This window comes from Onychomys torridus, chromosome 14 (genome assembly GCF_903995425.1).
Source record: "Onychomys torridus chromosome 14, mOncTor1.1, whole genome shotgun sequence".
Classification (NCBI taxonomy): domain Eukaryota; kingdom Metazoa; phylum Chordata; class Mammalia; order Rodentia; family Cricetidae; genus Onychomys; species Onychomys torridus.
In genome coordinates, this window is record NC_050456.1 from 67,254,222 (window position 1) to 67,398,400 (window position 144,179).

The window sequence follows — 144,179 nt, forward strand, 5'->3', positions numbered from 1 at the left end:
CTGCAGGGCTCCACCTGTTGCAATGTTTGAGCACGCCCCGCAGAGAAGGCAGCACTGGACACGGACCTCTGCTCCCAGCCCCACTGGGCAGGGCAGAGCCTCTTGAGAAGGGGAGCCAGGGACCATCCTGAACCTATACCACAGAACAGGTGCGTTTTGCGGGGAGAAAGGTGAGTGAGACCCGAGCGCGGCGGCGGCTCCTGCGCCTGTTGCAAATTGAGGTGGGTGGGTTCCCCAGCGGTTCGCTGGAGAGCCTTGCTGCTGCCTTGCATGCTGTAGCTAGGAGCACTGGGCGCAGAGCCCTTGACTGAGCAAGAACTACCAAGCTGAGGCAGTCAAGCCCAGGTAGAAGAGATGGAACTCTCTTGCTCGCTGTCCTTGGCCGGTTCTCTGAGACACGGGCTGGCAGGGCCGGCACGTGGCGACATTGAACGCTCGGTGAAGGGCCTAGAGGCCAAGAGCGCTCTGGTAAGGGGGAAGTCGTGGAAGGCTGCCTGGGAGGATGCTCCTAACTTCCTTCACTGTTCCAACCGCCCCCTCTGCTCTCCTCCGCACAGCGGTCCGCCCTCGTGCTGCCGCGGAGCCTGCGTGCCCGGCGGCGGACATCCGAGCCGGCAGCAGATCTGTCTCGTCTCACTGTCCCTGCCTCCGTGCCTGCCCCAAACCGGTTCCAGCCTCTAAGCCCCGGTGATTCAGGAGGACAGAGGCTCGGAGGGACACTGTCACTAATACGCACCGCAGATCCATCTGGAGAAAGGCACGGAAGACAGTGGACACAGCTTGGAAAGCGCTGGTCCAAGGAAGCCGGACCTTGATGCTCGGTTTACTTGCCGGTTCTGTCTGAACCCACGGCCTTTTTCTTCGAGATGAGTTCAAGTTCTCTGGAGTTTACCTTGAAGGCGCGCCACGCCCCCTCCCCAATCTGAGCAGGACCGGGAGGCCGGGTGAATCCCGGGCGCCCGCACCCTCGTACCGAGCGAGCGCGGAAGCAGACTCTGCGCCCCGACGCTCTGATCTTCAGCCTTAAGAACTCCCGGGCGGCCGGGGAGGCGGCGGGAACAAAGCGGATTCGAAACCACGAGTCCAGGCGGACGTGGGGAGCTGGCTCCACAGGAACAGCCAGGGCTGCAGCCTGGGGATCCACGCCGCCTGGGGGAGCGCGCAGCGGGCATGGGCGAGCCGGCACGAGGAGCGGGCTAAGGGGCCGGTAGAGCCGGATCCTCCCAGGGCGTGGGCACGAGTCCCCGGGCGGTGGCCCTCGCGGGGTTGTCTTGCAGTGCCATGGCTGGCCGCGGTTGCGGCTGTGGCCCCGGCCACATGAATGAGGACAACGCGCGCTTCCTGCTGCTCGCGGGGCTCATCGTGCTCTACCTGCTGGGCGGCGCCGCTGTATTCTCGGCGCTGGAGCTGGCGCACGAGCTGCAGGCCAAGCAGCGCTGGGAAGAGCGCCTGGCCAACTTCAGCCGCGGCCACAACCTGAGCCGCGAAGAGCTGCGAGGCTTCCTCCGTCACTACGAGGAAGCCACCAGGGCGGGCATCCGCATGGACAGCGTGCGCCCTCGCTGGGACTTCACGGGCGCCTTCTACTTCGTGGGCACTGTGGTGTCTACCATAGGTAAGTGAGCGGGTTGGGCGGTCACTGGACGACTACTTCCTGGGCCGAGCATCTCAGCCTTGGGGTTCTCCACCTGGGCGCCCGGTGTTGCACCAAGTGAACCCTCTGGGGCTGATCAACAGGTGTGAATGGATCCCAGCTACACCTGGGAACTTGGAAAATCACCCCAGACCTCTGCCCAGACCAGAACCAGTTATGTTTGTTAACGCAGCCTCCAGGGATTTGAACAGTTCTTAAATTGAGGAAGCGCTTCTGTAGACGGCCGGGTCTGGTTTAGGAAACAGGGCTGAGTTCGTGAATTCTGTGTGTGTGGAGAGAGGGGGGCTTACGCAGAGATAGAAAGCTTGGAACGTTTATTCCTTGGAACCATTGCTCAAAGGAAACCCCATGATTTCAAACTTACAGGGAGACGCTCAGAATGGCAAATTGGAAAGAGGCAGAAGTGTAAAATGGAGCTCAAAGAACCAGGCAGGTTAAAGGGAAGAACCAGGGGGAAAGAGACCTTGGGTCTAGCTGGCTTGTGTTCCTGTGAATGGAGTTTAGGGACTAAAAGGGTACCCAATGCATTCTGGAGCATGGCGGCTTGCACCGAGAAGTCCGTCAGCTGGCTGTGCTCAGACTAAAGGACTGAGGAGATAGAAGCAGGGATAAGAAGTTAGAACTTACCAGGAGGCCGCTGAGCCCCTGAGAATTCTGAGAATGGTGTGGTGGGCCACCATCAAATGATACCTTTATCCCCCTGCAGAATGAGGTGGGAAGTGAGGGGATTTGTGTAGCACACTCCCAAGAGTATAGTTGAGTAATGAGCGGGTTATAGAAAGTAACTGTAGAAGTCCTGGGGAAAGAGACCGGTGGGGGAGGGGCCCTGAAAGGCTAGAGGAGGCAAGGAAGTGGCCCAGAAGCCACTGCAGGAGCTGGTGGCAGCAGTGACACGTGTGTGCCAGACTCTCAGCTGCCAGGGCCCCTGGGCTCTCGAAGGGCTTGCCGGTGGCACAGGTGACAGGTGGGCCACCTTGAGATATCATGTACACATTCTGCCAGGGGAAAAGGACCCTCGAACAGGAGCCACAGGCCACAGTCCTCATTAGCCAAGAAAGACCCCCCCAAGATTAGCCAGGAACGCGTAAGTTCAGCTGTTCAGCAAATGGCAAGGCAGAAAGGACCCGCATGACCAGCGCACAACAGCCGTGCTTAAGTGCTTTGTGCTAGATGGTCCAGCTTCTAAGTCCATGTCATTCTGTCTTTCTCCTCGGAGGTCCGCTGTTTGTCATTTACAAAGAGGAACGGTTTTCATTTCTGCCCCTTTGCATTTTGGGCTTTCTTTCCTCATGCCTGAGCTTAGAACATCTTTTCCCACCCAGAGCCTGTGAGGTGAGGTTCAGACTCCATCTCCAGGCACAGCAGGAGTTTCTGCTGTGCTTTAAGATGCTTTTCTGTGGGAACAATGGCAGGTGCACCTTAGAGTTCTAGCTGAAGAGCAGTGCGTGGGTGTGGGGAGCAGGAGCTGGGAGTGGCCAGTGAGAGCCCACTCATGGGAGGGTAAACGGCTCATTCCTCTGAAACACACAGCCTAAGATCTCACAGGGAAGCTCAGACTGGCCCTTCGGCGAAGTCTGGAGTCTCACCCCGTCACTCATTTTCTACCTGGAAGTGTTCAGGGTTATGGCATCGGAGTCCTGTCCAGGACCAAGTTCTTGCTCTCACTATCCGGCATCCCAGTCCTTTCCTGTGTTCATCTGAGCCTGTTGCATCTCTGATGCCTTCCTTATATTCATAGAAATTCGGGGATTTTTCTTTTTAAATTCTAGTCGGTTATCTCTTCCTTTCCACGCCTTTCTCTGTGAAGCAGTGGGTTTGATGTGGCTGTAACCCAGATAATTCTTGAGGTCCTGTGTAAAGCAGCTCTTTTCAAAGAAGACTGCTCTAATAGCCAGAATAATGAAAAACTAAATTCAATGTTTCCTTGTCTCTTTAAAGAAACTGAAAACCGTCCTGTTATATGGGACTTCTCATCCCTAAGGTCTTCCCGGACATGAGCCTTCTGCCATTCTGTCCTTTCTGGTCCCCGCTTCCTATCTCTTTTTGATCTGTTATCAAAATTGACCTGACCCCTCCTCGTTCTTTTAGCTTACTCTCATTTAACCCGTAACCTGGAGTCTCCAAAATACGGGACAGTCCTGCAAGGTGGCCAGCATCAACCTTGTCCCCTCGAGAACACAGAGAGAAAGAAGGGAGATAATGGTTGGTACATGACTTCTTCAGCCTGTGGGAAGGCCACTGCTTGGTTCAGATGCGGACACACCCAGTCCAGCCAATGACAAGGAGGACACCTCTCCTTTCCCCTGGCACTCTGGCCTCCCCTCTCCCCACCATTCTTTTCTCTGTTCCCGCCCCTCCTCCAGCCCTGTTTCCTTCTGAATTGCCAGGCAGCTTTCCGGTGCTGTCTCTTCAGCACCCCCATTGCATCCTCCCCCCCTTATGCAGAGGGCCATCTTTAGAAGCCTAATTGAGCTCTTGGAGTTCTTGGTGCTGATGTCTGATCACATCTGCTTCTCTTTTATTGATCACCTCTCCTTGGAGGATGGAGGATGGACTCTGGTAGTTAGTGAGCCAGAGATCAGACCACCACGAGTGGCAATGAGTATAACTTGGGGTGCAGGGCATTGGGGGGCAACTGGACCCTGGAGAAAGCAGCCACACCACAGTTATTCCTAGTCTAACTTTCAAATACCATCGTGCCGGCCAGAGAGCTATGAGGACTTGCAGTCCCCAGATGAACCGGAGTCACAGGAGAGACGATTCTGGGCTTCCTGCCCTTGGGATGGGATGACAGGAAGCTTTTCCTACTTTTGCAACCTCTTGATGCTGCAGGTCACCCTAGTCTAGTTCACACAGGCAGGATTCTCGGTCACCTTGGAGGGTGACATATTACCTATTTGCGCACACACTTCCTCCTGAGATGGGGAGATGCGTTTTCTCAGCTCTTCTGACCATCACACTTTGTCATCCCTCCCCATACACCATTCTGCATTTTTTTTCCCTTTAATGTGATGTCCCATGTGCCTTCTTGAGACTTATGTATGTTTCCATGAATGTGGAGTCACTTACCTGTCCTCCGAAGGGCTTAACACATCATCTATCTCTGTACATGTTCAACTCTTACAGAAACCCTGTAGTACTGGCTACACGTTCCTGTGAAAAGCAGGGGTTCCTGAGTCTGAGAGAGCTTCTGTGCTGGGTTGGAAGTTGCTTAGCTGGAGGTGAGGTGGCAAGCTGACACTTAGAACAGTCCCCAATGCCTTTTCTTCCTTTTGAGGGCCTTTTTGTAGGAAGAGCTGACCCCCCAGTTAGATACTGTATCCCCTTCCTCAGTTGTGATGGGTTTTAGATTCCCTAAAATAATAAGCCATAGAGATGGTCTGGCTAGCAGACTCCAGAAAGGTTTGTGATTCACTAGTGTCTGCTAGTACAAGAGTACTAGTACAAGGCTTGAGTGAAACCTGCCGTGTAGACCAAGACTGTTACCTCCCAACATCAAGCTTCACAGTCCTCAACAACTAAATCTCTTCTTGGTTAACATGATGGTTGACAATCTCTGTCCACTGTCCCCAGCGGCATCCCAAAATCTCTTCCTGACCTTTCCTGTTAACTGTTAGCACATTGGTACCCAGGTGTTCTGTGTCTTGGGACTTTCATTGGATTAATAACACAGCAGCATTGAGCTAGCCAACTGACCATTGAAGAAATGGTTTTCAAACTATTCTGAGGAGTTTATGGACTGTATGCTATGTTAAGGTCATTCTTTAAGGCTAGGGGCTCCCTTCCTTTGTGATGGGATGATAGGAAGATATTCTCTCTCTCTCTCTCTCTCTCTCTCTCTCTCTCTCTCTCTCACACACACACACACACACACACACACACACACTCACACAGAGGCAAGCATGCACAAGAGAGGGAGGGAGAGAGAGAGTAAGTTAATTGTATAAATGTTTATCTTATTCAACTACCTTCTTACTGATTTTATTTTTTTGGTGTAGGAAAAAATACTGTTTTGATTGACAGGGTATTTTTCCTAATTCACACCCTTTCCTTGGCTAAGATAAACATCCTTGCCCATTCTCTATGTAGCTGTTTAACTCATTTCAAATGTTATTCAAAAAGATTTGCTTTTTAAAGGTTCTGTGAGGTTGGCGCTATAATTATGCTTTGATTTATTGCTAAAATTATCACATGATGATCTGAGAATGTGCGTGTTGTACAATTCTCTGTTTGCTTCTTTGAACATTTCTTTGTGTCCCGGAGCCCATATATATCCAAGCCAGTTTTCTACTTGTGTTACGATTTCTGGAGCTGGAAGGAACATTGAGCCTCCCCTCCCCCATCAGCCTGTAATTCTCATAACCACACACACCACAGACAACAGTTTATTGTGTTTCGGGGCATATCAAGTCATCAAATTCTTTTTGTCAGTGACTCCATCCCTTGCATGACTTTGCTTTTCTGCATCGAGGTTAACTTTGTCCTCTTCAGCCTCTGTGTGCTAATGGCCATTTCAAACATCTAAACATGCGACTGAAGCTCTGTGTCCTGTGAGCAAATGCTTGTTGACTTTTAAACCATTGCTCTGGTTGTAACCACCAGTCGTTTTTATTTAAGTAACCACTAGGCATGGTTTTGCACTTGTATTTTTGACTGGCTCTGTATTTTTCCATGTGTGTGAAAATGTGGCACGTTTACCATCTGGCTCCCTTTCTGTTGTCCTCCTTTATCTTCTCCATCCCTGGTTTTCTTTCTTTCTTGCTTTCTTTTTTTCAAGACAGGGTTTCTCTGTGTAGGTTTGGAGCCTGTCCTGGAACTCACTCTGTAGCCCAGGCTGGTCTCGAACTCACAGAGATCTGCCTGGCTCTGCCTCCCGAGTGCTGGGATCAAAGGTGTGCGCCACCACCGCCTAGCTTCCTGTGTTTCTTTTCAATGCTGATTTCTACTCTGGTAGAGGAATCTTCTTCTGGTTGTTCTAAGCGTTATCAAGACAGGACTCAACTCCCTGAGGCCAAAAGCCGTCTCTCCACCATTCTTCATGTTGGTAAATAAAACTGAGATGCCTTTTCTGGACAACCCAGAACGCTTTGACCTTGGATCCAACGCCGCCGCCCCCAGCTTCCCGTCTCCCAATCATTGTCTCACCTTCTTCAGGGAAATCATTCCCAAACCTTCCGGGTATCCTCACGTCTAATAGCTGAGAGTCCATCCTTTTCTGACTTCTCCCCCTTCCTGCTCCTGAGGACCCTCCTCACCATCACCCCTTTCCTTCCTTCTCCCCGCCTCCTCTCCTCCCTCCTTCTTTTCACTGAGCTGTATTCCCAATCCTTTCTTTTCTCTTTATTTTGAGGCATAGTCTTGCTGAGTTGCCTAGGCTGCACTTGAACTAATTCTGTAGCTTAGGCTGACCTTCAGCTTGAGGTTTTCCTACCTTAGACTCCTGGGTAGCTGGGATTACAGTCTTGTGCCACCATGGCTTCCCTTCCTTCCTTCCTTCCTTCCTTCCTTCCTTCCTCCCTCCCTCCCTCCCTCTCTCCCTCCCTCCCTCCCTTCTTTCCTTCCTTTCTTCCTTCCTCCCTTCTTCCCTCCCCCTCCCTTCTTTCCTTCCTTCCTTCCTTCCTTCCTTCCTTCCTTCCTTCCTTCCCTCCTTTCCTTCCTTTCCTAGTCTTTGAGCCAGAACCTTACTCTGTCTTCCAGGCTCTAGGAACTTACTATGTGGTCCAGGCTAGCCTCAAACTCACAGCAATTATCCCGCTCAGTCTCCCAAGTGCTGGGACTGCAGGCATGCACCCCCAGGCCCAGCAAGAACGTTCCTTTCTCCATAGCTCCGTCTTGCCTCCAGTTCCTTCCTTGTGCCTCCACAGCTGTGGGCCTCACTGGTCTTTTACTCCGCATCGCTGGGTCTGTCTCGAGCGTGCTTCCGCTTTCAGATGGGAAGGAGAGGCAAGAAAATGAGCCTTCCTGGGAGTCACTTTTCCTGTGCATTCTGGAAATAATGCCCCACGTGCAGTGAGAGACAAAGACGGCGGCCTTCCTCCTATGCGCTTGCTGTTCTGTACCTGAGCCTGGGACCTCTGGGTGCTTACACCCGCACTGGCGCCTCGGCCTGGGTGTGTGTGTGTCGGGTGTGTGTGTGTGTGTGTGTGTGTGTGTGTGTGTGCTACCTCCATTGCCCGCAGCGCTGTCCCTCCCATTTGTAATTAGAAAGGAGAGAAAATGACAAGGAGAGCACTTCCCCGTGGCACTGGGTCACCTGCAGGGGAAAAATTGCTAACAGCAGTGACAGAGACACACTCAAACCTGCTCTTTAACACAAGAAGCGCCGAGGCCCATGCCCAGAGCTGGACGATAGTTCCAGGAGGGCACCAGTCTGGCAGGACTTCATTCTCCACATCATCACCAACGCTTCCAATGTCCGTTTTATGAGTATGAGCTTTTTTTTTTTTTTTTTTTTTGCCAGCTCTTATGGCTGTACACCTCCTGCTTGCAGTGCCTGTGAAGTCCAGAAGGGGGAGCTAGATACCCTCAGAACTGGAGTAATTAGTGGCGCTAGGAATCAAACCTGGGTTCTCTGGAAGAGCAGTCAGTGCTCTTAATGGAAAGCCATCTTTGCAGCCCCCCCCCTCCACCTTTTTCCTTTTGTTGTGTATGCTTTTAATGTTGGATAAGAAGCCACTGTCTAATTCAAGTCATGAAGAATTGTGCCTGTTTTCTTCTAGCGATTTGTAGTTTGCTCCTGCCTTCAGGTTGCTGGCCCATTCTGAGTTAATACGGCATGAGATGTGAACATCCGCGAGTGGAAGTCCAGGTGTCCCAGTAACATTTATTGGAAAGACTGCCCGCCACCCGCAACACACACACACACACACACACACACACACACACACACACACACACACACACACACACGGAATTGTTTTGGTACCTCTCTCAGAAACTGATTGACTGCAAATGTGAGGGTGGATTCTTGGACTGTGTTCTATTCTGTCAACGTGTAGGTCTCTTCACACTAGTGCCTTAGGTATGGAAGCTTTGTAGTAAATTACAAAGTCAGGAAGGGTGAGTTCTCCAACTTGTTCTTCTTTTTCAAGACTATTCTTAGCTTTTCTTGGTTCCTTAAACATCCATGAGAATTATGAGGTCACCTTGTTCCTTTCTACAGAGAAAAAACTCTTTGTCTGTAGGCTAGTTTAGGAATATTACCTCCCATTCAGCAATGTGACATTTTCCTGTCTGTTTCCTCTGTGACCATGACCTGCTTCCCTCTTTATAAGATTTTTTTTTTAAATATTGTTTTGTGGTTTTCAGGGTGTGAGTTTTACACTTTCTTGGTTAATTTCTTTGCAAGTATTTTATCCTTAATAACATCCCTTTCTTAATTTCCTTTGGACTTACTTTAATGAGATGTATAGGAGCAGAACTGGTTTGATCTCGAACCCTATGATCTTGCTATACTCATGTATTTGTTCTATTCACATTTAGTGGTTTCCTTGGGGTTTCCTATATTGGAGATTGTAGAATTTTGAATAGATATAGTTTTAATTATCTCTTTCCAGTCTGAAAATCTTACATCTTTAATTTCATGCCTGACTAGAGACTTGAACACAGCATTGGGCAGGAATGGTGAGAACAGACTTCTTACCTCATCCTGCTCTTGAGAGGAAAGCCTCTGTTTCTTACCATTGACCTATTGGTTCTAGAGCCTTGCTGGGGTGCCAGGCTTCCTTTCTACTCTATTTCATCTTTGATGGTTATAAAAGGAGTTGGTGTTAGTTGAACTGTTGGGACTCTTCCTTTCATGCCATGGGTATTATGTATCACATTAGCAACTTCTGAGCCATCCTCACAATAAATACCACTTGTTCAGGCTGTAAAAGCCTCTTTCTATGATGGGGGCATTTGGTCTGCTAATACTTTATAGGGGACTTTTCTCTAGCCAAAGAGACACATTTCTTTTCTTGTGATGTTTGTGTCTTATCTTGGTATCTGGATACTACTAATAGAGTGAGTCGAGAAGTGTTTTTCCTATAGTTCTAGCTTCCTGAGGTCATGTGAATTCCACAGCCAGAGTATCAGTGTCCAATAATTTCTAATTACTTGCCACTATACTAGCTCTCTAAGTCACATTTTAATTGTGATTATAAATATATATGAAGGTACTACTTGTTATTTATGTTTAGACATGACTATTCTTTTTTATAACTTTCAATTTTTTCTTTAAAAAATTTAAATACAACATATTTTATGTCAACAAAACAAAAAGAAAAGAAAGGGGAAAAAAGTACACACACACACACACACACACACACTCAGCTGAAAACAAAACATGGAGTCTGTTTTATGTTGACAAGCTACGCCTGGGCACTGTTGGCCTGCCCTAGAATGTGGCTGATATACCCAGTGTCACTTCATTGGAGAAAACTGATTTTTTTCCTCTCTCAGCAGGTACCAATCACAAAGAGATTCTTAGTTAGAATTGGACTTTGTGTCCACTTTCCCTTCCCAGGGCTGCGATTTTGTCTGGTTTGAACCTGTGCAGGTCTTACGCATGCTGTCATGGTCTCTGTGAGTTCATATATGCATCAGTCCTGTGGTGTCTGGAAGATGCTCTTTCCTTGGAGTCATCCACACTTCTGGGTCTTAGAATTTTTCTACCTTCTCTTCAAGGCAGATCGCTGAGCCTTGAGGGGAAGGATTTGATGAAGACGTTCGTTTTAGGGCCAAGTGCTACAAAGTCTCTTAGCCTCTGTACACTATCCAGCTGTGTGTCTCTGTGTTAGTTCCCATCTTTCTCAAGAAGACTCTCTGACAAGGGATGACTGAGACACTGATCTATAGATAGAGCAATATATCTGTAGGAGTTAGTTTATTGCTGTGTTCCTTTAGCAGAAAAAATAGGAGTAGGTTTTTTCCCTAGACTCATGACCTATCTGGTCTTAGGTTCTTGGCCTCTTTGCCATGTATAGATAGGTTCCACCTCAAGGAGTGGGCCTTAGATTTAAAAAACAAACAAAAGACTGACTGGTTACTCCCATAAAGTTTGTACCATTATTGCACCAGTATATCTTGTGTACAGGTCTCTGTTGTAGGTCAAAACGTTCAGAACTGGGTGATAGCAATGATTACTTTTCTTCTTATGTAGTGTGAAAAGTACCTGTTAGCACCTTGGATGCTAGTCAATAGGGTGAAACTTCTAGTTGGGCACCAGCTAGATTTCTCCTTGTTTGATGACTTAAACAAGCAATGTCTCCAGCAATATGGCCTTACCATTGAGTGATTGAGAGTAACCAATAGCCTTGACAATAGCCTATGATGTTTGGGAGGGTCTATGGACCCTGTTAACCATGCCTCAACAAGATGTAACCCATTCCTGGTAATGAAAGTCTTACTTGGTGGTGTAAGATATGTAGTTGGGGCATTGTCTCCCTCATTACATGGTGACTCCATTTAAATTCTTCTCATATATGTATATATTTTAGGAAGCTTCTACAGTTGTAGGTTTCCATATGACTTTTTTAAAAGCCTTTATTATTAGTTGTCCTCCTCATATTCCCTACTTTACCTCCTTCTCCCATCTCCCTCCCCATTCAGCCCTTCTTAACACTATACTCTTATTTCCCCTTCCTTGGGTGATCCCTCCTCCTCCCTAATCCCTTACAAACTCCCTAAGTCTGTAGTTATTCAGGTCGAAATACACATATCTAAAGCTTAAATGCCAAAATTCACATATAAGAGAAAACATGCAGTATTTGTCTTTAGGATCTGGGTTACTTCACTCAGGATGACTGTTTCTAGCTCCACCCACTTACCTGCAAACTTCATTTCATTTTTCTTAATAGCTGAACAATATTCTATTGTGTAAATGTACCACATCTTTAGTATCCATTCATTAGTTGATAGACATATAGGATGTTTCCAATTGCTGGCTATTATGAATACAGCAGCGATGAATGTGGATTAGCAAGTGTCTCTGTGGTAAGATGTAGATTCTTTTAGGTATGTGCCTAAGAGTTTTAAAGCAGGATCTTGTGGTGGATCTATTTTCAGCTTTTTGAGGAAGCGCCACACTGATTTCCATAGTGGCTGGACAAGTTTGCATGCTTACCAGCAATGAATCTGTTTCCTTCATCCCTGCCAGCATGTGCTGTCATTTTTTATACTGATCTTGGCCATTCTTATGGGGTAAGATGAAATCTCAAAGTAGTTTTCATTTGCATTTCCCTGATGACTAAGAACATTGAACATTTTTTAGTATCTCTCAATCACTTGTGTTTCATCTTTCAAGAATTCTGTGTAGCTCTACACCCCGTTTTCATTTGGGTTGTTTTCTTGATGTTCAGGGTTGTTGTTTTCTTTTCCAGTTCTTTATATATTCTAGTTGTTGTTTTGGTTCTTTTGTTGTTTGTTTGTTTGTTTGTTTTTTGTTGAGACAAGGTTTCTCTGTGTAGCCCTGGCTGTTCTGGAACTTGCTTTATAGACCAGGCCAGCCTCAAATTCACACAGATCCACCTGTCTCCCAAGTGCTGGGATTAAAGGCGTGCGCCACCACTGGCTCCTCATGTATTCTAGATAATAGCCCTCTGTCAGATATAGAATTGGTAAAGTGATTTTTCCACTATTTAGGCTGCTGATTTACTCAAGTGATGGTGTGCTTTGTGGTACAGAAGTTTTCAGCTTCATGAGATCCCATTTATTAATTGTTGGTGTTAGCACTTGTGCTAACGGTGTCCTTCCTGTTCAGAAAGTCCTTTCCCATGTGTGCCAATGAGTTCAAGCCTATTCCCTACTTTCTCTTCTGTCAGATTCAGTGTATCTGGACTTACATTGAAGTCCTTGATCTGTCTGGAGTTGATTTGTGTGGAGGATGATAGATATGGATCTATTCTTATTCTTCTACATGAAGCCATCCAGTTTGACCAGCACCATTTGTTGAAGACGCTGGCTTTTCTCCAGTATTTATCTCTGGCTTCTTTATTAAAAAAAAAAAAATCAGGTGTCCATAAGTGTGTAGAATTATGTTTGGCTCTTTAATTCTATTCCATTGATCAATGTGTCTGTTTTATTCTAATACTATGCTGTTTTTATTATAATAGCTCTTTAATATATCTTGAAATCTGGGATGGCGATAACGCTAGCAGTTCTTTTTTTTGTGGTTTTTTTTTTGTGGTTGTTGTTTGTTTTGTTTCGTTTTTTTTGGCTGGAGCTGAGGACCAAACCCAGGGCCTTGTGCTTGCTAGGCAAGCTAAATCCCCAACCCTGCAGTTCTTTTATTATTCAGGAATTATTCATGATTGTTTTGACTATCCTGAATAGTTTTTGTGTTTCCATATGAAATTGAAGGTTGTTTTTCAAATTTTGTAAAAAAAAAAAAAAAAAATGATGGGAATTATATTGAATCTGTAGATTACCTTTGGTAGAATGGACATTTTCACTATAGTAATAACTACCAATTCATAAGCATGGGAAATCATTCCATCTTCTGGTATCTTCTCCAGTTTCTTTCTTCAACATCCTTTTTGTTTGTTTGTTTGTTTGTTTTTAACTACACAAGTCTTTCACTTCTTTAGAGTTATCTCAAGTTGTTGTTGTTGTTGTTGTTGTTGTTGTTGTTAGGCTGTTGTGAAAGTTACTGTTTCCTTGATTTATTTCTCAGGATTTGTATCAATTGTATAAAGGAAGACTAACAATGTTTGTGTTTTAATATTGTGTGTTAATTCTGCTATTTGACCTAAGGTGTTCATCAGCTGCAGAAGTTTCCTAATGGAGTCTGTAGGAACTTTTACACATAAACTCATATCATCTGTAAATAAGGATACTTTGACTTCTTCCTTTCCTATGTGAATCTCCTTGATACTCCTCAGTTGTCTTATTGTCCTAGCTAAGACTTCAAGTACTATATTAAATAAGTATGGGGAGAATGGACATCCTTGTCTTGTTCCTGGTTTTAGAAGAAATGCTTTGGATTTCTCTGTATTTGAAATGATGTTGGCTGTGGGCTTTGCTGTACACTGCCCTTGTTATACTGAGGTGTGTCCCTCATATCCCTAGTCTCTCCAGAACTTTTACCATGAAGGGATGTTGGATTTTGTCAAAGACTTTTTCTGCATCTAATGAGATGATCTATATTCTTTGTCTTTCAGTCTGTTTATGTCATGGATGACGTTTATTGATTTACATATGTTAAACCATCCTTGCATCTCTGGGGTGAAGCCAATTCAATCATGGTACATGATCTTTTTTATGTGTTCTTGAATTCAGTTTGCTAGTATTTTATTGTGAATTTTTGCATCTGTGTTCATAGGGGATATTGGCTGTAATTTTTTTCCTTGGGTCTTTGTATGGTTTTAGTATCAGGGTAACAGTGGCTTCATAAAAAGAATTAAGCAGTGTTCCTTCAGTTTCTATTTTGTGGAACAATTTGGAAATTTGGTAGAATTCTGCACTAAATCCATCTGTTCCCAAGCTCACACACACACACACACACACACACACACACACACACAATTGTTGGGAGATTTTTTTCAATTACTGCTTCTATTTTACTAGAGGTTATAGGTTTGTTTAAATTTTTTATTTCATTTTGATTTAACTTTGGTGCATCATATATATCAAGAAAATCATCCATTTCTCTTAGGTTTTCAAGTTTGGTGGCATACAGATTTAAAAAAAAAAAAAAAAAAAAAGGTGCATGCCTTTAATCCCAGCACTCGGGAGGCAGAGGCAGGCGGATCTTTATGAGTTCGAGGCCAACCTGGGCTACTAAGTGAGTTCCAGGAAAGGCGCAAAGCTACACAGAGAAACCCTGTCTTGGAAAAAAAAAAATTCCTTATGGTTATCTCAAATTCCTCAGTTTCTGTTATAATTTCTCTCTTTTCATCTCTAATTTATCAATTTGGATATTCTCTCCATGTCTTTCAGTTAATTTGGCTAAAGATATTGTCTACCTTGTTGATTCAAAGAACCAACTCTTCATTTCATTGATCCTTTGTATTTTCTGTTGTTCATTTATTTCTCTTTTATTGATTTCAGCTTTGAGTTTATTTCTTCCCATCTACTCTTTTTTGGGGTGTTATTTCTTCTTGTTTTTCTAGAGCTCTCCAGTATATTGTTATTTGTATGAGATTTCTCCAGATTTGGTTTTTATGTTTTGTTTTTTAACATAGGCACTTAGTGCTATAAACTTGCCTCTTAGAACATTATTCACTGTGTCCAACAGGTTTGGATATGTTGTGTTTTCACTATCAGTCAATTCTAAAAATGTTTAAATTTCCTTCTTTATTTCTGTCTGAATTTTCATTCAGTAGTGAACTGTTCGGTGTCCATGGGTTTGTGTACTTTCTGCTGTTGTTGATATCCTGCTTTTTTAAAATCCTTGATGGTCAGACAGGAGACAGGGTGTTATTTCAATCTTTTTTATATCTGTTGAGATGTGCTTTGTGTCTTAATACAATGTCAATTTGGGAGAAAGTTCCATGGACTCCTGAGAAAAACAGTATGTTTTTCAGTGTTGGGGTGGAATGTTCTGTAGATGGCTGTTAGGTCCATTGGTTTTCTGTCATTTTTTAACTCCAGCATTTCTCACTGAGTTTTTGTCTGGATGACCTGTCTCTTGGTGAGACTATAGTATTGAAGTCACCACTCTCATTGTATTACGGTTAATATGTAGTTAGCAGCAGTGTTTCTTTTATGAACTTAGGTGCCCTTGTATTGGGTACATAGATGTTTAGAATTGTAACATCCTCTTGGTGGATTTCTCCTTCAATGCGTTGTAGTGTCCTTCCCTACCTCTTGATTAGCCTTAGTTGGAAGTCTATTTTTTTCCAGATATTAAAAAATTGACACATGCTTGCTTCTTGTTTCTATTTGTTTGGAATATCTTTTCCGGTTCTTCAACCCTAAGGGGATTTCTATCCTTGTTGATGAGGCGTGTTCCTTGATGCAGCAAAAAGATGAGTCCTGTTTTCTAATTCAGTCTATTAGTCTGTGCCTTCAAATTGGAGAACTGAGACCGTCAGTATCGAGAGGTGTTAATGAGAAACGTTTATTTATTTGTGTTTTTTCTTTGTCATTTGTATGTGTGTGTTGCCCCCATTTGACTGTTCTGGGATTATTTCTTGTGTTCTCTTGAGTACCATTAAACTTCTCTGCAGCCTGAAGTTTCCCTTCTAATTGTAGAGATGGATTTTCCAGCATAAATTGCCTAAACTTGTTTTTATTGTGAAACGTTTATCTTTCTATGTCTCTTGTGATGAGTAGTTTTTCTGGGTACAGCAGTCTGGGCTGGTGTCTGTGGTCTCTTCGAGTGTGTAGAACATTCATCCAAGTCTTTCTGGCTTTCAAGGTCTCCATTGAAAAGTCAGGTGGACCTGCCGTTTTTTGGCATTTCATCTTTCTCCCTTGCGGCTTTTAATATCCTTTCTTTATTCTGTACATTTAATTTTGATTATTGTATGTCATAGGGAGTTTTATTTCTGGTCTCTCTATTTGGTGCTCTGTATGCCTCTTGTACTTTGATAAGCATCTCTTTCTCTTTAGATTGGGGAGATTTCCTTCTATGATTCTGTTAAAAAATATTTTCTGTGCTTTTGACCTGAGTGTCTTCTCTTTCCTATATCCCTATTATTCATAGGTTTGGTCTTTTCATACTGTCCCAGATTTCCTGGATGTTTTATGCCTTGAATTTTTATGTTTACAATTCCTTTGACTGAGCTATCCATTTCTTCTACTTTGTTTTCAAGACCTGAAATTCCCGTTTTCCTGTCTTTTAATCTGTTGGTGAGGCTTGCCTCTGAGATTTTGTTTGACATCCTGAACTTTTCATGGAGATGGGCTAGAAGAAAAGGCTGAGAATAGCTGTGAGGAATAACTGGGGGACCCTGGGTCACCAAGAGGCCTAGTCCCAAGCGAATGGGGGTAGACTGGGAGGAGGGTGTCAGGGGGTGAGCTGCAGCAGGACTGAGGGTGAGTCTGGAGAGACTGGAATGGAAGACAGGAAGGAGGATGAAGGTCCCCGACTTGAATCTCAGCCTGGTGTCGCATCTGTGGTTTCCTGAGAGAGAGGTCCTACACGTCAGCAGAGTCACAAAGGACTGGAGATTGGCTCAAAGGAAAGGCTGAAAAGGGGCTACTGGAGAGACCCTGGGTCTCTACCAAGAGCCTGAGTCTCTAGGGTATGGAGGAGGGACTCCTGTTGGCAGGCTACAGCAGGATTAAGGGAAGTCGGAGGTACTGTTCTCTTAATGAATTTGCAAGAATCTTATTCTTGCAACCAGCATGTACTGTATTCTTGCTCGCTCTTCCCTGGGAATGTAGCAAACAGTCTGTATGCACAGTCCTCAGTCCTCAGGCTGAGGTGGTAGCTGAGGTGATTGAGAGTACTCAAGCCCTGGGCTCAATTCCCACCACCACATTAAAGTGGGCGTGGCAGCATATACTTGTAATCCCAATACCTGTGAGGCAGAAGCAAGAGGATCAGAAGTTCAAGGTCATCCTCAACTCCACAGCAAGTCACATGGCTAGTAAGTGGTGGCGCTGTGATTCAAACCGCCTTCAGCCCTGATTGAAATAGAGCATGGTAGTCAGGCCCCGAGACTGTCAAAGTTCTAGTGGAAATGGACATAAACCAAGGCCCTGGTTCTTTGTGTTTTCCATCATTATATTTGCATTTGATATACAGAAGAATTATTGTTTTTGAGATAGAGTCTTGCTGTGCAGCCCAGAGTAGCCTCAAACTTGAGCCTTCCAAATGCTGGGATTGTAGGCATGTGCCATGACACCCAACTAGGATAAAAATGTCTGACTATCCCACACAGGGGTTTCTCCCTGCTTGTCTCCCATAACCAGCACCTCATGTCACATATAAAGTTCTTTTGGTTCAGTTGGAATCTATTGAGGCCCTACTATGTGATCCGTTTAAAGATAGGGTTCAAAGCATGTGTGACTTTGGATGGGAGTATCATCCCTCTCTTTGTGGTTGCTAGCCTCTGCCCAGCTTCTAGCATGTGTCATTTTTGTCACCGCTGGAAATCACAGATCTGTTCCACTCACTCTACAGCTGTGTCAGGAACTTGTCGTTCAGGCTCACCACCACCTCAAGCTCATGGAAGTTCTTAGACTCGGCCTGTCTCTCTGTATCTTAATAATGAGGCACGTATAATGGGACACCCATTTGTCCCATAGTCTTGGAACTGTGCCTTCAGATGGTGGCTCTCATTTGCTTAAAAACAAAAACCATTCTGACAGATAGGTCTGCCCTGGTTGCCCAAGGCTCTGTGTAACAGAAGTAGGAATCGAAACCTGGACTGAGTTGGACTGTGTATGAAGAGGAAGAGGGAAACAGCCACGCCACCATGGCTGTGTGTGTGGTTCCTGCAGGGTGTTTATTGCCTATAACAGTTGGAAAGGCATTGGGATGTGCCTGTTTCTCAATTGAGTCAACATACCCTTCTTTTCTGATGGCTCATATGTTACTCCAGACTCTTGCAAAGTCTGGAGGTCACCATTGGGGTATAAGTGGCCACAGCCTTCAGAGAAGTGGGGAAATGGTGCCACTCACATGTGCTGTGACTACAGAGAACTGTCTATAGTGCAGGAGACCAAAAGCCACCCTTGGGACTTTGCCCCTTATTGTCAGCTAGTGGTGGGGTCCCTCCAACACCCCCTGTCCTGTGGCTCTAGTGCCACGGGCACTCTTTGTTGCAAATCCTGACTTGGGAGCGTCCAATTCTTCTCTGTGGTTATTTAACATCACTTCTTGCTTTATGTTTAAAATAGTAATTATAACCAACAGGCCTTAGGCCAAAGACCATTTGCGTTATTTGGCTCACTGATGAGAAAAAAAAAAAAAAGGCAAATGTTTAAAAACTATCTCAAAGGGAAGTTGAGTATGGCTGATCTAAGCACTTGCCTGTTCTTATGGTGTAAATATTCCAAGAGTGAAGCCACTGATGGCAGATGGTAGATCAGAATGGAATGAGCAATATCACTCTCAGGAGCCTCAGTGTTTGGGAAAAGTTGACTATGTACTAAACTTCTTTTAAAATATCAATTCCAGATCAAAAACCAGACTTCCCATTTCTCTTGGTAAAATGGGAAATCGCGCTCACATTTGCACAATTTAGCCACTCAAGAGGGACCATGGATGCTCCCTTTGAGCAGCTTGCTGTGTCCCATGGTCTTGCCCATGGCTGAGTGGCACCTGCCATTCATCACTGTGTTTGGCTTCTTTCTTGTCTCTTGGTTTAAGTTGCAAGTTTGAGATCAAAAAAACAAGTGACCTCATCGCCTGACATTGGATCAAAAACTCAAGTAAGGGTTGCCCAGTGAGCCTCCCACATGATATCCTTTCTAATTGCTTCCAGTTTAATCATGGGGCAGCCAGGGTTCTCCTGGTAAGATGCGTGGAGATTTTGCTCCACTCTGGTTGGTTTCCTTCTGGTTATCCAAATCAGTAGGCACAAGTGCTTTTTCTACTTAGGGTATTTAATTAATGAGACTCATGCAGAAAATCGTGAACTCTGTGGCAGGCTAAAGATTTCCCTATAGGGAAATTAAGACCCGCTGACTGGAAGTGGTGAAAGTGACAATTTCAGGGGAAACTCAGCACAGTCATTAAGGCTGCATCAAGTCCTGGACAGTGAGCAGATGACAGATCATGGCGGAAAGAAAACAGCATCTCTGACATCTCCTTGGCCAGTGTCCATGTTGATTTTGGAAGATGCTCAAGTGTCTGGGAGGAAGACTGATCTCTAGCCTGAAATGTAGACTGCCCAGAGATGTCAACATCATGCAGGGATGGACCATGAATATCAGTATCATCTTTGATGAGTACTGAGGGATCCATAAGGTATTAGTAGATGGCCTGTACTTAATGAGGTGGAATACTTCCACAGATGATCTAGGTATCATCTGTGGGTAGATCTAGGGGCTTGGAACAGGGTCTGTTGGTATGTGTGGGGACTTCCCAGGATACTGGAAGAGCTGGCCTGCATCTCCTTACCACCAATGACAGTATGACTTCTCCAGTGAATTGTTTCCTTTGACGGTCAGAGAATACAGTAATGGGATCACAGTGGTTGCTCAGCTGAACTTCAACAGGCAAAGCAAGTGGGAGGTCCCCTTTCTTAATAACACAGCTAAGTCTATGTCTTATCATCAACCAGAAGAAACATCAGAGTAGAGAGGGTTGATTACCTTGTTTCCTTTTCCTGTTTCTTAACCAATGTCTCATCTCAAATCAACTGATGGGACTTACCCACCCACCTCCCTTTGGGTGTGCACCATGGCACTACCAGATGTAGCCAACACCTGAGGACAAAATGCTTCATCATTAAGGCCCTTTGTCGGGGAGGGTTTACAGCTTGTCTAGAAATTCGTACGTTTTTAACCTACCCATTTTAGAGAAGTGCTTAAATGAATTGTGTGTTACCTCATGTTCTCAACCTTGAAGCCCTGAGGATGTTTGGGGCTCCTCCTTATGCACAGGGAAGGATGTGTGTGAGAGGCAGAGGAATGTGATCACTACATGTTACCATAGAGGAACAACTGTGGTCGGTATTATTTGTTCCCACATTGATCTCTGGTCTCTAGAGTCCTTCCTTTTCTCAGATGTCCCTTTACACTCAGACCAAGGGGACATCTCAAGATCTCCTAGGAAACATTTCAGAAATGGTAGCTGTCTGGGCTCTTTGATTGGAGCATTTGATCAGTAGGTCTTCAATAGGGCTGTGGTAGCTCTATTTAAAACACATACTAAGGGGATGATGAGACGGCAAAGTGTTAGGACAGTGGTCTGGCAAGAATGTGGACCAGAGTTAGGATCCCCCAGAACCCATGTGTGTGTGTGTGTGTGTGTGTGTGTGTGTGTGTGTGTGTGTGTGTGTACTGCTGAGTGAACACAATGGCCCACCTCTAATTCTAGCCAAGAAAAGTAGAGACAAGGGACCCTCAGAGCAAGCTGGCCAGCTAGACTAATCATATCAATGAGCTCTGGGTTTGATTGAAAGACCTGTCTCATTGAATAAGGAGGAAGAGCTGTTGAAGATGATTCTTGACATCAGTCTCTGCCCTCTATATGTGTGCAAACCCACACGCATGTGCCCACATACATAGTAACACACACACACACACACACACACACACACACACACACACACACACAGGAAGAGAAGAAAAAGACCAAAACTTCCTTAGCCAACTGTGTTTTTCTCTTCTTTTAGAGTGAGCATCATAGCCAGCCAATCAGCTGCGTTGTTTTTCTCATTTTTGGGTTTTTTTGGTTTATTTTTTTGAGGGGGCAGGGTGGAGATGCTACCGTATTAGTCTTAGATGCATTTAGATGAGATTCTCAAAAGAGTTGCTTCTTCCAACAAATGGAGGACTGATTCTCAAATTCATTTAGATAGTGAGGCACCTAGATTCTTCACTGGCCTTGCAAAACATAAGGCTTTGTGACATAGCATTCTCCTGTAAGTACAGGAAGAGTTGTATTGTCAGGAAATGATGCTGTTCTCTGTATTACCTTTGTCAGGGGCCCCTTTGCTTGCAAGTTTTAGGTGCTCACTTGAATCGGCTTAAAATAATTTATGAAATTCACTTTAAGGCCACCGAGTCATTCATGGAACTGGGCCAAGGGAGGGAGAAGCACCAGTGATTCTCCTAGGAATCCTAAACCAGGTAGAAAACCAGCAGAAATCAGCAGCCAGGGTTTGCAGCCTCTCTCCTTTGCTCTCTGTTCATGTCAGCATCATTTTATCTCTTCATATTGACTTTGGCTTCCTGTTGCTCCTCACGCAGGAGGGATGATGGCCACTCCTCAGGCACGGAGTTTTATCTCATGAAACAACTAACAATAACTGCCCACTGTCTCTTAGTCCCAAATCTCCACTCCTGGGAGGATCCGATGAGCGAATATGTGTCAGTTGTTTATCCTTGTCTAATCAGGTGACTCCTGGGGGTTTGGATCAAATGTAATCAATGTGCCTGCCAAGGCTAAGTACTGTGGGTGAAAACAGAGCCACATCCCCAAATCTTCTATGTTCCACACCCCCAAATCTTCTATGTTCCATGCCCCAAAATCTTCTATATTGTACCTCTTACTACAACCCTTATGTCCTGAATACCTAGACACTTCTCTCCCAGTAAAACCAATCATGTATCAATAGCCACAAGTTCCGCATCCCCAGTGAAGAATATTCCAATTGCTACTGAGTTGCAACATGAAGGCTCGTGGATCCTGAATATGAATGTCCATTGCCTCCAATACATCAGAATGCTACACTGGAAGGAAAAAAATCACACCAAAAATCCCCCTTCAGACTATATTCTACCACAGAAATACCTGCACATCTATGTTTCCTGGTACCGCCATTCATTGTAGCTGAGAACTGAAATCCTCCTACATGTCCATCAACAAGTATCTAGATAATGAAAATGTGGTGTGTGTAGCATAATGAAATTTTATTGAGCTGTAATGAAAAATGAAATTCACAGAAAAGTGGATAGATAGATCTGCAAGGTATTATGTCAGGCAAGGTGGCCTAGACTCAGAAAGACAGTATCCCATGCTCTCTCTCTCATATATAGACCTTAGCTTTTGGTGTGTGTGTACATGTGTGGTTCTGAATGTGAGTAGAGTGTGTGGTTCTGAATGTGAGTAGAGGCTATGAAAGGGGGTAAGGGACCACAAGAGGGGGCAAAGAGGAGTTGAGGGAGGGGGGAAGCAATAGAACACGTATGACATGAAAACAGAAAGGAGACTATGGGAATAGAAGGGTACAAGGGGGTGTTGGGGGATGTGGAGGAAGAGGGGTATATTGGTTACTTTCCTGTTATCTGTGAGAAAACTAAGGCAGCTTATAGAAGAGTTTATTTGCACTGATAGTTCCAGAGGGCTAAGTCTGTCCTGTCAGGAGGGCATAGCAGCCAGCTGAGAGCCCCACACATGTTCCAACAGAAGCAGGAAGCCAGCCGAGGGCGCAAACTAGAAGTGGCTCAATGTTTTATCTCTCAAAGCCATCCCCAGGTGACAGACATACTTCCTCCAGCACGGCCACACCTTCTAACCCCCTCAGACAGTGCTACCAGCTGGGACCAAATGTTCAAGTACCCGAGCCTATGAGGGACGGTCTCATTCCAACGACAAGAGGACAGAATCGACAAAAAATGTTTTTTAAAATATATTTCTTATTTAAAGCAATTTCTTGAATATATTATAATGAAACCTAGTACTCTGTATGTTAGTTTTTAAAAGTATTCATTTTTAAAATCACCTTTAGGAAAAGGGATGGCATCTAGGAACCTCCTATGTTTTCTCATATCCAGTTGTTATCCACTGGCACAGAGCTTAAACAGTGTCCAAAGGCCAAAGGTGGAATGTAACTCCGAAAAACAGGCATCCTAACTGACTCAAACACGAGACTTCAGCTCTCTCAGTACCTGCAGCAGACACATCGGTGGATTGTACCAGCAGAGACCACCCTCCAGGTCTCTTTCTCGGCCTTCTTCTTCACTGTCTCTCTACTGCCCCTATACTAATAACTAACCTAAGGATTCCAAGAAGCTTTTAAAATATAAATTCAGGGGAGGGGAGATGATTCAATGGTTAAGGGCACATACTACTGCATGATGGCAGCGGGATGCCCATGGGGTTAAAACCTCACCTTGCAGGGGGTAGATAGACCAGAGGTGGACAGCATGCTTACATACTTACTCAGAAGGGTTCCGAGCATCTGCTTGAAGGAGAAAGTCACAGAAGTAAACATTGTCTCTTTAGCAAACAGGTGTTATTTTTCCTCCTGGGGGGGCGGGGCTAATGGTATCAACAGCTCCCAAACCAAGTGTTGTTTTTGACATACATACATGATAAGATTTCCATCGCTTGTAGGACGAACACCTGACTAACCACTCTGGATTCCTCTCCAGCTTCTGTTCCATTAGCTCAGGTTTCTCTTCCCTTTCCAGCCCAGTATTTTTTTTTTAAAGATTTATTTATTTATTATGTATACAGAAGAGGGTGCCGGATCTCATTACAGATGGTTGTGAGCCACCATGTGGTTGCTGGGAATTGAACTCAGGACCTCTGAAAGAGCAGTTGGTGCTCTTAACCTCTGAGCCATCTCTCCAGCCCTCCAGCCCATTATTAAAGTCACCTAGCATAGTATATGTTAGGAAGTACATAAGGGTCAGTAAAAATGTTTATCTTTGGAGTTAAGCCTCCTTTGGAGTGCAAAGCATACATAATCTACATGGAGAGCTGGGGATTGGATCCATTCAGAAAGACTGGTTGACACTTCACATAGGAAGCCTGGTCCAAAGAAATGAATTCGCTTTCCCAACCAAGAAACTCCATAATTCATGCCAGGAATTCCTAGTCCAACATTTTTGTCATTGGCCAATTCTCTCATCGCGTAGTGCTGGCCCTGATAAAACCTAAACTAGAAGTTGACTCCACAAAATGAAATTTGCCTTTAAACAAGTCATTTTCTAACTGGACATGTTGGCCTTTCTTCTGGAAAGAGGATTGCCTATCTAAACAAATAGACCCTCAAAAACCTAGCCAGCCCCAAGGATATTAGACAGGTGGCCTCAGAATGCACAACAGTGGATTATACAAAGGAAAACAGTAATTTTGTCAGTTGAGTCATGATGATTTTTATAGCTCTGAAGTAGCCACATGAAACATAAAATGATTTTGAAAAATATTTAAAGGGGTACTGCCTTTTTAAAATTCTGATTGCTTCTGAGAATTTGGTGTTTGAGCCTCATAGATGCCTCTTGGTTCTTTTAGCCAAGTGAGCCCAGGCATAATGGAGAGAAGTACCCTAGCAAGGTGCTTTGCTTTCCTCATGCCTCTATTTCTCCACCTATAAGACTGAGTTAGTAACAGTAACATCAGAGTAGCTGTGAGGAGAAAATAAAATAACATGAGACAGCCCTGAGAACCATGTCTGAATGCATGCCGTACATGCTTCTTTAGTCCCAGGACAAAAGGGTTGTGAGACTCCATTTATAAAGTCTTGGTCAGAAGTCCCAGCATGTGTCTATTAGTTACTTATTCCTTTGCTGACAAAATGCCTAACAAGAAGCAACTTAAAGGCTGGGCTCACCTAACAAAGGTGCTTGCTGCCAAGCCTGATGACCTGAGATCAAGCCCCAGAATCCACATGCTGGAAGCAGAAAACTTCACAAAGTAAAGATCTGTTCTGGCTTATGGTTTGAAGGGATGGAGTTTCTCTCTGTCTCGGTCTCTTTCTCTCTGTGTCTCTGTCTCTTTCTCTCTCTGTCTCTGTTTCTCTCTGTGTCTATCTCTGTCTCTCTGTCTCTGTCTCTCTCTGAAATATTGTCTTAAACTAATAATGCCGGCAGTGATGCTTGTCCTCACATGGAAAAGCCAGATCTTCAACAAGGAAATGTCCGTGCTGCAGGAACACCATATTTTAAGCGGATTCTTTGAGTAGATGGATGCTGTGGTAATTCTGGCATGGATGGAAACAGTCAGCAATGACATGGAAGCAAACACAGCCAGCATACAGAGAACTCCTTGTATGCCTGGCCCAGCATATAGCTCTTTCATTGACTAGAGCAGCGGATCTCAACCTTCCAAATGCTACGACCCTTTAGTACAGTTCCTCATGTGGTGATGACCTCCAACCATAAAATTATTTTGGTTGCGACTTTATCACTGTTATTTTGTTACCATTGTGAATTATAATATAAATCTCTGATATGCAGTATCTCTCGTATGTCACCTATGAAAGAGTTGTTCAACCCCTAAAGGGTCACAACCCACAGGTTGAGAACCACTGGACTAGAGGTTCTTCAATTATGGATATGAAAGTTCAATCTTAGAAAGATAAAGAATCCTTCACTTGCATAAATTCCTATGGGGAAAGGACAGGAGGCAAGCCTGGATGGCCAGACTCCAGGATCCATTGTCTCCACTCCTTCCAACTCAGCCACATTCACAACTCTGTTTTCTGTCCCATCACTGTCCTGGTTATTGAACTCAATCCCTTGGATGCATATTCTCTCCCATGTCTGCCTGTGAAATTCCTCCATTTATCTAGACATGGCCTCTGAGTACTGAAGCCCCCAGGAATCTTCCAAGTCAGCATGTCCATGTTTGCTTTCATGTGAACAGAGTTGTTTAATCTCAGTGTCTGATGTTTTCCCATTGAATTGGGAAGCTTTAGTCTTAGATATTAGGCATCAGATTTAGGGAACTGAGTTTCTGTTAATATTCAGATTCCACACTCACCTGTGTTATTTTATCCAAGACTTTTGCATGGAAGATAATGAGGAGACGTCTAAGGGATAAGAAATACATGGAAACTAGACACACCCTGCAAAGAAAAGGGCTCCTCTTTCCTCTCTCGGGCCAGGATGGTCTCCAAGTACATCTCCTGCCAGACAGTCCTCCAGTCAGAGTCCACTCTGACTTCTGGTCTGCTGGCTTGCAGGACGCACAGACCTTCCTGAGATGTTGGAGTTTAGCCTCTCTATAATGAGAGAGTCAAGCAAAGGTGTTGTGCTTTCCTGAAGACCCTACTGTACCTGTCGTGTTTGGGCTGCAGGAGCAGCCTCTCCAGAGTTCACACAGCCCCAACTCTTTCTCTTCTCAACATTTCCTTCTCTGGCAACCCGAAAACCTCACTCATCTGCCCAGTTTTCTTCCTACATCTATTTCCCTCTTCTTGGCTCAGCCACCTAATCTCATTCCTCCTCAAGGACATCTCAATAAAAAGCTGGCTGCCTTCTTTGCATGTCTTTTGACTATTTGTTCCTTATGTTCTTTTTGGTATCAAGGGATGAATCATTCCTGAGCTTTCTCTAGAGGCCTTTTTTTTTTTTTCTATACTGCAATAGCATTGATTATTTTGATATTGTGTGAAATGGATTGTTTTATAGGCTATACTCAGAGTTTCTAGAAACACAATAAAAAGCACAAATGCTCTGAAGATGTCTTCCTCTCTTGGCACAGCAAGCAACCAGAGGGCAGCAAGGCACATCTATCCTGTGTGTTACAACACAGGTTCCCATGTTTGGGGATTTCTGCATTTGCTTGATAATTTGATCTTTGTTCATTCCTGGAAGCTTTTGTGTGGTCATCTGAATTCTAGAACTGCCTTACAAAGTTGACACATTCTGTAATTATCTGCCAGCCCACATGTCCTCATGGGATGGCTGGGTTAGGCCCAAAGGAAGTTCCGTCCTACCCAGTACCCAGTGAGCTTGAATTTGGGGCTGACCACTTCAGCTCTGTAGCGCCGTTTACAAGTTAGGGGACAACCAGGTCTACCTACACTCCTACAGCACTCAGTGACACCATTTTTCTCAGTCAGTATTCTCTCTTCTGTTTTAATTCTCCTGGTTCCTTCTCACTGCAACCTCTTTGAACTTCCGCTCTGAGATCCTCCAGAAATGGCACCACCCTTCCCAGGAAGATGTGAGGATGCTCCTCTTTCCTCCAGCAACCTTGCCATTATTTGACTCCCCTTCTCTGAAATTATGGGTGCTAGAGCTGTTAGGGGGACACCCTTTCATGTGCTGAATAAAACAAGTGGCAGAGCAGCCAACATCTGAACAACCTAAGCATTTACACAGTTTGTGGGGACACTGAGTATGCAGATGAATCACCACCCACCCCGTGGCCCTGCACCACTGTCCCTGAGGAATGGGCTCTACTGGCAGGCTAGAGAACCAGGCGCTGCCTTGTTACATACAAAATCCTCATTCCAGAGTCAAGGGAGTTATTGTTTTTCTTGCCATTTCTGTAAAGGCCCTTGAATCCAACTCTAGACCAGGACAAGCAGTAATTAGTGTCCACAGAGAGCCGGGAACAAAGGTTCTGTTTGTTTTGTGATTTCTGCATCTGCAAGAAAACAATCCTGAGTTAAACATAATGAGAGAGTCAAGCAAAGGTTTTGTGTTTTCCTGTCAGGCTGTGTAACGTAACGAATCACCGTCTAACTGTCCAGGCCTTGGCAAGAGCAGAGTGAAGAAGGTTTTCTGTGGCAGCAAGAAACTCTCCCAGAGCAAGACAGTCTGGGCTGGCAGCATAGGGGCTGGGAGGCCGAGCACCAGCTGGGGGTGGATCCTTGGAGGTCTGCTCTGTGGGTGCTCATTGCCTCTGCAACTTGAATACTGAAACTCCCCCGGGTTTCATTAATTCAATCTGAGTATTGCTCTTCAATCCCTGTCATATTGAACAGGTAGAGAAATTTCTCATAAAGTGTCTTATTAATTGTCTCAAGACTGTGATGAAATACTTGAGGAAGGCAATTTAAGGGAGGAAGGGTTGATATGGGATTACTGTGTGAGTTACTGTCCATCACTGAGGAAAAGCCAGTGTAGCAAGAGCTGTAAGCTGTGGGTCAGACATCACATCTGTAGTCAGGAAGAAGGGAAGGGAGAGTGCTGATGCTCAGCTGGCTTTCTTCTTTTTCTGTAACCCAGGAGACAAGACTAGGAATTATGCTGCTTATATTTAGGGTGGGGCTTCCTCACTTCAATTAATGTAATTAAGATAATCCCTCATAGGAGGAAGGATGGCAGGAACCAGAGGTGTTGAGGACACCGTAAGAAAAAACAGCCCATAGAATCAACTAAGCAGGGCTGATAGGGACTAAACCAACCAACAGTCAGGGAGCCTATATGGATCTGACCTAAACCCTCTGCATATACGTTATGGTTTTGTAGTTTTATTGACCCTGTATGGGTCTGAGCTAGGTCCTCTGTACATATTTATGATTATGATTATGTAGCTTGGTATTTGGGGGGGGGGGGTTTCCTAACAATGGAAGTGGAGGTGTCTCTGACTCTTTTGCCTGCTCTTGGGACCCTTTTTCTCCTACTGGGTTGCCTCATCCAGCCTTGCTATGAAGGGATGTGCCTAGTCTTATTGTAACTTATTATACCATGTTCAGCTGATATCCCTGGGATGCCCACTCTGTTTTTGAAGGGAAACAGAGGAGGAGTGAATCAGAGGGGGAGGTACTGGGGGGTAGTCAAGAGAGGGGAAACTGTGGTCCAGATGTAATGTATGAGAGAGGAATAAAATAAACTTTAAATAAATAAGAATTTTAAAAAGATGATCCCTCATAATCATGCCCAAAGGTTAGCCTAATCTGATAGTCCCTCATAGGTATGCTCAGAGGCTTGTCTCCTGGGTGAGTCTAGACCCCATCATGCTGACAATCTACATTAATCATCATATACAGGATGAATTTTTATGAATGAAATATTACTATCATGAGTAACAACTTTGGATTAAATAAACTATTTGTGTATGTATAAAATTTTAAAAGATAGCATTTTGCCTTGCTTGTATAGAAGAGAGAACATAAAACATTTTACAATAAAACACTATGGATCTTATGCATGACTGTTAGGATCTGGCTTTGGTGAAGTTGTCAGGAGCTGGTACTTACAGGGAGTGGAACATGGATTTGTCCTATGCTCACCACTGCAGCACTGTCCTTCATGAAAATTCCTGGCTTGGTGTACAACTCTTTTCTTAGAAGAGTTTGTTTTTAATTATGTGGCTACTGGTGTGGGGGTATGTACATGTATATGAATTCAAGTGCCTGCAGAGGCCAGAGGCACGGGATTCCCTGGAGCTGAATTCACAAGCAGTTGGAAGCCACCTGATGTGGATGTTGTCACACTTGGGTCCTCTAAAAGAGAAGAGCACACTCTTTACTGCTGAACCATTCCTCCAGCTCCTGGTCCTAGATAGAGCACATTGAAACACTGTTGTCCTTCAAGGTCCATGGGAAGTTTGTTCCAGAAACCCAACTGATACTAAAAGCCTGAGACCCCCATATGAAATGCTGCAGCAGTCACATTGAACCTACACCATTCTCTTATGCTTTACGTCATCTCCAACATCTGGTGGCAATGGCTGGCACATGGCTATCAACGTGTATTGCTTAGAAAGTAATGTGAGAAAAAAGGTCCAGCATGTTCAGTACAGACATTTTCCCTAAATATTTTTTAATAGAGGTTGAATAAATCTTCAGCTGTGGAAAGCCCTGGAAACAGAAAACTACCAGGAAATTTTGACTGATCCTGGCAGCTACATTCTTGGAAATGCCAATATATATTAAAGCTGTGCATTAAAGGAGTGTTTATTTGCAAAACAAGAATTAGGTAGGCTCAGCTCAATGCAGATTCTGTATGCTGGAAAAATCCAGCCAGACTTCTGGAAGTCATTCAGAATGCAAGTTAATTCTTTAATGTCCTGGAAATCTCAATCCCTGGCTCCCACCCATTAAACACCAAATCATTAAGACAGGCCAACCACCTGACATAAATTTCCTGAGTGCCCTGTGAAGGCAGTACTGTCTGTACTGAGGACTCTGTCTCTAGTGAGCCCAGAAATATGTGCATAATCAACCCGGGAAGTCATATAAAATGCATCAGATTGAGGAGCTGGGGGTAGGCAGCTATGACACCACATTCCAGGTGATGTCACTGCTGATAATCTGGGAACACTCCCTGAGTTACAGGAAGTCCCCCAAAAGTCTCCAGGGCCAAGTGGCTAAGGCTGCCTGCCTCTCTCAAGTGGGGTCCCATCTGCTATCAATCTCCTGGGTCTTTGTCAAAAATGCACATTGCTGAGCCTGAGTGCTAAATCAGGAACCCCATGTATCTGTGTCTCAGCGCTCAATTTCCAGAGCATTGTCTCAGTCAATCCCACAAAAGTCAGGTATCCCCATAATCTTAGGATCCTTGAGGAACACAGTCCTGTTGGTGTCTTAGTTAGTGTTCTATTGCTGTGAAGAGACACCATGACCACAGCAGCTCTCATAAAAGAAAGCATTTAATTGAGGCTTGCTTACAGTTTCAGAGGTTTAGTCCATTAACAGCATGGAGGGAAGCATGGCGGCACACAGGTAGACGTTGTGCTGCAGGGGCTGAGAGTTCTACATCCAGATCCACAGGCAGCAGGAAGAAGAAAACCACTAGACCTGGCTAGGGCCCTTGAAACCTCATACCCCACCCCCTCACCCCACCCCAACCTCTCCCCCCATGACATATTTCCTCCAACAAGACCACAACCTACTTCAACAAGGCCACACCTCCTAATAGCACCAATCCTGGTGACCATGCATTCAGTAAATGAGCTTATGGAGGCCATTATTCAAGCCACCACGTGCTTCATTCAAAACACAGATGACATTCTGTGATGTCCTACCAAACCTGGGGAGTCGATCACTCAACTGAAGTTCTGGAGCTTTTCTATGCCTTCATTGGATGGTGGGTACTTGATGTTCAAGCCATCTATTTACTTACTCTTTTCTCTGAGTGTATGTTACATTTCACATGCACACGGCTAAAAAGCCCTCATCTCTGTGGCTTCAATAGATGTAGTCAATTAACCCAGGGAAGGATGAAGGCAGTTACTTCTGGCTACTCAGTCCAGTTTCCTTTCCCAGCTGTGTCCTTTTTCCATTGATTTCATGTAATCCAACAGCAGGAGAGGACAGCCGAGGGACACGGAGAACTGGCCTTTTTGTTGTGTCAGGACCAAACAAAGAGAGTTTGACCTGTACATCTTCAGAAAGGTCGTGTGGGGGTGTTGAGTCTCTCTGCCTCTGGATGCAAATGTCCTTCTCCCTCACCACGTACTACTGCCTCAGATGGCTGAGTCACAGCAAGAAAGCCTCTTTCCTCCTGTTCCGGCAGTGGGCTTCCACACCGCTTCTTGTGAGAACACTTTTGCCTGCAAAAATAATACAGCACTGTCCTCAGACGAGTGGACTGTGGATTGTTGTTTGGCTCCACCCTTGCCATGCTGTCCTCAGCGAGTCTCTGGGCCATGCTGCAGCTTCCCAGGACACTCAAAGGCATATGGGGAGGTAGAAATGTCAAAGAAAATACAGATTGTCTAAGACCGGTGGTGCTCAACCTGTGGGTTGTGACAATCAGAAAACTCCTATTTCTGATGGTCTGAGGAACCCCCAAACATAATTTTATTTCTGTTGCTACTTCATGACTGTAATTTCGCTACTGAGTGGTGTCTCAGTTCCTAAGACCACCGGAAATGTGTGTTTTCTGATGGTCAGGACCCACAGGTTGAGAACCGCTGGTCTAGACCCATGATGGAAAAAAACAAAGCCGGTGAACTGAATAATCTGGTAGCATTATGTTGTAAGAGAACTTCTGCAGAAAGGAACATTTTTGTGAGTAGTGCTAGGGATCCAAGCAAGGTAGGCCTTGCATATAGTAATCAAGTGCTCTGCCACCAAGCCTGACCCAACCCAGGAACTCTATTTAAATGAGAAAATATATAAACAGTTTAATGGAAAATAATGAAAAAAAAATTTAATTCAAGCAGCTTGTACTGGTATTCACTAAAGAGAATATTTTTTTCAATAAAACTTCCTCAATGTTGGTCAAATTCAGATGAACATACATATTCAGGAGGACAGAAATTTGGATTTGAACATTCAAAACTGGTGGATAACATTCTGGCTAAATCTAACGTTTTCACTAAATCTTAGGCTGGTCTTCAGCAGAAAAGTGACATTGATACTAATGAGGGTGAAATCTAATGTTTTGCTTAGTGTTTCAGTTTTAACAAATGTGCCATGATATTAACATGAGAGGAGATAGGGTGAGGGTTGCTTCAGAATGTTTTGTATTAGCTGAGCAACTTTTCTATAGATGGAAAAGCATTTCTTAAAATACAGCAGGTCCAAAATGTTCTGTATCAAAAGCAAAAACAATACATCCATTGTCCTTAGTGACTGGTCTCCCGGCCCCATGGAGTCCATTGGTTGGACCAGGTTATTCCCAGTGGTCTCCCAAAGGATCATACCTCTTGCTACGCCTGCCCAGACAGCTTTCATTTGCAAGCCTTGACCTCCAGGGGTATAGCTGAGGCACACAGACCCCGCCGCATGTTGGCATCACCAGAGGTACGTCAACAATCTTGATGACTGCTTGTTGATCTTGGAAATTCTAGTTGAAATGGTCTGGCCTGGCCTCTAGGAGTCTGGAAACCTTCTAGGTGATTCCAGAATGCAGCTACAGTTTGAGGACCATTATCAATACAGCTATAATTTCTGGTAGTCCTTGAAAAACCTGCCTCAGCAACAGCATCCAGTCCCCATCCTCAGGACCGGTGAGTCATCCTCCTTCTAATGGACCTGCAGGTGGGTATGGCACACACTGTCCATAGCAGGGATTTGGTCCCATGCTTTTCCATCTCTCCACTAGTAGGTACAGGTTCCTTTTTTCTCTGGATTACCTTGTGTCTCAGCCTTAAGATTGCTGGTTTATTCTGGAAACAAGATGGTGATGCCCAACCTGAGAGGCCCTCTCCTAGCTAAGTGTCTCTGATTCTAACTGCAGAGCAGCCTCTCAGCCTGGCATTCTCTTCTGGCAAAGTGGCCCTCATGGCTCTGCAGGCTCTCACTGTTTCAGTGGCAGCCACATGTGCCCTGGGGCAGAGCCAACTCTCTTATTTGTACTTACAGTTGACATCCACCAAATTCACTTGGCTCCTACCACCCCAGTTTGAACTCTGGTGTCCATTTGGAGTTGTCTCTTCAAAATATTGAGGCTTGGTAACTGGGGAGATGGCTCCGCCAGTAAATGATCATCCTACAAGCTTGAGGACCTGAGTCTGATCATCAGGACTCACATAAGTGGCTGTGTGTGGTGTTCTCATAAGCCCAGTACTGGGGAGACAGAGACAGGAGGGTCTCTGGGGCTCTCCGGTCAGCGAGCCTCACTGAACTGGTGAACTCCACGTGTGAGAGACCCTGTCACAAAAAAAAACTAAGGAAGGGTGGTTCCCAAAGAACTCTCAAGGTTGACCTCTGACCTCCAGCTAGACATGCACATGTCATCTTTAACTGAGGCCAGAACTAGCCTCATTTCAGCTCCTAAGTGACAATGCTCCCAAATGCAAAGAGGAACTGCCCATCTCTTTGCTCTTGGAGATTGCTGGAGCCAGAGCAGCAGCGACAAAGACCCACAGCCTCCAAGGGAGGGTGGTTGCTAGGAATCTGAGTTGTTGACATTCCTCAGATTATTCTGGAACAGCCAGGTCCCTCCCAACAGTGTCTGGGCTGCTTTCGGTAATTCATCACCCCAGTCCATCAAGCACACCAGTTCAGAACGGGAGCCCTCAAGAAAAGCTGGTGTGGAACTTGCGAAGGACTCATGCTGGAGCCTCATTCCTGGTGAGCTGAAGCCCCAGGGTCCAGGTGTTGCTGGGCAATCATTTGTGTGTTTCACATACTCCCTGGGTGCATAGTCCCAGGTGCTGGTGGCTTTTCATGGAAAGGGTCAACTGGTAAACATTCAAGGTTTGCAGACCATATGGTCCCAGCTTCAGCTGCTCCGCTTCGCCATCATGGCCAGGAACAGCTGGGGATTACTTAGATGAATGTGCATGGCTGTGTTCCCAAAACACTTGATTTACAAAAATAGGTAGCAGGCTGACTTAGCTCATGGGCCATGGTTGTTCACCCCAATAAAAACCATGTGGGGAGCTCTAAAATGTTTTCCTGTGCTCAGGCCAATTAAATTAGGATCTCTGTGGGTGGTGCCAGGCAATGGCATTTGTTAAAAGCTCTTCAGGTGACTTTCAATTGGCCAGGATTAAGAACTACTGCTGGCATGCCCTGTCATTGCACAGATCATTTGAAGAGCAGGGTCCTGCTCTGATGCAATGTTTAGCTTGCTCCAGAAGGCTTGCTGTTTTCTTTGCATGATTTTTTTGTTTTCATTAACTGGAAGGAGTCCAAGCACATTCTTCTCCACCTGCCTTCCCAAACACATCTTTATTGAGATATGACATATATACAGCCAAACATACCAATCATGAGGAGCCATCCTAAACACATTTTTTGAACAAATTTTGCATGTTTTAGATTCATTTCTGTTGCTGCGATTAAACACCCTGACAAAAACAACCTGAAGAAAGAGTGAGTTTATTCATTTACAATCCAGAATATTGTCCACCATTGACGTCAAGGCAGAACGTAGAAGCTGCTGGCCATACCCACAGTCAAGAAAGTCATGAATGCATGCTTGCTTAGGACTCAGCTCACCTTCTCTGTTGTTATACAACAGGGCAATGGTGCCATTCACCTTCAGACTGTGTCTTCCCATATCAGTTAATTAATCAAGACAAACCCACACAGACATGCCCACAGGCCAACCTGATCTAGACAATCCCTTATTGAGATTCTCCCTGATGATTTCTAGGTTGCATCAAGTTTGTCAAACCAGCACCCAACAGAAACACACAAGGATTCCAATTTCTCCACATTCTGGGCAGCACTTGTTTTCATTTGTAAAATTCATAGCCATCCAAGTTGGTACATGTGGTATCTTACTGTGGTTGTGACATGTTTTCCTGGTCATCGATGGTGTTGAGTTTCTTCTCAAATGCTTGTAGAACGCCTGTATGTCTTCTTTGGGGGAAATTTTTTAATCATATCTTTTGTCTATTTTTAAATTGGGTTGTCTGCTATTGTTGATGTGGATGCATGTGTTCTCTTCAGACATGTGTCATCCCAGAGAAGACAGTGATCTTTCCTTGCTGAGAGTTCACTCCGAGTTTCAGCCACTTCTATTTATTTAGAATAATCACTGAATCTACCCTATACTCATAAAAGTAGTTCCATAATAAAGCTCGGAGATGAGCCAGGGCAATACAGCTTTGATTTTCGGGTGCCGCCACCTGAGTTGACAAGCTTTTTATTTAGTCCTGTGCACTTTGTTCACGGCTTAGCATTTTGGAGTCATTAAGAATCCTCTTCTTGCCACCAGTCACTCTTGTGAGGCTCGTAGGCCTGATTAACTGCACACAAGCAGCTCTGGCTGGGCAGAATAGGGAAGGAAATGAGTGAGAAGTGAAATCAGGGCATCTGGGCACCCTCTCTTCTTGTTTTCAGTGCAGCGGAGATGGCCATTTGGAGGGGCCTTCTGTCCAAAGGCCGAAGAGAATTTTTCATCCCTGGGGTCTGTGCTAACTACCTCCCTCAGAACCGCGATAATGAAGCTCTGGCCCATCATGCCCCGTGAGCAGTAACTGTCAGGCTTCTTGTTCTTCGAAATCTTTAATGAATTTTAGAAAACTCACCCCCCACTGTTTTTTTTTTTAAAGTTACCAACCAGGATTTTTATCATGAAAATAAATTGGTAGAATGGATTCTTAGGCACAAACACCTTTCTTTTCAATGAACCCAATAAAACCTTGATATCAAAGCAATGTGATATCTATGAACCACTTGTAAAATGTGTGAACAAACACTTTAATATAAATGTTATATTTATTGTCTTATTTTCTTTTTGGGCCTGAATATCCTGCCATCTCTCCAGAAAGTCATGTTGACATAGGGTGTTTTATACTCAAGTTTGTTGTTGATTACACTTTCACTACAATGAAAGCATAAGTTGTTTATTTTTCAAAATTTTTCTGTGATTATAAGGCTTAATTTTTTCTACAAGATTTATTTCTAATTGATCAATTCCTCACTTGATAGTAGTGATCAAAAGCACATGAATATTTGGAGACTTACTTTAAAAAAAATGAAATTTCATTGAAAATACATCCCTATAAGAGTTTTGCAACTTTTCTAATTAATGTATTATTAACTGACTACTTTTTTGAAGTTAGGTTTTGATTAAATTTTATTCATATTTTTCACCTACTGAGGCTTATTTAGATAAACGGGCAAATGATTTTGTTTAACAATGCCATTCTATTCACTGAATGCCTTCTGAGTACCACACATCCTGAATAATGTTCCCCTAGATGTCCACATCCTAGTCCCTAAAACAGGTTGTCTTACAGTTCAGAGGTTCACTCTGTTGTCATCATGGCGGGGAGCATGACAGCATACAGGCAGGTGTGGAGTAGTAGATGACAATCCTACAATCTTATAGGCAACAGGAAGTCAACTGAGACACTGGACAATATCCTGAGCATGGGAAACCTCAAAGCCTGCCCCCAAAGTGACACTCTTCCTCCAACAAGGCCATACCCACTCCAACAAAGCCATATCTCCTAATAGTGCCACTCCCTATGAGATTATGGGGGCCAATTACATTCAAACTACCACACGTGTGAATAGGAGAAAAGGAAGTGTTCAGAAATGATCAAGTTAAGGACCCTGGAATCAGGAGAGAATCCTGAATTATCCTGTGGTCCTGGGACAATCACAAGAACATAAATCATGAGTCAGAGTCAGAGGAAGGGTACCAGGACAGAAGCAGAGAGGCAAGTCTGGAAATGGTCATCGCTAGCTTGAAGGTGGAGGCAGGGGCCATGAGCCAAGGGATGTAAGAAAAACAGTTGGATTAGTTATTTCAATAGTGGTGTGATAAATGCCACAACCACGGTTAACTAGTAGAAGGAAAGGTTGATTTGGGCATATGGTTCCAGAGGAACCAGAGTCTGTCATGGCAGGGACTGTTGGCAGCAGGAGGAAGACACAACATCTGGAATAGCTGAGAGCTCACATCTTAAACCATACGCAGGAAACAGAGTGAACTGAAATGGCGCCTGACTTTTGAAACCTCAAAGCTTACCTGCAGTGACACACTTCCTCCAGCAAAGCCACACCTCCTAAACTTACCCAAACAGCACCATCATCCGGGGACCAAGCATTTGAGCATCAGCGCCTACGAGATACGCTCATTCAAGCCACCCCCGCAACAGACACCAAAAAGACCAAGAGTCCTTCATCAGCACCTCACAATCAGTCCCGCTGACCCCTTAACTGTAGCTCAGGATCTGATACTGTGGCTTCTCTAACAAGCACAGATGTAATAGCTTAAAGCAACACAATTTTGTTCTTGTAACATTCTGGAGGTTAGAGGCCCCAAACCAGTTTGCCTTGGCTAGTGATGACATGTAATTCAGAATAACTGGCAGTATGATTTCAGGTGGATCCCTGCAAAAAATGTGAAGTGAAGTGATGGGTAGATGTGTCAGCTTGGTTGAACCCTTCCCCAATCCCTACATGTATCACGCTGCACTCCATAGATGCTATGCAATTGTGATTTGTCGTTTTCCAATAATATGAATTTAAGATAAACTTACAAGAGGGACTATAAAGGGGAGGAGGTGGCTTAAAGGAATGCAGGAACAGAACAAGAGAGGGTAATAGGAGAAAAGAAAGACAAAAATATCACATGCTTTCTCTCATGAACAATCTAAACATATTTATATATTATATATGTTTCTAATCATATATATGAGACATGAAAACAATAGAGAGACTGCTTTCATGGATTAGGGAACCAATGAGGATGGAGAAGAGCTAGGAGGGCGCAACAACGTGTGTGTGTGTGTGTGTGTGTGTGTGTGTGTGTGTGTGTATATACATATATATATATATATATATATGAAAATGTTGTAATATACCCATCATTGTGTGTACTGTCTCAAAGCTCAAATAAATTTAAAAGGAGAATATTGATTTTAATAGTTGATATATTAATTAAAGAACTGGAGACCACAACCATCTTGGGAAGAAGAGAGCACAGGTAACCTGGAAATAGCCACACAGCCCACATATCCTCCCTCATTGTGAAGTAGCAGGAAACGTAGGCTTTGTTCTAAGTGGCCGAATGTCCGGTTCCTTTGGGAGGTCCTACCGTGAGAAGAGGAGAATGTATTGGGAAGGAAAGGCAGTGTTATAGATTACATCCTGACTCACCCCCCACAGCCTGTGTATTCAAAGCTTCATTCCAGGCAACACGTTGGGTGGTCCTTGGATCATCAGAAGCGTGACTTCTCAGGGGATGGTGGGGGCTCCAACCTCTGCTTCTTTTGATCTCTGGCTGTCAGGTGAAAGCTTTGCTCCTCCAGCTGCTTCCAGTAGGTTGTGCTGTCTCTCCACACACCCAAAGCAAGGGGGCCAAAAGATCGTAGAGTGGAACCTCCAAAATGAACCCTCTGACTTTATAAGCTGATTACCTGGGGTGTTTTGTGATAGTGATGGAGACCAACCAACATACCTGCTCTGGTTTGAAAGCTATTATAGTTGTTGGGGGAAGACAGTGATAGCACTAACCCTAGATTACTGGACTGAATGAGGGAGTTTCGCAGCCCTTTCTTAACAGGGCTTGAAGTACTAACAAGACAATGAGAACAGGATAAGGAACAAGTTCATGCCTAGATTCTTGACTCACTACAGAGCAAAGGACTTCTGTGTGGAGCATGCTAGAAAGTGTATGGATGGTACATGCTCATTACCAGAGATGTGGGCTTATGTAAATATTGACTTTCACAGACAGGTTTCTGTTAAATCAATTAAGGAGACTGTTTTGTTAAAAGGAAGGAGACAAGTTGCTGAACCGCACTTGGCATTTTCTGCCCTTTGCTCCCCTTAAACACGGACGTTTCCTAAGGATGTGTTTCACACCCACACCAGGAAAGCCTGAGGCAGGATGTCACTATGCCACAGCCACGATAAATGGCATCTGATCACTTGATGTATTGTGGAGGGAAAGCAGGATCCCTTGGCAAAATGGGCCCTCGGCCCTGTTTATGCTGTCTGTCATTGGTTATTTTATACTAGTATCTTCCACATCATTAGCTTCTTCATAGTCCGTGACAGGCATGTACCATATTTTATTTGCCCCTCTCCATATGGAGCACTTAAACTGGAGCTGATCCCCACTGTCACATATAATATTATGACTAATGTACTTCTGAATAAGGCTATTTCTGGATTAAGCATTTTCTCTTCAGAACTGAGTAGCAGAAGTGAAATCTCTGGATATTAGGGTGTGCATACATGTACCTGCACATACATAAACACACACACCCCGCAGCTGAGCTGATGGAAGAACTAATTTATGTGGGTGCATTTATACATACACAAGACAGGATCTCACTGTGAAGTCCTAGATGGCTTGATGCCCAGGCTAGCCTCAAACTCAGCCACCCTCCTAGCTTCCTCAGAGTACACTACTGTGCCTGGCATAGGAATGAGTGTTTGAAAATATTTCGCCTGTCATTGGACATTGCTTTGCAGCAGGGTCGATCTTTTAAAGGATCATGTGTGAAATGCTGAGCTTTGTTTGAAACAAGATGTTCACCAGCTGCCCAAAGCTATAGTAAAGGTGGAAGAGCCACAGACCGGTAACCTGTAAAAATCATAGTTGTGGCGGGGGAAGCTGGAGCGATGGGTCAGAAATTAAGAACACTTGTTCTTACAGAGGATGTAAGATCAGTTCCTGACACCCACGTGGTAGCTAAAAACTGTTTAAACTCCAGTTTTAGGAGACCCAATGCCTCTCCTGACTTCCAAAGGTTCCTGTACACATGCAGTGTACATGCATACACTCAGGCATACATGCGTAAAAGTAAAATAAAATACATATTTAAAAAAAAATCCTAGTGCAAACCTGGAGAGATATCTCAGAAGTACCTGAGTTTGATACCCCAAACTCATTTTTTTTAGTCAAAAGCCTGGGGTAACTCTAACACATTTGTAATCCCAACATCAGGAAGGTGAGGCAGGTGGCTCCCTGGGGTGTGCTAGCCAGAAAGCCTGGCCTACTTGGTGAATTCTAGACCAGTAAGAGACTCTACCTCAGAAAAGAAAACTGAGTATATATCCTCTGAGGAACAACAGCCAAGGTTTGTTCTCTGGCCTCTGTGAGCATGTATGTGTACGTGGCTGTGCATATGTACCTGCACCAACACAGGCATACACATGAACACACACAGTCACAGCAGAGCTGATGGAGAGAAAAATACGTGGCATGCTCTATGCTACTGCTCGCCCTTCAGCTCATTGTTGAGAAGCCTTCTCATCCTGGCCAGGAAGGCAGGTGCTGGAAAGATCTGGGGAGATTTCCCAGTCACAGGCTTCTCACCTCACATTCTCCCAGTGGTCTCATGAGGCTTCTGTCGGAGTCACACAATGAAACTTCAAGACTGCACAGTGGCGCTGGGATACAGCCTCAGTTTGTATTGTTTTGGTTGTATGTCTTACAATGCAGCGCTGCTCAGCAAGGAACCGACAAACCATCACCTAGAAATTTGTTCTTCTAAAGGAAGCATAGACATGTCCAGTGAGCAACATCTGGCTTAGTTTTCTAGGACAGGCAAAGTTCCCCAGCCCGGGCAGCTGAAATGACAGACATTGACTAGCCTACAGCACAGAGACTGGAAGTGAGCTGGATTGAGCTGTCACCCAGGGCTGAATCCTTCTGAGGCTGCATTCTTTGGCTTTTACATGGCTACTTTCTTAATCAACTTAATGACCTTATTAAACAGTCTATGTCCAAATACAGTCACATTCTGAGGCCCTGAGGGTTGGGATTTCAACCTGCATTCAGGTAGGTGGGACCATTTGACCCCTAAGAAAGGAATCAGAGCAGGATAAGATTTGTTCATTAAAAAATGTGGTTAATTCCAAGCCAGTGGCTCAATTCTGTCCTCAGTGTCACCTAGGGGGTTTTAGCAAATAGCCAAACCAGCAACCCCCAGAGGTCTTGGTGTAAATGGCCTAGGGCACACCGTGGCGTAGGTTCTCTCATAAGCTCCTAAGTGATTCTGTTCACCCAAGGCTGAGACTCTCATGTAATTGAAATCCGACACAGAGATTTCAGTTGCTCTCATTGTTCTAAGCTGCCATGCTGTCTGCCCAGCAGACTAAGTGTTTCCAAGTACATAGAAAACCTTCCACTCATCGAGACACCCAAGCAGCTAGTGGATACTGAGTGTTCAGTTCATGTGCACTCAGTTTGCAGGATTTTTTCCATGCTTTCATTAGAACAGTTAGTCTTTGTTGAATGCCTACGCTACAAGGCACTCTGTGCGGATGTGATAGGACAAATAATGGACACCCCCATAAATGTCCATTCCCCAGAACCTATAGATGATAGATTACCCAGGTTGCTCAGTTTATCAGACCTTAAAAATCCAAATACATAGCACTTGCTGTGCAAATCTGAGGGCCTGAGTTCAGATCCCCAGTACCTACATAAAAGATGGTTGTGGTGGTATGGGTCTGTAACCCACTTTGTGGGTAGAAACAGGCAGATTGTGGGAGCTCACTGGACAGCTGTCTAGTCAAAACATGGAGCTCCAGGTTCTGTGAGAGACCCTGTCCCAGAGAACAATGTAGAGAGTGATAAATCCTGCACTCAACATTGGCTTTGGGCCCACACACAAGCAAGCGAGTGCACAATCGCAGGTTCGCAGGTACACACACACACACACACACACACACACACACACACACACACGAGTTCTTAAAAGCATAAGATTTTTCTGGCAGAGGTCAAAGAATTATGACATAAGAGTGTCAGATGGCTCCCAGCTATGACTGTTGACTTTGAAAGACAGGGAAAGGGGACCACCAACAGGATATGTTGGGCAGCCTTCACCACCCGGATCCAGCAGGCACTCTGGGGCCTCAGTTTCCATCCTCAAGGGACTGAATCTGGATAATAACCTGAATGAACAAAGAAGCACCTCCTGCTTCAGGGTTCCAGAAAAGAACACAGTCCCACAGGCTCCCTGTATTGAGTTTGGTGTAGATGTATCCTGCTTGTTAAATAAGAAACACAGAACCGAAGCAAGAAACTGTTCTTGCCTGGACTGCTTGATTGACTGGACATGCAGGACCCATAGAAAGGTGACTACTGAACTTTGCTTGACAAAATGGTCCTTCAGGTTCCTGCTTTGCAGAGGAAACTGCCAGACATTCTACAGGACACTGAGAGAAGTGACCTACAGACTCTAGCCCTGTGGGCTAAAGACAAATGCCCCAACTTTACAAAGAAACATTAGGTGACTGTCCAGACTGCCAGCTGTCTCTGTCTACTCTTGCAAGACTCCTGAAAAATGCTTACATCCTTCTCCCGGTTCTCAGGTAATATTATATCCTTCTGAGGTCTTTGATGTGATTGAAGACTAGATAGTTATAATTTCCTCAGTTATGATAAAAGATAAGTTAGATATAAAACATTAGACTCATAAATATTAGATAGGATATCTTCTTTAATATTGTAATTGTAATTCTTGCTTGATAATTGTTTTGTTATATGTAATTGTACTATGTAAAAGTTAAAACCTTCCTTAAAAAAAAAAAAAAGAAAAGGGGAAGTGCTGTGGATATCGCTCTGTGTAAATAAAGTTCTGATTTGGCCAGTGGCTGGGCAGGAAGTATAGGCAGGACAAGAGAGAAGAGAATTCTGGGAAGTAGAAGGCTGAGGGGAGACACCGCCAGACACCGCCATGAAAAGCAACATGTAAAGACACCAGTAAGCCACAAGCCATGTGGCAAAGTATAGACTAACAGAAATGGGTTAATTTAAGATAGAAGAAGTAGATAACAAGCAGCCTGCCATGGCCATACAGTTTATAAGCAATGTAAGTTTCTGTGTGCTTTCTTGGTTGGGTCTGAGCAACTGTGGGACTGGCGGGTAATAGAGATTTGTCCTGACTGTGGGCCAGGCAGGAATACTCTAACTACAGTTTGGTGAGACATAGTCAAGCTCTGAACACACAAAACTAGATAATCTTTTGTTGTTTTGAGCCACTAAATGTGTGGTAAGCTGTTACAGCAACAGTAGAGCATGGGTCCAGCAACACTGAAAAACTAAGGCAGCCTCCCCCTTGCCATGGAACATAGCAGCTCACATCTGAAGTATTTGTTTAAGTGGAAAGATCATCATTTTATAGTGACTCCTGGTATAAGCTTCAGAAGTTATTAAATCTAAGGGTCCCAGATGTTAGGTGTTTTGGATGGGATTCCCAGCTAAAAGGAAAATGAGAAAACCTGTTCCTGTAGATTGAAGAAAGAAAGACATTTTGTGGCAATATATTTGTCTATATGACTGATCATTTGAAATGAGTAGCTTTTATAAAGAAATTCATGGTAACAGAAGCCCTTTGGCTATCCTCTAACCCTTGACTCTTCTTAGGTTTATAATGAAAAAAAGAAACAATTAAAAACATTTATACACACACACACACACACACACACACACCAGTAACTGCTTACAATAATGGTTCTCAACCTGAGGGTCTCGACCCTTTTGTGGATTGAATGATCCTTTCCTGAAGGTTGCCTATGACCACTGGAAAACACAGATATTTATATTATGATTCATAACAGTAGCAAAATTACAGTTATGAAATAGAAATGAAATAATTTTATGGTTAGGGATCACCATAACACAAGGAACTATATTAAAGGGTTGCAGCATTAGGAAGGTTGAGAACCACTGGCTTAGAAAAACACACATACACAATTATATAGTATGTCAGAGTAACATAAGAGCCAACAGAAAGACCTCTTAGTGGTCAAAGCTGACATAATTCAACAAAATAAAATTATGTTGGATAATAACTCAAATATAAAATAAATGTGAGTCCACACTGTTATTAGTAAATGATTCAATAAATAAACAAAGGAACAGAAACAAATCTGGTAAATTCCAAATGCCTTAGTCCAGTTCAGCAGCTATAACAAAACCCCTTAGACTGGTTAATTTATAAACAACAGAAATGCATTACCCATTGTTCTAAAGGCTGCAAAGTCTAAGATCAAGACAATGGCAGAGTCAGTGTCCAGTAAAGACATGTTTCTCATGGATGACACCTTCCGAGTGTCCTTATGTGGTACTGTCCACTCCTGTACTGCACAGGAAGAGGGCACACACACACTCCCTCGGGCCTCTTTTGCAAAGACACTAATATCACTCATGAAGGTGCTGTCCTATGACCTAGTTACCTCCTAGGTAACCTTCTTAATACCAACACTTTGGGAATTCGATTTCAACATGGGAACTTTAGATGGACAGAGACATTCAGACCATCGCCATGCCTTTCCATGGAGGAGATAGGTCATTAGCCTCCTAATCCAAATGTGGCCTGAGTGTAGTGACTCCTTCCAAAGAATACAGTGTGGCCATGGTGAGGGCTGGTGTAACTTCACAGAGGAGAAGCCAGCCAAATGTCACTTTGACCAGGTGGTCCAGGCTTCACCATCCTCAGTAACCTCACATTGATAGAGCTCACTCTTGATATGATGTGATGAGAACATGTCCCGTCTTTGAGCTCTCTCTCAACCTGTAGCTCCAGTGTAACCATGAACAACCATGAGATAAATCTCAACTGACAGGGAAGTCTAGAGAAACTGTCACACACCCGTGATGTCTAAGATAACATGATAACTGAATACAACATGGTATCCTTGACTGAGGAAATGGCTCTCAGTAAGTGCTTGCCTTGCAGGTACAAAGACTGGAGTTCAATCTCCAGAAACCCATGTAAAGAAGCCAAGTGTGGTAACCTGCCCTTGTAATCCTAGTGTTAGAGAAGCTGATGCACAGGAATTCCTGGAGCTCACCTGCCAACCAGCTTTGTCTAATGGGGCAAGAGCCAGGCCAGTGAGAGAACCTGCCTCAAAATAAAATGGACAGAAATATTAAGTAATGGCACTCAAGGTTGTCCTCTGGCTTCCACATGCGCACTACATTCACACATGCATGCACATACACAAGTTAAAAATAAAATGTTGGGCTGGAGAGATGGCTCAGAGGTTAAGAGCATCAGCTACTCTTCCAGAGGTCCTGAGTTCAATTCCCATCAACCACATGGTGGCTCACAACAGGCTGTAATGAGATCTGGTGCCCTCTTCTAGCCTGCAAGTGTACATGCAGGTAGAACACTGTATATCTAATAAATAAATAAAATATTTAAAAAATAAATAAAATAAAATGTAACATGGCATCCAGAATGGAATCCTGGTACAGAGGAATGGCATTGAGTAAAAGCAGAGAAAACCTGAATACAGTATGAAATTCACTAGTCCCTGACAATTTTGGGTCATTAATGGTAGGGAATGTACTATATTCATGGAAGATATTGAAGAAAGAAGGTAGAAGATAAAACTGTAAGAGCCTTCCCCATGTTATAACTTCATATTTTTTTTTGTGAATCTAAATATAGAATCAAGCCAGGTGGTGGTGGCTCATGCCTTTAATCCCAGTACTCAGGAGGCAGAGGCAGCCTGATCTTTGTGAGTTCAAGGCCAGCCTGGTCTTGGTCTACAGAGCAAAATCCAGGAAAGGCTCAAAGCTACACAGAGAAACCCTATCTCGAAAAACTAAAAATAAAGAAAGAAACAAAGAATCAAATAAGTTTGTTTTGTTTTGTTTTTTTTTTTCTAGCTAAACACAGTAGCAGAGGCCTGTAGCCTAGTCCTGGGGGAGTCTATAGCAGAAAAGCTATAAAAATGGAACTATGAGGGTCTTACAGATGTTCCTTCCAGAGATGTCTGTGGAGCATGAAGACTCTTTCTGCATCTTCCAGAGGGCATAAGGAGTTCTATGTGTTTGGAGCTGAGCCAGCACCCAGAGAGGTCCTGTTTGGGGAGAGGACATTTGTTCTCAGAGCTGAGGAAATAGCGTTTGCTGTACTGCATTCTGCTTGCGCACAGCTTTCTATGCTTCATGTGTCTCTTGTGGTTGTGGTACATTAAAGCTATCTAACGTCTGAAGGGATGCTTCAGATTACAAAGTGTACCTGTGACCATGAATCTTTTCTGAAAATCAGGAAAAATGCATTGTAGAAAACAAATAGAGTTGTGGATAGTGGCTGCCTGGACTGAGCGTCTGACCACAGGCCTGTGGGAATCCAACTGTAGCCCATGGTAAAAATGGCCACTTAGAATACCTTTCCATGTGACAGGCAACTTCAGATCCATCTGCACATAGAAATTAAAACAGGTGTCAGTCCCTCTGGTCTCTAGAGGGAAAACAGTATCCAGGCACGTAATTTTTAATAATAGACTCAGCACAAATATTGAAGTACTTCCTAAGATGGTTAAGTACCCTGTCTTCAAAGGAAATTGATTCTTCCATTCTGGGGAAGATTTTGCAATTTTCTAAACAGTAATTTACTTCTCATCCCAGAGAGAAGTCAATTGGCAGTTTACAAAAAAAGGAAAATTTAAACATGAAATCACCTGTGTATTTTGTCCTGGCTGTGTCTGAGACACCTTCCTTCAAGCTAGGCCTCCTAGGCCAGCCGCTCCCCTTGGCTCCTCACTGTCTCTCACCTCGTTCCCTGTCACCATGGGCTCGCTGTGTGTGGGCTCGCAATATGACACATCCCAGGCTCACATGTTTGGTGAGTGAGTAACTCAGACAAGAAGTGGAACCTGAGCAGGCAGCACCCATAATGCACCACTCAGGAGATGGGGTCCACAAGGAGGCGAGGTGAGGTGAGGGAAGCCTTCAGATGGTTCAGTTTCCTACAGCGTTCTGTCTGCCCTTTGAGGCTGTACACTTGCCTAGATGAGCTATTCTCTTTAGAATCATATAGAGTAGTCTACCTTTTGCAGATTATTCTTCCCGACTTGGTCAAAGCATCCCCGTTTTCCTCTTTTAAAACTTCTATTTGATATAGACCTCACGAATGTTATGAATGCTTCTAATAGAATGTATATGCGTAGACGCACTACCAAGTCAAGGATGTGGATGTTGCCATCACCATCCCATCCCTCATGTGCTTCTTCCCTGTCTGTCCCCACACTCCTCCTGAAGAGAAGCCCAGGTGGTTATCCTTCCCCAGTTTTCCAAAACTGACGCTTCTTACATATGTGTACATGTACATGTTACATATGTGTACAACGTTAAGTAATGTATTGTTTCATTTGGGGCTTTGACATTCACAAAAAGCAACATACTGGACTTAGTCAATGGCCATTTTCTTGTAGCCGTAACACTGTGTTTCTAAGATTCATTTACACTGTGTTTAAACCATGCTGTGTTCGTTTATTTCTATGTCATGTATTATCACTGGACATTTCACAGGTCACCAGATTTTTCTTAATTCAGAACATTGGGCTTTTCTGTGATTGTCACTTCAGTGAGCATTCACAGAGAGTGTCTCCTGGGTCCATGCATTTAAGTGTTCTCAGCTCTTAAGTGTGAGCACCTATCAGAATTCTCTGGAGGGAGCCCAGTGCTGGCCCCACTCCTCCACCTACTGAACCCATAGGCATGGGTGAGGCCAAAGATTTTGCATTTCAGGTACAGTTCCAGGTGATGCAATGTTACTGGAGCAGGGCTTCTTGGGAATCATAGTCCCAGAATAAATACTGAGGAGTGGACTAACCAGGCTATAGGAATGTACTTGTTCCATATGGTAAGTTAATGTCCAGGGCTGAGGAGATGGTTGCAAAGGCGCTTCTTGTGTGAGCACAAGGACCTGAGTTCAGTCCCCAGCACTATCATAAATGTCAGACATGGTGGCACATATCTATCTGTAATCCCAGCACTGGGGATGGAGAGGTAGGCAGATCCCTGGAGCTCTGTGGCCAAATAGTCTACCTCATCATAAGCTCCAGGTTCAGGGAGAGACAAGAGACTCTGTCCCAAAAATTAAGGTGGAGACTGAGGAAGACATGTGATGCTGACATCTGGCTTACACACACACACACACACACACACACACACAGTTGTCTCCTGTGTTACTGTGACATTTTATTTCCTCGACTCTGAACTACAGGATCCTCAGAGCCACACATTAACCAGCCCCTGGTTATCACTCCTCTGCTTCCTCTGCACTCACCGTGGCTGAGGCAGCAGGAGAACAGGTTTCTACAGAGACACGGGGACATCTTGTACTTTATTTAAGGAACGTGAGCACTCTACATATTTTAGGTATGTTTCCTTAACCACGAAAGACTTGGCTCTGACAGGTTTCCCAAGGAAAATAAACAGTGAGCAAGCCATAGAACTTTTACGGAATGTCCCTTGCCAGCGTCGGGGAAAGCAGATGGCTTCATCAGGAGGTTCATTTGAAGCAGTCATAGAAAAATGAAATAGATTCCGACAGCCGAAGCCGCCCACAGACATTTTTGTCAATTCATATCTGGCACTTATCACATGCCCAGTCTTGACGCCCTGATTCTGCAGTGTGTGACACTACTGTTCACTTGAAAAATACCTCGTTTTGAAATGATGAAGATTTGGGGGAGGTGTGATTGAAATTTGGTCTATGGTGACAGGTCAGATGCACACAGTTTGGTTTGTCACATGCCGAAAGGACAGTGAGGACTTTCCCACAAGAGACAGATTTCTTTGCAAGCAACTGTATAGTTATTCCACCCTCAAAGCGGCAAAGCAGAGCGCTCAGAAAGGATCTCAGGTGGGCTTGAGGTCTGAATCCCAATCCCAGGAGGAAAACCCCAGTATAAGAACCACTACAAGTGGCTTGGTCTCTCCTGGGCCTCAGTTTCTTCCTCCATCACTTGCAGGACTCTGGTTCACCCTGTGAGGCCGTTGAGGTTTACATAATAGGTCAAGTGCTGAGCACATGCTAAGTCCCTCAGTGAGTGGCTCCTCAGGGCGATGAAGTTTCTTTCTGTATTGGCATGTATTAATTGGATAAAGTAGTGGGTTTTGTTATGACTTTTCTCACAGGAATAAGATGTACCTCAATTATATTCACCCGATCATTGCTGCCTTTGTGTGTGTGTGTGTGTGTGTGTGTGTGTGTGTGTGTGTGTGTGTGTTGGTAGGGGTTTTTTGTGTAGATTATCTTTTCACCTTTCAAATTAATGAATTTATATTTGACAAATTCATGCATATATATATATGTATATATAATGTATTTTGATTATTGTCACTCCTAATACCTTGTCTTCCACTCCCAGCCCCTCCCCCCCTCCCCATGAGCTCCTTATTCTTCTCAACTAGTCTCCTCCCCATTTCCATATCTTTGTGTGTGGACCCATGCTGTGTTACTTGTGTGAGCATGGGTTGGGATATGGGCAAGTTATCAGAGGCTATGATACTAAAGAAAGTTTCACTGCCTTCCCTAGCAACCATTAACTGCCAGGAGCTCCTGGGGAGGGATGGGGCCCTCATGAGCCCCTCTCCCACCCTGGGGTAGTTACTGGCCCAATCTCATGCAGGTTAACACAGTTAATATGAGTAGGTGACTGCAGTGGCCCTGCCGCATCCAAAGGCAACTTTCCACAGCTCGCCTCCCCAACTCCGGCATTGGCCTTCTTTCCTCCCCCTCTTCCACAATGTCCCCTGAGCCTCAGGGGGGTAATCAGAAATCCTGTTTAGAGCTAAGCACACAATGGTCACTTGTTCTTAGCCCTTTGATGAGCTGAGTGAGCATCTGCAGTAACCACCATCCATTGCAAAACTACACTTCTCCAGCCAAGATGACACTAACCTATAGGCATACACATAAATATTTAGAAGAAAGTTGACAAGTTCAACATGTCCATTTAGCAAGTCAACAGGTTTAGGTTACGCCCTAAACCTTCTGCTACCTTCTGAGCTATGGGTTTTGACCTGGTTTATTGTACCGTATGAGTTCTTTCCTGTGGAAGGGGGCTCAAATCCTGTCAGAAAATAATGCTCTCCCCAGAGCAGTCATACCACTATTTCATCAGTGGGTACATCTTGCCTGGCAGTTGAGTTGTGTAGCACACTGGTTCCACGGCTGGGTAAGACTGCTGATGCCAATTTTTTTCTCCCATCAGCCTGCAAAGCTCTTGCCAGCATAGTGAAAGCTAGTCAGCAGGGAGGATGCTTCCCGCTCAGGTCTGGTTCCATTCTCTGTGTCAGACAACCCAAGCACAGGGTGTGTCCTCAGCAGGAGGGTCTTAGCATGTAGTTCTACTGGGCAGCCAAGAGTGGGGCCCTAGGCTGTGTTGTTTGAAGAGCCTAAGAGGCCTCCTTGACAAACAATTCCTAGAGAGGTATCCCACTCTTGATCCTGGGATTTTTGTTAAATAACCTATGACTTCTAGAATCAGCATTAGTCACCCACTCCATCACTAGGGTACCTCTATGCAAACGCCTTTTAAAAATCAGCTTGCAGTGCGGTAGATTTCCATATGACTTTTTCACATCTCCTCATTCTGAGTAAACTTCTCCTCAGCTCCTTCTATTTCCCAGTCATTACTCTCGTCACAACCATTTACAATGATCATATTTGTCTCCCCATTGCCCTCCCTCTTCTTATCTGTCTTGTTTGTTTGTTTGTTTGTTTTGTTTTTGCGAGACAGGGTTTCTCTGTGTAGCTTTGGTGCCTTTCCTGGAACTCACTATGTAGACCAGGCTGGCCTTAAACTCACAGAGATCCGCCTGCCTCTGCCTCCCAAGTGCTGGGATTAAAGGCGTGTGCCTCCACCACCCAGCTCTGTCTGTCTTCTTTAACAAGGACTCAGAAGAGCCTTGAACTTGCAGCCGACCTCCACATACACTTGTGTGCCACTCTGCCTGGCTTTCCCTTTTCTCTCTCTTAGGATGAGCTTTCTTTGAATAATGACAAAAATGTCCCCTGGTGGAGCTTATAGCAATGTCTTGCACAACCCTGAAAAGCCTGAAAACCAACAATATGTGTGGTTTAAATAAGGGACTACTAAGGGCATGTGAATTAACACCCACTAAAGTTTTTTTCTTCTTTCAAAAAAAAAAAAAGATTTCCTCAAAAGCAAAATCTCACAGATCTGTCAAGGAACTTGCCTCAAGTCAAAGATCTAGCAAGTAATTGAGCTGGGATGTGAACCGGTTACACTGAGGTTGGTTCCACACTACTGGGTGAATGTTTCCCTTTTCCTTGGGACAATCTTAGCTCTTTCTGAGAATCAGCTCAAATCTGCCTCTTCTGCAGGTTCCCTGACTTTCACACAGCCTCCTCTTCTAGGGCTTTGTTAAAACCCCACTGAACTGCTTTCTGCTGTAGACTGTGCAGCTCGGTGTAACTCTGTATGTTGCTAACTCCAGGAGATGGGATACCTTCCATCTTGTATTCCCAGAGCCTCCTGTCTGCTGTGAGTCCCAGGAGTTCAGACCCAACACTGGCTGAAATGACAAGTGCCTCCCAGGGCCTTCCATGTCTTCTGACATGGCTATTGAAGAAGCCCCCTGAGAGGTTGAGGAGAATAGCTGCATTGGTAAAGTGTTTGCCACACAAGCACGAGGACCCAAGTTCAATCCTCAGAACCCACATTTCAAAAGCTGGGCATGGTTACACGAGCTTGTAATTCTAGTTCTGAAAAGATGGAGATAAATAGATCCTTGGAACTCACTGGCCATCCAGTCTAGCCTAATTGGCAAGCTCCTGACCAATGAGAGACCCTGTCTTAAAAAACAAGGTGGTTGGCATCTGAAGAATGACATCCCAGGTCAATCTCTGGCTTCTTCATGCATACACACACACACACACACACACACACACACACACACACACACACATACGCTAAGAAGGCCTCCAAGAGAACTGACCCACTTGGGATAGTGGTGCACAGAGCTGGGTTGATAGTTTTGGCTGATGAGCAGTGTCCGCTAATGAAGCCAAGGTACCAATCTAATCTCTGTGAGGTCACAGCACCATGCTTTCTTTCCTGTGGTTGCAGAATGACCTCCTCACCTCAGCCTGCTGTCTGGCTAAGCTTCAGATTTTGATAAGCATGGGAGACTGGGGAAGAATGCGTGTGTTTGAGAAAGCACATTATTGCCCATGGAAAAACACCTGCAATTTCATGTCCATGCGGTAGACACAAACATTGTTTTCTTGTCTTAGAGATAATGATTTCTCACTCCCCTGAGCATCAGTCAGTTTTTTTCTTCCCATTACGGGACACAGCCTTAGAAGATTTGTCAGAACCCGGCTGAAAGTAGACATCGGCAGGAATTTTAAGAGAGATTAAACTTCTCCTGAAGAAAGAGCCAAAGCCGATGACATGATGTTTGTGGCACTTGTACAGACTGAAAGGAAATATGGCAAAGTAGCAAAACTGAGAGCAGCCGGCATTTTTTAGTTCTACCCCAAGCTGAGGGCTTTGCTCACGCTCTCAGCTAATACCCACACTATCTAGTGTCCTCTATCCCACCTTACAAATGGGGAAAATGAACTGTAGAGAGATGTGTTGAATCTCTTGACAGGATGGCATCATTAGGGCTGTTCATTTCTCTTGGTGCTGAGTTTTCTACAACAAATATGTCAATGTGGACAGTGCATATTAAATGTTATAAATCAGTGCAAAGGAGAAGTTATAGATGTCTATAACTCCAGTACTCTAGAGGTGGAAGCTGGGGGTTATGAGTTAAAAGCCACCCCAAACTGCATAGCCAATTCTTGTCTCAAAAAACACCAAGGGACAAGGAATGTGATATAATGATAGAGCACCTGCCTAGCACATCTAAAGCCCTGGGTTCAATTCCTAGCTCTGTAAAAGACCAAATTAAAACCAAACAAAAAACTGAGGGGTGGATCACCAGTAGAGCTCTTGCCTGCCATGCACAAGGCCCTAGGTCCCATCCCCTCTGCTGCAAAAGAAACATAAAAAAGCAGAAACTTCTAAGAGGAACACAAGATGGAGCTATCCTCCTGAGCTGGGAGGAGGGGGTTAGGGGAGATGGTCTGTGAACCATGGCTATGATGGCATGGGAGCCTTTACCATTTGAGAGTCTTGCTGAAGCACTTCATCCTGTATTTATTTTTCTTTCATGGTCTGAGGATCAAATCTAAGGCTTTATGCATACCAGACAAGTATACTACCACCAAGATACACCCTTGACCCCAAACTTCCTCTCGAAGTCATCTGTAGAAACCTTAGTGGCGTGTTGTTGAACAGCAGAGGAATCAATCCAGTGGCTCATTTTGGGGGGACACCTCCACTCTGCTGACTGGGGTCTTCTAAGAAAAACATGCAACTCACTGCTAAATCCTACAACTGGGACTCATTCAAAAAGGAAACAAAGATAAGGATAAAGTAGATTTTATGAACAACAGCCAAAAACAAAAACAAAAAAAAAAACCCTCCCTGCACTGATAACCTCTTGGCAAAGAAAAAGAGGAAGTGAACCACCCACCAGCAGCATCTCATTGGACATTGGCAGGCTCCCATAGCTGAGATCAGCACTCATCTCCCTGGGAGCCAAAGGAAAGGAGTCACCGAGGCTCATCCCTGACTCACACAGTCCCAGAATGGAGGAAAAATGCTCCATAAATGGCTTTTCAAATTTTTCCAACACAAAGACTTGGGAGCCCCCCACTGTTTTCTATCTGATGATTGCAACCTGGGTGTCAGATCTGAAGAACATTCTACCTTCCTCCCACATGTCTGGTGACTTCCATGGACCCATAGATGTCAGGTAGAGAGAACATAGCTTGTCATGGCCTGGTGTCACTGTGGAGAGAAGTGTTTCTGTGTGGAGAAAGTAGGGGGTAGGTAGCATTCAACACTGTTTAGCTTTGGGCCATGCTGACAGGCTTCCCTAAGCAAAGGAAGCCTTTGGCTCTGTGTTTAAGTTCAGATTCTTGATTGGGTATAGGAGCCTTGCCTTCTTTGCACAGCATTAAAGAAAGCTTCATAGGAGCTATCAAGATGAGACTGCTCAGTCAATAAAGTATTTGCTGAAAAGGCCTGAGTCTGGATCCCCAGGATCCATATAAAAAGCCAGGTGTGGCAGGAGGCACCTGTAAACCCAAGCATTTGGGAGGCAAAGACAAGCAGCTTGCTGGCTGGCCAGTCTGACAACCTATGAGTTCCAGGTGCAGTGAGAGGATCTATCTCAAAAATTAAAGTCAAGAGTAATTGAGGAAGACAGATGATGTGAATCTCTGCACATGTGCACACCACACACACACACACACACACACACACACACACACACACACACACGAGAGAGAGAGAGAGAGAGAGAGAGAGAGAGAGAGAGAGAGGAGAGAGAAGAGAAGAGAAGAGAAGAGAAGAGAAGAGAAGAGAAGAGAAGAGAAGAGAAGAGAAGAGAAGAGAAGAGAGGAGAGAGAGACTGAAAGAATTCATCAGGAGCATTCTCCCACTACCTACCTATCCCCATGATAACTGTAATAATCATAAACTGCTTCGCCAGGAAAGACAAGAATGTACACCAATTTTCACCACCACCCAGCTCATAGCTTTTTTAATACTCTGGATTCTGCATATGAAAAAAATGTGATTTTGTCTTTCTGAGTCTGTCTTATTTCCCATGACGATCTCCAGGTCTAGCCGTTTTTCTGCAGATGACAACATTTTGCTTTTCTCTATCCCTGAATAAAATTCCACTGAACCTATGTACCGCATTTTCTGTGTCCATTCCCCTGTGGGTGTATAAACAGGGATAGGCAGGTATGTCTGTTGTGATTTAAATTTAGCAGGAGGCCGGAGTGTAGCAGAGCTTGAACTGTCTGTGGTTTTACTGAAAATAAAATAGTCAATACTGGTGGTGGCTGTTCTAATCAACACAGTCCATGTGATGAACAGCTCTTCCTCCTTTGGTGGGCTCTCCAACTCCATTTCAAACCTTGGACAGCAGAAGATTATTTCTGACTCCATGTCCCAGCAGGACAGACACAGCATAGTGTCCTGAGATGACAGAAGGCAAGCTTGGAGAGTGGTTCTCTTGCACTGCCCACATTCCAGGGGACCCTCAGACCCCACTGAGCCTTGTGTGTATGTGTGTGTGCATGCATGTGTGCAGGTGTCCATGTGTGGAGGCCAGAGGACAACCTTGGGTGTCATACCTCAGGCAGTCATCAAGTAGGTCTGGCTGGCTGGTCAGTGAGCCCTAGGATCCACAGTCCGAGGCTTCCTCAGAGCTGAGGTTATAAGCAACTTCTGGGGAATCGAACACTGGTCCTTGTGATGCCACAGTGAGCACTAGACTGACCAAGCCATCCCTTAAGCCCTCCACTGATCTTGCATTTGGGACCTTGACAGGCCATCACTAATTAGATCTCAACAAGTGACTTTTGCTAGCTCCTTTGTGTATATGACTCTGACAAAGTTGAACAATGGAAGAGGAGAGGGTCACCTACCGTACCACAGGCAGTGAGGACAGTGTCTAGAAAGAGTGCCCTGAAAATCCTGAGTGGTTTGGGAATCTTCTAATCCATATTTCTTCTTTGTATATTTGTGCTCAGATGGAGAGAGCCACACCAAACAGCCTCAGCCCACACATTTCTCCCCTTGCCTGGGTGGCCCCTGATCCTTTCTTCTACCCTTGGGGCCCTGACTCCTTAACCATATAATAACAAGGTCTGCTCTGAATGTGGCAGCTTTTTCTTTCTTCTTAACAGCTTTCTGCCTCATGGCCAGTATTCCTGTTCTTGTTTTTATACAACACATTGGAAACCAATGAACAAAACCCACTAGTTTTAAAATTGTTCCAAAAGATGTAGGAAATAAATGAGTTGTAAAAATGTGAACAGTATAATTGACTCCCAGCTGTGTGTTTATCACAATCACAAGCATCAGAATTCATTTTCCTGCTCTGTGGTTTGGCACGGCGGTAATGAGCCGCTTACACACACCACTGTGCCTTTCCAAAGCTTGTAGCTTCGAATAATTAGAGGTAGGTTTCACCGTTAGCCCGGCAAACGGCTCAGCTCCCAGGGCAAACAGTGGGTTCTGCCTCTGAGCAGCGGCAGTGACAGAGTGGGCGACATCCAATGCTGATTATTAATAGTTGGCGGCGTCCCTTCCTGAGCCGCTGGGGGCGACATCCCTGCACCACAGCGGGACATCGAATGCAGAGTCAAGAACGTGCCCTTTGAAACAATTGATTTGACCTTTCATGCAGCTTTTTATTCCCCGCTGCCTTTCCCGCGATGGAGATAGCTTATTATTATTACTACTTCTACTATTATTATTATGTGTTTACAAAAGTGACAGGGGGTACTCACTGTAAAAATAACTAAACAGAGTCGGCAAGATGGCTCAGGCTACGGTAAAGGCACTTGCTACCAAGCCTGATGACTGGAGTTCTCTCTCTCCCGTGGTTGGAAGAGAAAACCAACCCTTGTAAGTTGTCTTCTAACCTCCACACAGCCCACAGTGGAAAGTTCCTTCTACACACACACACACACACACACACACACACACACACACCAATAGATAAGTAAATAAGTGTAATTTTAAAAAAATATTTTTTAAGCAGTTAAACAATTTAAATGCTTATCAAGGGTTAGCTCCTCCCTCTGCCCCCCCCTGTGCAAACTCTACTTCACCATGGGCAATTACTATTAAGACATTCTATCCATTCTCCTTGTCTCCCTATGCATATATAAAGCCTCTATGACAATTTTGAATTTCCAATGGGATTGATTGTAACCTTTTGAATTCTGTGGGGTTTTTTTTTACTTCATTTTTGCAATAATGTTAGTATTATATGGTTGACACAGTAATGCACTTACAGTGTTTAGCAATGTGTCAGCAAAATGTGTTTGACTTTCAAATCCCCATTCCTTATTTACCCCGAGTAACTAGAGTGCACATAAAAATGTCATTGCACAGATGTTCACAGGAAGGAAGCTAAAAAATCCATCCTTTGAGCCTAATGCGGGCACTCAGAAATGACTAGCCAGAGATGCCACAGATAGTTGTAGGTAATGTTTGTGTTGTGCAAAGGTCCCAGGCTGAAGGGTAAGAGCTGGACCCCAGTCTGCATGTGCTTGATGCCCTGTGCGCTCAGGGGGCTTTTTCTGCTGAGGACTGAAGACAGGCAAGATTCAGAGCAAGGGCTGGAGCGACCTGTTTTTATGTAGTGGAGTGGTGCCATTGAAGGACTTTAAGCGATATCGGGACAGAATCTGATTCCTCTTTTGTGATACTGATTGTCATAGTATGAAGAGACTAGTTTCCTGTGAGCCCGGGGAGGAAGCAGCCTGCGGGCCAAGGGGAAATGCAGAAGATCCCTTGGGATCTGCAGTAGGGTAGCTTGCAGTTAGGGCGTTCGTCTGTGGGTGGCCAAGCAGGTGCAAGCACTTCAAGGCTTGAGCTATCAAGGATACAGGAAGTGTCCTCAGGGTGACCAGTAAGGTTACCCCACAAGACAGGAGGAGGGTGGGTTCAAGCCCCTGACTTCGGGGCATTTCTGAAGCTAAGCAGGAAGCTATAGTGCATGGCATTAGGGTCCTCAAAGGCCCAGTAAGGAACAATGAGCTTGAACATGTTCATATACCACACTACAAAGCAATTCCTTGGCTCCTTGGAACATGGCTGTGAGATGTTGCCATAGATGGAGGGGTGGAGGGAGAGCAGGACTTCTTTCCCTTCAGTGGCAGACCCCTTTCTGTAGAGGGTCACACCTGGTCCTGGTGAAGATAAGCTGAACTTTAAAGTCCCCCAGGAGACCTGCTGCACCTCTGGACGATCTGAGGCTAATGAATCATACACACACAGAGGGAGTCTGAAAGCAAAACGTTTGGATGAGAGCTGAGGAGAGTATGCCAGTGGCTTCTGTGGGTTTTAGGTTTTCAGACAAGGAGTAAATGAGCCAATTCTCTCTCCCAAATTCTAGAACATGGAAAGTTCTAGAAACGATCTGTAAGTTTTTAATTGCATGACATTCTGCATCCCACTGCGAGGGTGGAGGGGGGGAGCTCACTGGAAACATGAATGCTGTCTGTGTTCTAGTGTATGTGCAGAGAGTTCATGTGAGTGCATGTGTATGTGGGGGACAGTGGTCAATCTCTTGGTTGCTCTTTCTCAGGAGTCATCCACCTCATTTCCTGAGACAGGGTCTCTCTTTTGTTGATCTAGATGTCTGATAAGGCTGGGCTGTTTGGCCAGTCAGCTAGTCTCAGGGATCCTCCTGTCTCCCCCACCCCCAACACTGGGAATACAAGGGTGCACCATAGTACCCAGCTTGTGTGGGTCCTGGGGATCAAGCCCAGGTCGTCACACTTGTACAGGACTAACTATCACATCAGCTATCTCACCAGCCCTGAAGTCACTCCCTTGGAGACCCCATACTGTTCCACCTAGGTCCTCCTTACCTCTGAGGGATCTTAAGCTGATGAATCATATCGCATTGGGGTGGGGGCCGAGGACAGTGCACCAGTGGCTTCTTCTGTGGGTTTTAGGTTCTGATCTAAGAAATATATCAAAGTCCCCCTTCCCCTAGGGGTGGTGGATTTCTTTATGATCCTCTGGCTACTTTGGGCCAAGCTCTGACATCCCACAGGAGAGTAAGTGAAACATGGTGATTTTAAAATAGCATTGTGATGGCAATGCTTGGTGATCAGCTTGACAACATCTGGAATTAACTAAAACTCAAGTGGGCACACCTGTGAGGGATTTTTTTTTTTTATTAAATCATTTGAAGTGGGAAGACCTGATTCTAACCCGGATCTTTGAGGTGCGAAGATCCACCTGTAATCCGGCCCATACTGTCTGCTGGAAGTCTATATTAAGGGAATGGAAGGAGGGCGCTTCTCTCTCTCTCTTTTGCCTGCTGGTCCTCACCCTCACTAGCCAACTTCTTCAGGATGCTGGCATGTACTGAAGACCAACAGAAACATTCAATCTTGTGGGCTGAACAGCTCCTGGATTCTTGGACCTTCTGCTGGCAGTCATTGCTGGACCAGCTGGAACACAGCCTGTGATGAGTTCTAGGGAATCCCCTTTGTGTGTGTGTGTGTGTGTGTGTGTGTGTGTGTGTGTGTGTGTGTGTGTGTGTGTATTCATTCTGTAAGTTCTGTTCCTCTAGAGAACCCTGATTAATACAACCGTGTACTGGAAGGGCTTAAGCCTGCTCCAGCACATGGCCACCATCCCTCATTCTAGAGAAAGAATAGGTCAGGTCATTTCTAACCTGACCTATGTAAGCTCCTTATCAGCAATGAACAAGAGACATCACTGTGCTATTTAACTACCCTGTCCCCAGAGGCAGGAGGCCTCCAGGCATCATAACTTCCCCGTACAAAGCCAAGAGAGCCAAGTTCTGCTAGCAGCCCACCCAGCCCTTCTCTGCCAGTCCCCACCTCTTCCGCAGGAAGTGACTCAAAACTGACTACAGTCCCAGGAGTCCTTTCACTGCCATCAACACATAGAAGGAAGTGGCATCCTTCAAGGCTCCGCAGGGCGATCAGAGGGTGGCAAGCCCCCACAAAGTCCCTGCAGCTTTACGAGGATACACTTGACACACAATGAGCCACACATAAGTAAGGTGTACAGCCAAGGAACCTGTGAATACATGCATCTGTGTGCACCTAGGAAATAGTTCCCTAAGCAAGTGAAGTGATGGGCATCGCCACCCACTCCCAGGTGTCCTTTATGAGCTTTGCCAATCACTCCTTCCCCTACCACAGTCACCGCCCACCTGCGCTGGATCACTGTGAGTCATTTGCATTTTCTGAATTATGTATGCTTAGACTGCACAGTTGTGCTTTACAGACTGGCTCCATTCACCAAGCTTAGTCATCTTGAGATTCGTTTCTGTTGTTGCAAGCATAACATGTTTTTATTGGCTGCCCAATTTTTGTTTGTTTCTTTTGTTTTTTGTGTTTTTTTTTTGAGACAGGGTTTCTCTGTGTGGCCCTGACTATCCTCAAACTCACTCTGTAGATCAGGCTGGCCTTGAACTCAGAGATCCACCTGCCTCTGCCTCCCAAGTACTGGGATTAAAGGTGTGCACCACCACTACCCAGCTGGCTGTCCAACTTTTTAAATGTCATTTATTAAAACCATTTTGCATTCCTGATTGAATTACCTTGACGCTGAGGAGGAGGAAGTATCATGTTGCCTCAGCCCTCCAGTTGGCCCTGTAAATTATCCAGACAAAAGGAAAATTCACAGAAACAAACAAACAAAAACTTAACGTGAGCATCATGCTTATGTGTGGAAGCACTGTTGAGGGATCCTGAGGAATCTTCAATATTTGGGAGCAGGGGAGAAAGAACAAAGGAAAAGGAATTTACATTTCCAGTGTGCCAAATTGTAGAACAGAAAATACTTGGGGCAAACAAGAGAAGGTGAGGGATGTTGGTAAGGTTAATTCTCTGGATCTCTGTAGTGCTGTCTCGGGGTTAATATGGCTCTAAAGTTGTCTCCCTTGAATAACTTCTGCCCTTCCTGGTAGAGAGAGGAAAGGGGAACACTTATACAAATGTTCAATACTCTCTCCTTATCCATTGTTTCACTTCCTGGAATTTCAGTTTCCAACAGTTAATTAAGTAAAAAGAAAATTACATAGAAAGTTCTAGAAATAATTCATCAGTTTTATTTGCACAATGTTCTGTGTAACATGGTGAGATCTCATACCATCGCCCCCCCCCCCCCCCCCCCCCCCGGGAACATGAATGTTGTGTTCTAGTGTATCTACTCTATATGTTAAGCTACGTATGCATGTAGTATCTATACATCTTGGTTATCAGAGGAACTCTGCTCTTCCCATACATGTTCATGTTCAAATAACCCTGATATTATTTAATAGTCCCAAAGTGCAAGCATGGTGATACAGAGGAGGCCTCAGGGCACAAGTAGTTTGACATCTACTGTGGGTCTTGAGGTATATCCCCAGTGGATATCACTTTGAGTCAGACATGGAGAGAGCAAACAACTGTTCTCATATCTTCTTTTGAAGGACCTTCAATTCAAAATAAGCCTTATACCAAAACACCATGTTTGAGTGTGCCGTATTCTGCTATTGGCTGTGACGTATTTCTCTATGGAGTGTGGTGTATTCTGCTGTTCCAGATGTTGGATGTTTCCTAAAGGTTCATGCTTGCTTCCTAGGGTGGTGGTGTTGAGAAGGACATAGTGGGAAGGATGGGGGTCTACCAAGGGCACTATCCTCAGAAGACATTTTCTCACAGAAGCCTGCAAGATGACTCGGTGTGTGAAAATGCTTCTGTACAAGCTTGCAACCTGTACTTGATTCTCAGAATCCGGGTGGAAAGAGAGAACTGACTCCCACAAGTTGTTCTTTGACCTACACACACACACACACACACACACACACACACACAATGATGATGATGATGATAATAATTTTTTAAATAAAGGATTTTTTTCTTTAGGTAGTGGTTAACTCCTCAAAGATGGCTGTTACAGAAGCAAGAGCCTGGTCCCAGTGATCTCTCTGCTTCTTGTTCTGAAACATAAGCTCTTCTCTCACACACACTCCTATAATTGACAGCTGCCATGATCTCACTGGAGATAAGTCAATGTAAATGCCATTCTCTTGGAACCCAAAACTATGAGCAAAATAAAACCTTTATTCACAGAGTTATGTTGCCTTGGGTATTACATTACAGAGGTGAAAAGCTGACTAGTCAGCCACCCTTTGACACCTATGCTACAAAACAAACAAACAAAAAACTTCACTGATCATGTCTGTGAGGGTTTGCTTCTAGATCTCTACAGATCTGTCTTAGTTAGGGTTTCTATTGTCTTAATAAAACACCATGACCGAAAAGCAACTTGGGGAATATGATGGTTTGAATAAAAATGGTCCCCATAAAGAGTGGCACTATTAGGAAGTATAGCCTTGTTGGAAGAAGTGTGTTGTCACTGGGGGCAGGCTTTGAAATCTCAGATGCTTAAGCCATGCCCAGTGTGTTAGTCACATCCTGCTGCCTGCGGATCCAGATGTAGAACTCTCAGCTCCTTCTCCAACACTGTGTCTGCCTGCACACTGCCATGCTTCCTGCTATGATGATAATGGACTAAAACCTCTGAAACTGAAAGCCAGTCCCAAATAAATATTTTCCTTTATAGTAGTGTCCCTTCACAGCAATAGAACCCTAACTGAGACAAGAAGGAACAGGGTTTTTGGCTTACACTTCCCAAATCACTGTTCATCATCAAAGGAAGTCAGGACATGAACTCAAACAGGGCAAAATCCCAGAAGCAGGAGCTGATGCAGAAACCATGGAGGGCTACTGCTTACAGGCTTCTCGGTCCACAAGGCTGGATGTCTCAGCTGCTCTTCAGTAGATGCTGGATCCCAAAGAAGTAGGCTTGAATGCCAGTGAGGGAATTGATTTGTTAGCAAGGCGAAAACAAGCAGGCGAACAGCAAAAGCTTCCTTCTTCCATGTCCTTATATACACTTCAAGCAGTAAGTGTGACTCATATTAAAGGTGTCTTCCCACCTCAAGTTCTGAATTAAAGACCTGTGTCTTCCTGCCTCAAGATGTGGATCAAAGGTGTGTGTCTTCCTATCTCAAAGACCCAGACTAGAAGTGGATTCACCTACTTCAAATCAAGCAAAAACATCTCTCACAGGTGTGCCCTCCATTTCCAGATTGTAGTTGACTCCAGATGTAGTCAAGTTGACAACCAAGAATAGCCAACACAATCCACCCCTTGTCAACTTGACACAAAATTATCTCCTATGTCATGATTAATTTCCAAATGAAAACAATAGCACATAAATAATATAAGTATCCCACAATTGCAAATGTATTATATGTTTAACCAGCTCATAATAACACCTAACGTGATATAACTATCCCTTGTACAACTGCAAACACATTATAAATTTAGAATAGGTGACAATGTCTCTTGTGGGATAGTCTTTCAGTATCTTAAACAAATATGATAACTATTGATATTGTCTTATTTGATGTTACAACATATAAAGAAATTGAAAGAAAATGCAAATATCTCTACAAACTCATTCTTAACAAAATACAATTAGAAACACTCATGTCAACTATAATCTTCTTTTCTGCAAGTGGTCACATGGCCTTAGCCTGTAGTAGAATATTATTTGAAAGTGTGTTATTTTTGTTTATGTTGCATTTGTTTAACTCTGTGAAGCTGTGTTACTGTGCCTGTCTAAAACACCTGATGATCTAATAAAGAGCTGAATGGCCAATAGCAAAGCAGGAGAAAGGATAGGTGGGCTGGCAGGCACAGGGAATACATAGAAGGAGAAATCTGAGGAAGAGAAGAAGTAGCCAGAGAAGGAGGAGGGCCCAGAGGTCAGCCACCCAGCTACACAGCCAGCCATGGAGTAAAAGTAAGATTTACAGAAGTTAGAGAACAGGAAAAGCCCAGAGGCAAAAGATAGATGGAATAATTTAAAGTTAAGAAAAGCTGGCTAGAAATAACCCAAGCTAAGGCCTGGCATTCATAATTAAGACTAAGCCTCCATGTGTAATATATTTGTGAGCTGGGTGGTGAGCCCCCCAAAAGAGTAAAAACCAACAACAACATTAGCTGGTGTTTATAACTACCTTCCTTCACTACCCATTCTGTATTTCCTCCACCCTTGGCAAGAACCTCATCAAGTCTCGGCTCTTTTCCTAGAGGAGTGACCCACACCTTCATTCCTGATAGATCTGTGCCCTTTGTCATCCTGCCTGGATTAGACTATTGTAGTTTCCCATTGACTTTAATCACAGGACATGGTAGCATCAAAAGATTCCCTAATGGATCTCCTGCACTCCAGACATAATCCTTCTTACCTCCATTATGGAAGAGCAATCCAATTTCCCATTGATAATATTGATAATCACCCCTTCAGTCCTGGGCCTTCAACTGCCACTGGGGCTGCACCTTACCCAATGGCCTCTCCTGGCCTCTCACATGCCAAGCCTCAGCTGCTCTCCATGACCCCCTTCATGCCTTCAGAAACAGTATGCTGCCAGCACAAAGTACGACCTGGTAGCCTCTGGAACACAGCGTCCGTGTGCTGACTCTCTGGAAACACTTTCCAGAAGATTTCACCTCAGTGATGCTGGTCTCTTCTTAATCACCCCTGATTTCCCAACTCCAGCCAACCAGCATCAAGTATCCCAGAAAAGCAAAGATTTCACTTTAATAGTTCTGGTATCTTGTTAATCACAGCTGATTCTTCATCCCCAGATAACCAGAACCACAGATTCTTCACACAAAAGCCTGGCAGAATCTTTGCTTCCCTCTGAAACTTCACAAGCCAGACCTCCATCATCTGCACAGCTCTCAACCTTCTTATCTTCCAAGCTCCCACAGAACAGTTCACAGAGCTCTCAACACTCAATGGCTTTTCTAGCCTAAAGTTCCAAGTCCTTCCACAATCCTCCCCCAAACAACATGGTCAGGTCTGTCATAGAAATTCCCCACTCCTGGTACCAACTTGTCTTAGTTACGGTTTCTATTGCTCTGATGAAATACCATGACCAAAAAGCAAGTTGGGGAGGAAAGGGTTTATTTGGTTTACACTTCCACATTGCTGTTCATCATCAAAGAAAGTCCAAATGTTTTCACACAAAGTGTAAATGTGTGTTTTTTGCAGCTAATCCTAAGTCTTGAAACCATGCATAGCAAGATTCTAGAATTGGCTTGTCAATTGCTACCAAAAAAAAAAATGCAGATGGAATTTTAACTAGGCTTTCATTGAACCTGTAGATTGATCTCAAGGGAATGGAAGTTCTAACAAAAGTAGTAAATCTGACCCAGGAACATGATTCTGTCCTCCACACACAAAACCAGACAAAGGTGGAGGTAATTTCTATTGAGACTGGTTAGTTCTCTGGGCTATCATGGGATAAGCCTATGGAAAGCATTCTTGTTCTTTGAACTCCCCTATAGCCCAACCAGGGTGGTCATGCACTGCCCACCCAACTGGAGGTTAGTGAAGCCCTCCTCTGTCCATCTCACATTCCAGCCTTAACCAGGACGGCCTGCTAGCAGGTAGTCATTTGACCAGCTTTACTACCCTCTGACCTCATAAGCGTCTCAAGTGCTGTTAATTACACTAAGTTCTCCTTCTTCTCATGTTTACATAATCAGCTAGGAGCTGGAACACGGTCACGGCAGAGAGTTGAGTCTCTTATGGCCACCAAGATGTCACTGCAGTCTTTCCTGGTTGCCTTGGGGTCTGTGGGGTGGTCTCCTATATGGAAGCCTCTTGTCGGCAGCCATGTTTCCCTTCAAGTAAGTCTTTGACAGTTATCTGGATTAGAAGCAAGAATATATAAAAGGACACTAGTGCTCTCCATATGGTCTTTAAGAGCTTTGTGGGCTATCATGTCACTGGCCCAGAGCCCTGTCCCTCCTCTTCCCTGCTTAACTCGCTTGTCTTATACCCAGCAACAAGCCTTCTTGTTTGTCTTCCTCTATGTCATCATCTTGAATTTCTCTCTTTGGTTATGGTATACAATTTTTCAATGTATAGCTCTTGCACACCTTTTGGGAATTTATCCCAAGTATTTTATGTTTTTGATAGCACTGCAAATGATCTTAGTTTCCTTTTATTTTCTCAGTGCTGGGGATGGAACCCAGGGTCTTGAACATATGAGGCAAACACTAAACCATCAAACTGTACATGCAGCCCCTTACTCTACTTTCTCATGGTCCACAGGCAAATACTGTGACTGCTGCGTTGTCCTGCCTGTTTGCTAAGCCTATTTATCAGCTCTTAATTGTTTTCTAGATTGCGCTGGATGTGTTTTCACAGACAATTACACTTCTTGGTGAATAAAAACATCTCCTTTCAGAGCATTCTGTGTCTTTGACTTCTCTGTCAGCTTTAGCACCTTTAGAACAATGCTGTATAGAAAAGAGCCAGAAAGCCTGTCCTCATTCATAATCATAGCAGGATTTTCATAGCGCTGTGGGGTTTTCATATTTACTTTTCAGTGACAAGCCTATCTAGTTCCAGTTTCCTGACCACTGTCACCATGAATAGATAGATACCTGATCTTCTCAAATAATTGCTTGGCACCTAGGGAGTGATCTTGTGGTTTTGTTTTCTAGTCTGTTGATCTAGTAAATTAAGCCCGTTTTTCAAATATTAAATCAACTGAGCAGTTCAGGGATAAACGCTCCTTGAATGTGATGTATTATCCTTTCTATGTGTTGTGGGATTTGATTTGCTAAAACCATGTTAAGGATTGTTGTCTGGGACTGGAGAGATGGTGCAGTGCTTAAGAGCACCAGCTGTTCTTACAAGGGACCTGGGTTTGGTTCAGGACCCACATGGTGCTTCACAACCAACCACCTGTAGCTCCATTTTCTGGGAATCCAAGAATATCTTCTGGTCTCTGCAGGCACCTGCACTTACAAAGCACCTGTGTGTATGAGCTGAGAAATAGGCGTACAGTTTTCTTATTTTGTCAGAGTAAGGCTGACATCATAGAATGAACTGGAAAGTATTCCTTCCTCTTCAGTGATCTGCAAATTTGTGTCACCAGTCCCTAAAATATTCAGTAATATTCATGAATAAAGCCATATGGGCTTGGAGTTTCTGATAAAAATTTTTTGGTAGCCCTGGCTAACCTGGAACTCAATATGTAGATCAGGCTAGCTTCTAAGTAACAGAAATCCCTCTACCTCTGCTTCCTGAGTGTTATAATTAAAGGGGTGTGCTGCCATGACATGATTTGTAACATTTTTAATCACAAATCCAGTTTCCGTAGAATGAGGGCACTTTATGGTATCAGTTCCTTTGGGGGTGTTTGTTAGTTTGTTTCTTTTAAAGAAATTTTATACAACTTGTTGAATTTGTTGCTCATACGTTGTTTATAATGTTTATATGTTCTTGTGTATTTAGTCACCTTGTGTATGTGTGTGCACGTGTTGTGTGTTGGTGGGGGCACACATGCATATGTATACAAATGTATGCAGAGGCCAGAGGTTGACATTGAATATCTTCCTCAGTTGATGCCCATCTTACTTTTTGAGACAGGTTCTCTCATTGAACCCAGAGTTCATCCATTTGGCTAGACTAGCTAGCCAGGAAGCCCCAGAGATCCTCCTGTCTCTGCTTCCCCAGTGATGGGGTTACAGGCACGTCCCACCACACCCAGACTTTTACTTAAATTTTTCAAATCACTGTCTGGCTTTCTCATTTGTCTAGAATGAATGTGAAGGAATCAAGGAAATGATTGGCTTGGAGGCTCTTGATATATACACACTGCCTAATTGTTTTCGAGAAACATAGTACATGTCAATACATATTGGTGACTAATCTGGCAATGGAAAAATCTTCATCAGATTGACAGACAGAAATGTTTCCCCTTCCATTTCTTTAATGACTAAGTGAAAGGGAAGCCTAGGTTTCTTAACATTTCTTGGCTTTTACTTTTATTGCCACATAGCAATTATACATGTTTATTAAGGCATAATGTGACATTTCACAGTGCATGTGTGTGTTTGTGTTTGTGTAACCAGATGACTTAGCATATATGACATCTCAAATATTTATATTTCTTCATGCTGTTACTATTCAAAATCCTCTGTCGTCGTTATTTCAAAATATACAATTGACGGTTGTCATCAGTCATAGTTACTCTGCTGTGCTCCAGAGAACACTGGAGACCCTTCTCCCACCCACTCACACCCTTGACCCCTCTCCCATCTTCTCCATCTCCATCCCTTTTTCCAGCTCTGGAAACCACTACTCTGTTTTTATTTCTATGTGATGAGCTTTCCAGCTCATACAAATAAGTGAGACTGTGCAGCATTTGTCTTTGTGTGTCTGACATTTTTTAAATTCAACAGGGCGCTCTCCAGTTCCACACTGCTGCTGACAGTGATAAGATCGCAATGACAGGATCCAGTAGTTCTCAACCTGTGGGTCACGACCCCCTTAGGATTGAACAACCTTTTCACAGGGTTACATATCAGATTTCCTGCATATCAGATACTTATATCATTATTCATATCAGTAGCAAAATTACAGTTATGAAGTAGCAATGAAGATGATTTTGTGGTTGGGGGTCATCACAACATGAGGAACAGTATTAAAGGGTCCCAGCATCAGGAAGGTTGAGAGTCAATGGTTTAAATGCTGTTCTGTTGTGTATATGTTGCACATTATTCTGCTTATTTGTCTGTTGATGGACATCTAGGTTAGTTCATGCAAAGGCATATGTCTCTGTAACATACAACTCCCATTTCCTCTAGATACATACTCAGTAGTGGGACTTCCTGTTGAGAACACTCCCTGTTTTCTGTGATTGCTAAACCAGTTTACATCCATGTCAAAGATGGCTGAGAGTCTCCACTTTCCCTACATCCTTACCCAATTTGTTCTGCTGTGTCTGTTTGATAATATCCATTCTAACTGGGGTGAGATGGTACTTCATGGTTTTGTTTGGCTTTCCTCTGATGATTAGTGTCATAGTCAGTGTTCTATTGCTATGGAGAGACACCATGACCATGGCACCTCTTTAAAAGAAAGCGTTTCACTGTGGGGGGCTTGCTTACAGATTCAGAGGTTTTCATATCATCATCATGGCGGGAGCATGGCAGCACACAAGATGCTGGAGAAGTAGCTGAGAGTTTTACATCTTAATCCACAGACAGAGAGAGAGACAGAGATGACTCGGGTTTTTGAAACCTCAAAGCCCAGCCCAGTGGCACACTTCCTCCAACAAGACCACACCTCCTAATCCTTCTAATCCTTTCAAAGAGTTCCGCTCCCTGATGACTAAGCATCAGAATATGTGAGCCTATGGGGACATTCTTATTCAAACCACCACAATTAGTGGTGCTGAGATGTTTCTATGTAGTTATTAACTGGTTGTATGTCCTCTTCTGAGAAATTCAGATCATTTACCCATTCTTAATTTGAATTGTTGATATTATTTTGCTTTGGGGTTGTTGTGCTTCCTTATATATTCTGGAAATTAATCCTTTTTGTGTGTGTACATAGATTGTAAGTAGTTTCTCTCATTTTGATGGTTGTCTCTTCACCCTCATTGGTTTTTGTTGGTGGTGGTGGTTGTTGTACAGAAGCCTTTTGGTTTGATGTAATATGTTCATTTTTGCTTTTGTTTCCCATGCTTTGGAGTCTTATCCAAAAATTTTTGACCAGACCAATCCCCTAAAGTGTTTCCCCTAAGTTTTCTTCTAGTAGTTTCATAATTGTAGTTTTTTTTTTTTTTTTTAAGACAAGGTTTCTCTGTGTAGCCCTGGCTGTCCTAGAAGTCACTCTGTAGACCAGGCTGGGCTTGAACTCACAGAGCTCCACTGTCTCCTGAGTGCTGGGATTGAAGAAATGTGCCACCACTGCCCAGCATAACTGTGGATCTTACATTCCAGTCCTTGATCATTTGGTGGTGTGAAAAAGAAATGTCCCCCCATAATCTCAGGCATTTGAATGCTTGACCACCAGTTGGTGGTACTGTTTGGGGAGGCTTAGGAGGTGTGGCTTTATGGGAAGAAATATGTCACTGTGGGGGTGGGCTTTGAGAGTTTAAAGACTCAGACTAAAATACTTAAGAACTTGGGGAGGCACCTGGGAAACTGAGATGCTTGGTTTTAGGTGTCACTCTAACTAGATTAGGGATTTCTCAGAGGACTTGTAAAGATTAGTTATGGGTATGCCTGTGAGGACACTTGGAGGAGATGGGCAGGTTGAGTTGTGAGCTGAGTGGAGAAGATCCACCCTCAGTGTCAATGGGCCTCATCCCAACTGCTAGGAGCCTAGATATAAGAGAAGGAACAGGAAAGATGAAGTGTCTTCTCACCCTGGAACTGAGACACATGCTTTTCCTGTCCTAGGAACTCCAGGCTTCCTGGTTTGTGAACTCCAAGGTTTATGTCCTTGTTTCCCTCCTCTCCAGATGTGCAAGCCTGCTGTCCTTGATGGAGAATTGTACAGTTAACGTCCCTGGTTTCAAAGCCTTGAACCATGCCATACCACCAGGGCCCCAAGCTTGCAGACAGTGTCCTGGGACTTTGAAGTTCCACATTGCACTTACTTCTCTGCTAAATCCCTTCCCATCTGTCTGTTTAATTGGCCTTCCATATCCCTAGCTTCTGTAGCCACAGACTTGACCAACTCTTGATTATAAATATTCCAAAGCAAATAGTTGTATTGAATGTATTCAGAATCCTTCCACTTGTCATTGTTTCCTAAATAATGTAGTATTACAGATATTTACATTGTATTTATATATTGAGTATCATAAGCAATCTAAAGATGAGTTAAAGTACATAGGAGGACTATAGCTTATAAGCCAATACTATGCCATTTATATAAGGGACTTGAGTGCTGAGACTGGAACCCTGACTAGGGACAGCACTGGAATAAAGACAGGAAGACATAGAGACACACATACAAAAAAGCTGTGGTCAGGTGGGGTGTGCAGTTTGATGGAGCTGCACCTACTCCCACAAGCAATGGGAAACCTCAGTGTGTTTCTTGTGTACAGCACAAGAGAAGGGGTTGGCTAGTCTCAGTAGGAGGTCTCTGTAGGTGAGCAGTCTCAGGTTGTAAACATCTGGGAGGAGCAAGCTACAGTTGCTAGTCTTTGTACACACTGACTAATCCTCTGTACACTTACACTTGGACCAGAAGAAGGAGGCTTTGCCAATTTCCCATTAATCAAAGGCCTTGGTTCATGTCATGGCTATCTATATTCATGTTAACAACACACATTCACTCAGGACTTCACCTCCTCAGGGTGTCCTCTGCTAGCTACACCCAAGCATCCTTAGACTAGGGTATCTGAAGAAAGCCCTAGGACCATCCCCCTAAGTATTGAGGCAACCATTGTATCAACATCCCATTGGTTCTATCTGGACCTAGGGCCATCTCCCTAAGTATCAAGGCAACCATTGTTGTATCTGTGTCCCATTGGTTCTGTCTATCTAGAGAACCCAAGCAAAGGGTCCAAAATAAAAAATGAGCAGGAAGTGCTCATGTGTCCTTCACCTCTTTGACTCTGATGAGCAATCCTCAGGAGTAGGCATTTTTATCATTATCCCATTTTACAGATGAAGAGGTGGAGGCACAGGGAGGTCAAGTACCATGGCCAAGGCCAGTCCATACATGGTAGCAGAGGCAGGCTGTGGATCCATGCTTTTCACCCTGTCAGTCTCCTGCCTTGCATATCAAACACTACTCCCTTTCCTTCCCCAGCTGGATCCTCCAAACTGTGACCATCATTGCATCACAAAGGTGTCTTTGCAATGGGATGCACTGGTCTCCAAACTATTGCTATACCCACTCCCATTACATTCAGTGTGTCTGTTTGGATTCTGGGTGTGATGGCTAAACCAGAGTTCATTCTATATATAAATGGATGTACCAAACACACTCACTGGAATTCAGGCAGGGAGTAGAAACTTCATGCAATCAGACACTCCCAAAAGTGCTATTGCAAAATAATGTGTGCTCATTTTGATGATTTTTGATGTGTTGCAAGAATCTGAAATACCATCTGGATCATCAAGGACCCTTTAAAATATAATCTAGAAGAATGTGTGTGATGAGCACATTTTGATATACTCTGACAATCACATGTTAGTGTCAATTGTGATACCCACTTAGCCAAAATATTAAGTGACTTTAACCTTATCCTGCCCTACATACTCTGGCTCTATTTGCTTACCTGCTATCTCTGCTCTCTGTCTGCATGTGTGTATGTGTGTTCATGCACACTCATGAATGTGGAAGCCAGAGGGTGATGTTACATATCTTCCTCTATTGCTCTCCAACTTATTATTTGAGACAGAGTCTCTCACTGAACCTGGACCTCACTGATTTGGCAAGAGTATCTAGCTAGTAAGATCTAGAGCTCCACCAATCCTGCCTGCCCGGTGCTAGGATTATAGATGCATGCCACTGCATCTGTTATGTGGGTCCTAGGGACCAAAGTCAGACTCTCATGCTTGAGCAGAAGTTTGCCAATTGAATGACCTCCCCAGCCCTGTGTTCTGGCCTTTTCTAGACCATTACAGTTACCTCATCTTTGGAGTCAAGTTCACTGTAACCAAGGAGAATCTGTTGGCGTTTATTTCTACAAAGGACCAGATGGGAGTGGTCATGGGTGGCCTATCGCAAGAAAGCTTCCTGCTGAGGTTTGATCACATGCCCAGGCCTGACTGGATCAAAAGGGAAGTGATCACAGCCAGAGCAGATGTGTCCATGGCTCAGAGTGACAGTGGCGTGAAAACAGGGCTGGAAGGTTTCCATCTGTCCTAACATGGCGTGGCCCTGGAGATGTAGGGAAGCTGGGGTGATGCTCTATCTTTTAGGAAAGAGGTGGAGGAGCAGAGATTATTTGTTTTATCATCCATCTTTGATGGAGAATGAAAATGTGAGTGAAGGTTCCCAAAGGAAGCATGTGTGATTTGAGTAAGGTCTTGACCTGCAGCAGCAGGCCAGGCACTGGGCCAGAGAGTCGGGGACATCAAACAATGATGGGCCCAGTCCCACTTTTGAGTAGTTTCCAGACTTTTTTTCATGTTTGTTGTTCTTGGCTCCCAGCAACTAGAAATGCTTGCCTCCCACACTGGCTAGGGAAAACTCGACACTTAATGACTTCAGGCTTTTGCCCTCTAGAGACTTGGTACCAGCTAGGGACACAGTGGGGATTAAGGAGTTTGCCTCTTTGGTACCAAGGAAGGCTTCTTGGAACCAGTTAGTGAGGCAAGAGTGAGTGGGTAACAGGTTGCAGGAGAAAGAAGATAATTCTGTCTATGCCTGCCTGTCCCCTTCCTTTTCATGTGGACCAAATTGTGCTTGCTGTGGGCTGAGGATGGAGCAGGACCTCAGTCAGGGATTCTCCATATCTGAAATGCTATTCTGCTTGGGAGACAAGCATACTGAGTATATTCTAAAAGGATCTTGTGATACAGAGCAGGGGAACTGTTCCTATTGGACAGGGGTAGTCACTGATCCTACACAGAATACATGCCTGAGGTCTCCAGGGCCCTCATGTAGCACAACTGTGGTCTTTCTATTGAATGGGCCCAGGACTCTGGGTTTGACCCTCCTCTCTTCCCTGGAGCCTGCTGCTGTCAGGGCCAACACAGCCAGTCAGCCCACTATTCAGCTTGCTCTCATGCCATCTATTATTGCTAACTGGCACCCACTTTTCTAGATGTGACACAGCATGGGTGTGATTACATAAGAAATCTTTCTAAGGTCACCATGGCTCCAGGGTGAGGACTATGTAGCATCCCAGGCAGTTGTCCAGAGCACCTGCCCTCAGCAGAGCTGACTCAGGCTGGGGCATACCTCAGTGATGAACTCCTGTCTAACATGTGTGTGTGTGGAGGCCCTGGACCCCATACAAAGAATACAGAGAGAGAGAGAGAGAGAGAGAGAGAGAGAGAGAGAGAGAGAGAGAGAGAGAGAGAGCACCTGGCTCTTAGAACTCATCCCCTCCTAGCAGTTCACTTATAGTGGATTATTAAACCTTTACAAATATTCTATGAGGATGCTACTGTCATCCTGTTTTATATATGCCAAAACTAAGTAACTAAGGGGAAATTTTTTAAGGTTAAAATTATGTCCCAAACTGCCCAGGTTGAAATTCTCCATCCTCCTTATGATATCTGCGTGTCATTGGAATAAGGGACAGGACTGAGAAATGAATCCAGACAACCACCCAGACTCTAGGGGCTTGGGGCAGGGCGTGATGCTGAGGCGTCCGACATGCCGCTGCTTTTACGAAGGTAACAAAGAATGCAAAGATGTATTGACCAGGAATCATACTCCAGGCTGCCGTCCACAGTGACATAAGAACACCCAATTTAGAAAGAGAAATGGTCTTTCTTGTGGGAAAAGCAGATGGGAAGTACATTCTAAGTTCATTCCCTGGCACTTAAATACCTAGACATTGACAAAAATGGTCAGCACTTCCGATAAATCTGCCTGCTGCAGGTGGCCTCAAGCTGAGCCCACTTCTGCAGGGTTGAAAGTGGCTTTCTGCTGCACTCCCTCCCAAACCCTGCCTTTTGCCTTTCTTTGAAAAGAGAAAAGAAAAGCAAAAGCTCATCTGGAAGACTCAAGAGCACAAAGAGAAAAGTGATTTCTCATGAACAATGGGACCTAGGTAGCCCCAGCCCCTAGTGTGGGCTGCACTCATGGGCTAGGAATGGACAGGAGTTGGTGAGTAATTTGCCATGGGCAATCAAAGCCAAGGGAAACAGAAATGCTTTCATAGGAGCCCCAAGTGGCTGGGAATGTGGTTCAGTTGGTAGAGTGCTTGCCTCCACAGAGCTGTATAAACTGAGGGCAGCGAGGCAAGCCTATAATGCCAGCACTCAGTATGAGGAGGCAGGAGGATTAGAAATTCAAGGTCATTCCTCCTTAGCTACAAGTAAAAGAACAGTCTGTATTACGTGAGACCTCATCTCAAAAAAAAAAAAAAAAAAAAAAAACCAAAAAAAAAAAAAAACCCTTCCTTTTGTTACCTTGGAATAGGTATTAATATTTTTGTAATTAGAAATTTAAGACTATCTTTCTGCTGTGTGCCACCACAGTTGGTTATAAAATGTACATAATATTCCTTTGTTAGCTTGTTCCCCAAACAGTGGAAAGCAAAGACTCAAGGAGAGAGTTGCATGCTCACATCCAAGGAAGTAAGCTCTCCAAAAAGCCAAAAGGAGCAGAGAGCCCATGATGGAGCAGAGAGCACATGATGGAGCTATGTATTCATTGGTGAATCGGGAGAGAAACTCAGGGCCAAATACACATAGGACAGAATCGTGGTCAGCCAGAATACAGGGTGAGCTACTGAGACATCCTGCTACAGGCTGAACCATGGAAGTACAATGCTCAGCAAGAGCCGCTGGACACGAAGGACAGAAGTTGAGTGAATCCACTTCTGCGGTCCTGAGAGGAGGCAGACTCATGAGGACAGAGGCAAAACTAATAGATAAGCGATCCATGGGTACGAGGCCGTGTTTGAGGTGAGGGACAATTTCCAGAAACAGATAGTGTCTATGGTTCATAGCACTGTGAACTCTTAACACTTAGTATGGTAAATTGCCTGGTATGTATGTTTCACCATGATAAGTAAAAAAAAAAAAGGCAATAATAAGATAGCCAAACAAAAGAAATCTGTACAGGCAGGCAAGAGTCTACTCTCCAGCCACAGCATCTACAGAAGGAATCTGTGTGACAAGGTCTATAAAGAACTCACAGGAGGAAATTACAAACTTCCACCAAGGCTCCAAAAGAGTTCTATAAATGGAGGTGGGGGAGCACCATATTCCTGGTGGGAAAACTCAATTTGGTATCGATCTTGTGTCTTCACAAGTGAATCTCTAAATATAAGGCAACCCCAATCAAAATCCAAGTATCATTTTGGGCACTTAACCAAATGATTCTACTGCCTACCATACATACTGAGTGCAAAATAAGCAAGAGCAGCTTTGTAAAGGAAATGGGCAAAGGGAAGGGAAGAGAGGAGGGGAAAGAGGAGAGAGGGAGCAGGGAGAGGGTCTCACTGGCATTAAAATATACTATTTGTATTTGGAGTGCCAGCCCCAGCATGAAGAGTGAAACAAAATACAGAATCCAGAAACAAGTTTTTTAAAAATGCCTTTAATAAAAAGTTACATCTTGGGGGCTGGAGAGATGGCTCAAAGGTTAAGAGCACTGGTTGTTCTTCCAGAGGTCCTGAGTTCAATTCCCAGCAACCACATGGTGGCTCACAACCATCTGTAATGAAATCTGGTGCCCTCTTCCGGCCTGCAGGCATACATGCAGGCAGAACACTGTATGCATAATAAATAAATAAATATTTTTTAAAAAGTTACATCTCAAGAGAGTAACCAAAGAATAGAATATATTTTTTAAAAAATGGTGCTGAGGGACCTACATCTGTGACAAAATTGTGCAGAACACAATTCTACTAAAGAGCATATGAGTGACACCCAGGGGTGAGATAATGCCAATATCCCAGTGGTGTGACTACACTACCATTTTGCAAAAAGTTATCACTGGAGGAAACTGGGTAAAAGAAAAAAGCCTTCCCATATTACTTCATACAAATGCATGTCCATCTGCAATTATCTCAATAGAAGCTTTAATTAAAATGATACAGAGCAAAACAAACTATTTTTAAAACATTAGACTGCTGTAATTTTGAATTAACATTTTTATTTTTAAAGAATTTTTAAATTTGTTTATGTATATGAATATCTTGCCTGTACATGTGTATACCACATGAGCATTGTGCCCACAGAGACCAAAAGAGGGCATCAGATCCACTGGAACTGGAGTTTCAGATTGCTAAGAGCAGCCATGTGGGTTCTGGGAACTGAACCTGGGTCCTCTACAAGAGTAGCCGGTGCTCCAGTGCTCTTAACTGCTGAGCCGCCTCTCCAGTTCAATATTATATTGAAGTAAGGAAGGATTTTTCCATGACCCTCAAGCTAAAAGCCATAATGGAACAAATTGACTCATTTGCATGGAAATTAAACTACTGTCTAACTACAAGGCATTTATGAGCGAATAAAAGGCAAGCACATATAGGAAAAAAGTATTTGCAATACATATTAAAGTCCGAATTAAAGCTGAGAGGGGTGAGGAGGCAGGGTGGACCTGGCAGGAAGGGGGTGGACCTGGGAGAAATGGGGTGGAATATGATCAAAATACATTATATGCATGTTTGAAATTCTCAAAGACTTAATAAAATATCATATTTTAAAAGAAGAGCTTAAACTTTCTTAACATATGAAGAGTTCCTATAAATCAATAAAAAGGATAAATATTTTCAGAGGAAATGGACTAAAGACGAACATATACTGCTCACAAAAGAAGAAACAAAAAGTGAGGGAAAATATAGAGAATGAAGTGGGAAATGCAGGGGAAAAAAAGGCAAAATCCAGAAATCATCCAGTCGAGCACAGTGAGTGCCTTGTCTTCACAGTAACGCAAGGTTTGGCCTTAGGTAGCGTTTCAGCGAACGCTTGTTGAATAGGTATGTGGAGATGAAGAATTCAGGATGCCTGCTGAGCTGCATATAAAATCGAGATGCTGTTAGGAGAAAAGTGGAGGTAGAGAATGGTTTTTATGGGGAAGAGGGCACATTAGGTCAACTTCTGTGGTGGAGCCTATTCTGCCAGTGGAATTAGAAATGATGTCATTGGAAAAACATGTCTTTGTGTCCGTTACAGATTTTCTCCAGTGACAGTGCACTCAGAAGATGCTCTCAGGCATTGTCTTCTGGATCCTTTGTCTGCATCTGCGGCTGGTACCCCTCCCCTACCACCTTAACGGCATTTTATTCCTTCCATTTCTTAGTGAATGACAATGTGCTATTTCTCCTCTCCAGAGGGTTCACATTTATACTTCTGAAGTCACTCACTTGAAACCCTGGCATTTATGTCACCAGCTCCAAGTTCACAGAAGTGGTCGAAGTCATTGTTTGTACCCTTTATTAAAATAAATCCTAACAGATCCCTCTTTTATGTTGGCTCTCCCTGTCCTCACCCCCTTTTTCTTATTTCTCTTTGTAAATAATTGACACACCACAGTGTTATCATACTTTTGAACATTCCCTCTTGCAGCTAAGTTATGTAGACTGATCCCAAATGTACCACAAATGTCATATTACTTTTTAAAATGGTTTCTCGTGGGCTGGCAATATGACTCAGTAGGTAAAGGCATTCAACACCAAGCCTGGTGACCTGACTGTGATCCCTGGAGCCTGTGTGGTAAGGAAACAGCTCCAGAAAGGTATTCTCTGACCTACATATGTACACCGTGGTGCCTGTGAACACATATGCACACACAAAATAAGTAAGAGTAATTTTTTTGATTAAAATAGTCTCTCTTGTGGCTTTGGGCAAAGGAAAGCTATAACTGCTTTCTGAAACTAATATTATCAAAATTAAACAATGTCAAGAGATAGCCCCAACCCAACTCCCTTGAAGACCAGTTTATCACAGAGCAGAGATTCATTTCGCTACCCACCCAGAAGGTGCCTTTAACAGGAATAAGGAGTCTTATGTATGGGAAAGACTCCTTCAGAAAAGTGGAGGAGGAAACTGAGAGAGGCACAAAAATGGGATGAGAAAACAAGAAAAGGCGAGAGGAAAAGGAGGAATTTTTTCTGACAAGAACTTTGGTTCAAGAGCTACCATCATAGTGAACTTAGTCTGCCTCACATTCCTAGAAAATAGAGTGTACTTAGTCATAGAATGGGAATAGGAAATTTTGTGTTTGTAGGAAATATGGAAGACTGTGTCTTAATTGGGGTTCTATTGCTGTGAAGAGACACCATGACCACAGCAACTCTTATAAAGGAAAGCATTTAATTGGGATGGCTTACATTTCAGAGGTTCAGTCCAAAATCATCATGGTGGGACATGGCAGTGTGCAGGTAGACACGGTACTGGAGGAGGAGCTGAGAATTCTACAACTTTGATCCACAGGCAACAGGAAGTGAACTGAGATAACTGGCTGTGGCTTGAGCATATATGAGACCTCAAAGCCCGCCTCCACAGTGACACACTTCCTCCAACAAGGCCATACCTCCCAATAGTGCCATTCCCTCTGAGCTTATGAGGACCAATTACATTCAAACTACTACATTGTGGAAGAGCATTTTAATGACAGTATAATGATAACTCATTTGTTTCAAATCCTTCTTTAAAAGAAAAAAAAAACACTTTAGCTGGGTGTGAAGGAACACAGCTTTAATCCTAGCACTGAGAAGGCAAAAAGGCAGAGGCAAAGAAAATCTCTGAGTTCAAGGCCAATCTGGTCTACCTAGAGAGTTCCAGGTTAGCCAGAACTACACAGTAAGACCCTGTCTCAAAAGTTAAAAAAAAAGAAAATACTTTATTCTAAATAATTTACAAAATAAGAACATCACACAGCTAACTTCTCTAAAGAGGCCTCAAATCATATGTCCACTCCAAACTCCATCCAGATGTGCCCAACCTAGGACCACACATATCCTGGGATATCTATTAAGGTGACACACCTTATATAATGACATACTGTCACAGTGCCAAATCCCTTTTTGTCCCATCTCTGTGAACTTCTCCACAGTCAGAATGAACTCTATGTAGCACCCTGAAGCTGTTAGGGTTTGATTGTAGCTTTGTAATTTAGGCTTTCACTTTTGCACTAAAGTAGCTTGGTCCTCAGTGACAATTTTCCACTTCTGCTTTGAACTTGATTAGACTAGCTCATTTGCATGTCTGCACGTTTCAACAGTTCACCAAAACCCTCCAGGAACTTAACATCTCCCTTGTTCTGGGAACACTCTAAGAATGGTTTCCTCATGAAAACCAAGGACCACCAGGCTGTGGCTGCACCAACCAGTCCTCTGGGGTTCCTGGCAGGCAATGCCAGGCCTGCTAGGCCTTCACCTACACTGTAAGTTCACCTACACTGAAGCCCACAACAGTGGCACAATAATCCAGTGTGTACCCAACAGCAGAGCCTATGGCCATGCTGCTGCAGTGGCTACTGGTTGAGCCTTAGACCCATCCTCTGTGGGGTGGGGATGCTGCTGGAGGCTGAGCTTCAATGATGGCCCTGGCTAGCAAGAGAGGTCTTGAAGGAACTGTGGTCTCAGGTTCCTCATGTCATGCTGCGTGCATGTCTGTTCCAGAGATGCAAAATTCTCTATCTCATGTCCCATTGGTGTCATTCAGCATCCTGAAGCCACCCTTGTTCTTGTTACGAGATGGCACATGGAGGTTGAACTGTGGACAGAGAGTTTCATGGTTCTGTGGGTTCTGCAGAGTTCTGTAGGTCTTTAGCTTTCAAGCTAGGTTTCTGAGGGCATGAGGGTATCCTAAAAGGATTTAAGAGGCTGCTAGACAGGAAAGATGTGTTTCTGAGCAGGGTGGGTAGAGTAAGGGCCCATCCTGGATCCAGCAGAGGAGCTCAGCTTTGTGGGTACTGAGGACCAGTCTAGGGGACCCTTTCATGCTGATGCTCTGTAGCAGGAAATTCAAAATGGCAGCCAGAGCTCTGGAGGCTTTACCCAGAAGCCCCTAGAAGAAAGCCGTCTTCTTTATTGATAACTCCTCAAGATGCCTTGGCCAGATCTTCTCCCTGGAGTTGAGGAAGAGGCAGCGTCCCTTAGTCATGTGCCCTGCACTGTGGTAACACTCTATTTAATTGAACCATTTATTCCAAGTCTGGGGGAGGGCAATTTAGTTCAGGAGAGAACATAATTATATCTACTTGCTTTTAAGAAGTACTTTCAAGATTTAAAAGTTAGGAAGCACTAGAATCAGGACACTGCTGTGAGATAAGTCAATCACATGATCCTCCCTCCACCCCACCCCACCCCATTTTAAATGAGGATGAAGTCAAAAATAATGACGGCATTTATTGCTACCAGAGATGATTCTGTCATTCTAGCAAACATTTGTGGGGAGGAAAAAAGGTTTGAGAAAGCATAAAGCACATAATAAGAAGCCCCTGTTGTCTGTCCCTCTCAAGGAAAGGAAATTTTACATTTCTCTTTGGGAGCTGGTGTGTTCTGATTCCCATGAAACCAGTTTCTGTAACTTGAGTATAAAAATGGCCGTGACTCATATTTAGGCAACTGAGTTAGAGAATCCCAATTTGTTGCATCCCAGTTATCAGCTTTTAGAGTTAGGATAGCAATAAGTTAAGCCTTCCTTGTAACGTGCTTACCACTGAAGTCTTTAGTCCTTTAATCCAGAAGTTACCTAGGAAATGGCTTACTCTATTAAAATCTTTGTCAAAGGTGGCTTGTGTTATTAAAATGAAAGAGAAGTCATAACCTTAAGATTATCAAATTCCAAAAATACCTTTCACTTTAGGAAGAACACTTAACATCTACACCCGCAGCACTTACTGTGGGGCATTAGTGCCTGAGGGATGAGGCAGACACTGCTCCTCTCTGGCTCACTTGGGATCCCAGGGAGTGCATTCAATCAGCCTGCAATGCCTTTTTCACCTGAGAGGTGTCATAGGTGGAATTAGTCTTCAGGTAGACAGCCCATCTGCCTGGCTGGCGTGGTGAGGAGCCTGACAGATGCCCAGGGCTCATCTTCCTGCACTGAGCAAAATAATGAGAATGAGCCAGATCCGTGCCTCAGCATCGAAATCACAGAACGTTTTAATTCAACGGGTCTCAATGCGCCAAGGTCCCCCACTCTCATTTTATCAAAGAGAAAACCAGAACAAAGAGATGTGCCATGATGCACTTGGGTTAAGGATGGTTGGGAATAGAACCCAGATTTGCACCAAACTAGCTCGGTGGCTCTGAGCAGGTTGTAGAACTCAGCCTGTTAGTATTCTCTACTGTGATAGGGCAAGGAGTTCCCATGTGAAACACAGTTACCGCCACTGAACGTGGCATCTGGCTCTAGCTAAGGGCTCTGCCTATGTAATCTGTCATCATAGTCCATCCTCCTCCTCATGACACTATTTTATCTCCAAGAGCTGAAATGGCAGTCAAGAGGCCTTCCTCTGAGGGACTCGGAGAGGGTCAATGCTCATGAACCAACAGACCACAGAACAGAGAAGGAAATTCTTTTGTTGTTGTTGTTTTGGTTTGGTTTTTGTTGTTGTTGTCGTTGTTTTGTTTTGGGTTTGTTGTTGTTGTTGTTGTTGTTGTTGTTGTTTAAAGACAGAGTTTCCCTGTGTTTTGGAGCCTGTCCTGGATCTCACTCTGCAGACCAGGCTGGCCTCGAACTCGCAGTGCCTCTGCCTCCTGAGTGATTAAAGGCATGTGCCACTGCCACCTGACCTCAGAGGAAGAAATTCCTTAAGTCAGCCCCTCTTCTCTGCCACACAGTGTAGCTGCAGCTGCAATGATCAACTTCGTGGCCAAATCAACCAGCTTTCTGTCTTAGAAGGGAAAGTTTCAGACAGTGATTCTTCAGCCCCAAGGCTGTCCTTAGTGTCCAAGCAAGCAACTGGGCTCGAGCCCAAATATGTGACATAGTAGGAAGTGTTGGGGACCTGCACTGAGACAAGCCACTTTTAACCTAGAGTACAACCCACATTGACCACCATGGAGCACAAACCCACAAGTGGACACCCACTTGGAAACCCACTTTAGAACCAGTGTCCACCTCAGTCCTTGGTCACACGCATCTGTGTCTCTTCTTACTGCTTATCTCCTTTAAGCTAAACCTCATTCTGCAACACAGATATGGACCTGCACCTGAAAAAGGTCCGCACTGTAGAGAGGGTGGATTGGCAGGTAGAGTAGTCTAGATGGCTTGAATATGTCCCCCAGTGGTTTGTGTGTTAAGGCTTGGTCCCTAGTATAGTGATGTTGAAGATTTGTAATGGGAAGCAACAGAATGTGCTGCCCTCCAGAAGGAATTGGTTTACTTCTCGTGAGACCCTGGGTAGTTCTCGTGGGAGAGTTACTACTTTAAAAAATTTAAATTTAAATTTTTTTTAAAAAAAAAAGCAAGATTACAGCCTTAATCCCAGCGCTCAGGAGGCAGGTGCAGGCAGATCTCTGAGTTCAAGGTCAGCCTGGTCTACAAAGTGAGTTCCAAGACAGCCAGGGCTCCACTGAGAAACTGTCTCCAAGCAGGACAGGTGAGTGGGAGGCAGGTGGGTGTGGAGGGGAAATGGCAGAAGATGGCCACAATCCTCGCTTCTGTTTCTGTTTCCTGTCTTGCCACACAATCAATCTCTCTCTCTCTCTCTCTCTCTCTCTCTCTCTCTCTCTCTCTCTCTCTCTCTCTCTCTCTTACACTTGCTCTCTCAATAATAACATCTGCCATGACACGATGTAGGCAGGAGAGCCCTCAGCAAAGTTGGTTCCTGTAGTTAGAGTTTTCCTGCCTGGCCCAGTCAGGACAAATCTCTCTTACCCGCCAGTCCCACAGTAGCTCAGACCCAACCAAGAAAGCACATAAAAACTTATATTGCTTACAAACTGTATGGCCGTGGCAGGCTGCTTGTTATCTACCTTTTCTATCTTAAATTAACCCATTTTTGTTAGTCTATACTTTGCCACATGGCTTGTGGCTTACTGGTGTCTTTACATGTTGCTTTTCCTGGCGGTGTCTGGCGGTGTCTCTCTCCAGTCTTCTACTTCCCAGAATTCTCTTCTCTCTTGTCCCGCCTATACTTCCTGCCTGGCCACTGGCCAATCAGAACTTTATTTACACAGACCTATATCCACAGCACTTCCCCTTTTCTTTTTTTTTAAGGAAGGTTTTAACTTTTACATAGTACAATTACATATAACAAAACAATTATCAAGCAAGAATTACAGTCACAATATTAAAGAAGATATCCTATCTATCTTATATTTGTGAGTTTAAGGTTTTATATCTAACTTATCTTTTATCATAACTGAGGAAATTATAACTATCTAGCCTTCAACCACATCGAAGACCTCAGAAGTATATAATATTACCTGAGAACCGGGAGAAGGATGTAAGCATTTTTTAGGAGTCTTGCAAGAGTAGACAGAGACAGCTGGTAGCCTGGACAGTCACCTAATGTTCCTTTGTAAAGTTGGGGCATTTGTCTTCAGCCCACAGGGCTAGAGTCTCTTGGTCACTTCTCTCAGTGGCCTGTAGAATGTCTGGCAGTTTCCTCTGCGAAGCAGGAACCTGAAGGACCATTTTGTCAAGCAAAGTTTAGTGGTCACCTTTCTATGGGTCCTGCATGTCCAGTCAATCAAGCAGTCCAGGCAAGAACAGTTTCTTGCCCAAATGGCTATTTTTGTCAAGGTGAAGATAAGATATGAAGTGTCTTCAATGCCCATCCTCCTCTTTTAAGTAAATTGGTGCTGCCAGGAGCAGACATTTCTCACTGTCCAGAAAATCTAAAATTTAAAAGTATTTTAAATGCCATATTCTGTAGGTCTTTGAAATATTTGAAGATTAGCTATCTATCTGAAATATCTCTATGTATATCTAGAAGATTTAACTAACATGGCTACAAGTATGATTATCATACATGACTTATCATTAATCTATTTTTAATTATCCATTTCAACTTAAAATGAGCTATACAAACATAATACCTTAAACAGGATTAGAAACATACACACAGTATAACAAAATTAACTTTAAATTTGTATCAATAGACTAAAATCTATACCAATGTAAAACATTTTAAATGAGTTGTCGCTCTTTTAGAAGTAAGTTCATTAATTTACTATTTCATCCTATCATATCTATATCATATCCCCTTTTTATCTTTAGAAAGAGATTACATTTATGAACAACCTGTTTTAAATAAAATAGTGGTTTTTCTCTGTCCCACACCAGAAGGCTCTTCTGATTCGGGACACAAGAAGCTCTTAACCTTTTCTTTTAACAATGTGCTTGGGTTTAGAGAAGGAGTGAGCCAATTCCATCTCCAAAGCCAGCTGGGAATTTGGGCGTAGTTTTTCTTACTACTTCCTGCTGGAGGGGGGTGCTGTATCTTATGGGGACACAAAGAAAATTTTAGGATTATGGAGTAGTCCATTATGGTGAACCTCTGAGCCAGTTGCCTTGAAAACATTCTGGATGTCAGATCATCTGGGCCATGGTGTCATCGGAGACCTTTCAGGTGGTCTTGGCTGATCAAACCTGATGTATCTTAATCTGGAACAAATCCACAGGCTCTGGCTTTCTGTGGAAACATAAGCAGAGACTATTTTCCAAAGCAACATATCCTTATATCCAAATTTTGAAATCAAAGTACCTTTAAAATTTACATATTTGTTTAACTCAACAGCTTTTACGATCAAATCTTTTTCTGTGGTTAAAAATCTCAAAGACAACATAAACCAGATTCTCTGTGTAATATCCATCTTTGTAAGACTGAAACGCCGCTGTGGCTGCTGCCTCCGCCCACCTCAGCTTCCCAACATGGCGGTGGTACAGTTTACTGCCAGCTCTGGGTCTGGAGCCATGTGTACCATCAACTATCAGAAGCAGTTCTATCAAAGCAGTGCATAGACCAGAAACCTTTTTTTTTTTGTTTTTTTTTGTTTGTTTGTTTTTTGTTTTAACTAGCAAAGGCTAAATCCACCACACAGCAGAGTAAAGTGCCACTTGTAGATTCCTCATTTCTGCCACACTGCAGGTCAGACGCACATGCTAGGAACCCGCCATAGTAGTTCAAACAGGCAGGCTGCAGCTAACTTGAGAGAGACAACTAGGAAGCTGTTTTTAGCTCCGTTTTAGAATCTTTTTTTTTTTTTAAGTTTTAGGTGGAAACTCTTGCCCCACATTGGGCACCATTTATAGTTAGAGTTTTCCTGCCTGGCCCAGTCAGGACAAATCTCTCTTACCCGCCAGTCCCACAGTAGCTCAGACCCAACCAAGAAAGCACATAAAAACTTATATTGCTTACAAACTGTATGGCCGTGGCAGGCTGCTTGTTATCTACCTTTTCTATCTTAAATTAACCCATTTTTGTTAGTCTATACTTTGCCACATGGCTTGTGGCTTACTGGTGTCTTTACATGTTTCTTTTCCTGGCGGCGGCTGGTGGTGTCTTTCCAGCCTTCTACTTCTACTTCTCTTCTCTCTTGTCCCGCCTATACTTCCTGCCTGGCCACTGGCCAATCAGAACTTTATTTACACAGAGCTATATCCACAGCAGGTTCCAAGCTGTTCAAAGGTTCTGCCTCTGGAATTGTGAGCTAAATAAATGACTTGTCATTATAAAATGCCCAGCCTCGGGTATTTTGTTACAGTAACAGAAAACAGCTGGGAAGTAGAACTTCTTTCTATTTGTTTCATTCCTCATAGGTAACACAGGAAGTAGGAAGTGCCCCAGTTGTTTGGAAATCCTTTCAGTTAAAAGAAGAAAGGACAAGCTGCTATCATATCTGCCATGAGGCATGCAGTTCACCCATTTCTGAAGATTGTTTTGATATAGCATAACATTCAAAATGCCTCTTCTGTCATATGTTAATATAGCAAAGAAGTCAGGGCTACAATGGTCTCCAAGAACTTTTTTCATTGAGTTTTAGTGAGAATGTTGGGGAGCTGCCCTAATTTAGACTCTTCCTGACTCTTTTCGCCTCCCCTAAATCAACCCTGTCTCCCTCCAGAGCTGTGACCCTAGCCGGTAGATGCTTTGACCCACCTACCAGGTGAGGTCTATTACCCTCATCACAGAACTCCTCTAAGTCATTTGACTTACAGCTGTTCCGCCCTCCCTTCCCCTGGTTCCTGAATCGGAAGGAGAGACTCGAGTACCTCACTCCTTAACAAGCTCCTCAGGGAACGTGCAGGCCGATTGCCGCTCAGCAGCTCTGCCCTGTGTGATCTTCAGTTCATTCTGCTTTATCTCTCTGGATTAGCCAGGGTTCTCCAGAGAGATGGACTGACAGAATAAATACATTTTCCAAAGCATTCTTAGATTTTTGTTGCAGGATATAGTCTGGGTAGTTCAGCGCTGGCCATTTACATGCTGAAGAGACTGAGGATCCTGGTCGCTCCAGAAGTTTCTGTGGTTTACACACTGGCATGGTAAGAAGCTGGAGTCCAGTGTCGTCCAGGAGCAGTGACAGTACCCATGTCGAGAGGGCACCACCAGCAAGGATTGAAGGCCAGAGGCAGAGCTCTCCGGAGGCCCTGGCAGACCCATCCAGCCCCGAGAGCATGTCCAGATTTATCAGACAAGATTTTAACTGCCTTCCAGGGCTTCCATCCTCTCTGAAGCCAGACAACAGTATCAGTCATTGGAGGTGACTCAGAAAATGGGTTGGCCTGACTTCATCAACTACTTGTATTGTTTCTGGTACTTCATCTCCAAGATCAGGTTCAAAGCCAAGTGAAGACTTCCCAGAGGAAGCACATTTTGGCTGGGAACACTTGACCTTGGGTATTAAATCTCTGTGCTTAAGCGTTTGCTTTAGGAGACTCCAGTCAAGGTCTTTATCCAACGACGTTTGTGTTTTATGTCCAAAGAATTCTTCTCGATAGAAGAAAATGTTAAGTGGAAACGCAGAGGCAAAGGACATCTTCAGAACAGCTCAAGCCTGGCACGGGGGCACCCTTCTTAAATATTCATTAGATGAAGAAATCAGCTGTACAAACTGTATCGCCATAGCTATTAAAATGTGTTTATCAGCCAGCCAGGCATAGCACATGTGAAGGGCTCTATTAGCCTATGACGCACAAAGTTAGGGACAGGGCAGTCCAGGAATGGTAAATCTGATGGCTTTAGAACATGATTATGAACCAGTTTAAGTGGCGGTGCCATTTAGTCATTTCCCTATTGTACAACATTAAAGTGGCTGAAGGACACATAATTCAGATCTCCATTATTGTGACCAAGTATTTGAAATAAGGGACTCATAAAAGAAAAGATTTACTGTGAGTTCATGGCCAGCCTGGTCTACAAAGCAAGTTCCAGGACATCTAGAGATACACAGAGGGACCCAATCTTGAAAAAAAAGAGAAAAGAAAAGAAGAGAGAAAGGAGAGAGAGAGGAGAGAGAGAGAGAGAGAGAGAGAGAGAGAGAGAGAGAGAGAGAGGTTGATTTAGGGTAAGCACAGTGGCCCAGTGGTAAAGGCACTTGCCACACAAACCTGATGACCAGAGTTCAATCCCCAGGTTCCACTATGTATGAAAGGAAAGAGCTTCCAAAAGTTGTTCTCTGACCTACACACACACACACACACACACACACACACACACACACACACACACACACACATCAGTCATCATCATCAGAATGCTAATAATTGATTAAAAAAAAATATTTATTTTGGCTCATGGTTTTAGAAATTTCAGTTCATGGTCTCTTGGCCTGATGCCTTGAGGCCTGTGGTAAGTCGAGAACAACACAGCCAGAATACATGGCACCTCGTGGCAGCGGAAAAGCAGCGAGAGAGGAAAGGGGACAGAGGAGAAAGGAAGATGGTGACGGAAGGGGAGGGAGAGAGAGGAGTTCCAGGACCAGGCTCCCAGGGATGCAGTTTCTTCCCTCTTCAGCCCATCCCTCTTCAGCCCATGTCCTAATGCTTCCACCTCTACCCAGCCAAGCTGCTGACACGTGGCCTTGGAGGGACTTCAGATGCAAAACCCATACCATGGTGGACATGTAGAGGCCATAGTCTCATGTCTGATATTGGGGGGCTATAGTTAATTGATGGACATATGACAACTACTACATTTTCCTAATTTGCTTCCAGGCAATTTGTGTCAATTTCTCTGTGCCTTTGAAGAATGTGTGAGTTGCCAAAGGGGGAGGGGGCACTCTAATACACAAAGAGGCTTTCCCTCTTTTAAATGTTTCTAGAAATTTTCTCTTTAGGAAACATTTACCTAAGAAATAATGGCGGATGGAGACGGTTAACAATGAAAAGAAACAGAAGAGTTGTGTGTGCTGTGTGAGATCTGTAGAGAGGTGTTTCAGAGAGCTGAATGCAGATCAGGCTTATTTGATGTTTAGGAATTGGGGGAGATTTTATTAGGTGTGTGGTAACAGGACATTGATTATGGTAGATGAATGAAGTCCTTGGCAGTCAGAGATGTTCTTTGTTAATGAGTAAAGTAGAGGACTGTATGGTATTTGCTCTATAATACTCCAGCAAAGGGTCTTGAGATATAGCTCCTTGGTAAAACATTTGCCTAGCAAAGTCTTGTAACCAAACAGTAATATTATATATATGAGTATATAGTCTTGTCTTGGTTTCTTTTTGTGATGGTGGTTGTTGTTGTTGCCCTAACAAAGCTAACTCAATGGGGAAAGAGTTTGTTTCAGCTCACAGCTCAAGGGTACAGTCCATCACGGCAGGGAAGTCGAGTAGGCTTGAAGGACAGGAGCTAGTCACAATCAGGAATCAGAGAGCAATGAATGGTTATGTTCAGCTCACTTTCTGTGTCTTATGTAGTCCAGATGCAAGCCTAGGGAATGGGGTCACCCACCTCAATTAACCTAAGATAATCCCCACAGGCATTCCCAAAGGCCCATCCCAGGTGGCTGTAGATCTCATCATGTCAGCAGTTAGGTGACCATCACAATGTTCCATCAAATAAAGGGGAAGGCTAGGCTAGGAGAGATGTACAGTTGGTGCTATAGTTTAGATCTGGACTGCCCACCAAAGTCCATGTGTTAACTCCTGAGTCCCCAGCCTAGAAAAACTATTGGAACCTTTAGAGGTGGGGCTTACTGGGAGGAAGTTAGTATACTTGTGGAAGGAATATCCTTTTCTAATTATGGATATGTATAGGTGGGGATGTGCACTTGAGTGCAGGTACCAACAGAGACTAATAGGGCCAAAGGTAGAAGGAGAGAACCTAGTCCACTAAATTGTCCCCTGACCTCCACGCACATTCTGTGCCAGTACCATGCATGTGCCTACCCATATATGTCATACACACACATTCACATAATGATGATGACAATAATAATAATAATAGATTTAATTTAAGAACCAAAAAATAAAGTAGACAACTATGAGTACCTGTTTCCTGGCCTTCCCTAGAGTCCACTGATGGTTTGTCCACTTGGCAGCTTAGTTGGGTGGGGAAAACGGGCCTGAAATAATAATGTGGCACTTCCACACTCTTTTTCTTCTGTCAAATGGGACAGTAGACCAGTGACGCCCAGTTCTCCCATGCTTAGCCTGATTTTTGTCACTATAATAGTATGCTCCAGGGGGTATTCTCTTTTAATCATACATATGTATGGGGGGCAGGACCTATAAAAAAGGGGGTTTATTTGGCTTATAGTTCTAGAAGTCCAAGTTTGAGGGGCCACAATTGGTGGTGCCGTGTTACTAGTGGAGCCCTAAGATGGCATGGGACAAGAAGGATGCTGTGAGACTCACTTGTCTCTCTCCTTAGAGCCACATGCATTCAATTCGGGGACTCAGTTCAGGTGACCTTATCTTGTTCTAACCACACCCCAAAAGCCATAACCCCAAAACTTCACTTCTAAGTATGATCACATTGGGTGTCCATCCTTTTCATAACTCACAGTGGAGACTAAACTTCAACATCAGAGTCCCCAGGGACATACTTATTCCATGTAAACCCAAGGCACTCATATGTGAGGAGTCAGCTTAGCATGATGAAGGCCTTGGTTGCAGGGCCTGTAGCCTGTCCTCTGCCAAGAAAGACCCTGAGGGCCCTCATTCACTGTCCGTGGCATCCTTTTGGTTTAACATTGATGGACATTCATTATTTCAGGCATAATGCTTATATTTAGGTAGGCATTGACAACCTTTCTTCCAGATGATTAAATTGTCTACAACTCAGGCTAGTAGGTAAAAGCTGGGCAGGACAGCATGACCCCCTTAATTTAGGGTTTCTTACAGGAGCATTGGCAGCTTATCAGTGGCTATACCAGTAAAGAAAATGCCTCTCTTCTTTCCTTAGCAACCATTAGCTGCATTGATTTGGGGAGGGGTGGGATCTCATGAGCCTTTCCCTACTCTGTGACAGATGTTGATGGGCCTCATCTTGTGCAGGTCTTGTACTGAGAACCATGACAGCTGAGTTCAAGAACAAAAGGACCACATCTTTCCGTGTGTGTGTGTGTGTGTGTGTGTGTGTGTGTGTGTGTGTGGTGTATATGTGTGTGTGCATGTGTGTGTGTGCACGTGTGTGTGTGTGTGTGTGTGTGTGTGTGTGTGTGTGTGTGCGCGCGCGCACTGACCTGGAAATCTCAAGTAGGCTAGCTGGCCTGGCAAGGATGCCTCTGAGATCCACCTATGTTCACCTCCTCAGGGCTGAATTACAGTCACTTTGCACATCTGGCTTTTTTTTTTTTTTTCATTTATTTATTTATTTAGGCTTTTCAAGACAGGGTTTCTCTGTGTAGCTTTGTGCCTTTCCTGGAACTCACTCACAGAGATCCGCCTGGCTCTGCCTCCCAAGTACTGGGATTACAGGCGTGCTCCATCACCACCCAGCTCTGGCTTTTTAATGCATGGGTTCTGGGGTTGAGCTCAGGCCCTGCACTTTACCAGCTGTGCTATTCCCCAAGCCCTCGGTGCTAGGCTGTCCAGGATGCCCCCACTCCTCCCATTTTCTGTTCCTTTGGCTGATTGAAGAGATGGCTGCGATCCAGTAAGGCCAGCAGGTGACCAAAAGTCACGATGATTCCTTCTTTAGTTGAGAAGTCCTATAAAACCACATCAACAGATGGAATCCAGAAACTTTCAATCTTTGGAACATGTCACCAAAGCACTAAAAGCCTTGTTCATTAGGGGGAAAGTCAATTCCTCAAACTTTGCAGTGCTATCACTGTACTCAAAGGTGCCTAGGTCACTCTGTCCAGAGTGAGGCTTCATCAAGCCCCTGTGGTGAGAGAACCCCTCTCTGCTTGCATTTACCCCTTGATGCGTTGTGGTTTCTCTTATAAATAGTTCATTTGTCCTAGCCTTGATGTGGGCTTTCTGAGGTCAAGGGTCACCATTCCTCCTAGATCAACTGTGCCTGCTTGCAGGAGACCATTACATGGAACTTGTTGACAGCTGACTTCCCTAGAGAGGGTGGAGAGGGTGAGTGAACCTCACCTGAGATACCAGTAACTCCTCCCAACCACTTATATGCATATGGCCTTGGAGTCTCAGGAGGTGTTCCAGTATCTAGGCTGGAGAAGGTTAACTGAGGACTCCATTGATGTGGTTATGGGGAGGCCATCACCCATGCTGGGCGAAGACTTTCCACTGTGGCAGTCACCCATGCTGTGGTAAGCAACCCCTCACCCTGTGTGCTGTAAGTAAGCCCAGTAAGCTCTCTGACTCCCCGGGGTGAAGCTCTGTGGAATGGTACTCTGATTTGTCATTGAGACCTTATGAGCAGATCGTATTTTGATTTGTCACTGGGACTTTGTAAGCAAGGATTAGGCATTGTTTCCAGCTCTTCAGGAAAGCAATTCTTACAAGGAGCTTGTCTGGGTCATCTTGGATGGCTGTCTTAAATTCATCCTGGATGCTGTAACAAATGCCCTAGGCCAGCTTATAAACAGAGAAATATATTGCTTGCAGTTCTGGGAGTTCAAGGTCAAGACTTTCATAGAATCCTTGCCATGTTCTTACATGGCAGAAAGGGTGACCTTCTGTCGGGTGTCTTTTGTTGTAGTTGCTGTTGTCTAGGCCAGGCTGCCTTTGAATTCCCCCATGTAATGTAAGATAACCTTGAATTTTGGGTCCTCCCGGCTTCATCTCCCACATGCTGGATTACAGGCACCTGATACCACACCCAGCTTATCAGACAGGCACTCTACCAACTGGTTCACATCCGCAACCCCAAGACATCATTGACAAGGACACAGATGCCACCCATGAAGGTCCCACCCCCCCTAGGCTAATCGCCTCACAAAAGTCCACCTTCTAGAACTGTCAACTTGTGGGTGAAGATCAGCATGGGAATTGGGGATAATAAAACCATTCCTATCACAGCAGGTTCCAGACGCACAGTGCATGGGCTCAGCCATCTGCTTCTTGTGTTCTATCACAAGCTCTCCTGGTTCAGGGAATCTGCTGGTTCCATCAGAGTTGCTCCAAGTTCCTTCAATAACTGGGAAAGAACTGTCTGACACACTGGTGACTCAGTGGTGTTCATTTGGACTGAGTAGAACATGACGTTGTTTGAAACTTACTTGTTAAACTCAATGCACTTAACTCATCAAACTCAAGTCTTTACCCCTCTAACCACCTCATCTGAGCTTGGGGATAAGAATTGCTATCCTAACCAGAGAGAGAACAACACATTTCTTTGCATAATGAAGGTGAGAAATAACCCTCACTGCAAAGGGGCTTTAAGGACTTGGATTTTTAAAGCAAGAAGAGGTGATATTCTGATATGGTTTTTCTCCACCTTTAAGGGTCCTAACCCTCAAAATCTCCATCCCATTGTTCCCTGCCCCTCACTCCTTCCTTATTCCATCTATTCTTCTCTATCCTATTTTATTAGAAGCAGAACTCAGTTTCTTCCTTCATTATCTTGGTTTGAGGCCTGTAGCTTCCCAGCTAGATACAACTGAGGACCATGCATGCTGAGAAGCAGGACTTTAGCTGGATAATTGAAAGGTTATGAATGCACAGATCAGGTGCTTTGGAAAGGTGGTTAACTTCATCTCAGGACACCATGAGGTCATAAGGCCCGAAACCCACACATCTCAAGATCTGATCTGACCACTTCCCAGGGGAACCTAGGAGAGGCAGCCATGGGTTGGCCCATAGCAACAAGAGTAGGGATTGGCTTGAGGAGGATTTACAAAGACAGGATGATGGCTGAGGTTTGGGATCCCAGTGATAGGACACAATGAGAAAGCTGAACTTGAAAATGAAGGGCAATGTGTGAGGAGCAGAGTTTAGATTCTCAGAACTCATGAAAAAGCCGGGCAGGCCTGGCAACTGCCTGGGGTCCCAGCACTCAGAAGGCAGAGACTGGGCACCTTCAGGGCAGGCTGACCAGCTAAGCTGGCAGGAATCAGTGGGCTCCAGTTTCAGTGGAAGACTCTGCCTGAATAAGTGGAATGCAGTTGAGGAAGATACCCAACATCAACTTCCAGTCCCCAAATGCACATTCACACACACACACACACACACACACACACACACACACACACACTTACCACATACAAACAAGAGAAGGAAGAAAGGGGACCACCATTACTACTTACATGTACCCTCTGCCTGTACAATGCCTCCTTGGTTTCAAGGACCCTCTGTGTAATCTTCCCAGAACCCCAAGTCTTAGGTGGGTAACCCCTCTTAGCAGCTGCCACAGAGTCCTATACCATTGCCAAGTCTAGTACAGAACAGACAGTATACCAATTGTCTTGCAGACCCAGAGATCCAAGGAGACAGGAGCTCTGGTTTTATCCCCAGTCCTGGGTTTGTAGGATGAATGAGTTCATGTGAGTCTGCATAAGCCTTTGTTTTTGTAGGAGTCTTTGTATCTGAGCCAGGTCTGTTGATTTTGGTGGTTTTGTGTTCCATAGCTTCCAAGGGACATCCCGCAGAAGGAGGGGAGGAAGCTGAAACCTAGTCACATCCTTGTCACTAAGCCTTTTTCTTTTTCTGGTTGGATCCTCCACTCAGAGGAAGAGGAGCCTTTTCCTGCCTTGCACAATAGCACCATATGGGCTTGCAGCAGGCCAACTCTGTGTGCTGAACAACAGCCTTCCAATGGAGGTGGGGATTCTCTGCTTTCCTAGAAAGGCTGGGGCTAAGGGCTTTTCAGACCCTGTTTCTTCCAGTCCTTCACTAGCCTCCAAATCCATACACCAACCGCACTCTCGGGCAAGCCCCTGCCTCACTCTTTTCTCCTCTGCTCTTTTTCTTCGTCAGGGTTTGGGATGACGACACCAGCCACAATAGGAGGGAAGATCTTTCTCATCTTCTACGGTCTCATTGGATGCGCAAGCACCATCCTCTTCTTCAACCTCTTCCTGGAGCGGCTGATCACGGTCATCGCCTATGTCATGAGATCCTGTCACCAGCAGCAGCTGCGGAGACGTGGGGTGGCGACCCAGGACAACATGAAGGCCCCTGAAAAGGGTGAGGCGGATAGCCTGGCTGGCTGGAAGCCCTCCGTGTACTACGTCATGCTGATCCTATGCTTGGCATCCGTGGCCATCTCTTGTGGAGCCTCGGCTCTGTATGCCACCATGGAAGGGTGGAGCTACTTTGACTCACTCTACTTCTGTTTCGTGGCGTTCAGCACCATTGGCTTTGGGGACCTGGTCAGCAGCCAGAATGCTCAGTATGAGAACCAAGGACTCTACCGATTTGCCAACTTCTTCTTCATCCTCACGGGCGTCTGCTGCATCTACTCCTTGTTTAACGTCATCTCCATCCTGATCAAACAGACTGTGAACTGGATCCTGAGGAAACTGGAGAGTGGGTGCTTCCCACAGTGCCAAAGAGGACTCCTGCGGTCCAGGAGGAATGTGGTGATGCCTGGTAACATCCGGAACAGATGCAACATCTCCATAGAGACAGATGGGGTGATGGAAAGTGACACTGATGGGCGACGTCTCTCGGGGGAGATGATCTCCATGAAGGACACCAACAAGGTCTCACTGGCCATCCTGCAGAAGCAGTTGTCCGAGATGGCCAATGGCGGACCCCACCAGCCCAATGCATCCTCCAAGGATGATGAGTTCTCAGGGGGTGTGGGAGCCTTTGCAGTAATGAATAACAGGTTGGCAGAAACCAGTGGAGACAGGTAGGAACCAGAAGTAGCTGCCGGATGAAGAGACCCAGGAGCAAGTGGAGAAAAGACACTGGCCTGCCCCCATGAGCTCAGCCTTGTCCCTGGCTGCTGCTATCCGCTTCTCAAGTCCAGCTTTTGAAATCTGACTTTGGCCTCAGGCAATAGTAACCTCTCAAGGTTGGGGGCTGGCGTCTCCTTGCCTGCCTCTTCTTTAACTCTTGAAATCCAAATTTCATATTTGGAATTGCTAAGGTCCTTACCATCCTCCAGAATTTTTTAATTGCCCAAGGAAGATGGGTTTCTCTCCAGCTTTGATTCCCCACTGATGATCCCTCACTTGGGAAGGAAAGCCCTGAAGAGCCTAATTCTAGCCTGAAACTGTGTGGTTGGCTGACCTCACCACTTCACCCAGGCCCTCAAGAAAAGGGAATGAACATTCCAGAATGTAGCTGGGCCTTCTTTTTGCTGGGCTTCCTTCCAAGCATAGCTGTTATTGGTTCCATAGATGGGGAAAAGCATCTCATTGACTCTTTATACCTGCTTCTCAGTTTGGGAGTCTTTTGTTTACCATTTTCTTTTGTTTGTTTTGTTTCCTGTTTGGCTATGTATCTTTGGGATCTTATGTGATAAGAAAGTGAATTCATCTTCAAGCCTTTAAGCTGCAGCGGGGTGATGGCAGTGAGTCAAGGGAGGAGAGCAGCTCCCGTTGTAACTGAAGCCTGCAGCTTAATGTGTTCTCTCTGGATCGTTACAGACTATGTCATTTTACCAGGGCTTGCAGCCTATTGTCAGAGGCAACTGACTATTTATTAGAACTGAAAATTTAATAAATTCTCATTTTGTTAACTAAGAGGCCATGGGTAATCATTCTGGACAGTGGAAAGGAAGCTGGAAATATGAGCCTCGTCTGGACTAGAGCAGTAACATTCTAGGTCACATAATGAAGTGTGGCTTTCTTGTCTCATCCATTGCAGGGCTGACTTCTGGGACTGTACCAAGGCCAGCGATGTGACCTCCCAGGCCTTGAGAGCATCCCTCTTAGGAACAGAGGTTGCTGGCCTTTGTAAATACAAGAGAAAGCTTATAAGGCCCTTCAGACACTTCGCCTCTGTTCCTACCTGGCAAGCCTTCAGCTCTAGACCATTTTCTCAACTCTTCCCTCAGGCCTGTTACCCTGTGATCTCAGGAAGTTGTGCCACCCTAAGAAGCCTGTTGGCCAAGAGAAAAAGGCATTTTTCCCAGAAGGCATTGCAACTGACCCAGGATCCTGTGTCAGGAGTCTAGGGTCTCCCCACCAATGATGCTTTCAGGTTTTGTCTAGAAAGTCCGGGGTTCTCTGTGACACAGGAATGCGACCTGGCAACCCTGTTTCTCTTGTGAGCTTCATTCCATGCTGCTTGCCTGAGTTGCAGCAGAACTCCATGCTTCTAGTCTTTGTTGTTGTTGTTGTTGTTGTTGTTGTTGTTTTGAGACAGGGTTTCTCTGTGTAGCTTTGCACCTTTCCTGGATCTCTTTCTGTAGACCAGGCTGGCCTCAAACTCACAGAGATCCGCCTGCCTCTGCCTCCCAAGTGCTGGGATTAAAGGCATGAACCACCACTGCCCAGCTGCTCCTAGTCCTTTTACAAGACCAGGGTGGGTACACACAGCACTTTCAGAAGCAGTTAGGTGGACCTGTAAAGAAGACAGCTAAAACCCAAACAGTCCAAGGAAGGGCAGAGCAGAGCCTGGAGCTGAGAGGACCCTTGGGTATCATCTCATCCCGCCCCCTCCTGACTTTCACAGAGGAAGCAGCAGGTAACACAGGGAACAGCTCCTCGTCTGAGTCTCGGGCCTGGCTGGATGCATCTGGGAAAAGTCTCTTGGCTTCTCTTCCACCCAGCTTTGAGCTGTTTTCCCAGGCCTTTCTGTAGGCAGGGAGGCTTTTTCTTTTTCTTCCAGCCAGTCCCTGCATCTCCCTTAAAGGGAAGCTGCCCAGAGCTGCTACCAAATCCTGGTACATACCTGTCACCAGAAAGCAAGCTGCCCCGGAGCTCTGTGCCACCAGCAGCTGGGTGCTGCTTCTTAGCAGTTTATTGGTGTCCATATTCCTGGTAGAAGAGCAAGCATAGAGCATGTTCTTGTTTCTCTGTGTTCCATGCCAGTGTGCCAGGAGGCCCACTGTAACCAAGGCTCATTTTCCAAGAGGGTCAACTTCAAAAGAGGATGCTTCCAGAGTTGTTCTATCACAACACATGGAGTCCTGTAAATGGGGTCCAACACTGGCATAAATTTTTCAGCTGTGTTTGTTTACTTGTTGAGACAGGGTCTCCACTATGTGGCCCCAGGTGGCCTTGAACTCATGATCTTCCAGTCTCGGCCTCTCAAGTGCCGGGATTACAGGAGTGAGCCACCACCATGCCTAAGCCAGATAAAGTTCTAGAAAATTGAACTTGGGCTTCCTAAAAATCCCCTCTGGGTCTCAGAGAGTGAGCTTGTTTTTCCCTGGGCTGAGAGTTCCTAATTGGAACATTGGAGAGTCAGTGTTAGAAGAAAAGTGGGTAGGGAAGAGGAGGGAGGGAGGGAGGGAGGGAGGGAGGGAGGGAGGGAGGGAGAGAGAGAAGGAGGGAGAGAGGGAGGGTGGAAGAGTTAAAAAAAACTTGAAAAATTAGGAATCCTCATTTAATAAAGTCTCTTATCATTACTCATAGACATCAACTGGTCAATGGGACATTTCAGACAGTAACCATCAAATCCAGAGTCCACGGGGCTCCTGATAGAGGGGCAGGTGCACACATAGCAAGGGAGTGCCTGGGTGTACCTTTCCCAAGTGACAACAGCCACAGTTTTCTTTACAGCCATCTCCTCTTGTCCCATGTTCCCACCTGACACACTTTCAGCTCTCTGTGACCGTTTTCTCAATTCTTCCCTCAGGCCTGTTACCCTGTGATCTCAGGGAGTTGTGCTGCCCTAGACGCCTGTTGGCCAAGAGAAAAGTGCTGTTCCCAGAAGGCATTGTACCTGACCCAGGATCCTGTGTCAGGAGTCCAGGGTCTCCCCACCAACAATGCCTTCAGGCTTTGTCTAGAAGGTCCGGGTTCTCTGTGACATGAGAATGAGACCCAGCAACCCCGGAGGGGGCGTCTTTCCATGCAGGTTGCCTGGGTTGTGGCAGAACTCCAGGCTTCCGTCTCCTGAACGTTCTCATCAACTCAGCTTATAATTCATTTTGTTTTTTAAAGAGACTGTCATACCAAATGAAAGCCTGTAAGCACTTGCTATAAATAGGAAATCCAGAAACTAGGGAAAACGATAAAGTAAAGCTCAAACTGTGTTATTAAGATCCTGTACCTAGCAAAAGCCTGAAGGATTCTCTGTTTAAAAAAATAAATGGAGAATAGGTAGCTGTGGAAGTGCCTGCTGAGGTGGGAGGGTCCAGAGTTCAAGGCCACCTCTGGCTACATGGTAAGTTCCAGGCCAGCCTAGGCCATATGAGACCCTGTCCCAAAACAAAAAGCTTGCTGCCAGGCTTGATAACATGAGTTCAATCTCTGAGTCCCACCTGGTGGAAGAACTAACTATCACAAATTGTCCTCTGACCTCCACACCACTCACCCATGCACAAACACACCCATGCACACCCCCCAAAAAAAACTATGTCATTTCACATTTTTAAGCAACAACAGACAACTCATCAAGAGGTGGTAGGGCCCACCTGCACCAGGCTTGTTCTACAATGAAGCCAAACAGACCAGAAGGGAAGGAGATGGCCCTCCCCCGTGACTCTCTGTTAATTCCATGCCTGAAGACCCCTAAAGACATCTCACGTTCTGTCCATAGCCTTGGTGACCATGTCTGGAACAACAGCACACAGATAACACAGTCCTGTTTCTGAGGTCAGGCCAGTGTGTGAACAACAGCTCTTCGTGTGAGAACACCAGGGCTGGAACCCCAGTGTTGGAGAGAGTGGGCCAGTCGCTTACCGCACTAAGCCCCGTCTCTGTGGAAATGCCAAGAATGCCAGCTCCCTCGGCAAGCTGGTGGAAGGATCCAGTTAGGTGATGGCTGGGGGAGGCATCAGGATCCTCGGAAACGATGTGGGCAGTGGGCTGCCCGTTTTTGTTTCGGGAGAGGAGGCACATTACATCCAGCCAGGAAAGATTCTGCGTGGTTCTAGCACTTGGCACCCAGCATTTAAGTCAGCAGTTCTCAACCTGTGGGTAGAGACCCCTTTTGGGGTCAAATGGCCCTTTCTCAGGGGTCACCTAAGACCATCAGAAAACACAGATGTTTATATTATGATTCATTACAGTAGCAAAATTACAGTTATGAAGTAGCAACAAAAGTAATTTTATGATTGGGGGTCACCACCTAAGGAACTGTATTAAAGGGTCGCAGCATTAGGAAGGTTGAGAATGATTAAATGATTTTGCTTCTTCTGTTGTTCAATGATATCATCTTTGTTTACCACCTCCCATCCCCCCCCCCAAGTCCTTATATCTTCTATTCCAGAGATCTTCCATTTCAGTATCATCTGACCTCATCAAACCATTGGATATAATGCAATGCTTTGGAAACAATCACACACACACACACACACACACACACACACACACACACACACACACCATTTTATGATCTTGAGGTTTACTCATTCATATTTGTAATATTTTTACCTTCATAACCATACTGTGGAAAGCGGGCACTGATTTTCAAACTCCCTTTAACCTTTTCCGAAATACGGAGGGTAACGATCTTATTTCATGGACCAGTTAGCTGAGGTTTGGGTGGACAGTGGTTTGAGAATATGGCTGGAAATTATTTACTTTGGTGTTCTGATGCTACTTCTCTCTTGCTGTAATTCTACCACCCTCCATTGTTTTAAAAGGGCAGGGAAGGTTTTGGAGCACTCCTCTCCAGGAACCTTTAATCACAATGAATTAATTTTTTTAGTCATGATCTGTCTGATTAAAGTCTTTGTTTCAGCTCCACTTTCTGTATGGGTTCGTTTGAGTGTGTGTGTGAGTGCATGTGTGTGTGAGTGCATGTGTGTGTGTGTGTGTGTGTATTTGTGTATGTGGATGTGTGTATTTGTGTGTGTGAATGTGTGTATGTGAGTGTGTATGTATGTGAATATATGTGTGTAGGTGTAAATGTGTGTGAGTGTATCTGTGTGCATGTGTGTGAGTTTGTGGGTGTGTGTGTATTTGTGTGTGTGTGTGTGTGAGTATTGTGAATGTGTGTGATTGTGTGTGTATGTGCATAAATGTGTGTTATGTGTGTGAGTATGTGTTTATGCATGTAGGCATGCATGTGTGTGTGAGTTTGTGTGAGTGGATGTGTGTATGTGTGTGTGTATTGTGTGAGTGTGTGTTCACATGTGCAGGTACATGTATGTGGATGTGTGTGCACATATAGTAGTCAGAGGTTGATGTCCTAATTGTTCTCCATCTATAGATGGAAGCTGGTCTCTCACTTGAACCCAGAGCTCACAGATATTGTTAGTCTGGCTAGAAAGCATGTTCCAAGGATGGCCTATCTCTACCCACTGAGCACTAGGTTTAAGGCAGGCGGCCATGCCTGCCCAGCATTTCTATGCATCTCCACACTCCAGTCACCGCTTACACAGCAGCATTTACACACTAAGCCATCTATCTCCCCAACCCTCTCCTCTGCTTTTGGAAATACTCCTGACTGACAGAGTCTATGCTGCCAGGTTTTAGAAGAGAATTTAGCCCTTCAGATATTATCACACAGTTGTCTTCTGATTTGTGTGGTTTCTAATAATTTTACTATAGCTTTTTTCCTAATTCTTGAGAACATAGTGTTCCTTTTTGCTCTAATTGGTTTCTAAATTTTCTCTTCATGTTTTGCATCCTGCACTTTGCATATGGTGTGTGTGTGTGTATGTGTGTGTGTGCGCACGCACGTATGACACCAGATTAATGATAAGCACAAGCAAGATCAACCAATATTAAATATTCAATATTAAAATTAATGATGTAAAAGTTCAATCAAAAATAGTGTTTTTGCAGTCTCAAGGAGTGGCTATCAAAATATTTGGTAGTTAGGGCCAGAATTCCATAGTAGAATGCTTACCTAACACATGTGAGGCCCCAGGCTCAATCTCCAGCAATGCCAGAAAATTATAAACATTCGGTAGTTATAAAAAACAAATGACCACAGTGGCAAATTCTGGTAGACACCATGTTATTCAAGAGAACAAAGCTAATGTCATAGTGGAACATGTCACATCCATGTTATCTGACACAGCACACTGAGAAGAGCCCTGTGTTCTCATTGTGACCCATCACCACCATCTGACCATGAGAGAACATCAGCTGAACTCACACTGAGGAGCATCCTGTGGGGTAACTGATCAGGACTCTTCAAAGCTTGGGATCATGGGGACCAATGGACTCTGTGGAGGATGCTGAGAAAATTGAACAATGAACAATGATGTGGTCCGTATCGGACCCTGGAACTAATGCAGTTTAGGGTCCTGGGCTGGATCGTGGAATATGAAAGAAGCACTAACATGGGAATGAAGTCCAATAAATGGCACTGTCTACTTAATAGTGTTGCCCCAAGCTTAAATCCTTAGTTTGAATGAGTGTTCTGTGGTTACGTAAGATGTTCGTTCCCATAAGGGGAAGTTGGGTAACAAGTATATGGGAACACTCTGCACTATTTTTACAACTTGCATATAACTCTAAAATTATCTCAAAGTAAAAGAACTAAAGAGAAACAAAACAAGGCTTTCTGCAGCTGGCACAGCCAGGCACACCTGGACTGGGGTGTGACTTGAGCTCTCAGCTGTGACTCAAGTTCAGTTAGACTCACATCCTCACAGGTGGGGTCACCAGCTTGAAGTCAAGTTTCAGGAGTCGGGGGTGTTTCTCAGGCCAGAGACAGGAGCATTAGTGACCCAAAACTTGTTACAGATGCAAATTCTCAAATCTCAAGATTCAAGGAAGCAACTCTAAATTCCAGTGTTAGCAAGTCCTGAAGGCGAGCCTTCAGTGAACTAAAATTGGGGAGCCGCTGGTATAAGCACTAAAAAAAAAAAATCTAGTTTTTGTAAATGATGCTTTTTTTTCTGTTGTACCTTTCCCATGTGTGGAATATTGTTTTGAATTTATTGGAAATGTTCTGTTTTGGTTTGGGGCAAGAGGACCAGGAGTTCAAGGCTAGCCTCAGCTATATATTTTAAGGCTTGAGTTCCTGAGACTTGTATCAACACACACACACACACACACACACACACACACACACACACACACATGTGTAAATTAATTAATAATTAATAAATAATGTCTACCTTTTTAGCCATGTGTTAAGAAGGCAGACATGGTCCCCATTGCATCATGGGCGCAGACCTGTGATGTGGCCTATGCTAGTGCCGTGGGGTCTGGAATCCAGATTCCTCTCACATGTCAGTACCATCCACTGTCTCTAGGTAGGCTAAGGATCTACCTGTTGTTGGAAATGTCCACCTGAGGGGAGGTAACTATGACATGAAACACAGCCATGAGAACCAGCCTCCACCAAAATTCTAATAGCATCATTGGCTCTGAGCCTTCCTTTCAGCCTTCTAGAACTTTCTCTTGCCTCTTTCTTCATCAGCCTCCTCTGTTAAACTGAGCAGGTCCACTTTAGCCTGCCCCTATATACCCTGAGTCACCTGCTTACTCATAGACAGCCTTGTGCTTTTTTATCTCTGATTTTTGTTAGAATATTCTTGTTTGGTAGCTTAGGGGCCTGTTTTATTTTTCCTTCATAAACTCTTTGAAGGTTATAACTGGGTTTTATCTCTCTCCTGCTGGCCCATGTGGCAATCAATAATAGTCTTTGATTCACTCTTGGAAGAAAGGATCTAAGGGACCTAGACTAGAGTCTTAGAATCTGTGCTTATTATCTCTTCCAGTATTGTACTTTAAGACAAAACTGTATAGACAGGAAAATAAAAACCCATATTCCAATGTGCTTCTGAATGTCAGCCCTACCAGATGGAGAGAAACAAGCCCCTGGCACTTAAACAACAGCTTCACCATAAGGGAAGAAAAAAGCTCTTTCACCATCCTGTCCAAAGCAGTCTACAGATTCAGTGAAATCCCTATCAAAATTCCAACACAATTCTTCACAGAAATTGAAAGGACAATGTTTAGCCCCATGTGGAAACACAAAAACCCTAGTGTAGCTAAAACAATCCTGAATAACAAAAGAACTGCTAGAAGTGGCATTATCACTGATCTCAAACTGTACTACAGAGCTATAGTAATAGAAACAGCATGGTATTAGCATAAAACCAGATACACTGATCAGTGAAATTGAAGACCCAGACATAAGCTCACATACCTATGGACACCTGATTTTTGATAAAGAAGCCAGAAAAGCATACCAGAACAAAAGACAGTATCTTCAACAAATGCTGTTCAAACCGGATGGCTGCATGCAGAAGAATGCAAATAGATTCGTATTCATCATCCTGTATAAAACTCTACTCCAAATGGATCCAGGACTTCAACATAAAGTCAGATATACTGAACCTGATAGAACAGAAAGTGGGGAATAGCCTTGAACACATTGGCACAGGAAAAGACTTTCTGAACAGAACACCATTAACACAACCACTAAGAACAACTAATAAATGGGACTTCATGAAACTGAAAATCTTCTGTAAGGCAAAAGACACCATCATTCAGACAAAGTGGCAACCTACAGAATAGGAAAATATTCTTACCAATTACATATCCAATAAAGGATTAATATCCAAAATATATAAAGAACTCAAAAACTGGATCAAGAAAACAAATAACCCAATTAAAAAATGGAGTACAAATCTAAACAGAGTTCTCAAAAGAGGAAACACAAACACTGAGAAGCTCTTAAATGTTCAACATCCTTAAGCATCAGAGAAATACAAATCAAAACTACTTTGAGACTTCATCTTATGCCAGTCAGAATGGCCAAGATCAATAAAACAAATGACACCTCATGTTAGCACGGATATGGGCTAAGGGGAATCCTCATTCATTGCTGATGGGAGTGCAAACTTGTGCTGGCACTATAGAAATCAGTGTGGTAGTTCTACAGGAAGCTGGAAATAAATCTACCTCAAGATCCATCTATACTGCTCTTGGGCATACACCCAAAGGACTCTACATCCTACTAAAGAGACACTTTCTCATTCATGGTGATTGCTGCTCTATTCATAAAAGCCAGAAATTGAAAACAGCCTAGATGTTCATCAATGAATGAATGGATACAGAAAATGTGGTACATTTATTTACACAGTGCAATATTACTCAGATGTTTAAAAAACAACAACAACACTGAAATCATGAAATTCACAGGTAAATAGATGGAGCTAGAAAAAAATCATCCTGAGTGAAATAGCTCAGACCCAAAAATATATGGTATGTATTTACTTATATATGGATATTAGCTGTTAAGTCTTTGATAAGCAGGCTACAATCCATATCACTCCAGGGGTGTCATGTATAGAGTAAGGGACTAGTTGGGAGGGAAAGATCTCCCTAGGAAGGGTAAATAGAATAGATAGTTAGGGATGGATGTGGGGGAGTCAAACGGGAAGGGGAGGGAGGAGGCAGGAAAGGAAGAGAACACAGGGAAGAATGGTTAAAACTAAGGGCCATTTAGAGGCAATATGGAACTCTAGTACAGTAAAGCTTCTTAAAATATATACGTGTATAAAAGAAATCCAAATTGGAGTCACCAAATATGGTGGGAGACAGAGCCCCAACTGGACATCTCTCATCACCAAATGAAGCCTCCAGTTCCAGCAGTGGATCATTTCTAATTGAGTTGTTGGCCAAAGGGGTCCCATGGAAACCCGCAAACAACCCAGGCTATTGCCAAAGCTATTGGTCACTCTCTGCAAACTGATGGTAAGGCCATATTGCTGGAGACAACACCTACATTAATTCACTGAACACAGAGAAGTCAAGCTGGTGCCTACCTAGAGCCTTCACCCATACTGACTAGTGTTCATGGTCCTGAAAGGTACTCTGCATACTCCCAAGGATAAAGGTAAATACCAACCCTGTGATCTACCATGGTGACCAGCCTGCAAGATACATTGATGCATTAGTGGTATAAAAAGTTGTGGCAGCAACCAACCCACTGTCTGATTGGAGTAACCAACCCACTGTCTAATTGGAGTAACCAACCCACTGTCTGATTAGGATCAAGGCCCACTTTATGAGATGAAACCCATTTGTGACACTGCCTGGGTGTCCAAGAGACTGAAACTAGATAGGCCATGGACCTAAGGGAAAAACAAATACTATTATTCTGCATGCTTCTATTCTGACAGGGAACATAGCAACAAAAATGGATCCTAATGACATTGTTACACTCATAGATCAGTGTCTTACTCAGCCATCATCAGAGAAGCTTCCTCCTACAGTAAATGAGAACAAATACAAAACCCACAACTAGACAATGTGCAGAGAGTGAGAGACCTCAGAACACTCAGTTCTAAATGGAAAATCTGCATCAAATCCCTCACCTCCCTGGAATAGGAACCCAAAGGATTTTAAGAACCAATGGGGATGGAAGACACCAAGAAAAGAAGGCCTTCCAAACACCGCGGGTCTGACACACACATATGAACTCACAGACTTGGTATCATTCACGGGCCTGGACAGGTCTAAGCCAGATGGGGTCGCAATACCTAGAGGGGAAGGAGGCACAGACCCCATCCCTAACCCAGAAGCTATCTCCAGCTGACAACCTCCCACAAAGGAAAGATTCATTGTCTCCAACTGAGTCTCACTGGGAATACAAACCACACTTAAGGGCAGGCCCCATGCCCCGCGGGAGACGGCCAGCAAAAACACTAACTCAGTGGTAGTTTTAGAGATCTTTTTTTGTCTCAAAATGCTTTATCTACCCTTTTTTAACCTTACAGATCTTTTGCTTATATGTTAAGGTTTCCAATTTTATTTTTATGAGTTTTCTGTGTATGTGAATGTGTGTGTTTCAGCGTCTGTATGTTTTTTTTTGTTATTTTTCTCCATGGGCTATTTTGTTTTCTGTTTGTTTTGTATTGTTCTGTTTTTTTATCTTATTTTATTAGTAGTAGTAGTAGTGTTGTTATTATTATAGGAATTGACCTCTGCTGTGATAGGAAGACAGGTAAAAAGCTACCTGTGCTAGGAACCCTCCCAACAGTAAACCTTTGACAGAGGAGTTCAAGTTATTTACCGCAAGGCTGGTGGGAAGGAGATCAAGGGAGTGGGGGGCTCAAGGGCAGAGAAGGCTTTGTTCTGGAAGAGGCCTGCAGAAGGGGGTCTCTGGCATCAGGTCAGAACCCAGGGGCTGCTTACAGGCCAGTGTATTTATAAAGTAGAAAATAAAGGGAGAGGAAAAAACCCTTTTGGTATAAGGTTGGCTGTTGCTAGAGGTAGCTGGGAAAATAAGGTAAATGGTGAGTCAAAGAATGTCAGGTGACTGACATTTCTGTGGCCGCCATTACTGGGGGTGTCAGTAATGGGAAGGGCAAGAATTTAGGGAAACAAGTTACTTTAATCCTGGGACCCAAAATTACTTTTAGTCTCAATGACTGACATTGTTTAACCAAAATGGAGGCTCTTAACAAATGGCATGACCATGGCTAACACACACACACACACACACACACACACACACACACACACACACACACTCTAAAAAAAAAAAAAAAAAAAAAAAAAAAGCATAAATAATGGTCTAGCCCTGTCTAGCCCTGTAGATACTTAGTGACCCTGGACCACATGCCATCAACTGAAGGAGTCAGTGAGGATGGGACCAAGAACCACATGCCCACACTGCTTGCCTCTCAAGCAGACACTATCTTTTTGGTGGTGGTAGTTTACACTGAAGTATAATTTTTCACTTTTTTGTCATTTGGGGAAACTTATCTTTATTTTATCCTTAAATACACCATTTCTTGAGTTCTCTTATTTCAGGTCTTTAATTATCCTGAAGTCAGCCTCTTTATGTGCCTTCCCTCTCTCTAGTCACTTTAATTGCATTGCCTTAATAATCTTTTTATTGCCCCTAATTACCTAAGGCCCTTTTCTGTGCTAGTCACTCAATATTCTGGAGCCCCAGCTCAGAAGAACCCTGTGTGTATTCTTGAACTTCAGCACCCTCAATTTTAACACCACCAGGAGCTAACAATGATTAAGTATTAGTCCTGATCCAGGCACAGTGCCAAGTCTTTAAACAATGATCTCATCTAATACCATTTACATCTCCAGTTCACAAGTGGGGAAATGAAGGCTCAGGAAAGTGAATCCAATTCTTGGGGTATTTTATATGTAGAAAAACAAAATTGCCCAAAAAGGGAATGGATTGATTTCCAGCTTCACTATAGTGCCACATGCTAGTAGGTGATAAGGTGATGTCTGCCGGGTCCCAAAGGACCAAAAGCTCTTCCTAGGAACACTAGACTCAACCACAGCAAGACCCAAGTGTGATGGCAAGCAAATGTCTGTCACCATGAAAGCCCCTAAGGAACGCAGGTGTTGAATTTAACTTGACTTCCAGGAGAAATGACTGACAGGAAATAGAAGTCACAATACTTCTGTTTCTGCTGGTATGGAATCCAGGCAGCAAAGAACCAGCTATGATGTCACAGGGACAAAATGTGGCTAAGATGACCATGAGAATGTATGGCTAAGTGACAAAATATGAGTTACAGATGATAACGGTGTAAAGATGAAAGATATTAGAAAATCTCAAGTCTTGGGGAAAGGTGTGAGAGGAGACATGAAATGCCAATGTGCTTATCTTTTAACCCTGGGGGTCAGTCAGCAGATAGTAGCAAATCATTTAATAAAACGTGTGTGTGTGTGTGTGTGTGTGTGTGTGTGTGTGTGTGTGTGTGTGTTCATGGGGGAGTACGTGTGTTTGTGGGCGCGCGTGCGCACACCTGCACATGTGGGGGTCAGAGGATGACCTCAGGTATCTTCTTCTTTGAGACAAAGTCTTTCAGTGGCCTGAAACGTCACCAAATGAGCTAGGCCAGTAGGCCAGTGAGCTCCAGGAATCTGCCAGTCTCCACCTTGTATCTTGCCATGGTGGGATTACAACATGGTGCCACCAGACCTGGCTTTTTAACATATGTACTTGGGATCTGAACTCGCGTCCTCATCTCATGCTTAAGAGGCAAATACTTTACCAACTGAGCCACCTCCCTAGTTTAAAAAAAAAAAAGAAGAAGAAGAAAAAGAAATCAACAACTTCAAACCTATCATATATCTATTATCTATCTCTATCCATGTCTGTTTGTCTGTCTGTTGGGTTGTTGTTGTTTGAGACAGAGTCCTGCTAGGTAGTCCTGGTTGACCTCAAACTTGGAGCAGTCCTCTTACCTCAGCTGGGATTGCAGGCATCTCTCTCTCTCTCTCTCTCTCTCTCTCTCCTCTCTCTCTCTCTCTCTCTCACACACACACACACACACACACACACACACACACAGAGAGAGAGAGAGAGAGAGAGAGAGAGAGAGAGAGAGAGAGCTAGCCTCCAAAGAATTTTTACTCTTTAGCATTGTAAGAAATATTATCTCTTCGAAGAAGAAACACCTATTTGAAATTCAGTGACTCCTATTTCCTGTCAGTTATTTCTCCTATTAAACTGAAGTAAAATTAAATTTAATTACTGTTTGAAAATGTCATATGTAGGTTAATCCTGTTTGTGATAGCTTTTGTCTCTGCAGCTATGCATCCATCCACTTATCCATCTATTTATATAGTTACATTCAGACACTTAAGAAGGTATTTGCAATTATGTCGCCAAACGTAATGATGTTCTTAATGGGTTGAAGGATTCGAAGTAATTTTAACTTTTGGATTCTTCTGAAGTTTTAATTCTTGATGGGGAACATTTTTGTAAATCTGGTGGAGGGGTTTTTCATAGGAGAAAAACAAACACTAAGATCCTAATTTTTATTAATTCTGAGTTGCAGACACATGGTTTCTTTGAAATTCTTCGCTATTTCCAAATATTTAAGAATAGGCTAGAATAAAGTGCTCCAGTACTACAGTGTAGAAAATCAAATCGATTTTCACATTTGCTTCCTGTCGGTCTTTTCTCCCCATACCTTCCCTTCCCAGCATGGACAGTCACATCCAGGTCTTTGAAGGCAACTTCTTCTTTGTTGCAGTGACATCTTCCAGAAGAGGACAGGTACAGTTTGACAGCTCCATCAGGGCACATGCAGAACACCCATCGTGAGGGTGGTACCCAACAGCACAAGAATTACAGGCTGGTCTTTACTAAGACAGACCCATTCCAGCACTGTACAAAAGTAGACGCGGCATTTGACACCTGTTCTAGTCATGAGGACTCTGAGTGGCCCAGACATTGGGAACTCGAGGTGGATTTCTGCAGCTTTTTTAAAAGCTTGTCTTCAAGAGTCGGGTCACCTCCACAGCTCTCCTTAAGGTGGTTTTATCGGGGTACCTCATCCCAGGAACAAGGAAAAAACTCAGGCACTCTAGTAAAAAAAAAATACTAGTCGTGTTGACCCTACAGCTGAGCTGAAGACCCTGAATTACACAATGGCTGGTCAGGCTTGATGGTGCCTGCCTGTAACCCTGACACTTAGCAGACAGAGGCAGGATGGCTGCTACAAGTTCAAGGCCAGCCTGGTCTATGTAACAAGACCTGTCTCAAAAAGCCCAAAACATGTATGTAGTTATTGATATAAAAATATAGTCTGTTGAAGGGCTAGAAAATCTTGGCTCATATTAAGTACTCAGTCTCCACAAAAGGGCAAAGTTTGACTCTGCTGTCAAAGGTATCAAGCGATGTTGTGGCCACAGTACTGTCCCCTTATCGTCTGATGTCACCCCACAGCTGTCTCTCCCCAGTTGTCGTGATGCCCACCAGACCAGCCATCTTCACTGTCTCTCCTGGTAAGTACTCCAAAAACAAGACACCTAAATGTGTTGTTAATTAGTTAACTCCGGTTAATGAGACGAAGTGAGAATGTCTGGTTTTGCTGGTGGACTTTCATAGTGTTTTCCAGCATCTGTGAGCCATTTCCACCGTGAGCCACTGTGTCTGTCCAATCGTCCAGTCATTTAACAAACATTGACTAAGTACCTGCCACCTGCCAGGTGCAGCCATTGGTAATAGAAGCAAAAAGATGAATAAGACAGGGTCCAGTCTTTGAGAATTACATCCTTCAGGCCTTGTCCCACAATATGGAGTCATCAGAAGACTCGCCGGAGACTTAGAAGCATTTAAAGAAGGAATTTCTAGGCCCTGAGGATCTAGATCAGCAGTTTTCAACCTGTGGGTCGAGACCCCTTTGAGGGTCAAACGGTCTTTTCACAGAAGTCGCCTGAGAACTTCGGAAAACACAGATATTTACATTATGATTCATAACAGTAGGAAAAGTGCAGTTATGAAGTAGCAACAAAAATGCTTTTATGCGTGGGGTCACCACAACATGAGGAACTATATTAAAAGGTCACAGCATTGGTAAGGTTGAGAACCACTGATCCAGATGAATTCCAAGCTATTGTCTGTCTCCTGCAGTTGCTGTGAGGTCTAGGAGAACTGTGGGGTTTTTTTTGTTTTTTTTGTTTTTGTTTTTGTTTTTTTGTTTTTTGTTTGTTTGTTTCTTTGTTTGTTTGAGGGGTGAGTGGGCAGGGACTTATGTAACCAAGGCTAGCCTTAAACTCATTACATAGTCAAGGATGACTTTGAACTCCCTATCCTCTGTCCCTATCTCCTAAGCACCAGGATTACAGATGTGTACCACCACATCCCATTTTATGAGATAATATAGGGATCAAGCCAAGGACTTTACATGCTAAGCAATGAGACAAGACTCTGCCGACTGAACCTCACAGCCAGTCTTGGGTCTGCTGATTCTGTGATCCTCTCTGACTCTGAGGTTCTGGATGGTCTAAAAGGTGATTTTAATGGATACCAAAGTGTCTTCCCTTGAGAGAGAGGGGGAGGGGAAGGGAGAGGGAGGAGAGAGAGAGAGAGTTCTCCTTCCTTCCCACCTCACTTTCACAGATCTGGATTATTTGAGAACCTCTACTTCTCACTTTCTTTGAAGGATCATAGCAGTTCTGTTCCCTTCCATTTCCAATTCAACCCCCTCAGTGAAAAGAGGGGTTTTGTCTAATGCCTTTTGTCTCCAATAAACATCTCTAATTAGCTTCACAGAGGAGAAGAATTCTCTAAAATTACTTTCCGTGAGAATGTCATTATACATTGTAGTCGAAGATCCTTCTCAAACATGGAGCTATCGAGGGCAGAAACATCACATCACAACTGTCCGCTTGTCTTTGAACCCAAACAATTCCCACTTCATTTATTTAACTTGTTCCTCTTCTCGGTGTGGGGGACGGGAGGGAGTTGATCATATATAGCTTGACACTCCTGACAGACAGACAGCCTCGTGTTGGAAGTTTCAAGTACGCATTAATGCATTCTCTGAGCTGGAGCGTGGAGACAATTGTTCTTATCAACTGAAATTGCCTCTTATCCAGAGAATCTCAAAGAGAGTTTGAGCAGAGCACCCTCAATCAGTCCCATTTTCAAAGGTCCACCTCAGAGAACACTCTGTTAGCTTCTTCTAAATAATTCTGGGAACAGTAATGGACAGTCAGAGGGGAGGGCATCTCACGGGCAGGAAGACGCTTGTGATCGATGCTCAGTGATGGGCTCATGAGAGGGCAGGTCTGGTGGTTGTTTCTGGTCTGTTCGCTTGGTTGTATTCTGACTTCTGAGGAGCCTGGGCCTGCCACAGTTTGCCACAGTTGAGGCAGGAGGCTAGCCTGCACATTTTGGAGTATTGCCTTGGCATCCACCCAGACTGATCAGTTTCTCCATTTATTTAAGCCCCCTAGAAGTCACTCACTTCTCTGGTGCTCTCCGGTTTCCTGATCTCCTTGCCTCCTTGCCTCATAAGCTCATGTCTACCATTTCCTGTAGAGCTGGCCTGAACCAATTTAACCATCAACAGTTTGGATTGTCAGAACTACATGATCATGTTACCAAAATCTCAAGGCAAAGAGGTTAGCATGAATGTTCTCTCTCTCTCTCTCTCTCTCTCTCTCTCTCTCTCTCTCTCTCTCTCTCTCTCATTTTCCTGCCTGTGACAAAATCAATTTAAGCTAGAGGCATCATCAGGAAGGTCTAGCTGATGTCAAAGTTCTACACACTTAACCATTTAATACAATCAACCACCATAACTGAACAAACTATAGAAGCTAGAAAAGGAAACAATGGAGGGCAAGGAAGGTGGCGGCCCACTGCCCCTGAAGCCAGCAGCTGCCCGGGTTCAATCAACAAATCAGACAAGTGCTGAACCTCAAACAATCCCTTCGGAGAAAATAGAGCTTCCTCCGAGGCCATAAAAACACCAAGTGCATTTTAAAACAAAGACCTTACTTTGGAATAATTTTAAATTCACAGAAAAGCTGCAGAGATATTGTAATGTTTCCCAGAGTTCCCTAGACCTTTGCCCTACTTCCCCATGTTCTTATATCTTATATTTTCCCATCCTACAAGTGGCAAAATTAAGCCATTAATGAAACATTGTTAGTAACTAAACCCCAAGCTTTCTTCTGGTTTTTACTCACCCCCCCCCCTCTCTCTCTCCCCCTCTCCTCTAGGATCTGGTCCAGGCTAACCACTGCATTTCCTCTTCCTGTCTCCTACTGTGCTCTGTAATGGGTTCTCAATCTTTCTTTGCTTTCCTTCACTTTATCTGTTCAAAGACAGCTTTTCAGATGCTCTGTGGATTGTTCTTAAGTGTGCGGTCTGGTTTTATATCAACTCAATGTGAGCTGAAGTCATTTAGAAAGAGGGGATCTCAATTGAGAAAATGCCCCCACCCAGTTGGCCTTTGGGAAATTTGGATAATGTTCTTAATTAGAGAATGGTGTGGTGTCAGTCCTGGGCAGCTGGTCCCAGGTTGTATAAGAAAGCAAAATGAGCCAGGTAGTGGTGGTGCACACCTTTAATCCCAGCACTCAGGAGGCAAAGGCAGGCAGATCTTTGTGATTTTGAGGTCAGCCTGGTCTACAGAGTGAGTTCCAGGGAAGCCAGGGCTACACAGAGAAACCCTGTCTCAAAGAAGAAGAAGAAGAAGAGGAGGAGGAGGAGGAGGAGGAGGAGGAGGAGGAGGAGGAGGAGGAGGAGGAGAAAGAAAGAAAGCTGAGCATGAGGAGCAGTCAGTAAGCAGCAACTCCTCCATGGCTTCTGTTTCAGCTCCTGCCCCTGAGTTCCTGCCCTGACTTCCCTCATGTGACCTGAGAATCATAAGCTGAAATAAACCCTTTTCTCTCTAAGTTGCCTTTGGTCATGCTGTTTTATCACTGTGGTAGAAAGCCTTCGAGGACCCTTGTCTGGCTTGGTCTGATGCTCTCTTGAGATTTGGTTGAGATGAAGAGTTTGGCAGCCTGTAGAAATGCCACGTCAATACACTTCGCCACAGCTGATGTTAACTTTGACCCTGGGATAAGACAGTGCTCCTATGTTTGTCCACTGTGAAATTTCTGTTTTTCACTTTCCATATTGCGTTCCTTGGAACAACTCACTATGTCCAGCCCACACACCACGAGGGAGAATGAAACTCTGCTTCCTACAAGTGAGACTATTTCTATGTATTTTTTGGAATTGTTCTGAAATGAAAATTTGTGCATGGGTATGATTTACTTGGAAATATGTCACAGATGGGAAGGTGGCTCTCAACACTCACTTTTCCGACTCCCCGGTTTCTCTCCCTTACTTCTCCCTCCAGGGAGTATAACAAGAGTTACATGCAGTGCCCTGTTCTGGTACTATATTAAGCAAAACCCATTTGAAGGCAGCACTCTGGTTTCTGATGTCGCTACCTTGAAAGAGGTAGCCTATAAGAAACCGTGCTTCTCTGGTAGGATGCTTTTCAGCAGTTCTAGGTCCTCCTCAGGCAGGACCACTCCGGGTGGAGGGTCTTCTGCCCTACTAACTGGACACTGCTGTCCTTGGTCACATTTAAGTCCCATCACACATAATGAATGAGAGATTGCCTCTGCCAACTTCAGGGACAGGGTCTATGCATGTTATCTGGACTTCTCTCTGGGAACTTAAGGATGGGAGCTCACATAGAGCAGCTCACATCTTGGACTAGCCATTGACTCGTTCAAAAAACAAGATGTCCCTGGGGACAGAAGCCAGAGAAGGAAGATACTGGGAAATTGATGCCATTTTTTTTTCCCGACATTCATTGTTAAGCAGTTAACTGAGTGTGTGCCTATGCTCTAAGAGGAACTAAAATCGGTCATTTGTAAACTATTCCATGAGCCAGGGGTCCACTCAGCACCACCTTCTCTATGTCCATCCCAAGCCATCCAGAAGTTGGAGGACCATTCTGGCCTCTCCTTCCTTCCTCTTGCATACCCACATCCAATCAGACACCAGGTTTGTGGTGCACACTAGTGTGAAAATGAGAAGGGCTGACACACTCCAAAGAAAGGTCTGGCTTTTAACCAGCTCCCTGGAGATCGCCTCTAAACCCTGGCTACATCCTGCCTACTAAGAGTGTCCACGTTTACTAGGAGCCTTGGGCCGTCCAGACACTTCATACTGCCAATACAGCTAAGAGTGGAGGCCTTGAGCCATGCAGCATATGCCAGAGTCACCAAGGGGCCAGTAGCTAAATAACTCATCAGTCATATGAATGGTCAAGGTCCTGTAACCAACCTGCAAGAAAAACTCTGAACGCCAAGGTTCATCTGGCCAACTTTGCACATACTGTCATGCATCACTGATAAGAGAATAAAGCTGGGACTCCTTGGGGGCAGGACCCTGAAAGCTTGCATCTGGCGTCTCTTGTATGTACCTGTCCTTTACACTCCCGTGGCTTTTGCTGATTTTAATCTTTCCTTTCACTATCATAAGCTGCAATTGTGAGTGCATCAGCTTTTGGGAGTTCTGTGAGCCCTTCCCACAAAGTACTGGCCCTCAGGATAGTCTTGGGGACAAAACACTCGTGTACTTTCCTCTTCAGTGAGTGGTCTGTCTCCTTCACTGAATCCTGAGCTCTGAAGTCAAGGTGAGTCCTGTCCCTTCTTGTCTTCACTGAGAAACTTGCCCCTGGGGAAGGTAAGCTGTGGGCATTTCAGGAAGGTGTGCAGCTTGAACTGCATTGATGTGACATCACACCCAACCGCCAAATGACCCCAGACACGACACAGCATACAGGACAGATCTTAGTTGAGGCTAGATCGTGTGATCCCTCAACAGAGAGCTCAGCCTGGTGTCCATTGGTGGCCCTTCAGCTACTGGCCTGGGCACCCAATCCCCAAGCCTTCTGCTGTTGTGGAATATTAGTTTTAAATGTGCTACATTTGTTTATGCTGTGGAATATTTGTTTAATGATGCAAAAATGTGTTGCATTCTTTTATGTTACATTTTTTTAACTCTGTGAAGTTGTGCTACTTTGCCTGTCTAAAACACCTGATTGGTCTAATAAAAAGCTGAAAGGCCAATAGCTAGGCAGGAGAGAAGGGATAGGCATGGCTGGCATGCAGAGAGAATAAATAGAAGAGAGAAGAGAAGGAGCAAGAGGAGAAGGAGAGGAGGATGCCAGGGACCAGCCACCCAGCCAGCCATGGAGTAAAAAGGAAAAAGATGTACATAGGATAGAGAAAGGTAAAAGCCCAGAGGCAAAGGGTACATGGAATAATTTAAGTTAAGAAAAGCTGGCTAGAAATAAGCCAAGCTAAGGCCAAGCATTTATAAGTAAGAATAAGTCTCCATGTGTTTATTTGGGAACGAGGTGTGGGACCCCCGAAGAGTATGAAAAAAAAACCCACAAAACTATATCCTGGTGTCTCAGACTCCACATTCTCATCCTCTTCTGTACAATACATGCTGGGATGGATCTCTCCTTTAAAAATCCCTGATTCCTTGAAGAGAAAGGAGTGGGATCCTTGTGTGGTAGCTCTCTTCTAAGGATACACAAGAATCAACACCATGGCCTGAAGAAACAGAGCCTGGACCAGTCCACTGGCTGAATGGTTGGAATATTTCATGAGGATTCTAGTTTTCAAATGGCAAGCGTGTGCACACTCATTCTCTTGGTCCTCTTGGCTGTGGGTGTGATGTGACCAGCTGTCTCAAGGTCCCCGCTGCTGTGATGCCCCTCAGTAACGGGCTGTAAACTGGAACTGTGAGCTAAAAACCAACCATTCTTCCCTGAGCTGCTCTCTGTCAGGGCATTCTGTCACAGAACACAAATCAGGCAGAGAGGTCATGCTGGCTCCTCCCTCCCCTTGTTGGGAAAGAGGATGACACATTTGTCCTGTCATGTTTCTGGAGAAAAGTAACATTATCTATAAATCGACGTTAAACCCCACAGAACATTTGAATCATACTTCCACATTTCTAGAAGGTTCTCCTCAGCCTGGAGCCATACAACACTTGTTACTCAAATCTCCTACGTGCTCAGCTCCTGCTTTGGAGAGTGTCTTGTCCTCAGTTAGGGGATGTTTGTGGTCAGGGCTTAGCCAAAGTTTGGGGTTTTTTTTTAATTTCCCCATTATTAGAGATTGAACCCAGGGCAAGCTCTAGGTTGCTGACCTATACCTGCCAGCTGTTTTATATTTTCATTTGAAGACAAGAGTCTTTCTAAATTGTTCAGCTGCCCTGGAACTGACTCTATAGCCCAGTGAAGCCTTGAACTTAAAATCCTCCCACTTTGACCTCCCCCTAGGGGGTTACAGGCCTGAGCCACTAGGTTTGGCCAGCAAGGGTTCTTACACAGCATCTCCAGAGCCCAGGGCCCCTGCCGAGTCCTTCTGAAGGAAAATCTCAATGGGTGACCCCAGAACTCTGCATTTCTGGAGAACTTCCAGGAGGCAGCACTTCCTTCAACATTCACCCATATGTAGGTATCATTTTCCACCTGAGCCTGGTGATGGTTCCAGTTGCCTCTTTGACTCAATGGCTGCTAAGATGATCCATCAAGGAGCCTGTCTCCTGGGCACTCAGCTTCCAAATACTGTCCCCTCCCACCGTGAACCTAAGTGTCGCCCATCTTCATCTCTTAGCAAGCATGGCTCTCTGCCTCTGTTACTAGCAGCCACCTCCAAAGGGTGGGCCAAGCTGTCCACAGGTAGAAGCTGTCTACATGGTCCGTAGAAATGAGAATGGGAGGGAGCATGCTTGACTGAAATGAGAGATGGAGCCTGAGGTCCCATACAGTCTACCAGCAGAAACCGGGGAAGAGGCTGGAGAGATGGCTCAGCGGTTAGGAGCACCGTCTGCTCTTCCAAAGGTCCTGAGTTCAATTCCCAGCAACCACATGGTGGTTGACAACCACCTGAAATGAGATCTGGTGCCCTCTTCTGGTCTGCAGGGATACATGCAGACAGAATACTGTATACATAATAAATAAATAAATCTGAGAGAGAGAGAGACAGAGAGACAGAGAGAATCAGAAATCAGAGCGTCATGACGGAAGAGGAAGGGGCAGAGCAGAGATTACGGCCCCATGGCCACATCTTCCGGTTCTGGCTCATGTGGGCAGCTCTGTCATTCAGAGATAAACCACAACAGCACCTGATAAAAGGACATGAATGGCAGGACCAGGGATACATTCTATTTCTAGAATTGCCACCAGACTGTCAGAACGTGGATCACAACTCTTGGAAGCCTGTGGCTTCTAGGGTATCCCCTACTCCCAGCGTGTAAGTTCTGTCTCAGAGCATCCAAAGGCCATGTCCCTAGTGACTTGTCGTCACCATGTCACAAATTCTACTGCCATCAGCCTGATTCGCCCTCCAGTCAGGAGGGAGGAGAGGGGTCCAAAGCCAACACATAGCTGGGTCGTTCTTCATCACCCTTTATGACTTCTCTCTGCCACACAGCAGGACATAGTGATGAATAAAAAAATTTGGATGTCCTCATCCTTGGAAGGGGGGTCCTAGTGTGTCACATGGGAAATGGACAATGAGTAGATACCATCCCACACCAACATGCAACTTCCAACTCTAACAGTGCTGGGAAAGAGAAGGATATGGAAGCCAGAGGACACGTGGAGAATCAAGGAAGAGGGTCAGTGTCTGCAAAGCCTAGCAGGTGCCCCTGGGAACTCTGGCTGTAAGAGTAAGAGGTGCTCACTGGAGTCTCCAGGTTCCCAGCCTCTTTAGAAGAGTGTTGAGGAGGAGAATGCACATGGGACGGCTAACTGTGGCCAGTCTCGAGGTTTCTCAGTTGCACCCATCCTCACACTAGTCAAACCACCAACCACCACCTGCTACTAGCATTCTGGGCACTGAGCTTGGGCCATCAAGGACCAGCCAGAAGACTGGTTTTGGGGGAAAAGTAGCAGGCTGGACTCTCCCTTCCATCTGTGGTGGGAGTGGGGCAGCTTGGAAGAGGCAGCTAATCTGAGAACATCGTTTTTTCTCCAGCCTTGGAAGTGAGACTATAATACCAACATAAGGAGGCTGGGTAAGGCCCCTGGATCAGATGTCTCACGCAGCTCAGCCCTTGGCACTGCCTTGCATGCGGCTCCCTTGGCAGTTATTTGGGTGCTGTGCAAACCCAAGCCTCTCAATGTGCTTCCAGGGAGTCCCCGGAGCCAAGGCTGGTTCCTCACCTCCCTAGGTTGCAACTAAGAGGCCTGGGATTGACTGGTTCCCTGCAGGTGGGGCTACGCATAGCAGGTCACCTTCTCACATCCCTTAGGAGTTGGCAGAGACTGTCTACTACTGTTGCAGGGGTGAGGCTGGGATGCTGTGAGAGGCTGCAGCAGGGCCCTTGGTGCCATTTGTGGTACTCTTTCCCGAGTGTGGTACCCCAGGACCAAACCTCCCTAGGCCCCACCAAGGTCCTGAGGACAGGGACATCCCACCCAGAAGGCTAGAAAAGGGAACTTCATCCACCCCCAAGGGTGATGGCTGTCTTTCCTAGTGGATTAAGAAGTGCTCCTGTCCCTACCCCAGGCACCCTCCTTATGCACGCTTGCAACACCAATAAGAAAGCAGCCCATATCTTTAAAAAGATCCAAGAGCGCCATGCCCTTCCCAGAAAGGTACATTCCACAAGGAACCTGATGGGCACCTTTCTCCAGTAACTGACAACTCTGTTTCCAGGTAGCTGCAAAAGGTGGCATGTGACTCTCCTGTGACAAGATGGGATGCAGGGACAAATTCCCAGAAGCTCCTGGGCCAGCTAGCCAACAACAAATAAGAGACCCTATCTCAAAACAAGGTGAAAGGTGAGCCGCACACCCATGTTTGTCCTCTGACAATCACATAGGCCATGGCACATGCAGAATAACAACAGACCCAAAAAAGAAAGAAAAACTAATAACATACTCATCAGTGCCTAGGTGTGACCTGGCACCTGAACGGATTTTTATAAGTAGTAGCCCCCCCCACACCAGAGGCTGCATTCAAAGGGCGAATATGTACAAAGCTGCCACCCAGGCTGAGGAGGGGCTGGATTGGAAGTGGTTGGGATACAGGGATCCTGGGTTGGCATTTCTTTCAGCCCCTGACTTACCAGCCATGTGACCCTGGGCTAGTGACACAGCCTTTCTGCAGCTGTGATTTGGGGATGATGACAGCCCTGTCTGCTGATACACTGTTATGATACACTAAACTAATGCAGGTAAAATGCCCAGCCTAGAGTGAGCCATCGTAAATGGCAGCTATTACTGCTGTCATCAACACTGAGAAGAGGAATTGAGGACACGGAGTTGGGGAAGAACAGACCGCCTCTGCCCTCCACTGACCTTGATGTTATGTGTAATGGGTTTATCTCTCCATTGCAGCTCCCCACTGGAACAGAAGCCCCAAGAAGAGCATTCAGCAGAGTATCCAACACAGTGTAAGCTTCTAAACATATATGGGATGTGTTGGTGCATGGATATGTACTTTGAGGGAAGGGGGCAGAATTATACATGGGAAGTCTGCTCAGAAGAATGGACAGTTTTGATGGGAGAATGGATATGTTCATTGTTTAGTTTGTGAAAAGCCTAATGGAGAGGGCCTAGAGCATGGCCAAGTCCACCTCCAGAAAGCTCTCAGACTGCAGGAAAGGAAACAGGGAGGAGCCCTCAAAGGTAGCTGAGAAAAGTAGGCACAGGTGGTGTGCACATTGATCCAAAATCCACATTCAAGACCAGCTGAATCCTTGCCAGCCCCCAGCCACCATCCCTGAGGAACCTGGTGCTCCAGAAAGATTGCACTGAGGGGAGCCCAGCCTGAGCTTCCAGGAAGGGCTCGTAGGAAATGTGGAGACAACCTTGCCACATTCTGACCGCCACCTGCCTCCCTTCTGAGTGTCAGGAGACCTGAGTTCAGTCCTAGTTGTGAAGCTCACTGCTGTGTCAAATGTGCTTTGAGATCCTCAGAGCTGTAAGACGGGCGCGGGGACAGTGACCTTTCAAAGCTTTGTAAGAACAACACAGGAACAAGAAGACAGGCCCAACAGTCCTCGGCTCCATGGAGGCGGTTGTTACTATTGTTAGGGGAAGAGACAGGATGGATGGGGGCGATTCCTATTCTGAATTATAAAGACACATTCATACTCCATATTGTAGAAAGAAATCTACATGAATGTCTTTTAATAGCTTAGAACATACACACTGTTAATGGTTTGTTCTGCGTTAAGCCCTCCCAGTCAAGAACTCCTTGGAGGAGTAGAAAGCTGATATCAATGCACACTTACTAGACTTAACAATACAAGAACTGTCTGACCTCGAGCTGGGAGGATAGCTCAGGGTTAAGGCACTTGCTGTGCAAACATGAGAACAGGAGTCCATGTTCCCTAGAACCCACGTAAATGCCAGGTGGGCATGATAGCCTGCCTGTAATTCCAGAGCTCTGAAGGCACAAAGGACCCACCCCCACCCCCGAGTAAGCTGGCTAGCCAGACTAACCATATCAACAAGCTCTGAATTCAGCTGAGAGACCCTGCCTCAGGGACTAAGGAGGAGAGTGGTGGAGGAAGACTCACAATGTAACCATGGACCTCCAAGAGCACACACACACACACACACACACACACACACACACACACACTTGCCTGAGCCCTGAGCTCCAACATAATTGACGACCTTTGCCCTCTCTCCCACCCACCTCTCTCCCCCGCTACCCCTGCATGCTCTCCATATATAATCTTCTGGTTGGAGGTGAGATGCAAGGCCAGTTTTCAGGATGTTAGTCTCCCGATAAGACCCACAGCAAGAAGTTTCAATCCCTGTCTCTGCTCGTTGGTCCCTGTGATGACAAGCATCATAAATTCCAGTCATCTGACTATGTTATTGTCATTATTATTAACAAAAAGCCTTTATAATTTATAATGATCACTACTACAGCCTAAAGGAATGCCTTGGTAGCTGAACAGTGTAAAGAACTCTACTGGTCTTGGCTGCAGAATCCCACCCAGGTTCTGACCCCTCAGCTTCACCCTTGCATTCCACTTTTCCTGGCTGGCAGAGAGCTCCCGGGATCCACATGCATACTTCTCCTGTCTTAATCCCTCTGCCTCCGTCTCTCCATCTCTGTCCCCACCCCCCCCCTTTCCTCCTAACCCTCTCATCCCAAATGAGATTTAATGTTACATCTTCCATGAGGTGGCCTCGCCCTACCCACTACCATCACAACCAAAGGTGACCATCTTCCCTCACAACTGCATGGAGGAGCGTCGGTTTCCTGGTGTGTAAGATAAAATGCAGAGGGTCAAGCAGAGGCATTGCCTAGCCAGTGTCTGGAGCGTGGTAAGTGCACGGGAAAGCGGTAGTCCTGAGTCATCCTTGTATGTCTCTTTCCTCTGGGCTCCTGCACTTCAGTATGAGCTTTTGAACCAGGAGCCATAGTGTCAGCACTATGGTCTGCATGGTGTCCCCCAAAACCTCTTCAGGTTTGATAACTGGTCAGTCTTATTAGTGGGAGTCAAGGGAACCTTTAAAGGTTCCTTATGTGAGGAAGTTAGGGCCACTGGGGGCATGTTCTTTAAGGAATACTGGGACCCCAGCCCCTCCATGTTTGTTGGCCAATATGATGGGAGCAGCTTCCTCCACTACATGCTTCCCCCAGAATGCACTGTTTCACCACACCACAGACCCCCAAACGACGGGCCAACCAATCACATGTACCTCCAAAACCATGAGCCGCAATAAACCTTCCCTTTTTCTAAACGGACTCACTGGAGTGTTTATCACAGGAGCAGAAGGCTGACAGCTTGGAGAAGCAGCAAGGGAGTGAGAGGGTACAAGAAGAGGACAGAAGAGAAGAGTGACAAGCTGGTCCAGCCCCAGAAACTCTCACACGTCACCTCTGCTGAGGAGGGTGGGTATTCACAAGACAGAACTCACACTCCTTCCTTCCACAGATGGGACCAGCAGGTGAGTGCAGGTCTGTGAGGTTGTTTGAAAGTAAAAGAGACGATGGCTTGGCCTGCCCCATCAGTTAGTGATGGGGGCATTGTCCTACATACGTCCATACACTGCAACGTTTACCCTCTCCCCGGTCCCGGGGGGGGGGGGGGGGAGGCACGTAGAGTTACCTGCATTTGACAGGAGAGGAAAGAGGCCCAGAGAGCTTAATTAACTTCCCTGTGGTCACACTCTCTCTCTAATGAATGGCGTAGTAGGGAATCTGATGCAGTAACTCCCTAACACTTAACCCTTCTGTCTCATATAGCAGGCAGTGGGAAAGATGCCTAGACATGGTAAGGTCTTGAACAAAGAACATCTGGGTACATCTGCAAGCAGCCTTCCTTCACTCTCAGCCTTTGTGCTAAGAACGAGATGTGCCTGTGCCTGTGTGCTGGTGTTCAGCCGATGAAGGGCCTCCAACCATCCCACTCACTAAAGAACCAACAATTACTATGGTGTCCTGTATGCCAGATACCAAGCCCCATATTGCCTTCATTTACTATTCAAAGCAACTATGCTTGTTTGCTTTTTGAGACAGAGACCCACTGCACAGGTCTGGCTGGCCCGGACCTGGTTTTCTTCCCGTGGCCTCCTGAATGTTGGCATTACAAGGTGTGCCACCATACGAGGCTCAAAGTAACCTTCAAAGGAGCATATTCCTATCCCCATTTTACAGATGAAAACCAGACCCAGAGAGTCCCAAGGGACTCACAGTCATTAGATGCCACTCACATGACCATTCCTTGGAGTCCCTTTGGCTACTCAAGGGAACCGCTGTCCTGAGGCTCACTGGAGTCATGTCTCCAGGTGATGGTATCATCAGTCACAGACCTGGATCCTGAGAAGAGTCCTTAGACATTTGTGATGCTTTGCCTTTGCTACATAACAAACAGCTCCAAGCCTCAAAGGCAACAATCATGGGCACTGACATGCTGAAGGGCTGGGGACCCGCTGGCTCAGACTGGACCCCTCTGGAGGAAGGGTGGGGCCATCAAATCGCAGGGCCGTAAGAAGAGTGGCAGTCAGGATCATTCTCTGTCCTACTTCTTAAGCCAGGCAGCACTGGGTGACACAGACGAATCACAGTTCCAGGGACATCCATCACAGTGGTTGATTTCCTCCCCTCCCCCAACCCCATCAGGATGAACTGTTATTGCTTTTGATAAACGCACTGCAGTGGGTGTGAAAAAAAATATTAGCTGTATTTTTCTTTATTTCATTGCTTCTGGCGATACCGTTAACGATAATCTAATTTGCAGTTGTCTGGGTCTTGAAAGAGAACAAGGCATTCATTACCTCACTGATCTCCACATCAGCCCAGGGAAGTGTACAAAGCAGGGGGAGAGAGCGGCAATGACATATAATTAATTACCTCAACGGTGATAATAGAGCCAGCGCCTCTTCCACTCCCGCTCTGCTCCCACACTGACTAACACGACCCGCTCATTCCGCGTTGACTCACCTCTCAATGAGGAGTTAGAGCAACGTGCTCAGAACCCGCTTGGGAATCCCATAAGACCTGTTTCCTTGCTGTGTGACCTGGGCAACTTACTTAGCCTCTCTGGTTTTGCTTCCTAAAGCTGCTCTTACAAATGATCCCTATGGGGTGGCTTACAATAGAAACAAAAGAGACGATAACTTGGCCTGCCCCATCAGTTAGTGATGGGGACATTGTCCTTCTTAAGTCCATACACTGCAACGTTTACCCTCACCCCGGTCCTGGAAGGAAGGTAGAGTTACCTGCATTTGGGAAACCAGGAGTCCTCTTTGAAGATGCCCACTGTGTTGGGATAAGGGGCCATTCTACCCTCCATGATAACTCCATATGAACCCACCCAGCTGAATGAACCATTATAAAGTCTATAATGCCCCTATTTCTAAATAAAGTCACATTCGGACATTTATTCATTTGGGGGTTGGGGGAGACCATGTGCATTTACAGGTGTATGGGTGCATGTGAGGGTCTGCACACATGTGTATGCACACGATGTGAAGGTCAGAGGTCACGGTTAGGTCTCTTCCTCTATCACGACCCCTCTTATTTTTTGAGACAGGCTCTCTCATTGACTTGGAGCCAGCAAGCCTCAGGGTCCTCCCTAGCACAGGAATTACAGGTGTGTGCTGCCAAGCTTGGCGCTTGTTTGTGTGGCTCCAGGGGCATGGAATTTGGCTCCAACTCCCTGCATATCCAGCAATGCACTGACTGAGCCATTTCCCTATTCACTGTGAGAAGACACCGTCCCATGAAGTGCCTTCTGTGAACCTTGTTTTTGTCTTCCCTTTTCTAACTATAATAGGTTGGCTCTCTGTAACACTGTTATGTGGACTGGAGCAGGAAAACTCACCAGAGAGCCTGGCACCTGGGACCCACTCATCAAGCAGAAGCTATTGTTGTCAATATTACCACTGTGGCCCCCACTTTACATTTGAGCCCCCCCCCCACCCCGGCAGCACTGAGCATCCTCCTCCAAATGTCAGGGCTGAGTTTTCTTGAACCAGAGTACTATGCACACGATACATTATCAATACATGCATCACGACAACCAGACGAAACCCAGAGGCACCTAGCCAGCCTCAGAGCCCTACAGTCACCCCCTAAGCACCGTGGAGACTTGAAAGACCATCTTCCCTGCTATGAGTCTTATGGCCTGTCATGGCTCCAAGTGAGGAAAGAGCCATTCTAAGACCGGGATACAAAGAAAGGAATCCTTGTAGGTTTGTGTCTGTTTACTTGTTTCTTTTCTGGCAGTGCTGGGGATCGAACCTAGAGCCTCACACATGTCAGGCAAGGGCTCTACCACTGAGCCACAGCCCTTCTGTTTGTTCTTGCTATAGGACCACTGCATATAGAAACACTGAACATCTATCATACCAAGTCTCGAGGCTCCAAGGCAACAATAATAACCAGCTGATGAAGGAGTCTGTGGCTGGGGAAGGGCTGGGGCAGACTAGGCTCAGCTTTTGCTCGACTTTAGTGGAGCTAGGCCTCAGCACCACTGTTCTGCCTCGGGGAGGGCCCGCAGACACACCTGAGGAGTACAGGCCTTTGCTGTGCATACTGCCAGCAGCATTCCATAGATGGCTCCGTCCCTGCTTGCTGGAATCTGTTAGGCAGCTGGTGTTTCAGCTGTTAAAATGCCACAGGGACTTGCTGCTTGCTGAGGTTCCCCAGGGAGGTTAATCTGTCAAGAAAGCTTTGCCAAGACAACCAGAGTGGCATGTTTTGACATTTGGGGAACGCTCCTGTTTACACATCACACCTAATCTTACCTCTGCGAGGACTACCCTGAGCACACGGCTGATGTCTTCTGAGGGTTGGTGTGACAAGCTCAGGCAGAGTCAAGCCCAGGCTGGGAGAAGGCAGAGGTCATCTCAGATGGTGGCTGCTTAGCTCCTGTCCCAGGTTGCACTCAAGACCCTTTGGGGCCTTGTCCCATGGTCAGGGAAGCCCGTTGCATTTCCTTCACAGATGAGCTACAAACCAGTTACAAGTTCCAGGAAACAGACAGGACCACAGCCTCAGAATGAACATTAGACAACACCCACCACGGTCTCCATAAGTCATGAATGGAAAAGTCTTACTGTAAGAGGAGGGAGGTCCATATAGGTCAAGAAGCTAGACGTGACCCATGAGAGGAGGGGAGGGGAAGAGAAGGGGCCTTAAAGGGGGTGAGTGAGGATAGTAGTGTGTATAGTGATATAAAAGCAGAGAAGGACAATAAAGGTTTCAGTGGGGATGGGAGCAAGAACATGGGGGAGAAAAGGGTTGGGAGAGGGCTAACCAAAATTAAGGGTATACATGGAACGCCTCATGAAAACCCACTAAGGCAATTTTGTAAGACAATTCAGTAATTGATTTATAACTTAAAGGACAGCAAGATGTCTTCATGCCTGAGGACTTGAGTTCGGTACCCAGAGCCCACAGTGGGAAAAGAGAACCAACTCCAGAGGGTTGTCCTCTGACCTCCATATGTGCACGGTGGCACCCATGTACACACACAGTAGAGAGTGCCTGTGCACCCATGTACACACACAGTAGAGAGTGCCTGGGCACCCATGTACACACACAGTAGAGAGTGCCTGTGCTCTAGTGAACGGCCCCACACTCACACACGTGAGGAAAGCACTCATTGAACTCAGTGGGTTAATTCATAAAAAGAAGAGAGCATGTCAGTGGAAGGGCAACGTGTGACCAAGATACATCGTACACTCGAAAAGAGGACAACAGGGAGGGCACAGCCTTCCAGGGTGATCAGGTGACAAGCAGCATTGACATGGGTCTTGAATAAGAGTTAAAGGAAGAATTAGATATACAAAAAAAAAGCGAGGAGCTGGGAATCTCAAACAGGTACAAGGAAAAAAGATTGCTCAAATTTGGCAGAAAAGCAAGAATTATGGGGAAAGCAACTAGAAAGATAATTATTACATATTTAGATATATAATATATGGGCCGAAGAAATAGCTCAGCGGTTAAGTCCTCTGCTCTTCCAGAGGACCCAGGTTCAATTCCCAGCACCCACATGACAGCTTATCACTGGCTATAACTCCAGTTCCAGGTAATCCAATATCCTCACACAGACAAATGTGCACATAAAATAAAAATAAATAGATATGTTTAGATATATGTAGTATGTAATGCATATATACAGATTACATCATCATCACCATCCATCCAATATTACATCATCACCCCCACCATCACCATCATCACCACCACCATCATTATCACCTTCATCCTTATCACCATCATTATCATCACCACCACCACCATCATCCTTATCACCATCATTGTCACCATCACCACAGTCATCATCATCATCATCATCATCATCATCATCATCACCATCATCATCATTTCCCCTGAGGTGTTAATCCACAAATTCTCATGCTCATCAGTGGTTTTCTCAAGTGATGATGACCCAACGGCCAGAGTTCTCAGAAGGGCTATGGCTAGAAGGCACCTCTACCTCAAGGCACCTTTGTGCCCAGCCACCCAGACCCTGGGCTCCCTTTAATATGCTCTCTCCCATTCCTCATGGCATCTGAGAGGCAAGAAGAGCCTACTCAGGGTCTCCAGGATGAAGCTCCGGGAATGGAGGCAGGTGCTTCCAACCGACTCACAGGCCATGTCAGAGTCACCCATAATAATTCAATATATTTTTTGAGACAGGGTCTCACTATGTAGCTCTGGCTGTCCTGTAACACTCTATGACCAGGACAGCCTGGAACTCACAGAAATCTGCCTGCCTCTGCCTCCCACAATGCTGAGACTAAATGCATGCAACACCACCCCTGGCTTTCCACAGATGTTTTTATGGGGGATCCTATGCTGGGAGAAGACATGACACCTCAGCCAGTGACTGAGGCATACCAGTATTGTCATGAGAGAATGAAGCTGGTTCCCAGAAGTGAGCCTGGCCTGAACCTGCAAGAAGAGCCAGAGGTTCTAGGCTGAGGAGCCACCTATAAAAAAGCACAGTCATGAACATGTATGGTCAGAAGCACAGAACACTTAGGAACAAGGATGTGTTCCCAGGAGCTCTGGCCATTCAGCACTGTGCCCAGAGGCTTGCCCCAGTAAATGAACACTGAGGGACTGATGGATGGACACTGAGTGATGGATGGATGGATGGACACTGAGGGATGGATGGATGGATAGACACTGAGGGATGGATGGATGGACACTGAGGGATGGATGGATGGATGGATGGATGGATAGATGGATGGATGGACACTGAGGGACAAATGGATGGACACTGAGGGATGAGTAGACACTGAGGGATGGATGGATGGACACTGAGGGATGGATGAATGGACATGGATGGATGGATGGGTGGATGGATGGATGGATGGATGGACACTGAGGGATGGATAGAGACTGAGGGATGGATGGACACTGAGGGATGGATGGATGGACACAGGGATGGATGGATGGATGGATGGATGGATGGATGGATGGATGGATGGATGGACACAGGGGTGGATGGACACAGGGATGATGGATGGACACAGGGATGGAAGGATGGATGGATGGACACAGGGATGGAAGGATAGATGGATGGACACAGGGATGGATGATGGATGGATGGATGGATAGATGGATGGATGGACACAGGGATGGATGGATAGATGGACACTGGCTCGGTGCAGCTCTGGCAGAGTGCTAATCTGACATAGCTTTGCGCTCCAGCTTCAGCTTTCTCTCACCCCACAGTGAGCCACATCCCTTTCCTCCCAGCATTTCTGACCATCTCCAGTATTAAGAATGGCCACATGTTGGGGAGACTCTTTAAGAAGTCCAGTCTTCTCCAAAATACCTCCCCCAGCCAGACCCAAGCCCTGGCTCAAGGATCCACTGGGGGGAGGGATGGAGCCTCCCACTAGCCCCTTCCCTGTGGCTTCTGAGACCCCAGTGTTTGAATGGACCCACAGATGCTGGAGGGACAGTCACAGGAGAGGCAGAGGTCCTTTGAGCCAGCTACATGCTGTTCTGGGAGGGTCACCCATGACTGCCTTGAAAGCAAGACCAGCCCTCCTGCTGACACACTCTATGGAGGTGGCATTTCCTTAGGAACCAAGTTCTGGGGGAAAATGTTGCCCCATTATCTTGGCTGACTTCAGTTGGCCAAAGTGCCTGCTCCTCCAAAAATTACATCAGACTCTGTAGAGTCCACTGGGGACCTCCACATGGCCTGTCCTCTGACATTATGATGTGTGAATGACCTCTCATGACCCCTACCAGTTCCTCCCCAGAGGGTCAGCTGCTCAACCCTCTCCCTGCCAGGGTTGCGACAAAGTCTCTTGGTTGGGATCCATAGGAATCTCCAGCAGCTGCTTTGGGCGGTTTCCACTTGTGCATGACAAGTGACAGGTGTGGAGGAAACCAGCAGCTGCCATCTCCTCCCACTGTCACTGTGAGCTGTCACATATGGTGAGGATGGTGGGAGCCAGGGAACAGCCTCTCTGTCCCTGTGAGTCTCTAACTTAGTTCCCATCAGCACCTCTCATGTACGGTCATCTGGCACACACTGTAACATGAACCTATATCAGGAAACAAGTCACCAGCCCCCTTTCTTAAGGGAACCCCAGTATACAAGTGTGATTCTCCTTGAGTCTCACTTATGGAACCATACATAGGGCAAGGAATCCAGAACTTTCTATTTCTGTGTGTACCCTTCTCTTTCTGTTTAGGTGTTTGTGTGTGTGTGTGTGTGTGTGTGTGTGTGTGTGTGTGTGTGTGTGTGTGATGTATGGTGTATGAGCACATGTGTGAGGGCATGCACACCTGTATGTATGTGTACAGAGGTGACAGGAGAGCATTAGGTACCCTGTCACTCTCCACCTCATTCTTTTGAGGCAGGGTCTCTCACTGAACCTGGAGCTAGGCTGGTATCCAGGAAGCCTCAGCCATCCTGCTGTCTCCATCCAATGTCCACAGATTCCTCTTGTATGTGAATGTGCCAAAATACTAAGTAAACACAGGTTTACTATGTTAGGCTCTACCCCAACAGGCTGACGAAAGGTCAGCTCTATGAGGCCGTGACATTGTTTGATTCTCCCGTGCCGACAACAGTGCTTGACATGGAGGAGGATTCTGACACACCCTTAATGTCAATCTTTTAAGAATCCGAGAGTGAGTCTCTAAAGAACACTAATGCATCTTCAGGAGTAGCCAAGCATTGTAGTGAAATGCCTATGCCAGAATAAGCCACAGGTGGATTCAAAGAGGCTGCCTCAGGGGGTCACCATAGAGGTGGGAAGGAGAGAAACACCTTACAGCAGGCATTTTCAAAAAATGGTCCTTGGTCACAGCATTATAATGGGGCATCTGCCTGAGACTGGGTCGACAGGTGTTGAGTGGCTGTCCTTATACAAGTATTCCCTGAATGAGGCTGAGCTGGCCTCCATGCAGGCTTGTGGCTCTGGCAAGAGTCCTTTGCCATGGTGACGATCTATCAGGCCACCATGTCTAAGATGCCTCCTCTAGTTACCTTTCTTTTGTTAAAGATGACACAGATTCAGTTTTGGTTTTGACAACTTCCACATTCCTTTCACTTTTCACATAGTGAGACAGGATTGTCAAGAAATTGTTTTCCAAATATCGCTAATACCATGGAGGAACTATTTATGATAGTATGCTAGTTCAGCTGGAAGCAGAAAAGTAGGCTGGGGAGATGGCCCAGTGGGTAAAGTGCTTGCCAAACAAGCATGAGGACCTGAGTTTGAACTCTGGCATCCAGGTATGGCAGTGACACCTGAGATCCCAATGCTGGGGAGGTGGGGACAGTAGGGTCCCTGCGGCTTCCTAAGCAGCCAGTCCAGCTGGATCGGTTAGCTACAAGGTCGGGGAACCCTGTCTCAAAAAAGCAAGGTGGAGAGTGACTGAGAGACCACACAAAACCTGTTGACCTCTGGCCTACAAACATACCGAGAGAGAGAGAGAGAGAGAGAGAGAGAGAGAGAGAGAGAGAGAGAGAGAGAGAGAGCATGCCTGTAATTCTACACTGAGGCAGTTAGATTGTGAGTGAAGGCTACCCTGGGCTGTACGATGAAATCTGTCTCAAAAATTTAAAAAAAAAAAAAATGGAGGGAGTGTTATACTACTATTTAGTATGGTCGCAATAATTGTTTATTATACCACTGGAAGGAAAATGCTTAAAGGAACACACCAAACTGGATCAGGTGATCTCAGTGTGGTGGAACAATGGCTGGCTTGTATTCTCTCCATTTAAATTTTCTTTAGCAGACCTGCATAGCTGTTAGTGCAAAAATAAGGTTTTCTGACAAGCAGAGCAGAGAGAATGAGAGTCTACTGTCTCTCCTGAGATGTGTCCTACCCATTAGAGGCCATGGAGAACACTGAACTATCTACATGGAGCAAGACACTCCAACCCTTCCGTAAGCAAACAGAGTGGCCATACCAGATGCCTAAGTTGGGGGTTCTGGAGACAGCGAGGATGAGGGGATACAGTGATGACAGAACTGGGGCAGTTTGACCTGTCCAGCACTAGTGGTCCCAGCCAGAAAGAGCCTGGACCAGGACTGGAGGGGTTTCTATTGCTGTGAAGAGACACCATGACCACAACAACTCTTATAAAAGGAAACATTTAACTGGGGCTGGCTTACAGTCTCCGAGGTTTAGTCCATTATCCTCATGGCAAGAAACATGGCAACATGCAGACAGACATGGTGCTGGAGGAGGAGCTGAGATTTTTACATCTGGATCTGCAGGAGGCAACAGAAAGTAAACTGTGTGCCACACTGGGCATAGCTTGAGCATATAAGACCTCAAAGCCCATCCCCACAGTGACACACTTCTTCCAACAAGGCCACACCTCCTAATGGTGTCACTCTCTATGGGCCAAGCATTCAAACACATGAGTCTATAGGGGCCATTCCTATTCAAACCACATGAGGTCTCTGGGCTAAAGGGCTTGTGGCCACAGGGAGAAAGAGTGGGCCAGCATCAAGGCTGGTAGAGAGAGCTCCTAGGACCTCTGGCAGCCTAAGAGCAGAGAAGACTCCAGAAAACCATTTTTTGGTATTGTTGTTTGTGGTTGTTTTGTTTTGTGTTTTGTTTTTTTGAGACAGAATTTCCTTTGTGGGGGTTCTGGCTGTCCTGGAACTTGTAGACCTGGCTAACCTTAAACTCATAGATCCACCTGTCTCCCTCTCAAGAGCTGGGATTCAAAGCATGCACATGAGGCATTAGAAAGCATAGTTTACCTGAGATGGTATTTGGTTGCAGCGCGCCCTCTGCTGATAAGTATCTGAACTGCAGGCACCTGTCAGACACCAGGAAAAAGTATTCTTCCCCCACAGAACACATAAGACCGCAGTATAGTCAGAGCTCTGAAGCTTGGGTTTACTTACCAGATTATCATCTCAGGTAATTTTGCCCAAAATGCATGTAAAGGAGTGCATGTAATAAAAATATCAGAATACTTTAGTCCCAAACATGTAACATGAATACTAAAATTGCCCCAGACCCCTTTCATATACTGTCTCGTGTCTGCAGTCTTACAGTGAGATGGGAGGCAGAGAGTCTGCCATAAGCATGTAGGCTAGCTAGGATGCTATGCAGCGTCAGAAACGAGAGACCCTGCCTCAGCAAGGTGGAAGGCAAGGACCAAATTCCAAAAGCTGTCCTCTGACCTCCACATGCATGGTGTGGGATGCGCACGCGCGCGCACGCGCACACACACACACACACACACACACACACACACACACACGCATGCACGCGCACACACACACACACACGTAGCAGGCTTTCTTGTGGACCACCAAACAGCCCCAAAGACATGGAGCCTTAATGTTAGTTATGAATGCCCAGCCTTACCTTATGCTTGTCCCTAGCTCTTATAACTTAACCTGTTTCTCTTCATCTACGTTTTGCCTCCGGGCTTTTTACCTTTCTTTCATTCTATATGTCCTACTTTCCTGTTTCTTCTCTATCTAGTTGGCTGGCAGCTGCCTGGCCCCAGGCATCTCCCTCTCTTTCTCCCTGGTTCTTTTCTCTCTAGAGCCTAGATTCCTCCTCCTCCTTATTCTCTCTGCCCTCCAGCCTTGCCTATCCTTCTACTGCCTAGCTATTGGCTCTTCAGCTTTTTATTAGACCAATCTGGTGCCTTAGGCAAAGCAACACATCTTTACACAGTTAAACGAATGCAGCATAAACAAATGTAGGACATCTTTACATAGTTAAACAAATGCAGTATAAACCAATGTAACACATCTTTACACAGTTAAACAAATGCAGCATAAACAAATGTAGGACATCTTTACATAGTTAAAGTAATATTCCACAACACCATACAAACTTTCAAAATTTTTAATTAAAAAACATAAAATGTATAGGCATTAATGGAACAGTGTATGGTTTTAAAGTACACGCATACATTACGTGATATGTAAAGGCATGCGAGAGCATCTATCTCCTCCACTGTTGGTCATTTCTATATCCTTTTGACTAGCTTTCCAAAATGCACAAGTCATGCCTTGAGGTGAAGCAGAGCACTTTGCTTTCACATATGGGCTCTGGGTTTGCGATCCAAATGAAGAAAAAGTAGCCTGTGGTAAGACATTCCAGTGGTTTCTACCAACACCTGCTATCTAAAGTCAGACCCACTCCACCACGGCTGCACACGCTTCATCCTGTTGAATTTTCTGTCACTTTTACTATCATATGGCATGCTATATATGTACATATATATGTATATATAGTGTTTATTTACATGCTTATTATAAAATCCATTAGGGGAAATATTTTTTTCTGCCTGATCATTACAGTATTCCCACCCCAGCCCCTCAGGAAAGCCTGGAGCATTGTGAATGCCCACAAACCAGCTGCCACATGGATATCATGATGAGGCCAAGAGAGCTGAATATTCACAGAAGAGGTGGCACACTGACATGGGGCAGAGGGAAAGCCACAAGATGACTACTGAGATGCCCAGGCATGGGGAGTGGCAGCTTCTTCTGGTTTTTGGGTCCCAGTGTGGTGACATTAGCCAAGACATTCATTCTCATTGAAACAACCACATGCAACTATCCGTAATCCCCCCCCCCCCCCCTCCTCCCCATCCCCACCCTCTCACCTCCCTACCTTCACCCTCTCCCCTTCTCCCCAGCCTATCTTCTTCTCCCCATCTCCACCCCTAACTTCTAAACCTTTCTCCTTCTCCTTGCCTGGATCAGTGCCCACACCACCTTTCTCAAATCCAAGAAATCAGAAAAAAAAAAGTAGATAGAACAAACAAACAAACAAACAAAAAACCCCACAAACGTTAAATTTACTACATAACCGACAAGTAAAGTGGAGCACATCAGCAAAATCTTGCTCTTTTTTTGTTTGGTTTTGAGACAGGTTTCTCTGTGTGGCCCTGGGTGTGCTGGAACTTGCTCTGTAGACCAGGCTAGCCTCCAACTCACAGAGATCCACCTGCCTCTGCCTCCCGAGTGCTGGAATCTAAGACGTGCGCCACCACCGCCACCTGGCTAACAAAGCCCTTAATGCTTGGGGAGGTTGAAGTTGTGAGTGGAAAGAGGGAGAATTACACAGACGACCGTGTGGAGAGGCCGGGGAGACCAACAGACGACCGTGTGGAGAAGCACCTCTGCCTGTGTATGAAGTCAAGTCTTAAGCATTGGTGACCTGCCTGTCCTTTGAGTGTGCCTGTAAGGACCGCTCCTGTCCTTTTGGTTGTATTGGGGTTCCATTCCTCGGCATCCCAGACAGTGCCAGACTTGCCCTCAGCCTTGGCCAGTCTTGTGGTACACCACATTTAATACAGAGTTCCTTAAACCTTCTGCTTGTAGCCTTTGTTCCTCAGACAGGGCCTATGTAGCCCTGGCTAGCCTGGAACTTGTTATGTAGACTAGACTGGCCTCCAACTCACAGAGGTCTGTCTGCCTATTTTTAAAAAGTTCTTGTTTATTCATTTTTCAGTGGGGTTCAGGCTGGCCTCCAACTCACAATCCCTTGCCATTCAAGTGCTTCGATTCTAGGCACATGCCATCACCCCTGGCCAAGTTCATTTTTAACTCACAACTCCAACGTCAGTCATCAAAGTGAGAGATGCAGGGGGAACTGTAGAGACCCACAGAGGTTTCCTAGTGAGAACTTACTCGGGGTCCGAGGATCTGAGCTTGCTTTACCCAGCAGGGCTGCATACAGGGAATGATTTGACCATAGGCATGGTTACCAGGTGTTTGGAAGGGTCTACACTTGGCTGTGTGGTGTGCTTTGGTCTTGCAAGGAGGAGGTCTTTTGCCCCGCCCCTTGGCATTGTTATCAAAAGCCTTTTTGAAGAGGCAGGAGGGTCCTTCCGAAACTGTCCTGTATTTCTTTCTCCTCTTCGCTATCTCTCTAAAAGTTTCTTATCCCGCTCTCCTCCTCATAGGAACCCTTTTAAAAGGTGGGAGCTGGCTGGCTTAGGTCCCTTTGTTCTCCCTAGACAGAAATCACACCTAGGTAAGAAGAAGCCCTTTAAGTGTTTCAGCTTTTGCTTTCCTTGGTCCTGCGTAGTGGACAGCAGCAGTGGGCCGCCCAGCAGACGGGTGGCGGCGGCGGCAGGTGGCGCCCTCTAGTGTTCTGGTCCTGCTACAGGTCTTGGATAGTGAGACCCTGAGCTCTTGTGTCCTAGTCCCTCAGGAACCCCATAGCCTGTGGCTGCAGCTGGCGAGGCAACTTCTAGGTAAGCCTACACCCTGGGGCTCCTCAGTAGCTGACAGTAGCCCCTGTTAGTATAGCTCTATCGTGGACCTCAGAAGCCAGGGTTCCTTAGTACTTAGTTCCAGCCACTCTTAAAGCTCTTGACCTGGGGTATCTGAGACCCTTGGCCCTGAACACTCTCTGGAATTCTCTCAGCCGCCAGTACCTGCAGCATCTCTTCGCTGTCCCTGCAAGCCTTTTACAGCCTCAGCTCTCCACTCCTTGACAGTGGTCTGCTCACATATCACTCTTCCGTCTCGGGCTGCTGTCAAACTAGTCAGTTGCCGCCTTACCAATTGCTCAGCCGTCAATGACAGGATCGAAGCTGTTACTGCCCCTGTGGGTTCGCTGCCTTTACCATCACCACGGCTCTGCTGTTTCTGCTGCTTCTTTCTCTGGTCACCAGTTCCTGTCTCCAGCCCCTCAAGAGTACATTCAACTTCCTGCCTTTACCGCTAAAGCAGGCAAGAAAAGAACACTCAAAGGAAGACTTCGATCGAGCCTAATGCTACAACAGCCCAGGAGGCAGCCCAGGGCAGTGTCTACCAGTCAACTCAATGAGCAGCCGGTATACACAGGCAGAGAAGATTAGGATAATCAGAATACACCCCGTGTGCTGATGAAGGTTTGTGTTAGCACCAATCACCTTGCTTGCCTCTTTAACGCCCATTTTACAACAGACCCTCTGCTGGACCATCTGCGAAAATGAGCCCCATCTGGCCGAGGTGGAAATGATTGCAGGGTCACCCGGAGTTCATTGAGGTAATAGCAAAAAGTCTGGTACGACGTGTTTGAAACAACCAAGGCAATCAGCTGTGATTGTGTATCATTTTCTCAGGGTGGCTGTGGAGTATTCAAAATACTCAATGGCTAGCAGTCCTCTTGTTCAAAGTAGCCAGGGCGCAGAATCCAATAGCAGCTAGTTATGGAGTCAGATTTCCTCTCCCCCAAACTCTCTCCTTGCTTGGGAAAAAGAACATAAGGAGTACTTACATTAAGAACTTAACGAGGGGCTGGAGAGATGGCTCCGTGGTTAAGAGTGCTGATTGCTTTTCCCGAGGACCCAGGTTCAGTTCCCAGCACCCACATGGCAGCTCACAACTGCCTGTAACTCGAGAATTTGATACTCTCACACAAGATATACATGCGGGCAAAACACTAATGAAAATAAATAAATTATTTGGGCTGGAGAGATAGCTCAGAGGTTAAGAGAGTGCACTGGTTGCTCTTCCAGAGGTCCCGAGTTCAGTTCCCAGCAACCACATGGTGGCTCACAACCATCTGTAATGAGATCTGGTGCCCTCTTCTGGCAGGGAGGAATACATGCAGACAGAACACTGTATACATAATAAACAAATAAATAAATAAATCTTTAATTTAAAAAAAGAACTTTTCATTCATTGTTATTAATGCCAATAACACTAATTAATAGCAATGTTTAACACCTGGCCAGAGTCCCAAGAGGAGTGGGTGTCCCTCCTCAGTCTCATTTAGACTCTGTCCATTTTCAATGTCCATACTCTTTTTTTATTTATGTGTACATGTGTGGGGTTATCCACCACATGCTTGCAGGTGCCCTAGATTCCCGAAGAGGGTGTGGGATCCCCTGGGACTGGAGTTATAAGAAGCTGGGAGCCATCCCATTGTGGGCGCTCCAGTGAGTATACAGGCAACACAAATGGACTTGGTGGGGTTCTTTTGGTGGGGCACAAGGGTGGGAGGGTACTGACTCCGTAAGCCCTTTATTTCAGAGGCAAAAGTTTGACTTAGTGTGTATATTATCAACACTTGGCAGGAAAGAGTGTATGTGCTGTGTGTTAATAAGTGAAACATCCTTTGTGACCCACAACTAAAATGCCTAAGTTAATTTGGGGCTGCAAAACCAAAAAACAAATGAACAAACAAAAAACCTCCTGTTTGGCACAATGCAAAGTCTTGAGTAGCTGTTCATGGAAATTTCTGGAAGTAGAAAGGGTAGCTGACATTTTGGTGACATTACCATGGATACATTAATAATAAACGTTCCCACTAGTAATTTTTAAGATGAGTAATTTTTTTAAATGTTTTTAAAGATTCAATTAATGTGCCGGGCAGCGGTCCCGCAGGACATTAGTCCCAGCACTTGGGAGGAATAGCCAGGCGGATCTCTGTGAGTTCGAGACCATCCTGGTCTACAGAGTGAGTTCCAGGACAGGCACCAAAACTACACAGAGAAAACCCTGTCTCGAAAAACAATAATGATGATAATGATGACGATGATGATGATGATGATGATGATAATGATGATGATAGATTTTTTTTAATGTGTTTGAGTGTTCGTTCGTCTGCATGCATTATGAGCACCATGTGCATGCAGTGCATGCTGAGGCCAGAAGAGGGCGATAGATCCCACGGCACTGCAGTTACAGTGGTTGTAGCCGCCACCTGGGTCCCCTGCTTATCACTGCTGAGCCATCACCTCTGCAGCCCCTCAAGGGTAATTTTAACACAATATTTGCCATCATCATCAGTCATTTGTAGTGGGGGGGGGGGGGGGGACTCACAAGTTTAGGTAACTTTAGCATTCTCAGGAAAGTTGGCAAATTCCAGAAACTAAAGAACTTAAAAGCTGTGTACACGTCAACTTCTCAGTCCCAAGTACCATTCGAGTTCTTGGCGCAAATGCTTCTTTCAGGTTATAATTTTTGCATAATTTATTTTTTTTTAATTTTCAAAATTGCCCTAATTCTTTAATAACGAAGATCCTTGTCTTAAGTTACTGACAATAGCCCAACAGTAGCTATTTAGAATTCCCTCAAGTAAACTACATTTTTTAAGTTCTGTCCACAAGTGTACCAAACAAACTAGGAAGGAGCCCTTCGCGTTTAACCTCGCACTGGAGGGAATTGGACCTGCTAGGCTTCCGTAGCCTTTCTTAGTCACTTCCGCTTCTGACGGGGTCGTTTTGGTGGATGCACTTCCGGCGGTGGTGGCTGGGACGACAGGGGGAAGATGGTGAGTGACTAAGGGTTTCGGCCGGTGGTCGCGGGCACCGAAGGCAGGAGGAGGAGGCGACGCGGCCCGGACCTGGGCCCCTCGACGGACGGAGGGACGGGGGCGCGGCGCTCGGGTTCAGCGTGGGTCGGAGCGGGTCGTGCTCCTGGGCGGACGCGGGCGGACGCGGGCGGGCGGGACGGACAGCGGCCCGCGGAACCCGGGGACAGACCTGCTGAAGGAGCCGAGCCGAGCCGGGCAGCCCGGCCGACGCCGGGTGACAGCGGCTGAGCCACAGACCCAGCGTGGAACTTAAGCCGCCGACGACTCAGCGCTCTCCCGTTGGGCCGGAGTCCGGTCTAGGCAGAGAGGGTAACGGGGGAGCACGGTGGCCCAGGTCGCTGCCTCCGTGGGCGCTTCCATTCTAGAGAAGGGAGACAGTAAACATGTCAGGGAGCAGGATCGGGCAGGGCCCGGTCAGCCATCGTTACGTGGCTGTGTTGTAGGAAGTGGCTGTTATTGTGAGGGTGTTAGCTAAGGACCCCCCCGAGGATGTGAAAGCTGAGTAGAGACCAGAATTGAGAGAATAAGGGAGTAATCCGTGCTAATATCTGAGGGAAGCTGGGGCCGGGCAGAAGGATTAGAAAATGCAAAGGACCTGAAGCAGCCTGAGATGCAAGGCCAGAACACACAAAGGTCCTGGGAAGAATTACGAAAAGCATTCTGAACATGCACCGGACATTTCTCTATAGTTGTTCTTATTTCGTGGAACAGCCCTTAAGATAATTATTAATATTCCCGTTTTAGTGAGGAAACTGAAAACCAGCAAGTGGCCATTAGTGGAATACAGACCCTATCTTTTCTAGAGCAGTTAACACCCAGGGAGAAGTTTTAGTGTGATTTCTAAACTTTAGAGAAGACCTCAGTATGATTTCTGCCTTTATATCTTACAAGCTTTGTAGCAATATGCATAAACCTTTTTTGGACTTTGGTCTCTTTATATGTAAATGCATGGGGTAAAGGATTAAATAGCTCAGGGGTTAAGAGCGCTTGCTGCGCTTCCAGAGGACCCAAGTTCTGTCCCCAGCACCCATGTCCGGAAGTTCACAACCGTCCATAACTCCAGCTCCAGGAAATCTAATGCCATCTTCTGCTATCCTGGGAACACACACACACACTCACACACTCACTCACTCACTCACTCACTTTTAAGGAAAGAAATCTCTTTTTAAAATCAAATAAGATAATATTCCAAGAATGCTTAGCACACTGCTCAGCATATTTTAAGAGCTTTATTAAAGGTGTGGCTCTTCTTCTTTGAGACTGAGAAACATGTAAGATGTCCCATGAGGAACATGGCTTCTACCTGGAGCCAAACTGGAATGGTTTGAGAATGAACCTGGGAAGGCTAGGCATGCTGAGCTAAGGACCATAAAGAACAGCTGATGGATTTGAGGAGGACTGGGGCATTAGCTGGCTGTTTTAGAGGGTCATAGTTCTCCCCTGGGAGGCTGAGGGTCAAATAAGAAGGCAGGGGCTAGAAGAGAGGAGGGGAGGAATGGGGGCTAGAGACAGTGTGAAGGATATAGCCCTGTTGGATTTGGACCAACACCCGTGAAGCCACAGTGACAGTTACCATCCTGACCCAGTAATCCATCACTGGAACCTAATTCATAGAAGTGCTGAGGGTATATTTGCAGTATTCATTTTCAGCAATAGGTGGAGAAGGAGCTGGTATCATCCATTTAAGGACACCAAGCTCAGTGGAGGATCCTGATTCACCCACAGCACATAGTCTGTAGTGGTGGGACCAGAATTCAGATTCCACAAGCCATGTTCTCAGGCTTGTCAACAGTTCTTTTGTCTGTGGCGGGAGTAATGAAATCTGTCTTGGGATTGTGTTTAATTTTAGTGGTAGTGAGGGAAACATAGCACAGAATTGGGCCCATAATAAACACCTCCCGAGCATTGGTTGCCCCAGACATGAGCAAGTTTCCCTAGGAAGCAAGGAAGTGTGAAAGGCTCTAACTTGCACGTCCACTTTCAACATGACTGTCTCCTAGAATCACTTTGGCCTTTAGTACGTTCAGAGTAAAACACAAAGTTTTAAGAACCTTGCCCGTGGTGGACTATGTTTGACATGAATTCTACTCAAGTAACCCTGTGGTGGTTTTGTCTTGATAACGAAACAGCCAGTATATTAGTTAGAGGTGCCTTCCTGGGTGTGACTGGAGGGAACTGGGTGGCTTCTCTGATCAGTACCTTACTGTTACTCGTCTTTAAAACACCACCGTTGGGCTGATGAGATGGCATTTGACATCAGGCTTCACCACTGGAGTTTTGTCTCCAGGACCCACAAGATAGAGGGAAAGAATCAATTCTTGTAAGTTGTTCTCTGGCTTCCACATGTGTGCCCTGGCATGCGCACATTCACCCACACATGTACTAAACTATGTATTTCCACAAAGATATTTAAAATACCTCAATTTGAGTCATTGCCCTATGTTCAGCAGTTTTAAAATCGGAAATCCCAGTGAGCTTTTAATACATCAAGTAACACCTTCAGGTGACAGCCTTTCAGACTGAGAAGAAAAGCTTGCCCGGGAGCGTGGTAGGGTGCTGTCAAAAGTCTTCTGGAGAGAGAAATGGTTGTGTAATATGTGCAACAGCTTTTCATGGAGTCTGAGGTGTAGCGTGTATTAAAGAATGTGAAGTTCTGAACCTCTTGTTCAGATGAGTGGTCTCTGTCAGCCTCCTTAGTGATAGCTACATCATCCAGTGGGTCTTGGTTCTTCTGAGAGATGGTTATTTGCAGAATCTCTCCACACTGAGGGCATACCTGGGCTGCAAGGCCCTTCCATTTCTGAGGGTTACAGTGGGGCTTGTGCTGTGTTTTAGAATCGTAGCACCAATGGGGGTGTTCTTTTCAAGTGATTGTATTCTGAATTTATCTTTGTCCTTTTTTTTTTTTTTTTTTTTTTTTTTGACAGGGTCAAAGTCAGAGTGGTGGCCATGGTCCTGGGGGTGGCAAGAAGGATGACAAGGTAAAAAGAAGCAAGAGATTTACATGATCTGATCACACTGTGGAAACTGCTAGTGGGCCTCAGTGAGTTCTTCATAGAGCCACAAACTTTAAAAAGCCAAGTGATGCCGGGTGGTGGTGGCACACACCTTTAATCCCAGCACTCAGGAGGCAGAGACAGGTGGATCTCTGTGAGTTTAAGGCCAGCCTGGTCTACAGAGTGAGATCCAGGACAGGCACCAAAACTACACAGAGAAACCCTGTCTCAAAAAACAAAACAAAACAAAACAAAAAAGCCAAGTGGGTTGGTGATTTAGCTCAGTAGTAGAGCGCTTGCCTAGCAAGTGCAAGGCCCTGGGTTCGGCCCTCAGCTCTGAAAAAAAAAAAAAAAGCCAAGTAATGTAGCAGCTAATTTGGTAACCTGAATTGGTGGATGACCTGTGTCCTGTTTCTAAAAAGCATATTGGCCTGAGTTAATGATTCTTAAAGCATGAACACCATAGAAGTTTTAAAGTAGAGTGTCTAAGTGTATAACATATTGAGGTGGGAGAAGTACCTCACCTTACTCAAACTTTTGGCAAGTAACTCAATTTTGACCTCTTTCTGCTTACTAAAAAAAATCTGAGTCACTGCCATTTCTATAAAGAGATCACATTTACTCAATACAGTTAAATCTTAGAGTGCAGGGGTATGTAATCTGCTTTATAAAAGACAGTTATTTTATAGACCCAGCAAGCTGTATTTATATATGTAACAATAATCAAAACGAGGCCATCAGTGTAAGTGGAGGGTGGGGTTGATGGCAGGGATTGGAAGGATGCAGAGAAGGGGGAATAATGTCATTACATTTTAATTTTTTTTTTAAGTATTAATAAAAAGGACAAAAAGATGAGAACGTTTGTACCCCCTAGAAGTAGATGGCAGTGATACAAAATTAAATGCATTTTATAATTTCTTTGTGACTTCTTTTTCCTACTCTTCTAAAAACTCAAGGACAAGAAAAAGAAATATGAACCTCCTGTCCCAACCAGAGTGGGGAAAAAGAAGAAGAAAACCAAGGGACCAGATGCTGCTAGCAAACTGCCGCTGGGTAATGACCGTGTCCTCTGCTGTCTTCCTAGCTACCGGAGACTGCTCTGCACAGAGCATAGTGTGTAAAGGGGAGGCAGGAAGTAGGGAGACGGAAGCACCGAGCTGTGGTTATAACCCGCTTCTCCTTAGTTCATGTGGAGCCTTCTGCTGGGTTGGTGTAGAAGTTATGTTTAATCCGAAAATGCAACGTTAGATGAGAGTGTCTCATGCCAAGAGATCCCATTCACAGTGCACTGTGGTGCATACCTTTAATCCCAGCACTCAGGAGGCTGAGACAAGTGGATAGGTCACTGAGTTCCAGACCAGCCAGGGCTACATAGAAGGACCCTTTCTCAAAAAAATAAAGAAAGGAAAAAAAAGAAATCCCATTCATTGTCTTTAAATAGCCAACCCCTCTGAAGTATTAAAAATGTAAGTCATTTATTGCTTTATAAGTTTTCTGTTACTTTACAGGGGGCACACGCACACTACAGTGTGCTTGTAAAGGTCAGAAGACAGCTTTTGGGAGTTGGTTCTCTCCAGTCATTTTCCTGGGGATGGAACGTAGGGCATTGGGCTTGCACAGCAAGTGCCTTTACCCATAGAGCATTATCTTGATGGCCCTGTTGTGCTGTCCGGGCTGTCCTTAGGTTCATGATCCTCTTGCCTTAGCTTCCCAGGGACTGGGGTTAAGTGTGCCCCACAATGGAAACTACAGTTTACAGATCCAGTCTCAGAAACATTTTCATTCTGTAAAATGAAATATTACCCTATTAAAATTTGGGTTGTGCCAGAAGTGTATCAGTGTTTTGCCTGCCTGTGTGTAGGTGTACTACGTGTGTGCCAAGCACATAGTTTGGAGCTGCCATGTGGGCACTAAGAACTGAGTCCAGGTCCCCTGCTAAGCCATTTCTTCAGCTCCTTTATCATAGTGTCTGTGTACGCATGTGTGCGTGCATGCATGCACACTAGATGCAGTTGTGGGCATGTGGAGGTCAAAACAGCTTACAGGACTCAGTTCTGAGGGATAGAACTCAGGTCTTCAGGCTTGGTACTTTAACCACTGAGCCATGTTGCCAGCCTTTTTTAGTGACTTTCTGATGAGCATAAAGTAAGACTTTATTGTGAATATTTAAGTTCCAAATATATTAAGCCTTATTTTTTAATTACAGTAACGCCTCACACCCAGTGCCGCCTAAAATTACTGAAGTTAGAGAGAATAAAAGACTATCTTCTCATGGAGGAAGAATTCATTAGGAATCAGGAGCAGATGAAACCATTGGAAGAAAAACAAGAGGTGAGTAGAGCAGTTTCTGTAACTGTCTTCAT

General features: G+C 45.0%; 2 protein-coding genes across 2 annotated transcripts in view; both read left to right on the forward strand.

The window, feature by feature from the left end:
* The first annotated feature begins 543 nt into the window (after nucleotides 1-543).
* On the forward strand, nucleotides 544-95,967 carry Kcnk13 (potassium two pore domain channel subfamily K member 13). The gene is made up of 2 exons (XM_036206263.1): nucleotides 544-1,615; nucleotides 94,302-95,967. Exons 1-2 carry the CDS (start codon nucleotides 1,282-1,284, stop codon nucleotides 95,183-95,185), a joined length of 1,218 nt encoding a protein of 405 aa, XP_036062156.1. The 5' UTR covers nucleotides 544-1,281; the 3' UTR covers nucleotides 95,186-95,967.
* Nucleotides 95,968-138,722: 42,755 nt separating this feature from the next.
* The window catches only part of Psmc1 (proteasome 26S subunit, ATPase 1), a 16,067-nt gene continuing 10,610 nt past the window's right edge, over nucleotides 138,723-144,179 (forward strand). The window contains exons 1-4 of the mRNA XM_036206458.1: nucleotides 138,723-138,778; nucleotides 141,748-141,801; nucleotides 142,773-142,869; nucleotides 144,023-144,147. Of these exons, the coding sequence (XP_036062351.1) occupies nucleotides 138,776-138,778; nucleotides 141,748-141,801; nucleotides 142,773-142,869; nucleotides 144,023-144,147 (279 nt within the window). The 5' untranslated portion in view covers nucleotides 138,723-138,775. The remainder of the gene's footprint in view (nucleotides 138,779-141,747; nucleotides 141,802-142,772; nucleotides 142,870-144,022; nucleotides 144,148-144,179) is intronic.

What these genes read in the sequence shown, in the direction of transcription:
- Kcnk13 (XM_036206263.1), top strand. Translation starts at nt 1,282, where the DNA reads ATGGCTGGCCGCGGTTGCGGCTGTGGCCCCGGCCACATGAATGAGGAC. An exon ending in CACTGTGGTGTCTACCATAG is followed by an intron (nt 1,616 to 94,301) that starts GTAAGTGAGCGG and finishes TTTCTTCGTCAG; the next exon opens with GGTTTGGGATGACGACACCA.